General features: G+C 39.4%; 2 protein-coding genes across 4 annotated transcripts in view; both read right to left on the bottom strand.

Annotated features, from left to right (window-relative positions):
• Positions 1–11475, bottom strand: part of Mtnr1a (melatonin receptor 1A) — a 20920-nt gene extending 9445 nt beyond the window's left edge. The window contains exon 1 of the mRNA XM_070015977.1: positions 11280–11475. Coding sequence (XP_069872078.1) covers positions 11280–11475 — 196 coding nt within the window. The remainder of the gene's footprint in view (positions 1–11279) is intronic.
• An 11548-nt stretch (positions 11476–23023) lies between these two features.
• Positions 23024–142374, bottom strand: Fat1 (FAT atypical cadherin 1). 3 transcript variants are annotated; one of them, XM_070016342.1, is made up of 29 exons: positions 142179–142374; positions 124365–127650; positions 86988–87302; positions 72922–72983; positions 68764–69093; positions 68233–68443; positions 66447–66515; positions 65180–65319; positions 62339–62614; positions 61997–62207; positions 52824–56891; positions 51665–51861; positions 45981–46134; positions 45095–45328; positions 44212–44601; positions 42948–43162; positions 42509–42646; positions 41141–41284; positions 40366–40563; positions 39210–40014; positions 38951–39082; positions 38618–38775; positions 37472–37934; positions 36336–36489; positions 35439–35549; positions 31504–32135; positions 30713–30850; positions 25493–25528; positions 23024–24495 (listed from the first exon to the last, which is right to left on the bottom strand). In XM_070016342.1, the coding sequence occupies exons 2-29, from the start codon at positions 127630–127632 to the stop codon at positions 23864–23866; spliced, it is 13881 nt and encodes a 4626-aa protein (XP_069872443.1). In that variant the 5' UTR covers positions 127633–127650; positions 142179–142374; the 3' UTR covers positions 23024–23863. The 3 variants fall into 3 exon arrangements, with proteins under 3 accessions (XP_069872443.1, XP_069872444.1, XP_069872445.1); XM_070016343.1 differs by lacking the exons at positions 66447–66515; positions 142179–142374 and adding an exon at positions 139338–139473; XM_070016344.1 differs by lacking the exons at positions 25493–25528; positions 66447–66515; positions 142179–142374 and adding an exon at positions 139338–139472.
• Between the last annotated feature and the right edge of the window lie 1805 nt (positions 142375–144179).

Genomic DNA, 144179 nt, shown 5'->3' with positions numbered 1-144179 from the left:
TACCTTTGATGTGCTTAGAGAAAGTGAATATATATATATACCTAGATATGTTAAACACAATACTGTATCATAAAAATAAAAAATACATTCATTTGTCATAACTCTACACCAAGAAGACTAAATGATTTATGCTGCTGACTGGAATGTTGTATTTAAATCCTAATAAATGCAAAGTAAACCAATTCATTTAACCTTTATAACATTACAATTTTTACAAATCAGTAGATGACCAGTTGAGAGACTTTCACAACATCACTATAAACATTCCTCATAGTCATCTGACACAAGGCCACATTCTTTATAGAAAATATGGTTTTTAATAACTGTGTATAATAGAACTAATTTTCTGCATAGGAGTGCCTTATTTGGAATTATCTTTATAAAAATACATTTGCTGAAAGAATATAATAAATTACATAAATGAGAAAAAATAAAAGTATTCCAAGCCAGGTGTCAGTGGCTCATGCCTGTAATCCTAGTTATTAAGGAGGCTGAGATCTGAGGATCACAGTTCAAAGCCATCCTGGGCAGGAAAGCCTGTGAGACTCATATTATCTCCAATAAACCATCAGAAAACCCCATGACTGACCAAAAAGAAAAAAAAAGTATTCCAAATTCAAGTACAGAAACATTCAAGGTTAAGGTAAAAGAATAAGTAAAGTAGGTAATAAAAGGTTAAAACAATTAAATTAAAACCAATTGGCAGATTACTCTTAAAAGTATTTACTTCAAAGGAAACATTAAAAATGAAGCCAAATTTGAAAGAGAAACAAATGAACAGAAACAGTGTTTGTTATGCCATTGAACTGTGTCCAGTTTTGAATTTGTACCTGATAAACAAGAGGCACCTTACAGAACTTTAAATAAAATGACAGAGAATAAATGCATAACAGATGAAAGTATGTTGCCCTCTTCGAGACTTCAAGAGAAGAGCTTTGTGTTGCTAAACATGTGAAAAAAAATCAGAAGAAAAATTACTAATTACTGATTATACATTTTAGTGTCTGTCCTTTGATGGCTATGTGAGCAAATAGACCCACAGTTTAGTCAACAGGTTAACTCTGAAATCATCCTCCAGAAAAATCATTTTCAGGCTGTGTTCATTACTTTCTTCAAGGAAGAGATGAAGCCAGTACAGCATGTTCAAATAGTTCTGCTTTGTCTCTATCATTATTTCTTTGAAATTCTTTCATTAATTCTGTGTAATGAGATGTTATCTGTTTTTCACATCATCCTGGTTATTAGTACTGTTCTCTCATCCTAAGGTAAGAGCCTTAAAAAAATGTTCATGACTACTTTGTAATCCATGAGCAACTTTCAAATTTCTCTCAAAAACTCATCTTCTATGTGAACATATTTACAGTCTTGTACTTTTTTTACTTCATGACTTATTTTTTCCATTTTTTATTGAACTTAAATATATATTTAATATGTAAAAACAAATAAACTACATTTTAATGGAGAGGCATGTGATATTTCAACATGTATATATTGAGTATATATTGTATAATGTTTAAAGTGAAATATTATCTATCTCTCTAAAGATTTATAATTTTTTTTTTTGTCGGTCGTAGGGCTTGAACTCTGGGCTTGGACACTATCCCTGCACTCTTCAGTTCAAGGCAAGTGCTCTACTTGAACCACAGAACCACTTCTGGTTTTCTAGTGGTTAATTGGAGATAAGTGTCTCACGGACTTTTATGCCCAGGCTGGCTTTGAACTGTGATACTAACATCTCAGCTTCCTGAGTAGCTAGGATTACAGGTGTGGGCCACCAGTGCCCCGCCTTATAATTTCTTTATGGTGAAAATTCAAGGACCTTTCTTAAAGCTTTTGAGACACATGGTACACAAACACCTTATGACATTATGGGTGCACAGAACTTTTTGCTGCTAACTCTAACTTACTTTCTAACTAACCAACTTTCTCCCATCTTTCTCTCCTGCTTTTCCCAGATCCTGGTAACCAAAATTCTACCTCAACTTTGGCGAGATGCACATTTTAAAATTCCACATGTGATCATTTACTCACATAAAGTATTTGTCTTTTTCTGATTGGCTTATTGGAGTAGTCTCCAATTCCTATTTGTGTCTTACTTTTGTTTTCTTTGTTTTTTTTTGTTTGTTTTTTTTTTGGGTCCGGTCGTGGGGCCTGAACTCTGGGCCTGGGCACTGTCCCTCAGCTCTTCAGTTCAAGGTTAGCGCTCTACCACTTGAGCCACAGTGCCACTTCCAGCTTTGTTCTTTTTGCTTATGGTGCCGAGGAATCAAACCCAGGGCCTCATGCATGCAAGGCAAGCACTCTACCACTGAGCCTCCTTCCCAGCCCCTGCAACCCCTTTTTATATCACCTTTAAAATAACAATTTTTAAAAATTGAAAAAAAAAGAAAATAGATTCAAATGAATATTGATTTCATTCAGTACCGCAGCATCCTTTAGCTTCATAAGCTGAATAACTTAAATTACCTGTAATAACTGAACAATAGCACCAAGCAGACGTATTTTGCTTCTTGTTCCTTCTTCTGGGATTAATTATTCCAATGTGACTGACAAATCTATAAAGCTCTATGGATGTGTGAGTCTGTACAGTTCAACCAGAAAAAAAAACAGTTTGTTTCTCATTTGCAATATTATCATAATTAGCTGAAAGTTACTGAAATGTCACACGTAGCGTTGGGTCAACTTAACTGGCTGTAGAGGTGAGAAAGTGAGGGAGCTGATTAAGGAGCCATCTTCATGAAGAGGAATAGATGGTATCATGATATGATTCTGATGATATCATTAGAGTTCTGAGTATGCCCAAATAGACTTCAAAGCAGCCATGAAAGGAGAGAAAACTGAAGCTACTAAGTGAAGGTCTTATTAGTGATCTCTAAGATTCTAGTGACTATTTTGAAAGGTGTACTAATAAAGAATGAGCAGAAGCAGATCCTGGAAAATCTGTATGAATGTATGGTGGATCCATGATTTCCAAGGAAAAAAGTTTTCAAAGTAGAGCCATCAAATAAAAGTCATAAAAATAGCAGGAGATTTTGTGCAGAACTAGTTTGTGTGTGTGTGTGTGTGTGTGTGTGTGTGTGTGTGTGTGTGTGTGTGTGCATGCTAGCACTTAAACTTGGGAAAGATGAACAGCTAGAGGAACTGAAGGTCATTTCAAAATTTAATTACTTAACTGAGAGTCTGAAACCGTTGTCCTAAAGTCTCCAGGGGACACTGAGAGTAGTTTGGCAAACTAGTAAAAACTTAAAGAGTTACATATCAATGTACAGTATAAACTGAGGGACAAGGTGAGGATCATGCCAGGTATGGTGACACAGATACCCGCAATCTCTCAGTACTTGGGAAAATGAGGCAGAAGAGTCATTTGAACCTCAGTGGGATACCATTTGGGCACATAGCAAAGACTCAATCTTGAAAACAAGAAAGTCATAACTCTTTAAATAGGAACTAAGTATGTTGCATGCATAGAAACAAATCAAGAAAGTATCTTTACAAGGTAAGTTTGCCTTGGACAGATAACTTTAAAGATCACACAAAGCTTGGGAGAATACTGGCACCAGTGCTTACAAGATGTCTCTTGGATTGCAGATTGGAGATTATTAGCTTGAAATTCCTGCCCACATCTGCATAATACATTCAAGACCATCATTTTTTGAACTTGCAGCATAGTTGTCCAAGAAAGTGCTTGTAGTTTAAATGGCCCACTCATTTAATACAACAGTTGATCTCTGAATCCCAGACCTGTGATAGTAATGGTTACAAAAGGGAAAGCCAAGTTATTAGAGAATATGTGTGATATTTGTTTCCTAAACCTTCTTTTTCTGGCTGTTTTTACTTTCTACAAGTTCATATTAGCTAATTTTTAAAAGAAATAAGCACTTAAAAAGTAAAATCAATATCTAAATAGGACTAATCACAAATGGAAGATAGAAATAAAACCATTATTTTGTACTTTGTATTTGTACACCATGTTGTACTTTATATCTTCAAAATGATAGGCAGATGGAGGGTAAGTGGATGGATAAATGGCTGGATGAATGGATGTACTTGTAGGGCAGAATCTAAGCTTATCTACTTGATTTATCCTGTGTGCTAATAGTTTTGACCACACTAAATAAATGAAGAGATTTAGGCTTATAGTAATGGAACCCCAAACATATTATAAATGTAGATATGTACATAGGATTGGAATCTTCTGAGTTTAGCCTCTCAGTTGGTTAATCCATACTAGTTTGCTTGAATTCTGCAATAGGAAACTCTGGCAAATGTATCTACACAATTTGAGTTTCACTTTTCTTATTTGCCTGAAGTTATACAAGCAAACAATATAAATTTTTGAAAAGTTGTTTGCATTGCCCTATGTCCATACAAATAGAAAACATTCTACTCAAGCAATCTTTCTATGCAAGAAAACAAGTTATTTTCCTACTTTACAAGAGACAGAAGTCAGACCAACATCAATTGTCTTTTTATTATTTTTTAATCAGTTGTCAGTTTATTATTTTTAAAATAATATAACTGTAGAGTGAAAACCTAACATAATTAGTGTTGGTTTTAAATGGATACAATAACTATGTGTACTTTAAATGGAAAATTACACCCAAAGATGACCAGTCATTTTTTCAAAAATCCATTTTGGATGAAGATAATACGAAGGAGTTTGAGGGCTTTTTTTTTTTCCACAAAATTATAGGTTTAGATCGGCCTGTTGAGGACTATTGCAAGTCTGTCCCAATTGCTCAATCCCAGAAGCAGGATTTTAATAATATGCTACTTATCTGAGATCTGACTTTGTGTATTGTTTATAGTAAGATAATACAAGATGAAAAATGAATCTTGGTGAGGGTAAAAATACTGAAAGGATAAAATAATATAAAACTATTGTCCAAGCTGGGCGCTGGTGGCTTATGCCTGTCATCCTAGCTACTCAGAAGGCTGAGTAGCTAGCCAGCCCAGGCAGGAAACTCCGAGACTCTTATCTCCAATAAACCACTAGAAAACCGGAAGTGGTGCTATGGTTCAAGCGGTAGAGCGCTAGCCTTGAGCTGAAGAGCTGAAGGACAGTGCTCAAGCCCAGAGTTCAAGCCCCACGACCGACAAAAAATAAAAAAATGAAACTGCTTGTTTGTTATTGTTTTGTTTTGTTTTTACATTCTTCTTTAGGGACTTGACAAATGCTCCCCTACTGATCACTTATTTTTGCTTTCTGGTTTTCTACTTGAAGATCCCACAGAGTATTGATCCTGAAATAGCCAGCAGACCAAGCGACAAACTGCTTTTCTGTCCTCAATGCAGCCATTCCACATGTTGAGGCTTGTGTTAGAAATGTTTATTGCTGGCTTCATTCTCCTGTGAGTGAGGTGCTCATGAGAACCCTACAGTTCTCTACATGGATGGCTGCAGCGGGAGTGGCCAGCTTGCCCATCAGCGTAGGTTCTTCCCACAGAGTGAGCTGTCCTTGGTGGGGACTCTGCCACTTTCACCTTTCATCTTGGCCCAACCAAAGGCATGAACATGAGCTCAGTCGGGACAGTTGGCCCTAGGCTTAGCCATTTGCCCATCAGGAGACTCCTCAGCTCCTCCTGCCCAACTGATGAAAACCTGCTTGAGTCCCAGACCACCAATCTGAGGTTTCTCTATCAGAAAGATTCCCCCCAAGGTGGTGGTTGGTTACTTTGCTCTCAAGTAGGGGAAATTACATGGCATGGGAAGTTAAAAAAAAATAAAACTCTTATAAATGTTCTTTGGAAAGTTCAGCAGAGCAAGCAGATGTTTTTAAGAGACTGTTTTCCCTAATGGAGAGAAATAGATGAGAACAAACCAACTGGCTTCGGACAAGCCAGGCCATCTTCCTAAGAATATGCTTTCCTGGATCTATGATACCTATTTCTATACTTATATAAGCAGGTGCTCTACCACTTGAGCCATGCCCCTAGACCTTCTGTATTGTGTGTGTGTGTGTGTGTGTGTGTGTGTGTGTGTGTGTGTGTGTGTGTGTGTGTGTGTGTGGCTATTTTCAAGGGAAGGTCTTGCTTTACATGATGGTGTCATGGCAAGCCTAGTCTGCGACCCTCCTATTTATGCTTGCTTATACCTCTGCGGATGACAGTTTCATACCACTGAGCCCAGCCACTGCACTCTCCCTGTGGTTTGGATGGCAGGCACATGCCACTGAGCCAAACCATGGGTTGAGATGAAATCTCATGAAGTTTTATGTCAGATGCTGGCCTTGAACCTGTAAATCCCCATCCACTTCTCAAGTAGCTGGGATTACAGCCTTGAGCCCCTGAACCCACTTCCTGGTCACCTTCTTTACATTATAATGAATAAAGTAGTGTATTTGATGGGCATGGGAATGAAAGAACATTGGATCCCCTCCTTCTTCCATGCTCCCCTTTGTGATCTAACACGCTTCTTCCTCGCGCAGGAGCACTTGACTCATGAGGAGCTGTATGGTGCTGTGGCTCCAAGGGAATGGAGAAGCTGTGAACTCAGCCTTCATTACCTATGCCATGGATCCAAGCCAAGTCCAACCCATCACAGGCAACAATTTCCCTACGTAGGGTAACAGTAAAAAAAGATGAGGGTTGATAGCTGAGAGGCCCTGGAGTTGGTATAAGTTCAAGTCAAATGGGTAATAGTACCACTGTCTGTCCACACTCCCTTTTACCAAGTCTTTTCTGAAAAGTGTACGTCACATCCATAAGAAGACATTAAGTATAAACTTTCCCATGTGTAGGTTATGTTTCAATTAAAAAATAATTTTAATAGTTATACCTAGCACCTAGAGTACATTATAGTAGCTTGGTGCACCCAAGGCAGGAATCTAGACCTCTGAAGGGTAGAGTGCCAACCCTCCTCATAGTCTAGGAGGTGAAGCAGGGCACCAGTCTATGCGGACTTGAAAGAAATGAGGACAGGGTGGCATAGCACATGGTCAGTACTCTGGTTACACAGACATCTGGGAAAGGTTACAACTACTGACAGTTTTTTACCCCATAATACATCCATTTTAAATAGGAAGAAGAAGAAGAAGAAGAAGAAGAAGAAGAAGAAGAAGAAGAAGAAGAAGAAGAAGAAGAAGAAGAAGAAGAAGAAGAAGAAGAAGAAGAAGAAGAAGAAGAAGAAGAAGAAGAAGAAGAAGAGGACGAGGAGGAGGAGGAGGAGGAGGAGGAAGAAGAAGAGGAGGAGGAAGAGGAGGAGGGGGGAGGGGGAAAAGGGGGGGTGGGGAAGAGGGGGAGGGGGGAGGGGGAGGGGGAGGGGGAGGGGGAGGGGAGACGGAGGCCAAGGCGAAGGCCGAAGAAAGAGGAGGAGGAGGAGGAGGAGGAAGAGGAGGAGGAGGGGGGGAGGAGGAAGAGGAAAAGGAGGAGAAAGAGGAGGAGAAAGAGGAGGTGAAGGAGAAGGAGGAGGAGGACCTGCTTTAGATACATATGTTTCTCAATATGTCTTCTGACCCTGTCTTCCAAGAAAATATTGTTGATAGATATCTCCTAGATGGAGCAGATCACAGTCAATACACTGCTGCTGTATCGCATCACATGCAGAAGAAGCGAGTGTTGCCAGGGCCATCAGCTTTGTCACAGGTACCCACAAGCCAGGACGCCTGCTCATTTTCAGCCTGCTTTTAATGCTCTGGTTTCAAGTGTGCTGTTAGTGCCCTTGGGTGTTCCTGTGAATCAATGGTTTTGCTCACTTACTGTGTATAATCTTGGGATCTAGATGGGAAAATCAGAATTCTATGGAATTTTATGTTCAAACAGACTGTCTATGGATGTGACTCTGTCCTTTTTTCTAATTTCTACCCCCCCCCATAATCTTTGTACAGGTTAGAGTGCCAGATAAATGAATTTTAAAAAGACGTGATATAATTATTATATTCTTGCTTTATTTTTTTTACATCTACCTCTGTATTCTTTACATCTTTTTTACATCTACCTCTGCACATCTTTATTGGAATATCTGCTTTTAAAAAAATATTTTTGCTGGGAGGTGGTGTCTCACACCTGTAATCCTAGCTACTCAGGAGGCTGAGATCTGAGTATCTCGATTTAAAGCCAGCCTGGGCAGAAAAGACCTTGAGACTCCTATCTCCAATAAACCACCAGAAAACCAGAAGTGGCGCTATAGCTCAAGTGGTAGAGTGCTTGCCTTGAGCTGAAGTGCTTGCCTTCTTAAATAGGTGTATAAAGGAGTCACCATTCACCAAAGCAGCTGATGGATACAGTGCATCTTGATCAATATCACCCTTTTCAACATTCTTACCCAACCCTCCCAATCTATCCCTTCCCTTGCTTATCTTAATTTTGGGTTATATATTTAATGTGTTTGCCATTTAACAAAGCAGTTTGGGGTACAATGTATCTTGATCCGTATCGCCACTTCAATATCTTCCTCTCCCTTTGACCCATCCCTTCCCTGTAGTATAGACAATGAATTCTTGCCTGCATCCTCCTCCCCAGCCCCCTTCATTCTTCTACCCATCTCCCCTTAGCCCTATCTTCTCCTCTTGCAGGTATCCATTTCTTGGTATTTATTCTGTTGGGCTTTGACATTTTTTTAGCAAAAGTTTTATTTAAGTATAGTGTGTGTGTGTGTGTGTGTGTGTGTGTGTGTGTGTGTGTGTGTGTGTGTAGATAGATAGAAAATTGAATACAGGCTTTCTTAAGCTCAATTTTAACAAGTTAAAATCAATAAAACCCAAACACATAACAATATGTTTCATCTTTTGTCAAAGTATCATTTCTCTAGGAAATTGCAACAGCTGCAGTTAGACACCATGGAGGGCTAAAATGACCTTATGTTCCTTCTGCCTCAGGTTGGGGTAATGACTACTTCTCAAGTCAAAAGTCAGATAGCAAGATACAATCCCAGAGTTCCACTGCATTGATTCTCCCGGGTGCGATGGTATCCAGCCAGAAGGCATAATGTGGTTGATTCTAGTACTCAAAATTGGACAGGAACAGAGTAAATATTGTGCCAGCACCTAAGACTCTAGTGGTTTGGAGCCTGAGTCTGCTGTGACTGGCCAGTGTATCTCCATGTGGGTCACTAATTATTGCTAACTTCTTCCCAGGGAAATCAAAAGCTGCCCTTGGGGGACATGGAGGACTAAGTCATTCTGCAGTCACCTATAACAGATGTCTACATAAAAAGAACTATTGCAAAGCCTGGATAGGGGAATTTTTTCCAATCTCTTTTTCTCTCTTTTCAGCTTAAAGTCAGCAAAATAAACATAACTAAAAAGGAAGGTCTAAACCACGTTACAATTCATAATGAGCTCGTATTTGAATCAGCAATCTCAATCATTCTATCAAATGGCCATCTATTCTAAAATAGCCTCCAACAGCAGTGGTTTTGGTTGTACTTCAACAGTGGTGAATTTAGACCAAAGATCTCACTCATTTAAAAAAAATGTGAAAGTTGAAAGGCTTTGTGAGAAAAGCTCATTAAGGCCTTAGAAGACTATGGGCCTAGTAGATCTCCCAATCAACATATTGCTTAGCGAATAAGGAAGGTAACAGAGTAGGAGCCCCCTTCATAAAACACAAAAAGTTGCTCAGTTACTAATGACAACTGAAGTGGCACAAGCTCTGTGAATCAAACCTGCCCACACTGGATGTGCAAGCCCAACTTGTAGCCACAGGTCCTCCCTGCAATGGAAGTCAGAACAGCACCCCATCATTGGCCGACCCACAGATTTACTCTATTAGTGCTCAGGACCATATGTGGTCACATGTGGCCCCTGAAAAGCTGCTTTTATAGCTAGGAAGGAAGACAAACCCACTCTACCACCCCTTTGAAGGCAGAATTTCTCTAGTTTAAGCCAGTCAACTATGAAGTGAAGTGACTTAAGCTTCTCCCTCAGATTTCATTGCATTATAAGATGCTTACTAAATAATTCTGAAACTATGCACGACCACAAGCATTATAGAAAACAAAAACCAGGAGGGGGAAATCTTCCCCCAAAAGGATCTAAGCAAAATCAGAGCTTCTATAAGCCATCTACCTTAGCACATGATAGAACTTTTGGAGCACCATGCCTGTTCCCAACACTTTGCTTCCAAAGACAGGTCAGGAAAAGAAGCATCTCAGCACGGATTGAGAGGTAGGAATGGCAGTGACTGTTACAGAAGCCACACTCCTCTACCTCCCCCCACCTGCGTCCCCCCCATAAGAAACAGATTTCAGTCCGCTGCTGGGAGAAAACGCAGGTCCAGTTCAAGCACAACACTAGCTGTGGTTGGACGTCTCTGTGTCTTTCCCACAGGGACTATTTTCAAAATGCCATCTGTAGACTTGCAATAGCAAACCTGCTTTCTAAAGCATACTTAGGGGCCTTACAACTATATACTAATAACTAAAAAAGTAAGGGCTCCTGACAATAAAACTAAACCAATCACATTTTTTATTCCACTGGCTTGTGTATTAGGAAAAGTAATCTGTGTCTTTTGAAAAGGAAGTCTGCAGGATGTCCCTTCCAGAAACAACCAAAACAACAGCAAAACTCTACTGAAGAAGGGAAGCCACGTTTTCTACCTGTTTGGGACAGAACACTTTTGTTGTTAAAAAGCACTTGGGTCAGGCTGAAGAAAAAAGCCAACCACTGCCTCTAAAGTGCTCAGTTTTTGGAGAAAATCTTTTTCTTTTTTTCCTTTCTTTCTTTCTCTCTGCCTCTTTCTCTTCCTCCCTCCCTCCCTCCCTCCCTTCCTTCCTTCCTTCCTTCCTTCCTTCCTTCCTTCCTTCCTTCCTTGCCTACCTGCCTGCCTTTCTTTCTTAATTCTTTCTTTCTTTCTTTCTCTTCCTCCCTCCCTCCTTCCTTCCCTCCCTCCCTTCCTCCCTCCCTCCCTCCCTCTCTTCCTTCCTTCCTTCCTTTCCTTCCTTCCTCTCTTTTCTTTCCTTCCTTCATCTCTCTTCTTTCTTTCTTGCCTACCTGCCTACTTTTCTTTCTTTCTTTCTCTTTCTTTCTTTCTTTCTTTCTTTCTTTCTTTCTTTCTTTCTTTCTTTCTTTCTTTCTTTCTTTCTCTCTCTCTCTCTCTCTCTCTCTCTCTCTCTCTCTCTCCCTCCCTCCCTCCCTCCCTCCTTCCTTCCTCCCTTCCTTCTTTCCTTCCTCTTTTATCTTTTCGTTCTTTCTCTTTCTTTCCTTCCTTCCTTCCTTCTTTCCTTCCCTCCTTCCCTCCTTCCCCCCTTCCCTCCTCCCCTTCCCTCCCTCCTAACTTTTCTAAGGGCAGAGGCGGCTGCGCCCCTCGGGTGTCCCCGAGAGGTGACAGGGGAACCCCTACCTGCGTTGCGAAGCTTCTTGTTGCGGTACACCGACAGGATGACCAGCAGGTTGCCCAGGACGTCCACCACGATGGTGAAGATGAGGATGAAGGCGAGCGTGGACGTCAGCCACGAGGGTCGCAGCCGCCCGGCCCCCGCGCCGTCGGGCGGCGCCGGCTGCGAGGCGTTGAGCAGCGCGCTGCCATTGGGCTTCATGGTCCGCTCACCTCCTGCGGGCCCGGGTCCCGCCGCGCGCCCGCGGGGCCCCGCGCATCGCCCGCCCGCGCCGCCACTTCGAATGGCTCCCGCGGGTCCTCCCCATCCCGTTGTTGGTTGCTGTTTGTTTGTTTGTTTTGTATGGCCGGGCTGCCCGCCCCACCCCTGCCCGCAGCCCGGACCCACACCCACTTCGGCACTTGGTGGCACAGCCTGGTGACACTGGGTGTCCACCGCGCGGCTACCTGGACGTGGCCACAGCGCCCCCGCGCGGGCCTCCCCGGCGGTGACACCTGGAAACAACCTGGAACGGAGCTGCTTCTGGCGGCTCTTCTCCCAAACCAGACATTGCACCTCCGCGGGACTTTAGAGACTTGTGCTGGAGCACGGGTGTTGAAGCAAATTAGCCACTGTTCCGCCCCCCGTGTCCTGGTCTGAGCAGTGGGAATGAAATCAGATCCAACTTTCCTGCTCTTTTCAGCCTGGTATTTTTCACCATTTGATATTAGTGCAGGATGCTTCCCATTGTGAAATAAGATTTTTTTTAAGGAGACGTAAAATTCAATAGCTGCAGATGTGTTCCTACGAAGCCTGAGAAACGACGCACTTCCTAAAACACTACTGAAAACTGAGACAGAAGACATGATTAGTAGTGAGTGATTACAACAGAAATCCAAGTAAACATGCTAAGACATGGAATGACCAGCTGTGTGCAGAAGGGGGAATAAGTAGTGACTTATAAAAGGAAGCTTAATTAAATGGAAGACATAGCATGATCTCATACTGAAAGCTTTAAATGTTCATTTTAAATTTATTATTATTATTATCATTATTATTATCATTATATTTTGTCAGTCATGTGGCCTGAAATCCAGCCAGGGCACTGTCTCTGAGCTCTTTGGCTCAAGTCTAGCACTCTACAACTTTGAGGCACAGCACCTACCACTTCTAGTTTTCTGGTGGTTAATCTGAGATAAGAGTCTCACAGACTTTCCAGCCTGGGCTGGCTTTGAACCATGAACCTGATCTCCCCCTTCTGAATAGCCACTATGTGTCCAACTTTTAAATTCTTTTTTAAGAGTAAAAGGAAAGTGTAGGAAAGGGGAGTGGAATAGAAAGGGTAGGAGAAACATGACTTATCCATATGAAAACGTACATTTAAAACTGTAAGTTAGGCATGGTGCTGTACACTTGTAATCCCAGTACACAGGGGCTGAGGCAGGAGGATCTGGAGTTTCAGGCCAGCCTGGGCTACACAGTAAGTTCAAAGCTAAGCTGGTCTATACAGTGAGACTGTCTCAAAAATCCCCAAAATAAAATAATTAATTGAGTAACATTACAAAGTTCATCAACTCAAGAACATACAAAGTGCATATTTGAGAGACTTTGCATTTCAAATTAGTGGTGAAAAGACTAAATTGTGAAGACAATGTAGGACACTGAGGACATGGCTAAACAGGTAGAGCACCTGCCTAGCAAGCAAGAGGTCCCGAATTCAAACCCTAGTACCACCAAACAACAAAAATCAAATCCTATAGTCAGTGTAGGGAAATAGTTACAGAAGTAAAGAAGACAGGACAGAAAATAAGCATAACTATAGGGAAAATGATTTAAAAAAAAAGGTACTCTGAGTGCACTTATTACTTTCCAGCCCTGAGGTAACTTCCTTGCATGCATAATGTTAATCTTGTGAGGTTTAGTATTGTGAGGATCATATTATGGATGAAAAATCTGTAGCCTTGAAAGATTAAGCAATATGTCAAAGTCAAGCAGCTGATACTGCATGGAGGCAGGATTTGAACTTGGGCTTCTCTGCTTCAAAAGCTATAAACCTCATTACCAAGTGATCATGGTTCTTGGTACTGATATATTTTGCTGTGAAAAAGATAGACCTCCTATATGAAAAAAATACCATAGATTTGAAAAAGCCAGATGAAGGGGGGTGGGATTCATTTCTTACATAGTTAAGAGACATAATGCTTCTGGTATTCATTAACTCTGGGAATGTCAGAAATAAGATAGAATACATGATCAAAGTAGCACCCTGTGACTTTATTGTACCTCTTATCACATATACTGTCCAATGTGTAATATACAGACTTGGTAGAAAATAGCAACATTCAAATGACTTAGATTCTTACAGCCTGGAGTCTATGGTTGGTCCAAGTGTCTACACTAACAACTTGCAGAAATCTGAACTGGAGCATATCATAAGAACACTCAGGAAATTAAATATCCTGATGTCTATATTTTAAAAATATTTACCCAGCAGGGAACCAGAAGCTTGTCATTATAATTCTATCTATTCCGGAGATCGAGATTAGGAAGATAACAGTTCAAGGCCCGCCTGGCCCAAAATTCAAGAGATTTCTCTCAGCAAAAATGAGTGTGGTATTGTGTGCCTGCCATTTTATTGATTTGGGAGGCTGAGCTCAGGAGGAATGTAGCCCAGACCAGTCTGGCCAAAATACGTTCACAAAATCCCAACTCAGCAGAAAAGGCTTGGTGTAGTGAGGGACCTAAATGTAAGACCCAAGATGATAAAACTCCTAGAAGTTCCTCAACACTAGCCTTTTTAAAAATATAACTTTTTTTGCCGGTCATGGGGCCTGAACTCTGGGCCTTGGCGCTCTCCCTCAGCACTTCAGCTCAAGGCTAGCGCTCTACTACTTGAGCCACAGCACCACTTCCATCTTTTTCTGCTTATGTGGTACTGAGGAATCGAACCCAGGGCCTCATGCATTCAAGGCAAGCACTCTACCACTGAGTCACCTTCTTAGCCCTAAAACATAATTTTTAATAGCATGCAACCAAAGAGAAAATAAACTAATAGGACCAGATCAAAGCAAAACATTTCTGCATAGCAAAACAAACCAATACCTTCGACGAAAACAATCAACACAATGAGAAGGCAGCCAAAGGAATGGGAGAAAATATCTATGGAGCATGTATCAGCTAAGAGGTTAATATCCAAAATACCTAAGGAGCTCATACATTTCCATGGGCAAAGAACCTGAGTAAATATTTTTCAAAAGAGGAAAGAAAAATGGCCAGTAAGGATATGGAAAGATTAGTGCGTGACTAACCACCAGGAAAATGGAAACCAAACTACCAGGGATAACACTTCACATTGGCTAGAATGGTTCCACCCAGACAACCAGAGATAGGCAATGTTGGCAAGGCTGAGGGACAGGGGCCTGGGACACTGTTGGTGGAAATGGATGTGGTACAGGCACTGAAGAAAACAGGATGAGGGTCAATGAAGAATTAAAAATAAAAACTTCCAACCTTGGAAAGCTGAATGTAAGGAAGATCATTTATAAAGGAGGAAAAGTAAAAAGAAAAAAAAAAGATACAACTACAGTGTGACCTAGTGCTCCTTCTTCCAACAACACATCCAGAGGTGATAAAATCAGCACACAAAACTCTCACACATTATTTGCAGTAGCCAACGTATGGAAATAAGCCTAAATGAATATTAATGGATTAAAACCTTACACACACACAAATAATACTCAGACTTGAAAAAGGAGACCCTGACATTTGCCATAATATGGATGAATCTGGTAGAGATTGTGGAGTGAATAAGCCAAACACAAGTAAACAAACAAAACAAGTACACAGAAACTCAGACTAAAAAAGTGTTTACTGACCAGACATTGGTGGCTCACACCTATAATCCTAGATATCCAGGAGATTTAGATCTGAAGGATGGCAGTCCAAAGCCAGCCTGGGCAGAAAAGTCTGCAAGACTCCGTCTCCAAAATAACCTGCAAAAAGGACAGCTGGAGATATGTCTTGGGTAGTGGAACAAGCAAGAGGAAGCAAGCCCACCTAGTAAATTTGAGGCCCCGAATTCAAACCCTGTTCCCTCAAAACATGAATTATTTGAGCTCTGAGTATATTTTAGATGTGAGGCCCTGGTCTGATGCATAGCTAGTGAAGATCTTCTCCCATTCTATAGGCTTCCTATTTATCTTGCTGTCCTTTGCCATGCAGAAACTCTTCAGTTTGATGCAATCCTACTTATCTTGTCTTTCTTTGATTTGTTGTGATTCTGGATCTTTACTTAGGAAGTATCAACCTGTGCCAAGGAGTGTTAGTGCTTCCCTTATTCCTTCCTGTAATATTGTCATGGTTTTACCTTGAGGTCTTTGATCCATTTGGAGCTAATTCTTGTGCAGGGTGATATATAAGGATCTAACTTCAGTTTTCTGCACATGTATAGCCAATTCTGCCAGAACCACTTGATGAAAAGGTTGTCTTTCACACAGTGAGAACAAAAGAGGATATTCTTTGGAGAGGATCGCAAGGGCTGAATAGCTATGTGCATAAGATCATATAAAACAATGCTTATCAAAATGAACTCCAAGAAATGAAGAGGCTTTTTTATTATACTGTTAGAATTTTTCTTTTTTCTTTGGTTTATTCTCTTCTGTTGCTGTTTTTTTTTTATTTCTGTACGCTTTGTCTTGTATATAAGTTTATCTGATTTGGGGAGGAGAAGGGGAAGCACAGAAATGGTTGGACAAAGAGTGAACTAATTCAGCAGTGAAATCCATGGAAATAAACTATATAACTTTGGGGAGGAGGGGAGATTGGAGGGGAAATACTGGGAGAGAATGAGAGAGAAGCGGTAATACTGTTCAAAAAGAAATGTACTCATTACCTGACTTAGGTAACTGTAACCCCTCTGTACATCATCTTTACAATAAAATTTTAAAAAATAAAAATGAAAGAAAGAACGAAAGAAATAGTTACCATGGATGAATAATAATATAAGGACAAAGGGAGATGTGTATCAGGGCACTAAGTATCCATTACATAGAACGAGTAAGCCGGGCGATCTAATGCACCACATAAAAACTGTGGCTAATAATATTGTGATAAACATGGGATATTTACTAAGAGGCTAGATTTTAGGTATTTTCAACAAACACACACATACAAACACATATAGAAACAAACACACGCAAACATAAACACGCAAGGGTAATCTATGTGAGATGACACACATGTGAATTAGGCTGACTGTAATAATCACTCTGTGTAAGAAATGTCCATGTATACCTTAAAGACACACACAACTTTAAAAAGTCCTCTTGCATTTGAAGGGACAGAAAAATATTCATTTATAGCCCTCCCAAATGCAAAAACACCAATCAAAGTGAACTAACACATTGAATTTGACTAAGACCTATATTTTATTTTATTTTATTTTATTTTAAATTTAATTTTATTTTATTTGTGAACATACTGTACAGAGGAGTTACAATTACATGGGCAGGATAATGCGTACATTTCTTACCAAGCATTGCAGCCTCCTCCTTTGTTTACCCTTCACATCCCTTCCCAGCCTCCCCCCTCCCCGCCAATCCCAATCCCAATCCTTCTCCTTCCCCCCCTTCCCTCCCCTGCACCAGATGCCCCTCAGTAGATGAATGGATCAAGAAAATGTGGTATATATACACAATGGAATTCTATGCCTCCATCAGAAAAAATGACATTGCCCCATTTGTTAGGAAATGGAAAAACTTGGAAAAAATTATATTAAGTGAAGTAAGCCAGACCCAAAGAAACATAGGTCCCATGGTTTCCCTTATTTGTAATATCTAGTAGATGTATGAGTCAAGTGGAAAAGGTCAGATAATGTGATGTCAGGAAAATGAACCCTTAGATATGTATTTTAATGTTTTTTTCTTTTATGCATGTGTTTCTAACGCATTTATAAGACTATCTCTTTGTTGCTTTGTATGTCCCTCCCCACAGTATAACCCCTGCTTTCACTATATTTGATGTCAGTATAATATGTGGAGGAGATGGGGAAAAACCAGTTGTTTAAGGATACAGGTGGACCTGTTGCAACAATGAGAAGTACAAGTTGTCATGTCCAAAACGAGCTTTAAGACCTATATTTTAAATCTTTTCTAGGCCTGCAACATTAAGACAGCTTTGGAATAGATTACTTGTTCATTTTCCTATATTTTCTTTGTGTCCTGAAGTTGTTGAGTAATGCCCATAAGCATGATAATGAATTAAAGTCATAGTCATTTGACTTTTTTCTTAAAATATTTTTTTTTACTGAGATTAAGTGATTACATAAATTTCATCAAATTTCACAGTAGTGTGGGATAGTGATACTTAGTTAAGTCACTAACACCTTTGACCTTCACAAGGGAAATTTTCATTATCATGGTCTGTAAAGTTTGTGAATTCTATAAGTCTTGACAATACCACTATTTCCTCCCAATCAGGTGATATGCACATTTCTTTCCTTTTTCTTAGTGTCAGCTGTTCCTTCTTTCCCTCTCATTCCCTCCCTCCCATTGCTGCCCTTGAATTGCTTAGTTCACTTTCATCAATGTCTAGGGTAGCTAAGGAGCCTCGCTGTTGTATTTTTTCCTGTTTCCCTCTGATTTTGTGCCCTCCTCCTAGCATCCCTAAGATGTACACACACACACACACACACACACACACACACACACACACACACACACACACACACACACACACACACACACACACAAAGTCAAGAACATGGAATCATTTAGAAATGATACAACAAATTAAGTAGAGGTCCTTTGTTTCTTGAGTCCTGTTTACCTTGTCATATCTCCTTGCATTTTAAATTTAATACCCACATATCAGGGAGACCATGTGCTATTTGTCTCTCTGATTTTGGCTTACCTTGCTCAACATGATGTGTTCTAATTCCATCCATTTCCCTGCAAATGCCATTATTTTGTCCTTTCTAATAGCTGTGTAATATTCCATTGTATATAGGTACCACAATTTTTGGATCCATTCACCTGTAGGGGGGCATCTGGGTTGTTTCCATATCTTGACTATTGTGAACAGGGCAGCAATGAACATAGAGGTGCATGTATCCTTGTATACTGGTTCCTATTGCTCAGGATAGATGCCTAGGAGTGGTATGGCTGGGTCACAGGTGAGGTCTATATTTAGCTTTCTGCGGACCCTCCAGACTGTATTCGTGTTGTATTAGTGTACATTAGTACATATAGTATATATTCCTACCAGCAACGCAATAGGGTTCCTCTTTCTCTACATCCGGCCAGCATTTGTCATTGGCTGAATTTAGGATATAGGCCATTCTGAGTGGGGTAAGGTGGTATTTCAGGTTTGTTTTTATTTGTATTTCCTTTACTGCCAGGGATATGAACATTTCCTCATGTGTTTCTTAGTCATTTTTCTCTCTTCTTCTCAGAAATCTCTCTTTATCTCCCTTGCCCATTTGATGATTGGTTTGTTAGATTTGGGAGGGATTAGTTTCTTGAGTTTCCTGTATATACTGGATATTAACCCCTTGTCTGATATATTGCTGGTAAATAGTTTTTCCCAGTTAGTTGGCTGTCTTTCTAGTTTGGTAGCTATGTCTTTAGCTCTGTGCAGAAACTTTATTTTAAGGTAGTCCCATTTGTTGAGTCTCTCTTCAATTTGTTGTGACCCTGGAACTCTGTTCAGGAAGTTCCTACTTGTCCCTATAAGTTCAAATGTCTCTCCTACTCTGTCCTGCAGTAGTTTCAGAGTTTCAGGTTTGGTGTTAAGGTCTTTAATCCATTTTGAGTTGATGTTAGTGCATGGTGACAGGCTGGGGTCCTTTTAGTTTTCTGTATGTGGCCGCCCAGTTTTCCTAGCACCAATAGTTGAAGAGGTTGTTTCTCATTTGACTTTTTGACAATTTCATTTTACTCTTTGAGATAATTGGATCATAGCTGTGTCTTAGAAAAACTGACTTCATATTTATTACCTCCTCTACACTGACTGGCTGCTGCGTATTCATTGCTAGGTATAGTTGGTGTGATGACATTTTCATTCAAATGTGTCACACATTTTCTTCCTTCTTGTGTCTAGCATCATTTGGAAATGTAGCTTCTTACCCATGCATGCCCTGTGACAGCACAGTGACAAGTGCATTAACTACCTGAGTGTTCACACAGGCTTCGGTTTTCTTGGAAAAAACAACAGAAAACTTGCCATTCTTTCAAGTGGGCTCATTGTGTTTTCAGTAGAAGCAGTAAACTGCCAGTGAGGAAATTAAATTCTGACAAACAGCTCTGTTCTCAGCTGGTGTGCTAATTGAAATCGAACCTAATGTCTTTGATGAGGAACAGTCTGAAAGCACACAGAATGTACCTGCCGAAGAGCATCCTATGGTCACTTTCAAGAAGTGACTGATCAGACTCAGTAGATTAAGGTCAGTAGACTCATCTCCACTTCTCCCTGGGTTAAGAGAGGTGGAGTAACCCATCAGGTGGGGGCTAGTGCTGGAGAGTTTGTTACGAAGTCTGGATAACCTTGGTCTGACAGGTATACAAATTGCTGACAACTAAAACAAAATTGAAACTAATGATACAAAGATGACCCAGAGTTTTAGTTTTATTTTAAATTTATTATTCATTTGTTTCTTTTGTGCTGGTACTAGAGCTTGAACTCAGGCCCTGGGCACTGCCTCTTAGCTTTCTCACTTGTGGCTACTAGAGCCACAGCTCCATTTTCAGCTTTTCTTTTTTTCTTTTTTGTTGGTTGTGGGGCTTGAACCTCTGGACCTGGGCGCTGTCCCTCAGTTCTTCAGCTCGACAAGTGCTCTACCACTTGAGCCACAGCACCACTTCCAGTTTTCTGGTGGTTTATTGGAGATAAGAGGCTCACGTAATTTCCTACCAAGGCTGGCTTTGAACTGCAGTTCTCAGATCTCCGCCTCCTGGTAGCTAGGATTACAGGCGTGAGATACCAATGCCCTGCCACTTCTGGCTTTTTGGTAGTTAACTGGAGGCAAGAGTCTCATGGACTATCTTGCCTTGGCCTGGCTTCAAACCACAATGGATCCTTAGCTCTCAGCCTCCTGAGTAGCCAGGAATACCAATAAAAGCCACTAGAGCTTGGTGAGGCTCCTTTATTTTTTTATTTTTTTGTCGGTCATGTTGCCTGAACTCTGGGCCTGAGCGCTGTCTCCCTCAGCTCTTCTGCTCAAGGCTACCGCTCTACTGCTTGAGCCACAGCGCTACTTCTAGCTTTCTCTGCTTATGTGGTGCTGAGGAATTGAACCCAGGGCCTCATGCATGCAAAGCAAGCGCTCTACCACTGAGATGCTCCAATTCTTGTTGAGACTTTTTCCAAGAAGTAAATTAATAGGAAGAGAAAAGAGGCAGGGTTATACAGAGTTCCTCATAGCAGGACTGGTGGTACCTGCTAGGCCTCTTAGAAGACAAGATGGTAGGCACCACAGCGCAAATAATAGGGGAAAAAAAATCAATCACAATTATTACAGCAAAGGATTCTATCAAGGTTAAAGAAATATTAGCACTGTGTCTACCAAAATTGTCCCTTTTGTGTTATTGGAGTTCCAGTTTTGTTATGAATTTTTTTATGATTGGCAAATACCCAATTATTTATTGTATATAATGTGATGATTTGATATGCACATACATTGTGAAATGTTTGCCTCCATCAATCTGACAAACACATCCACCCCCCTCACGTGGTCTCTAACATAGTAAGTATACATTATTAACCATAGTCACCATGTCATATATTAAAACTCTAGCAAAAGTTCACCTTAATGAGCTAAAGTTTGTAAAGTTTGGACCCACAGCTCATTTCCTCCCTGAGATTAGGGAGAGTTAAATTTGTCTGCTTTGTCTAAATCTTTCAAACTCCTAACTTGTATGAGCATAATCCTTGAATTATTAGAAGAAAGCATGGCTTGAGGCCAGCCCAGGCCAAATGTTAGTGAAACCCTTATCTCAGTTAAGTCAGGTGGGTTAGTGCACATCTCTGAACTCAGCTATTGGGAGGCTCTAGGTAGGAAGATCATGATCTAAGGCTGTCCAAGGCAAAAATGCAAGATCTTATTAGAATAACAAAAGCACAAGGGTCTCAAAGGGTAGAGCATCTGTCTAGAGATGAGGTGGCTCAGAGTTCAAATCATTGTACCATAAGAAAAAAGATAAAGGCCAAGTAATGTCACAGCAGGGCACAATCAAAATGATCGACTCACTCTACGTGGATTATACTGTAAATGTTATGCTGTAACTAATGGAAGGAAAACAGGAGTGATATGGGTAATGTTCCCTGGCCTTCCTTCAACAGGCAATTTCTACATTTACTCACTTAAATAACACTGTATGCTTTTTGATAATATGAATAGGAAGAATGAGAAAAACAGCTTAAAGAGTTGTAAGCAGAGCTGGACACCAGGGGCTCATACCTATAATCCTAGCTACTCAGGAGGCTGAGATCTATTAGGATCATGGTTCAAAGCCAGTCCAGTCAAGAAAGTCCATGAGATTCCTATCTCTAATTAACCACCAAAAACCCAGAAGTGGTGCTGTGGCTCAAGTGGTAGAGCACTAGCTTTGAGCTGAAGAGCTCAGGGACAGCGACGAGGCCTGGAGTTCAAGCCTACTGCAGACAAAAACAAAACAAAAAAAACAGTTGTAAGCAGTAGCATAGTGCATGGGTCAGTTGTTTTCTTGAACAATATATGTGTATCTATACTATTTTTGTGTGTGCATGTGTGCACAGCGTTTAATAAAGAACAATGTTGAAGCATTTCACTAAAGGGAAAATAAGCTTGATTATTTTTTTAATCTGTTTATAATTTTTGCTTAGTGAACACAACAATTACTAAACAATGTTGAATGGAAGAATGGAATTTGATGATAAGACAACTCATGGAGAATGGCTTTTGAATTTTATCTATTAAATCATATAAAAGTATGAAATGTTCATAAGAGAAAAAATGCTTCAAAAATACTTCTTCTGATACATATATAACTAATAAAAATGATAATCAGTGATACTTTAAAATGGCCAATAAACATTAATAAGTTTCAAAATGCATAAGGAAAAATTTTCTTACAAGTTTTACTTAGAAAGTATTATATCTAGGTATTGGTGGTTTTCCTATAATCCTAGTTACTGATTAGGCCCAGAGGCTTGTGGTTTGGAGCTAGCCTGGGCAAAAAAGTTTGCTCAACTCCATCTCCAAAATAACCAGCAAAAATCGAGACTAAGGAAGCATGTATGGCTCAAGCGGCTGAGCACCATCCTAGAAAACTCAAGGCCCAGAGTTCAGACTCTGGTGCTGACAAAAAAAGAAGAAGAAGAAAGAAAAGAAGGGAAGGAAGAAAGGCAGGCAAGGAAGGAAGGAAGGAAGGAAGGAAGGAAAGAAGGAAGGAAGGAAGGAAGGAAGGAAGGAAGGAAGGAAGGAAGGAAGGAAGGAAGGAAGGAAGGAAGGAAGGAAGGAATATTCATTATAAAAAAAGTTACATGCTGGGATAGAAGTGCACTCAAGAGGTGGAAGAGAGGCAGGAGAATCCTGAGTTAGGTCAGACTGAAGGACATGATGAGACTTTCTTGTAAAACAACAAAAAGGTCACACTTTTGTAGCCATATACTGCCACCTGGAGGCACCCTCTGTAAATACAGCTTGTTTTCTATGTAACAGGGAACAATATGGACATCTGTCCGTTCATCTCAACTCACCCCTGTAGGAACAAAAATACAGAAGAAAACCAGACAATAAAGCTAAAGTATTTTATTAATAATTTATTGTCAGTAAGAAAGACTGGCTAACGGTAGTTTTCAGTAAAAACCTTTACAAGACCATTGCATCACAAATATACAGACACTATAAAAACTGTGTCATGGTGGTTTTGGTTCTAAACAGTTATGCAGAAGGTCCCCGTTACACTTTCCGATAATGAAAAATGCATATTATCCTAAAATACAGCAACCCACTTAAGACTTGTCCATGTATCAGATCTTCCCCATCCTATGTACAGCTAGAAATAATAACTACATTGAAATGTGTTAATGAAATGTCATACTTCAGTGGAACATATAATGAAACCCTGGTTATATTTAAAAAAAAAAAAAAAGAGTGCTAGGTAATGACACTAACACCATCAAAGTTCAGCCAAAAACAAACACAAAGTACCTTGAAAAATCTAGTTAAAACTGAAAAAAAAAATCATATCTGTACATAAAATTTACAAACAGGAGAGACAGGAGAATTAATCAAATCTACATAAATACATGAATCATGCTAAGGTGGTGACAGGACTGATTTTTCGTCTTACTATTTTAACACAGACAAACGTAAATACAAAAAGATGCTCAGAAATGGCACAGCCAACGAAGATCTCGTCCCATTACAGTAGGTCTAGGGGCTGGAAATGGCTAAGGTGTCAAGAGGTGCAGGATTCAGTGCAGCCATGCCCATGGGAACTCACTGAAAAAAAAAAAAAAAGAAAAAGAAAAAGAAAGAAAGCGCTCAATCACTGCTACAGAGAACAATGCAGGTCAGCGAGACCATCTCTAGGTTTGTTAAAGTCCAGGCACTTTGGGGGGAGTCTGAGCATCAGACTTGAGTATGCTGTTGGGAATCCAGTGGAGGAATGGTCACCTCTTCAAAGTGACTGTCGTCTCCGCTCTCATAGTCACTCATCATGACCTCAGACTCCACTTCACAGCACGCTGACACATCGGAGCAGGAAGCCGTGGATGCGTACACAGACATGGGCATGTTTTCTATAGCGGGGGCTTCAAAGTTTCTCTGATACCCTGGCGGGTAAGCAGGGGCAAGGGATTCTCTACAAGTACTATTCTCACTGGTGGCTTTTTTTTGCGGTTCAGACATATCGACGGGATAGAAATTGGGCAGGTACTGATTCAAGTTGAACCTCTGCCGATTTCTGGATGAAGAACCCAAGCTACCTGCAGCAGGCATGTCTCTGGGTGGGTGTATGGATTCAAACTGATCGCTGAATTCTGGGGGCAATGGTGGCAGTTCATCGGGTGCAGGGAAGTCTTCTGGTGGTGGGGGAAAGTCGCTTTCAATGTCGTAGCCTCCGGGGTAATAGTCGGTGTCGATGGTGTTTGGATCTGCTGAGTAGAGGGGTGTGTGCTCGTCAATCACCTCGTAATTGGGGAACTCCTGTATGTCTGGCAGGGGAACAGCTGGCATCCAATCTGATGTATCCCAGTGGTACCCTTGGTAGAAGAGGAAAGACATTTCAATGTATTTCTCCTAAGCTTTTTGCATCTTGGGGGGAGAAAAAAACAACTCCATGTATTAAAGACAAAAAGATGCCACAGTATTTATGCATTCATTCAAAGCTCATCACTTGGGAAACCCTTTATCTTCACCTGGAAGACAAGAGCCCCGCCCGGGTGCAGCTTTGAAGCTCGGGATGAACGGGGATCAATTTGTACACACGGTGCACTTGCAGTTTTAGTATACACTTAACATTCAAGACATGAAGAGACTTGTGAGTGAAGCAGGTTGTAGGCTTTAAACACATGCAGTTTTTCTGTACATAGGACTAGTCACCCTCAAGATTCCCTCAGTGATTAAGAACTCATCACTCTACACGAAGGAAGGCATTAGTACCATCTTAGGACATTCGTTGTGTCTTTTCAGAAAGGAAGAATCTCTATTGAATAAGATTATCAGACGCCAATCTCTACTACTTGTCATTAAATGATACGAAATAAGGCAAACTTTAAAGTAATAAAAGCAACCATTAACATGTTCAAATTTAGAAAAGGCGCATCCTTTGTAAGAATGTGGTACATGTGATATAAAAGATGTACTATTTTTCATTAATAAAACAATGCATGATCTTACTACGGCTACATATCAAACCATACCTCCAAATACACTTGAACAAGTGATGAAGAGTAATATAAGAGTAATATAAGAACCAAGGATCATTCTGGACTATATAAACTGCTGTGATTAAAAAAAAATAATACAACTCCCTAGTTAGGGATAGCCATTTCTTTTCTTTTTTATGTCTTCCTTCTTAGAAATCCTCTGGCATCTAGGAAAAGGTTAGCAGTGCATGCTTAGCATGCAGGGCTCAACAGTCAGGGACTTAGTTTCTGCTTCAAACACCAAGCAACCAAGTGAAGCAAGTCAGCACTGGGTCAGATCTTCACCAAGGACTTAGTGATAATCAATGAGCAACTGGCATGCATAAATCACCTCTTGATTTGCTGAGGTCAGGAGCAGCCAAAGATTCTTTTGGTGGCAGAGTAGAAAGAAAAGAAAACATCGGTAATTAAAATAGACAGGCGGCTAAAAAGCAATAAAGATAAGTACACAGTACCATGTAAGCTGTTTGTCAAGGCCCAGTCAGCCATGTACTTCTGTATGTACCCCATTATCTATACACATTCCACATGGCTGAGAAACTCACGAAGCACAAAGAAAACAGGATATGGAAAGAGGAAATAAAAAGCGATGATGACGAACCGAACACTCTGCTAGGAAACTCAAGTGCTATTGCTGCCACCGACAGTCTAAGTCTAGAAATGAACAAGTTTCTTTGGAATAAGGAAAATAAACTCTGCAGGTTCTCCTCAAACATAAACGAATCAGTCATTTCTGCAAAAATCTAAATACATCTCAAGCTACCGATAGCACATTATAATCTCAAAGGCATATTAAGTTCAGAGGAATTTCTGAACAAATTTTGTGTGAATTTAGGTAGGTAAAGCTGAAAACCTCTTCCAACCTATCCTCTGTGAAAATGATTTTTTTTTTTTGTTTAGGTCGTTCGTAGGGCTTGAACTCTGGACTTGGGTGCTGTCCCTGTGCTCTTCAGCTCAAAGTGAGTGCTCTACTGCTTGAGCCACAGTGCCACTTCCGGTTTTCTAGTGGTTTATTGGAGATAAGAGTCTCACGGAGTTTCCTGTCCGGGCTGGCTTTGAACTGTGATCCTCAGATCTCAGTCTCCTGAGTAGCTAGGATTACAGACCTGAGCCACCGGTACCCAGATTGTGAAAATGATTTTATATTTGTACAGTTCACTGCTACCCTCAGAGAAATTATAATTAGCATCACTTATTCTTTAGTCTTCTTTCCACAAATCTGTCATTGCAGTTGCTCTTTCTGGGCTTTTGTTTATATACAGAAGCTAGCATCACATCAAAGGAAGTGGTGTTAAGGCTCAGCATCATGAGTCACTTACCCTGGGCTAACTTCCCACTCTCTTTGAAACAAGGGTAACAATCCCTTAGATGAAGAGGAGGACTAGGTATTGCTTATTTAGGGAACAATAACAACAAAAAGAAACAAACAAAAACCCCATCAGATCTCTTTAGTAACTGGGCAGCTTGTCCCTGCTGCTTCTAGTCACATTCAGCAGGAAATTCCCCGCCCCCTTCCCAGCCCCACCTACATCTGAACAACATTCACATCCTTACAGAAAGGAACCCTGGAGCATTATGGTGATAATGCTGGTATACTCTTGATGGCCTCTTGAAGTTTGCCAGCTGTGATCTTTAGATGAGGACATCACAATCAATCCGGAACTTGCTAAAAAGAATTCTCAACACCCATCCCAGACCAGCTTCATCAGAGACTTGGCACAGGGAACAAGTCAATCAGCTCTAGCAAGTCCTCTAGATTCTCTGATTTACACTAGCCTGTAAAGTACTATCTTGTGTCATCCGCCTGTGATTACTCCAGTTTCAGTGCAGCAATGAAGGGCTGGTTTGATTTGTGCACCAATGAAGGGCTGGTTTGACTTGACATAAGTTAAGGGAAGTGGTCAATGCCTCTTCTTTTAGTCCTAATCAGAGAAAGCTTCACAGCAAACGACTTGCACTAAATTTCACCTTGAAAACCTACCTTCTATAGTCTTTGATCATACTCAGGAAGAAGGGGAACCAAAAGTCCAGAGTCAGTTTTAAGTAGTTATAAAAGCTTTTGGTATTAATTTTAATTATGTTCATATAAAGAGACTTCTATTATAATTCTTAAGAAGTTAAAACTACTCCAAAAGTCTTAGCATTATGTTACAGGAAGATAAGTTCTTGAGATCCTATAATTTATTTCTGATATCACTATTGATGAATAGAAAGTTAACGAAAGACATAAAAACATACATAGACATAATTTTGCAAAGCATCTGTGTTATGAATATACACATCTTCAAAATTACAGCTCAAAAATACGGGACCTCCCCAAGTCACAATCCATTTTAGAACATTATAACAGGTAAAACAAAACAAAACAAAACAAACAAAACATCAACTCCACAGTACTCCAGTGACCCAGTCATCATAAAACACAAACACAAAGCAAAACATTCATGACTATACCTTCATTATTCACCGTGTCAACTACAGCATTGACAAGGTGTATTACAGTCACTATGGAAGCTTGTAAAAAGGGACAAAAGGAGTGAATTAGGAAAATCCTTATTTAGAATACAATGTGCAAAAGAAAATTCTTCACATTATGCAAATTTCCCCTATAATTTAAAAATGTGACATGAATGCCTTATGATCATATTACTATGACTGACTTGAACTGCTAGCTATGTTACTTAGAGACTTTTTCTAATCAAGCTATATGTTAACAATGGAGCTGGGAAGGTGGATCAGTGGTACGCATGCATGAGGCCTTGGGCTCGGTTCCTCACTACCACATAAGTAGAAAAAGATGGAAGTGGCACTGTGGCTCAAGTGGTAGAGCCCTAGCCTCGAACTGAAGAGCTGAGGGACAGCGCCCAGGCCCAGAGTTCAGACCCCACGACCAACAAAATAAATAAAAAATAAAAATGTTAACAATTATCATTAAGGATCATATTGGAGCAAAACAAGTCTTAGGTCAACACATCATGTGCAGAAGACATCACATTTAAGAGCTTGTATACTACCCCAGAGGAAGGAAATTTAAGGAAATATATTTGCCTGTAAGAACAAACATGGTTTTGTCCATTGGTTCCAACCCCAAATTTGTCATTTTGTACATGCACTAAACAGATGGTAAGCTAACACATCAGCAATCTATCTGGCTGCTTCCTGTGTAAACACTGTTTTTATTTGCATATTATTTAAAAAGTGTGTCACGATAAGTGTGTATGCATTTGATGGGCAGAAGGAAGGCCCTCGTTGTCTATATCCTAATTTCATCCTCACCATGGGAACCTCTGAATCTGTTAGCACTCAGGGCATAAAGGATACTGATATAATTAGGCCTTAGGATGGGGGAGATGGAAAGATTTTCCTGCATTATCTAGGTGGGCTGAATGAGTTGATAAGACAACCATCCCTTCCATCTGTGTGTGGGACCTGGAGTGATGACTACAGGTAAATGGTCAATGACATGCAATGTTCTTTGCTGTTCCTGAAAGAGGATACAGCCATGAGCAAAAGAATGTGGGTGACTAGTGCACATTGGGAAAAGTAAGGAACAGATTCTTCCCCTACTTCCCAGAAAGGACTGTTGTCAGCGGCCACTTTGTCTTTAGTCTAGTGAGATACACAGTCCATTTCCAATCTAAGGTGAACCTAAAAACTGTTTGTACTATTTTATATTTTAAGTCCTTAATTCTGTGGTAAAGGTTTTCATAAAGGTTAGAAAACAAATAATAAAATATGAACTGCAGAATTTAAGTTTATGACTGATACTGATAAAAATGTGATCCTTAACTAAAATGTAAATACCACTGGCATATGTCTTTTCTCCACACTTTTAAAACTGGCAATTCATTTTCTTTTTTTCTTTCTTTCTTTTTTTTTTTTTTTTTTCCTGGCCGTGGGGCTTGAACTCTGGGCCTGGGCACTGTCCCTCAGCTCTTCAGCTCAAGCCTAGTGCTCTACTACTTGAGCCACAGCACCACTTCTGGTTTTCTGAGTGGTTTATTGGCGATAAGAGTCTTACAGTCTTTCCTGTTCAGGCTGGCTTTGAGCCACAATCCTCAGATCTCAGCCTCCTGAGTAGTTAGGATTACAGGCATGAGCCACCGGTGCCTGGCTGGCAATTCATTTTCATAACTAATGACCACAACTGAAGAGCACTTAAGAGTAATAAAGTATCAATAAAAAGGACTAGAAAAAAAGAAAAATAATGAAAAATTATTTATCCTTCCTTCCTTTCCTATTTTCTTCCCTTCTTCTTTTGTTCTCCCTTTCACTTTCTCATTTTGTATAGTTACTGGAGATTGAACTCAGCTGTACCTTAGCTTTTTTGTTCAAGCCTGATGCTCTGCCATTTGAGCCATACCTCTCTGTGAAAATGTGTTTATGAAGAACACTTAAAAGCCAAGGTATAAAGTACATAAATTAGCAATATAGACGTTTTAGAATTGAAACCAATGGAAGAAACAATCCTACTTTGTTACTGTTGGTTTAACAAGCAAAAATACATCCATTTATTCCATCACAAATGTAATATCATAAGTAACACTCTTGAAATTAGAAATGAATGGGATATACTTTGGCCATCTTTAATTTAGTAAGGGCTCTGTAATATTTTCTGAACTAGGTGACTTATGGACTACAGAGATGTAATCTATTATGAACTATATTATCCTAAGTGCTGGACAACATTACTATGGATCAGTGGATTATTTCTTTCCATCAAGAATATATAAACACATTAAATTTTTACCCAAGTTGAAAAACTATAATGAAGCGTACAAATTCTAAGATTCAAAAAGTTTTACTACAGATGGCCTTCACTGTATTACTGAACAATATTGATAATTTTCTGTACTGGTATGTATTCATAAGGCGAGCTGATCAGCACAATTTACCCTAGGGAAATTGGAAGAAGCTAACTGGTACCATCAATCCCCCTGCCAAACTTTCTTCATTAAAAATATAATCAAACTTACTAGCAATCTCTTAAACTGCGCTCTCAGTCAGTACGCTCTGATCCAAATGGGAGCTGGGGCCGCAGTGGGATTGAGGGAAGAGACAAATAAAACCTTGTAATACCAAAGGTGTGACGGAAATGGAACATTTCAGATCATTACAGCTCTTTTGTGTGTGTGTATTTGTGTGTGTTGTGCAGACAGAAAAGCTGTTACGAGAGTTTTTGGAAAATTTCTATAACATTTACTATGCTGCAAAAGAAAAAGCAACACCAGATTAGGCAATCAAATAAAAAATCTTCCAATTAATTATATATTCTTTCCTATTACTGACACATTGCAACAGTTAAAATAGCTATTCCTTAAAAAAATTTTTTTTCAGTGTTAAGTACTGAATCTTCTGCATGGTAGTGCTTAGGATATATTTAAAGTATTTTCCCCAGCTGATGTTCATGCAAATATTTCCAAGGCATGGTCGAAAAGTGTGGGATGTGGAACCCTCTGGAGATAACTATTTCATGTGTGTATTACATACGGCAACATGAACAGCACCACACACAGCAGACAGCTACTGCCCGGGACATACTGACACTCACCGTTGTCATCACAGGACTCAGACTGGAAGGAGCTCAGGGACTGCACTTCAGAAAGGCTCTCCCGGGCACTGTATGGCTGGGAAGGCTTTTCCTCTAATGGCTTCTTTGAAAGACAAGGATCGAGATCCACCACTTTAGCTAAAAGGAAGAGATGAAAAACATTGGGTTCCAAGTGGGTCAAGGGCTCTGGTTTCCTGCCTGAGACTTGATAAACTTAAAAGGAAAACAAAAAGATGACAACAACAACCACCACCAAATAAAACATCTTAAAACAACAGCAAAACAAGCCCAAAAAACTAAAAGGCCTACAAATATTCTTGGATATTCACAGAATAGAATTTTGCCATCAACTGGCCTGTGGATACCATCAGACAATAAAGGCTACTGAAATTTTTTTGTCTGAAAATAGCACATATACAGTTTCCTCTAAAACATTAAATAAATGCCAAGTCACTAATATGATAACTGCTACTTCCTCCAGCTATATTTCTTAATAATTCTAGCACGGAAATGCTCCCAAGTCATCGTTGAACACCTGTATCCATTATAAAAATGAAATGGATCTTTCCAGAATATTAATTGGAACATGACCAGATCCAAATTCTACATTAAAATGCCCAACAACCACTCCTGATATACAAGTTTCCAACTCATAAGCTTTTCAGATTCGGAACATTAGTTATCTGCATCCAATGACGCTGTTCTTCGCTTGAACCATCAATGGCATGCAGAACACTGCAATGTCCCTGTCTATCTCAGTAACATTCAAGTGAGGGCAGGGTGGCTCTTACTGTCATAGTCGAAGTCCCAATTTGGCTTCTGAATGGAGTCACTGTCAGAAGGAGAGTTGGAAGGAGGTGGGGGAGGCAGGTTGGGGGCCACGCTGCAGACAGCCACTGTTTTTCGGTGTCCATGCATAGACTCGGGGTTAAAAGTACTGAATTCTGGATGCTCTGGGATGGCAGATCCTTCAAAGGAGTTCCGGTCAAGATTGTTCCTGGAGTCACTTGGAATGCTTGGAGTGTAGGAAATGGGGCGGACAGGCACCTGGGGTGGTATGTCCGAGTAAATGTTCTTATTGAGCTTCGAATCGAAATAAGGTCTTTGCAAGAAAGCTGTAGTTTGTCCCAAGTGTTTGTCTTCCGGTTCAGCTTGGTGCTTCTTCTTCCGACTAATCATCTTGCGGCAGAGGACAAACACCACCACCAGTAAAAATATCCCTGCTATGAACACCACGATTCCTATTCCTTCGGCCAACCCGATATTCCACGGGGTGGACACATACTGATTGGGTGCAGCATCTTCGCAGTGTTTCCCTCTGTACTCATGGCTGCAGTTACAGTGATAGGAGCCATGCGTGTTCTCACAGAGTGCCCCGTTACGGCAAGGGTTTCCAACACACTCGTCAATGTCACTTTGACACCTGCCAAAATGACCGAGAATGAGGGAAAAATCTTCACAATGTATGTCAGACAATGCCAGAACCTATTATTCTCCAGAGCCTAGAGATTCTACTAAAACCCCTCCTTTATAAAGCAGGCCAAACCAAACCAAACCAAATTTGAAGAAACCTGAAAACCTATCAGCAAAAATAACTGGGACAGTCAGTGCTGGAGGTTCATGCCTATAAGCCTAAGGTACTGAGAAAGCTGAGAGTTTAGTCACTCTGGGCAAAAAAAATCTGTGAGATTCTTAACCTCCAATTAACCAGCAAAAAGACTAGAAATGGAAGTGTGTGGCTCAGGTGATAGAGTGCCAACTTAGAGTGAAAAATAGCCAAGCCAGAGTGTGAGTCTGTAAGTTCAATTCCCAGTGATGGCCTAAAAAAAAAAATCACTGTGAAATAAACAAAAACAAAAACAAAAAAACAAACAACCCTCCAAAAAACTTTTGTGGACTAATTAGTCACTTTGTTATATGCTCTGAATGTTTGGAAAACAAACATATCAATTATTGTTCTAGGATTCAACAGAATTCGCTACTAACCCCTCAGCCTAAACATCAGTTTGTTTCTAGTTGTTTCAGAAAAGTTTATCATTGAGATATTTGTCCTTTGATAAATCCATGCTGTAACTCTTCTGACAGAGTGCATTAAATCTGTAAGAATATGCTTCTGATTGGGAATGGTACATCCTATAAAACATGTGAATGGTTGGAAAACTCTTTTCCAATTTAAAATGGTATATCCTCTGTTGAAAACTTTCAGATGTATCTTACGCTTACAAAGCAGATCACAAGTCCTTTCTGCTTTCCCCAACAGGGGCATACAACATACTGTGACATCTCTCTGTCTCTCCTTCCTCCTTCAATCAACTGGATCTACTTACCATCCCACAGAGCCATCCCTCATCTTGCACAGTTCTGACCATGAATACAATTTTGTCAAATGTATGACATTATTCATTGATTAGCATTAGGGAAGTCAACTTTGTAAACTCAGGCTATGTAATGAATGGCATGATGCAGGATTATAATCCCACATGCAAAACTGCAAGAGATACCCTTCAACTTTGTACATTAGCCCAAGGAGGCTGATAGTGAAGGCTTATCAAAGTCACAACAGAGAACATGCATGGACTGATTTCTTCTGTAAACTGACTTGAAAACAAATAGGCTAATAGAAAGAGGCATTTGAAACTAAAAACTTGTCATCCATTGTATTTAAGATATAAGGATCACTTCTATGCCTCATTTCTGTTAAATGGAAAATTGTAATCACCTTTTAGGATTGAGATAAGAATTAAAAAAGATTCTGGTGCAGGGTGATATATAAGGATCTAGCTTTAGTTTTCTACATGTAGTTAACCAATTTTGCCAGCACCATTTACTGAATGGATCAAAGACCTTGAACTCAAAGCAGACACTCTGAAAACATTACAGGATGGAATAGGAGAAACCCTAGGTCTCCTTGGCTCAGGTCGAAATTTTCTGAATAGAGACCCGGAAGCACAACAAATCAAAGAAAGGTTGGACAAATGGGATTGCATAAGATTGCAGAGCTTCTGCAGGGCAAATGACATAGCTGGCAAGATCAATAGAAAACCCACCGATTGGGAGAAGATCTTTACTAGCCATACAACGGACAAGGGTCTCATATCTAAAATATACTTGGAACTCAAAAAATTAAACCACCCAACAACAAATCCTCAAAGAAACAACTGCCCAATAAATAAGTGGGCGAAAGACTTAAAGAGAAGCTTCTCTGAAGAAGAAAGAAGGATGGCCAATAGACACATGAAGAAATGTTCAACATCCCTAGCCATAAAAGAAATGCAAATCAAAACAACATTGAGATATCACCTCACTCCAGTTAGAACAGCAAAAATCAAGAACTCCAATAACAACAGATGCTGGAGGGGATGTGGACAGAAAGGAACCCTACTTCATTGTTGGTGGGAATGTAAACTTGTTCAACCACTTTGGAAAGCAGTATGGAGGTTCCTCAAAAGACTTCACATAGATCTCCCCTATGATCCAGCAATCCCACTTTTGGGCATTTACCCAAATGTTTACAAACAAGACCACACTAAAGCTACCAGCACAACTATGTTTATTGCAGCCTTATTTACCATAGCTAAGATATGGAACCAACCCAGATGCCCCTCAGTAGATGAATGGATCAAGAAAATGTGGTATATATACACAATGGAATTCTATGCCTCCATCAGAAAGAATGACATTTCCCCATTTGTTAGGAAATGGAAAGGTTTGGAAAAAATTATATTAAGTGAAGTAAGCCAGGCCCAAAGAAGCATAGGTCCCATGGTTTCCCTTATTTGCAATATCTAGTATAGGTATGAGTCAAGCGGAAAAGGTCAGATAATGTGATGCTAGGAAAATGAACCCTTAAATATGTATTTTAATGTTTTCGTTTCTTTCATGCATGTATTTCTAATGCATTTATAAGATTATTTCTTTGTTGCTTTGTATGTCCCTCCCTCACAGTGTAACCCCCGTTTTCACTATATTTGATGTCAGTATAACATGTGGAGTAGATGGGGACAAACAAGTCGTTTAAGGATTCAGGTGGACCTGTTGCAACAATGAGAAGTACAAAATGTCATGTCAAAACCAGCTTTACAATGCCGGTGTGGGGGGGGGAGGGGGGTATAATTGGGTGGGGGGAGGGGGGTAAAATTGGGTGGGGGGAGGGGGGAGGCGGGGAAGGGAAGTGAAGGGTAAACAAAGGAGGAGGCTGCAATCCTTGGTAAGAAATGTATCCATTATCCTGCCCATGTAATTGTAGCCCCTTTGTACAGTATGTTCTCAAATAAAATAAAATACAATTTAAAAAAAAAAAATAAAAAAAAAAAAAAAGAATTAAAAAAGATGAGAGATGTAGAAAGGTTTCTTAGGTGTTATATAGTTATAGCATATTAAAAAAAATAATTATCATTATTTTCAAAGTTGGCCTGGCACAATTTCACACTCACTGTGTTAGAAAATAAACTCACATATTGTTCAAGTGTTTTCTGCCTACCACAAAACCATGCATTCTTTTTCTATAAGTAATCCCTCTAAAGTAATATAGTAGGGATTTTCAGACATAATATTAATCTGCTTGATATTTTCTTTTATCTTAAAGAGGTGAAACCTAAGTGATAAAAATGCCAATGAGAATTACTAAATTCGAAAGCAATGTTGTCTGAATTAATGAAGTACTGCTGTGTCAGCTAATGAATATAATATTAAGAGGCAAATATAAATCCTGAAAGAAAACATTTACCTTTCTCCCCTAAATCCTGAATCGCACTGGCAAACAGCACCATCCAAACTGTCAAAACATGTTCCGCCATTTTTACAAGGCTCATCCTTGCAATAGGGACTCAGTTGGCACCTGGTAATAAGGAGAAAGCATGCATGAACTAAGTGAAGAACACATATGCTTTACAAGCATGTTTAAAAAATTCAAACAAGCCTTCAGTGGCTCAAGCCTTTACTCCTGGCTGAAAGAACTCTTTTAAGAAAGCTTAGGCTGATCAAATTTTAGGCCAGCTTGGGAAAAGAAAAAAAAAAAATTTCATGATCCCCAACTCAACCACTATGAGGTGCAGTGCAGCATGTCTGTCATTCCAGATATGTGGAAGGTGAGATTGAGAGGATTACGGTTACAGGCTACTCAGACACTAAAGTCCACAGGGCTCCCTCAACTGAAGAAGCTGAGAGTGGTAGGAGCATAAAGTTAAAAGTAGGAGGATAGCAGTCTAAGCACACACTGGGCAGGAAGTGAGACCCTATCACACAAACATTCAGGGCAAACAAACAGCTGGAGGTGCTTGCTGATCAGAGCTAGAGTGTCAAGCAAGCCCAAGGCCTTGAGTTCCAATGTCAGTACAAACAAAAACAAACAAAACACAATCAATGCTAGAACGTGGCTCACGCCTATAATCCGAGATCTCAGGAGGCTGAGATCTGAGGATTGAGGTTCAAAGCCAGCCTGGGCAGAAAAGTCTGTGAGACTCATCTCCAATAAGCCACCAGAAAACGTGGAAGTGGTGCCGTGACTCAAGTGGTAGAGCACTAGCCTTGAGCTGAAGAGCTGAGGGACAGCACCCAGGCCCAGAGTTTAAGCCCCACAACTGACAAAAAAAAAGAACGTACCGTGAAAGAAAACTCCACATACCTCTGTCCAGTATATAGTCCTCTACATTGGCAGACGAAGTCTCCGTTGTCTACGACGCAGGTGCCACCATAGAGGCAGGGGTTGGAAGAACAGGGGTTGACGCTCACCTCACAGTATGTCCCTATGTACAGGGCACTGCACTTGCAATAATAACCTACACATGAGCAAAAGAGAACAGTGTCTAATCCTAAAGAGTCATGTATTACCTTTATGTTGAAGAGAAGACATATACACACTTTCTGAGGGAGATGACAGAAAACCGAGTCTTTTGAATCTCACTTAATTAAAATATTATTTTATAAGTTTACTCTACCATTCACATCAAGTTCTATTTATTAAGCGTATGATGGCTGTCATTTTCCCTATGTTTTATCACTTCTAAATGATCCGACAAGAATTAAGGATACAGAAATACCCAAGAATCCTAGAATGCTAAGGGTGTCACAACTGACAGATCTGGAAACACTTCAGCAGGGGTTCAAGGCCTAGAAAATCTCTATGGCTAACAAGACTCTAGCAGACCCTCTGTGCAGAGCCATCAGATAAAGGACAATACCAAGAACTGAGCAGAAAGAAGTGAAGCTATTTCTAAGTTCCTAAGTTAATGTCTATAGAATTGGAAGATGCATTTCGAGTTAGCTGTGCTTGGCCTGTAACTACTGGCAAAGGGCAAGGCATGTATAGAAATGCAGTTCTGCTCAAGCATCCAAAATATTACTGCAGCTCAGCAGTCAGAGAAACTGTTCTCTTGCATCTAGCTCCTGGGAACAATTCTAAGCCCAGTTCTGCTCTGCTGTGTTCTAACATATACTGCTCAATCTGGATGGCACTGTCTGTATTGTCTATACTATCTGACTATACGTGTGTGTGTGTGTGTGTGTGTGTGTGTGTGTGTGTGTGTATGTGTGTGTGTGTGTGTGTGTGTGTGTACAGGGAGATTACGGTTACATAAGTAATGATTACATTTCATTTTGAACTTTACAACTTGGGGGAGGAGGGAGGGTAAAGTGGGAGAAAATGAGGGAGGGGTGACAATATTAATTGAATAAAAGGAGATTAAACAAAAATATGTGGGAACTTTTCCTTAAATGTATACATGTGCAACCTTTTGAAGACTAGAATGTTACCAGGCCTACCTCCCGTAGGTGATGGATTGCAAACGCCTCCATTCTGACAGGGGTTGCTTGAGCAGTCTTCCGTAGCTGTTAGCAAGCAGCCAGGAGATATATCCACCGACTCTTCCATGTGTGCATAGCTTCTTGGCTTGCTATTTAAAGGCAGCTCCTGTCCATTCAAATAAATGGAGTCCATACAGCCCCTGAAACCATTACCAACTTGCGGGCTTCTTCCATGCCTTGTTCCTTGTTGACGGATGTGCCCCCCAAAGAACACATAGTTATCCAGGTTCAGGGTTTTTAGAGTCCCTGGGGCTGTGCCTGATGCAGTGTGGACTTGGTCTAGAACCAATCTAGCATAGTTTCCATTCACTTCAAGAGCCACTGTGTGCCACTGCCCATCATTGACTTGGATGCTTTGAACAGAGACAATGCCAGGGCCACTTCCACAGTCAAATTTGTACTGCAGTCTTCCATTATGAATCTATAAGGAAAAAACAAAACAAAACACAATGCTTTTCTAGAACTAACTCTGGTCTCTGACCAAGAATCTATAAGAGGTGTGTCTGGCAAATGAAAGTAAATTCAAATGACAAATGCACATCAAACTGCATCATGAGAATGATTGTTAAATAAACACACACCTCTATATACATTTTCACAAATATTACATATTAAAATATTAAATATATTAAATATTAAAAGCAGTAAAAGTCAAAACTCAGTAAGTGGGCATAATACCCATCATTTTAAATATATGTAGGATACTTCCTCTGTAAATTTAAAATATCAGTAAAATGGAAAAACTAGAGATTATAAATGCTTATAAAACACTGAAATGAATGTCTGTGCAAAGCAAAAGAATCTTTCATCCCACAAAGTATATCAAAGAATTCTTTGAAATGTACAACTTATCTGTCCATCTTGCTTTACTCACCTTTTCAAACTGACAATCAGAATGTAAAATGGAATTGATAGTTTTCTAAGTTTGCTCCAACTGTAGGTGCTAATTGCTTATGCTTGTAATTCTAGCTACCCAATCACAATTCAAAGCCAGTGTGGGCAGCAAAGTCCACAAGATTCTTATTGTCAATTAACCACTGAAAAGCTGGAGGTGTGAATCAAGTGATAGGGCAACAACCTTCGGCAAAAATGCCAAATACATACCTCCAAGATACTGTAGTCGGTTCCCCGAGCATACATTACAACTGCATGGGTTGAATAGGTTCTCAGCCTCATTGTCAATTTCATCTCTAACTTGTTTTCATTTTCCATCAGACGGTATTTCACAAAGCTGTTTCCAGTAAATGTTATAGATGAACTCCCTGTGAATCACAAAGAGGAAGACTTAGTTGCTACTGTCAGTGTCTATTCATCTCTATGTTTGACTCATCGTAATACATGCATTTTACATTATCTTTTGATTCCAGTGAAAAATACGTAAGAAATTTGGACAGTGATTCTTTAAAATAAAATTGTGCTTTGTCGCTGCACTCTTACCTGGGCACTGTGCCAGTCTGCCGCCAGGACACACACAGGTGTACGCCTCTTCTCTGGGGTCAGCAACGCATTCAGAGCCTGCGGGGCATGGGTTCCCATCACACCCATGGTGGACAGGTGGGCATTTTCCCTCTTTATTTTAAAATAAGAGGGGACAGAGAAACAGGAACATTTTAAAAAAAGGAAAGATCTCTACAGAGATTAAAATCCAAGTAAAATACTCCTTTCACCCTCATTTTAATATATTCATGTATAGTACCTGTGCAGAGACACACAGCTGTCCTGTGGTGGCGGGGAGTCACAAAACTCAGCCTGGCTGTGCTGTGCGTCGACATAACGTTTTCATCCACTGATACCTTTTCATCACAGAACCTCCATGGGCAATCCAGTCCCGCACAGAGCTTGTGAAATACATCCAGTATCCTAACCCCTATGATTTCCTCAATATCAGTCACAGAAGAATTAATCTTGTGTAGGAGTTGTTTTGTGGAAAGCTGGGCGCTGCTACCTGATTTCTCTACAAAAAGTAAGACATCCAGATGTGGATGTGGTTCAGAGGGCTGCAAACTCACGATCTGTACGTCGGTCCTCCTCACACCCAGGATGTTCCGCAGAGCTCGCTGGAAGTTGCGCCAGTAGTCACCAACAAACTCCTCTGGTGTGAGATTGGCAAAGCGAATAGCGATGGTGTGGTTCAGCATGTCCTGTGTCATCTGTCTGACATGCACTGTGATGTCTGCCATGGTGGTGAACTTCCCATCGGTTACACTGACGTTAAGAAGGTACTGCCCTATGTCTAGCTTTTTGTGTGCGATCAGCTTACCCCCGGTGCTGGAAACAGAGAACAGGTTGTCCATCTGGGGATCGAGACTATAGGTTAAGGTGTCATACACATCTTGGTCTGTTGCGTGGATCTTCCCAATGACACCACCTGAGTATTCCTCTCCAGAAGCAGTAATAAAAATCTCTAGTGGCAAAATCGCAGGAGGATGGACGCTTTCCTCAATGACTCTAATGTCAATATGTGCCAGAGATGACAGTGGAGGTTTTCCATTATCTGTCACCTATGAGAAGAGTCAGCATTGTCTTTGTTAATAAAAACATGTTCATTTTGTTCAGGTTATACAAACTTACCAACTGTTAAATACTCATTTCTCTATATGGGAGGCCTAATACGAAGGAAGAAAACAAATAACCCTCATAGACCTTTTACTAATTCATACCAAAGCTCATCTCATCACTCCTACAAGTAATGTCACAAATGTCTCAGCAAGGTGACAAAATGAAGGTGTGCAAATACAGAGGCCATACCCACATACATTTCCGTTTGTTCCAAAAATGTAAGGTAACTATAAAAAGCGAAAAAGCTCTTCTCTGTGGGTCTACAACAAAATGGTAACGTAAGCCATTGCTACCTTAACATGCAGAAAGTAATGATCCTTAGCTTTCCTCTTGATGGCAGCTGCTGTCTGGAGGACTCCTTGCTGGTTCACTTCAAAGGCTCGGTCTTCATTCCCACTCACAATGGTAAAGAAAAAGGGTGGGCCGTTGTGAGAAGAATCTCTGTCAGTCACCACTAGCTGCAGCACACTGAAACCCACTGGCTTGTTTTCCTGCACCGAAATTTAAAAACCAGAGCAAAAAAAAGAAAATCTTTCAAAACAATCAAGTTAATACGTTTTGGGATCTTTTACAATATAAAATATACATGGGATCTTTTACAATATAAAATATACAAGCACAGCTTTCTTGCTGATCTACGTGCAAGGAAGAGGAGGAAGTATGGTGGAGGGACATGGAAGGTGGTGGGGAGAGGGTGGGAGGAAGGGAGCTGGGACAGGGAATGTATTTGAGAGGAAAGAATGGGAAGGGTGGAGAAGCAGCAGACTCAGAAGCCTAGGGGTGAAGAGGTAGAAAAAAAATGGGGTTATGGTAGAAATGGGGAAAGAAGAAGAGCAAGGGAATCAACAGCAGAAGGGATGATTATGAGAACAAAAAGAGGACAGAGAATGATGGCAACAACTCAAAAATGTTCATCTTTCAGCATAAGCAAAGACTCCTCTAATTTTATTTTTCCTATTTTTCTGAAACATAGTCTTCTGAAGGGAAAGGTATTTCAAACGAGCTACTAAGTTCAATGACAGCTCATTTCAAGAATTCTTCCTGAAGCCTTTACCACACCACGCTCACCTGGATGATTACACTATAGTTTCCCTTGGAGAAGATGGGAGGATTATCATTGACATCAGACACATCGATGTTCACAGTGGTTGTGTTGACTCTGGGAGGACTGCCATTATCAGAAGCTTGAACTGTGAGTGTGTAACCTGAAATCTTTTCAGGGAGAAGACAGAGAATGCATTATTATTTTCACAGAACCAATGAACCAGGATTAACTGCCAAGACTTACTGAACTCTGTCAAGATAATTCTCTACACTGCAAATGAGTGCACTGCAAGTAATACGTACTTTTTCAACAGAAAAAGTTACCCAAAATGATCAGATTCTCCACTGTTTCTCCAAAAGGTCTTATTAAAGTGTTTTATTGCTAAAAAAAAAACAAAAAAAAAACCAAAAAAAAACTTGCAGTTCTTTTATAGAACTAATACAGACAAGTAATACAAATGGGTAGGAAAAAGTGTTAACATAACTCAAATGCCACTGCTTCAGTAATAACACAGAAGGCAGCCTTCCCTAGGGGCCAAATCTTGCTATTAGTCAGAAATACACAGCCATGAGCTGTCTCTCACCTTTGAGTGCTGACTCATTTCCAATACCTGAGGCCATGCCAGATCACTCTCTTCCTCAATTTCACACATGGATTGTGCTTAGCTCTCTAAATCCCTCAAGATAATTTCTGTGACCTCCTACAAGAGGAATCCAGCTTTTTTTCTTAGGATTCCTGTTAAGCTCTTTCTTCCAAAGTAAGTGGTGAAAGCAGCCAGAAATCTAACTCCCTCAGTAATATTCTGCAGAACATTAGTTCTGCAAGAATGCTCCACTCAACTAAAAAAGGGGCTGCCAGAGCAAATTAGCTAGAATAAAACCACTGGCTAATTCCTCTATCTCACAGTGGAAACAAGTATATTAAAGGACCTGGGTTTAGTTTTTATTTTTATTTTTTAAATAACTATGTGTTATGGTACACGCCTATAATCCCAAAACTAAGTAGGTTGAGGGATGAGACTCTCAAGTTGAAGACCCGTTTAGACTTTACAGTAAGAATCTGTTTCAAACGAACAAGGAAAACAAACCAAACCAAACCAACCCCCCCCCCCAATTTAAAAAACAATCCAAATTTTCCCATGCCTAACTGTCATGCTTCCTAAACTCTTGGAAAACTCCTCTTCAAAAATCATAGGTCAGGAAAAACAAAACAAAAAACCCTGAGAATCAAATTGCATTTTAAATATTTACATCCTTGCTTATCAGTTCCTGAGAAGAAGGCTAGTTCTGTTTGTTTTGGTATTTTACGTTCTGCCCAGCAGATACGAACACAAGGTATTTGTTTATTGATTGGTAATTTGTATACAACTTAAACCGAAGTCTTTCACTTACAGTTTCCCGGTCAAGAGATTTGGTAACTTTCACTTCTCCCCTGACAGGGTCAATTGTAAAAGGGCTTCCTTGGTTGCCGTCTATGATGGAGTAGTGGATGTGGCTGTTTGAAGGTCCATCAGCATCATCAGCCACAACCTAGAAAATATCACTCTGTTTAGGAGAGAGCTAAAGAAAGAACAACTGTCTATAAAAGGGGCCATATAACGAAGCTAAGGACAGCCACTCTAATAGCCTAACAAAAAACTTTGGTTCTGTGGTGCTAGCGATTGCACTCATAGCCTCCTGTATGGTAGGTAAGTACTCTAACATAAGCTACATACCGACATCTTAGGTAGCTCTAACGATATTTTCAAATAGAGCTACTATGAAACTGGACTGACTTTACTAACAGTTACAATAAAGGTCTAGAAGAAAGCAGTAGAGAGAAATGATTCACCGTAATGACAGGCTGCTCAAGAACAGCATCTTCACTGATGACCGTCGTGTAGGTGTCTTGGCTGAACACTGGGGTGTTGTCATTGATGTCGGTGACATTAATGTTCACAGTTGCCAGATCGCTTAGTGAAGGCGTGCCTCCATCTGTGGCTTCTATGGTCAGGTAGTACTCATGGGAGCTTTCATAATCCAGATTCTCAATGATAAATATGGCACCTGCAGATAGCACCAAAATTACTTCCAGGACGTTATAATTCCATGACCTTCTCTTATTTTCATTTAACAGATAACATTGTTAAACAAAAATAGTTTCCATTATAGCAAGGTTTACCATTTATGTGTTTTTTGATTTCCAAGTCTATCAAATAAACAATTATGAAGTTACCAACCTCTAGATCTTTCATTTCTCTTAATTATTTTTCTGATACTGACTGTGATATTTAAGCTGCTTTCCATTCAATGCAACTCATAATAAACATAATAAAAATTTTAAAACATTCGATTCTGTGCTTTTCTATTTCCTTATTGTATTGAATCATTAAAAATTGCTTTTGGAGTTCTAAAAGTAACCATTTTATGATAGGGACTAAAAATACATTTTGAAACAGCATTATCACACACCTATTTATCACAAATGGCCACACACAAGTAAGTAGTTTGAAAGGGCAATGTCTTACAATGCCCTAAGACTTAATAGCTATTCTAGACCACTGGCTGATAAGGCCCCATGCAGTGTGTATGCAACAGGAGTCAAGAAGTGTCTCTGACTTTAGACCTTGCTGGTGGTGTTGTTGAGTGATTCAAACTACTTCAATGATTATGTGTCACCTGCTCAGTAAGGAAGACAGCACAATGAATATCAGATGCTTACTATAGAAACTAAGAGCTCAGAAGTTCAAAAGATGTTTCCACTTGGGAGGCTATTTCACATGCCTTTGACAGTGGGGATAAAAGAAGTAGTTACTCAAGGTCATCTATTATCAGGCATTCTTATCTCTACTAATGTGGGACACTTACATCATCTCTAAACTATTAGAATGTGATAATTCAGCTTTCTATTTTAAGATAATGTGCTTTGTAGCTTATAATGGCTATGTCAGAAAACTATTTTACTAAGTTGAACCAACCCCATTTGGAAACAACAGAAAAAGAACATGGGTTTTATCTTTCAAGATTTCCACTCATTACTTTGCTTTGGGTAAGGTGCCAAACCAACTCTGCGGTTTGGGTGGAGGAAGGCTCCTATTATTTACATAGTAGGTTACCTGTTTTAGAATCAATGCTGAATTTTCCATGCTCATTTCCACTTATTATTGAGTAGGTGATTTCCGCATTTGCTTCAATGTCTCGACTTGCTGCATACACTTGCAGGACTTCTGTCCCAATGAGAATGTCCTCAGACACAGTAGCACCATACTCACGGTACTCAAACACAGGTGGATTGTCATTTATATCCAAAACGGACACAATAACAGTGCCAGTAGCCGTCAACCTTCTTGGCAAACCTTGGTCTACAGCTTTCAAAATAATGGTGTACACTGCCTGTAGTTCTCTATCCAAAGGCCTTTCTAATTGAATAATTCCAGATAACTCATTAATGGAGAACTGTTCATCAGCAGAGTCAATCAGTGAGTAGGAAATCTTCCGATTCAAGCCTGTTGCCACATAAAAACGTGTCAGAGGATTTCATAGAAGGAAATTTAAATAGTGTGTCACATGCTTTAAAAAGTAACAAGCTAGTAGATTTGTTGATTTAAAATAGACATGTCACAGATAACAAATTAGCTCCATAAAAGTTTTTGAAAGATTTGTAAAACAATAACAATACAGTATTTCTGTTAAGATCCTGTGGTACACAGCTCCTTTGACACTAATAATTTCTTCACAAAATAACACTTCAGTGATCCAATGAGACATGAAAACCAGTTAATGGAACTGCTCACTAGAATTTCTGCAATACTGCAGAGACATTATAGTAGTAATTTCACTGCATGTCAATTTGAGACTTCAAATATGTATTTAAAAATTAAGTTATTCTGAGGGTTACATTCTACGACAAAGGACAAGCTAGTACAGATGCATGAGATGAGGTAACAGGCTGTACTGGGCATACCGTATGAAGACACAACGTTTGCTAGAGGTATGTACCTGCGTCTGCATCCGTGGCCTGCACTCTGGTCAACAGTGTCCCTGGCTCGGTGTTTTCAAACACGGTAATGGTGTATGGATCAGCAGTGAATTCAGGGGCATTATCATTCACATCTTCTAACATGAGCACAATATTAGCTTGACAGAATCTCCCACCTCCATCTGTGGCCTTCATGAGGAGATGATAAACTGCTTGTTCCTCACGATCAAGGGGGGCTAATGTTTTTAGTTCACCTAAACACAAGTGGAAGTAAATGGATTAATTTGACATTGGTGCGTCTTTTCTTTTTTTCCCTCTTATGATGACAAAATCTGAATAGAAGACTTCATAAAGAACAATTTTTCAGGGACCGCTCATGAACCTAGCAAATTGCAAGTTCTAGCTCTTTCCATCACAAGGACTTGAGAACAAGAGCCTTTTATATGACAATGTTGGCAAGTTAAAATGGCTATTGGAATATGCCCAAGTTAAAAAATGCAGTAAGGATAAGGAAAATACCACAAATCATTTTAATTATGAGAAACACTGACATACAGACTTAAGATCACAAATTAAAGAAACTATATAAATAAAATACACACTATGTAAATAAACGGGCAGATAACTTGAAACCTACTTGATTCTTTTTAGTGAAATAGTTTAACAACCTAATTTCAATCATGCCTTAAGTGATACCGTTGCTGCTTAGGTTTTAATGTCATCCCAAATTTTATACATTAAATTGCTGTGTAGACTTCTAAACGATGTTAATTCTACAGCATCAACCCCACAGCATTTGAAAAGAACAAAATTTAACTTCCTAATTTTGTATGTAAACTAAAATCACTCATACAACATGATTCTGTTGGAAATGCATAATTAAATTTGTCCTGGTTCTATCATTACCTGTGTCTGGATTTAGTTTGAATTTTTCTGCGCCAGAACCAAATAATGTGTAAGTAATTTCAGCATTGGAACGGATATCTGCATCCGTAGCAGAGACCTGCATAATCAATTTCCCAGGAAGGGCGTCTTCAGGAATGGTGTCTGAATATAAAGTCTGCAAAGATTTTAAACAATATTGTTAGAATAAAAACATTTGTAGTCAGCACTGACTGCCAGGGGAATAGAGAAAATCATTTCATTTGGCCCCAGAAAACGTAGGAAATGACTAAAGTTAATATTCAAAGAGCTTTTAAAATCTTAAAAAAAATTCATGTTAAATGAGAATCCAGGACATAGTTAACTTTATGGCCCTGACTCAGACCTGATAGTAGACCAACAGAATACTAAGAATTTTATGTTGTACAGTCAGTTTCATACTGAATTCTTAGGACAAAATACAAGTAGTCATCCATATTCACCTAAAATTCAGGGAATAAACACTTTTTATATCTGCTTATTTTCAAGTTCTGAAATATGTGTGTATGTGTGTATATACCATTTTTTTAAATATTTGAGACAGGAGTGACCCCTGTGTGATAGGAAAAAACAGATTCTTCAAAGCCACGGAAAGGACAGGTAAGGGCAGACAATTCTATTATCCTATCTGATCCTTTCATCCCTTTTAACCTTCAAACATAATAGTTGTTTATTAAAGAATCCATGTCATAAATGAATACAAAAACATCAGTGGAAGGTTTTGGTGAATTCACTGAGCTCAAGTATATGGGTATTTTATGATTTAGGAAAAATACTTGGGAATATTGAGAATTAAAAGTCTAGGGCCTTAATTTGATTATTTCCTAAGATGTTATTTAGTTTCCTTTTTTTTTTAGAGAAGAAAGGACTATTTTATTAATTATAATTCCTAATTTTTAATATATAATTTTTATTGTAAAGATACTATACAGAGGGGTCACAGTTATATGAGTAAGGTAATAATTACATTTCCTATCAAGCATAGTTACCCCCATCCCTTCCCTCCCCACCTCCCCAACTCCCCCCCCTCCTGCCTTGCTCCCCCCTCCCCCAAAGTTGTAAAGTTCGTTTTCAACATTGTGTCTTGTACATCTCATTGTTACAATGGGTCAACCTGTATCCTTATTTCAGCATTTTGTTGTTATCCTTCCCCTCCCCAAATTAAAAAAATGTATATACAAAATGCAGGGCATGGGCATCTTCCCCCATGGTTCATGTTTAGTTTCTAAAAGAGAAGACGCAGACGTAGTCCCTCCTCCTCTATCAAACATATCACCACAAAGTAAAAATATGGATTGGAATGAATGTCTCATCTCTCGGGAGTTGTTTCTCTTGCCCTCAAGGTGAATTGCTAAGTGTCCATTTGCCTAAGTACAGCTCTGATACTTTTCCCAGCTATAACACATCTCATACTTGAGGGGTATCCGACATTCTTCAGGTGCTCTGTCCTTTCTTTTTCAAAACCACTATCCTCTCTACCACTTTTCTTGAGTCTATCATATATTTCTTCCTTTTTCTACTCTTTGTCTTCTGGGTTGGCACATAGTAGGATCTGTGGTCAGATGTCCATCCACATAATGATCCTTAGGCCTCCATATCCAAATCAGGCACAGAATTCAAATGGTCGGATTTACTTCTTGACCATCTTTTAGCAACTGCATACCTCTGCTTGTCATCCACTTCTTAATTCTTTCTCACCCCCAGGGACATAGCACAGGTATCACTGTCTTCCTTCCTTCTCCCTTCATAAATACCCACCTCTTCATTTTCTTCTTTTCTGTTTATCTTCTCAAATTAATTCAATTATCAGCTATCTCCACAGCAAATACCAAGTTTACAGAGCTATTCCCAATCTTATTATCTAATGATATGACCCATTAACTTAAACTTAACAAATCTGAACTGGAAAACTCGACTTGCTTTCCCTAAAACCCAGGTTTACTTCTGACACATTTCAGGCCTGAGTTCACACTTGTGTCATGTTGCCACATCCATTCTCCTATGTAATACATCAAGGAAAATGTGCCTACATTTTCTTTTCTATTTTTTTTCTAAATAGCTTTAAGTAGTTGTACAAAGGAGTTGCCATTCAACAAAGCAGTTTATGAATACAGTGAATCTTGTTCAATATCACCCCTTTCAACATTCTTACCCACCCAGCCCAACCTATTCTTTCCCTCACTTCCCTTAACTTTAGGTTAAATAGTTAGATTTTTTTCTTTTGCTTTTTGACAAAGCAGTGTATGTGTACAGTGCTTCATGATCACTTAAATATCTTCATTCCCCGTCCCCTTCTACCTTGGACCCACCTGTTCCTTTATATGTCTCATTTCTATGGCATATACAGTGAATTCTTGCCTGCAAGAAGTTCCCCTACTTAATGCTTCTCCCCTTCTCCCCTAGACCCCACCTTACTTTCTAGCAAGTACCCATTTTCTGGTATTTACTTTGTTGTGCTTTGACTTAAGTCTTTTTACAGAATGACACTATTTGCCCTTTCCATAGCATCTATCACACTACAATTAATTCATCTGAAATCCCTTGCTTAAGCACCCAGTGTGTTTATTCGTAGATTTATAGGCACATTCTGGCTATTACAAATCAGGGAAACCATGCAATGTAAGTTTCTCTGGGTCTGGTTTACTTCACTTAATATAACTTTTTCCAAGTCTTTCCATTACAAACATGTTCATGGAATCATTATTTACCATAGGCAAGATAGAGAATCAGCCCAGATGCCCTTCAATGGATGAATGATCAAGAAAATGTGGTATGTATACACAATGGAATTTTACTCATCCATCAGAAAAAATGATATGATACCATTTGTAAGGAAATGGGAAAGACTTGAAAAAACTTTACTATGCCCACATTTTTTTTTTATTGTAAAGGTGATATACAGAACTAGAGCAAATAATGCCAAGCAAGGTAAGCCAAAATCAGAGACAAACAGCACATGGTCTCCCTAATATGTGGATGTTAAATCCAAAATGTAAAGAGATACAACAAAGTAAACAGGACTCAAGAAACAAAGGACATCTACTTAATTTGTCATATGATTTCTAAATGACTCCATGCTCTTGACCTCATATATGTTGTGTGTGTGTGTGTGTGTGTGTCTGTGTGTGTGTGTGTGTGTGTGTGTGTGTGTATATGCACATCTGAGGAAAGCTAGGAGGGCAGAGAATCAGAGGGAAATGGGGAAAAAATACAACAGAGGGGCCCATCAGCTATACTAGACATTGATGAAAATGAACTAAGCAACTCAAGGGCTGCGATGGGAGGGAGGGAATGAAAAGGAAAGAGAGAAAAGCTTACAATAGCAAAATAAAAGAAATGCACATATCACCCAACATTGAAGAAATAGTTGTACTGTCAAAGCCTGTAGAATTCACAAACTTTGTGGACCAAGATAATGACAGTTTGCCTTTTGAAGGTTAAAATGTGTTTGTGACTTGAACTAAGTATCACTATCCCACAATACTGTGAAATTTGGTGAAATTTATGGAATCACTTATTTTCAGTAAAAATTATTTTTTTAAACTGTATTTTTTGTCTTTTCTTTTTTTTGGTACTGGGGATCGAACCCAGGACGTTGCACTTGCTAGGCAAGCGCTTTGCCACTGAGCTATATCCCAGCCCTAAAAATTATTTTTTTTTAAAGTTCATGTACAGAGGGGTTACAGTTATGTAAGTCAGATAAGGAGTACATTTCAACAGTGTCACCCCTCCCTCATATTCTCTCAGTTTTTTTTCCCTTCTAACTCCTCTCATCCCTAAGTTGTACAGTTTATTTCCAACAAAGTGTCTAATGAGTATCACTGCTGAATTAGTTTACTCTTGGTCCTAGGCCTACATTTTCTTTTTTTTTTTTTTTTTTGAGTAAGTTTTTTTATTGTGAAAATGCTGTACAGAGGGATTACAATCACATGAGCAAGGTAATGAGTACATTCCTTATCAAGCATTGTGGCCTCCTCCTTTGTTTTTCCCCTAACATCCCTGCCTTCCCATCTCCACGACTACATTCCCCCCACCCAAAGTTGTAAAGTTCGTTTTTCAACCTAGCATTTTGTAAATCTCATTGTTGCAATGGGTTCACCTGTATCCCTATTTAAACAATTTGTTTTTTCCCTTCCCCTCCAGAAATTATACCAACATCAAATACAGTGAAAACAGGTTTATACCGTGGGGGAGGGACATACGAAGCAACAAAAAAATCACCTTATAAATACGTTAGGCAAAAATGAACCCCAAGATAAGGATTTAAATGTTTTTTTTCTTTCTTGTGATAGTTTCCAACATATTTATAAGATGATTTCTTTGTTGCTTTGTATGTACCCTCCCCGCCCCCCCCCACCCCCGCCCCCCGGGTATAAGCCCTGCTTTCACTGTATTTGATGTTGATATAATTTGTAGAGGGGAAGGGAAATAACAAACTGTTTAAATAGGGATACAGGTGGACCCATTACAACAATGAGATGTACAAGACATTATGTCGAAAAAGGAACTTCAACTTTGGCAGGGTGGGGGGGTGGGGGGGTCTCGTAGGGGGGTGTGGGGCTGTGGGAGTGTAGAGGGGAAGGGATGGTATGGGGAAACGAAGGAGGCAATAATGCTTGATAAGAAATGTACTCACTATCTTGCCCATGTAATTGTAACCCCTCTGTATGTTATTTCCACAATAATAATAAAAAATGCTCATCCGCCCTAGCCATAAAAGAAATATAAATCAAAACAATATTGCGATACCGCTACATTTTCTTATTTGGCATCTTTACATCTGTCACTCCTCCACCACATCTGCTTATTCTATTGTCTTTTTGCTCTCATTCTTTTTATCCAGGTAGCTGTCACCATCCTACCAAACTGAATTTCTTTAGGAACTATTGGCTCATTATACATGTATCTTTCAGGTATAATAGATTAAAGGGTACCTCCCTATTTTCTGGAACAGAGTTCAAATTCTCTGGAATAACCACATCCTTTTATATTCTTTGCCTCACTACTTCTTTCCCATAATTCCCCATTTGGGGTCAATGGAATCACTATTCCCATAATTTCCTTTACTTCTACTCCTAATCATGGAAGCATGACTTCTGTGAAGCGGAGCTCACTGCCTCTGCAGTGTTTCCTCATCCCCAGCTCCAGTGCTCACGCCTGACTCTTATGTCCCATCTTAACCCTGAATATTCTTCTCTCATCCAATGGTGAGCCCCAAGGGCACAGGAGCCTTCTGATAAGTTCTTTGCTTCTTTGGTATGCAGAAAAGCAAACACCCCATTGTGGTTTGTTAGAGCAAAGCAGAGCTTCATAGGAAGAACTGCATGCCAGATGTTTCCCCAAAGTAACTTTATCTTCGTTTTATGAGAATCCCTTCATGAAGAGTTTACAAAGGTAAGACAACATTGTCATGCTGTCCATAATGTACAATTTAGATTAAAACTAAATGTTTTCAAGTCCAAACTGTAAATTATAAAGGTTTTACCTACTCTGCATCCTGCAAAATAGTTGATTTCCCAAGTCTTGACCTTATTTAACACTCCACTCTGCTTAAATATTAAGTGATGATATAAAATGCATCTGAGGTATACCACCACTGAATTATAGTCTCACAGAAAAAATTAAGGATACTTTCGGTTCATCATAAACTTAAGGAGAATGTGGCCTACCTTTTCACAAACTGGACTGTTGTCATTTGCATCAAGAACTTTCACTTCAACTATGGCTTTAGAAGAGAAGGTCCCGTCAGTTGCTGTGATTGTCAGAAGGTAGTTGTCCTTTTGTTCCCTGTCTAGGGGTTTCTTTACATAGACTTTCCATTCATTCTGTATATTTTCAACAGCAAACTGTCCCAAAGTATCGCCTCCTATGAAATCAATGGAGGAAGATGACAAATTTGTTGAACTCAAAGGGTAATTAATGGGAAAAATAAACTGTAAGAAAGATACATGGTGTTGCAATTAAAAATTTAAGAATTTATAAATAAGCAAAATTCATATATATTAGGCTTTCTCCTTACAAAAGAAAAACACCTCAAAGCATCACTAAAATGTGTATTTAAACACAGCAGCTATAATGCAACCCACACTGAAGCTATAATTATTTCCTTTTGACACATTTCTCATACACTAGGTATTTCTTATCTAAGTTATACCTAGTGCATAAGAAATATATCAACAGAATGATATCAACAGTTCAATAGAAGGAGTGATAATAAAAATCAAGTCTAGTGCTAAAACACTTGAAATGCAGCTTCACAGATTTCTCTTTATTTTAGATTTTTTTTTTTTTTGTCAGTTACTGTGTTGAACTCAGGGCGTCCTGCTCTTGCTTGGCTAAGCTTTTTCTGCTCCAGGCTGGAGCTTCTACCATTTGAGTCATGACAGCCATTTCTGGCTTTTTGCTGGTTAACTAGAGATAAGCTTGCTATGAACAGCTATTCTCAGAGATCTTCCTCTTGAGTAGTTTAGGATTACAGGTGTGAATTGCCAGTGCCCAGCTTATTTTAATATTCTGGACTAAAACCTCTAACTCTCAACTTCCTTAAAATCCCATCTAACATACTTGTAATACAATTCAACTTAAACCATGTGATTGAAATTCTTTCTTTTCTATGTGTGTGCCAGTACTGAGGCTTGAACTCAGGACTTGGGCTCTGTCCTTGAGCATCTCTGTGCTCAAGGCTAGTGCTCTACCACTTGTGTCACAAAAGCACTTCCAGCTTTTTCTGTTTATGTGGTACTGAGGAATCAAACCCAGGGCTTCATGCATGCTAGACAAGCAATCTACCACTAAGCCACATTCCCAGCCATAGCTGAAATACTTTACCTGTTATAAAATATGTAACTTGTCTGTTAATCTCTTCAGAATCAGCATCAGTGGTACTTAAGATGGCAATTACACCCCCTGGAGGATCATCTTCACTCACAGTCCCTTTGTAAATCTCGGCTGTGAACCGTGGTGGACTATCATTAACATCGGTGACAGTAACATCTACAAGGGCTGTGGAAGACAACTGCACCTTGTCACCATGATCTGATGCAACCACTTTAATCTGGTAACTGCGTCTCTCTTCATGGTCAAGTTCCTTCAGAGTTGTAATCCAGCCTGTTTCTACGTTAATGGCAAAAGACTCAATGATGTCCACACTTTGTGACTGGTCTAGACTGTACATAATTTGGCCATTGGCTCCTGAATCCAGGTCAGATGCTCTGACTTGGATGACTTTACTGCCCCCTGGCAGGTTTTCAACAATAAATGCTTCATAGGGATTGGATTCCAAGACTGGGCTGTTATCATTTGCATCTTTCACTTGGATACTAACATCTACAGAAGCCACTACTTCATAATCATCATGAATGCACCTGGCGAGTATGGCAAACTGATACCACTTTGTCGTCTCATGATCAAGCCTCTTCTCCAGTTTCAGTCTCCCACTCTGTTTGTCAATCACAAAGAATTCATCTCTATTACTTTCTGGGGTGTTCCCTTTGATGAGGCTATACAAAACAGCACCGCTATGTTCTGCTCTGATCAGATCTATTTCGGTACCAATAGGCATGTCTTCTGAAACAGTGTAGGTATAAAAAGGCTCTGAAAATTTTGGAAGCTTTATTTCCGGTGGAAGTATTTTTACATAGACAGGAACAACAGATTCTTTTGATGGCGACCCATTATCTACAGCTCTCACGAAGAAAGTAAAGATCTCATTTTCTAAGCCAACTAGACTTTCCTTGGTGGTAATTATGCCCGAGAGTGTGTTAATTTCCAAATTTTCCATAACACTTTCAGAATCTGCTTCGATGGTATAAGTGACATCAGCATTGGATCCCTCATCAGCATCACTGGCAAAAACTTTAATGACTGATGTTCCTTTGGCTACACTGGATCCGACGTTTACCTCATACTTGGTTGCTCGGAACTGTGGAGCATTATCATTGTCATCTGTTAGGATGACATTAATGGTGCAGAAAGCAACTTTTCCTCCAGCATCCTTAGCCATCAGGCGAACTGAGATCACTTTCTCTGTTGGAGTCTCTCGATCAAGTTTTTCCAAAGTGAATATCTGTCCTCTGTCATTTATGTAAAATCTGTCTTTGGCAAAGTCGTTTACAATATGGTAAGTGATGTGTCCATAAATGCCAGAGTCCCTATCAGTCGCTTTGACCTCAACCACTAGGGTATGCAAGGGAGCGTTCTCTGCCAGTTCCACTTCATATTCATTCTGGAGAAAAACAGGACTGTGCAAATTACTTCCAATTACAGTTACATGAACCTGGACTGAACTTCTAAAAACCCCATCAGAAACAGAGACATTGAGTGCATAGAATGGCTTCAAGGTGTGCCGTCGCAGGTTTGAGAGTGTGATAATCCCTGTTTTGCTGTCGATGACAAAATTTTTATGATCATTGCCAGACACAATGGAATATTCCAACTTGTCTATGTCTGTACTGTCTGCATCATAGGCTTTTACACATATCACAAAATGCCCATGAGCGGCATGCTCACTGATTTTGGCTTGGTAAATCTGTTGATCGAAGAGTGGCGGATTGTCATTGAGGTCAGTGACGTCCACGGTGATGATTACTTCACTGCTCAGCTGGGGCATGCCTCCATCAACAGCTCTTACGAAAATCTTGTGCTGTGGGAACTGCTCATAATCCAAAGTTCTGACAAGTGAAATGAGACCAGTGCTGCTGTCTATATGAAAATGGTCATGACTCTTACTATGATTTCCAAACATCTGGTAGGAAATTCCCCTGTTTGGTTCTGAATCAGCATCCGTGGCTCTAACTTGAACGACCGATGTTCCAATTACAGATGCCTCTGACAGGGTCGCAGAGTAAGACAGTTGCACAAACACGGGAGGGTTATCATTGATATCTTCCACTATGATGTCAACGAATACTTCAGCATGAGCCCCAGTTAAGGAGTCTGTAGCTCGAATGCTCAGTTTATACGCCGGGTGGGACTCAAAATCCAGAGGAGCTATGACATTGATAACTCCAGTATTGAAGTTAATGGTGAACTGACTAAATGGATCTCCATCTGTGATGCTGTAGAACACTTTCAAGCCTTCTGGACTGTTGGCTTGGATGTGGACCACTGGGCTATGCATCTGGATGTTTTCTGGGATCTCTGCACTGTAGAAAGGTTTTTCAAACACAGGCATGGCTTTATTCATAACTGTGATTGGAACTATAACTTCAGCTGAAAAAGGTGGGTTTCCCCTATCTTTTGCAACTACTGTGACAAGATATTCTTTATTTAAGGTGTCAAGTTCAAATTGCTTTTTCAGAGAAATTTCACCAGAGGGTCCAATTTGAAAGTGGTCATGATGCTCCTTCAGGTAGTAGTGTACTTCCCCATTTCTGCCACTATCTCTGTCTACAGCAGTGACGGAACGAATGATATGGCCTACCTCGGTATCTACCTTAACAACTGCATAGTAGGGAAGATTGACAAACACTGGTGCATTATCATTTTGATCTTCGACAGTGACTTTAACAATAACATGGGCCACTGCCGAAGGCTTATGTTCTTGGGTCACTTCGACAACCACATCGAACAACTCTTGCTGCTCACGATCAAATGGGAGGCCAGTGGTTGACAGTACTCCTGAAGTACGGCTGATTTTAAATCTGCGATCTGGATTAAGGATATGATAGAACAAAGGCTCGTTGATTGGATTCCCAATAGCAGTAATGACAGCTAATGTCCTGGCTTCAGTGGAGTTCTCTTTCACTTTTGCAGAGTAGAAATCTTGGGTAAACTTCAATTGACTTTCTTTGCTTTCTTTCACATTAACTTTCACAGAGGTAAAGCTGGTAAATCTGCCATCTGAAGCTCTAATGGTTAACTCATAACGACTTCTTAACTGAGTTGTGTTTTGTACAGTTATAGTGCCAGTCTTGTAATCCATAGAAAACTTCTCCCCAATGTTGCCTTCTGTGATGGAGTATATTAACTGGGAGAATGCACTGGAATCAGCATCTGTAGCATTTACTGTGATGACTTTTACACCTTTGTATGTTGGCAACAAAAGAGATGTTTCATATAATGACCTGGAGAATACAGGAGGGCAATCATTGATGTCAATTACATGTATAGTGACATTAGCAGCATATTCAGCAAACAGACGTGGTGTTCCCATGTCATGCACTTGCACAGTGAAGTGAAAAACACTTGTTTCTTCATAGTCCAAACTTAGGACTGTGTGAATAGCACCAGTGCTGGAGTCAATAGCAAAATACTTATGCACAGAAGGTTCGACAATGTGATACACAAGCAAGGCATTGGATTCTTTATCTGCATCAGTTGCTCGAATCACTAGGGGGGCATTGCTGTCTGTGAGGACAACACTGTTGATGGATGCAGATTCACTAATGAGTCCTGAATATTCTGGCTGTATGAAAACTGGTGAGTTGTCATTCTCATCCTGCAGGTGCACTAGAACAGTTGTATTGGTGGATAAACCAGCCATGTTGGTTCCTTGTACTGTCAACATATAAACTGGCAAAGTTTCAAAATCCAGGGCTTTCTGAGTGATGATACTTCCAGAATGGGGATTGATATCAAAAGCATCACCTAGATTCCCATCTTTTATTTCATATACCACTGACGACTGACTATGGGCTGTAACCATTCCAACAAAACTTCCGATGCTGATAGTCTCACTAATTTCCACAGAGTATTCCTTGGATGTAAACTTGGGAGAGGCATTGTCAGCAATTGTGACAATGATGTGTACAGAAGTAATTTCACTCAGTGGTGGGTCACCTTGATCAGTAGCTTTTACTATCAAATCATATTCTAGTTGGTTACTTCGATCTAATTCTTTGGCAGTTTTTAGACAGCCCAAGATGGGATCAATTGTAAAAGAATTTCCAATATTTCCTAGAAGGCCAGAAAAACAAAAACAGAAACAAAACATGTTAGAGATAAGCACAAGGACCAACAGAAGTTAATAGTTGAAGAAAAGAAATCTTTCTTCAAAGATATTCTGACACTCAGAAGTGCAGGTTAAAAAAATAACATTTGAATAGAACCCTTGTTTCATTTGTTGCCCACCCAAAAGAAGGCATGCTTTTCAGAAATTTGACCACAAATTGTTACAAATAAAAAGCAGGATTATTATATACCTAAAGCCAACTGCACTTTCTACTGGTTAAACTAGAAATGCACTGAGGAAAGACATGGCCATCCTTCCACTAAGAAGCAAGCTAGTAAATGGTTTTCCAATAGTCCCTCAAAATCTTTCTAGAACATATTTTATCTGTTGAGCATTTACCCCCTTGCCATTTCTCAAGATTCCTATTTATTATTCAAGGGAAGATTATAATTCATGGGGCAAATTTACACCATCATCCAAGAAAATTATCCCTTATTTTAAATAACGGAACTAAGAAACAATTTACTTAAGTTTTGAGAATTAAAAAAAAATATTTCCTTCTTAATCTTTTTCAGGTCAATTTATCTTCCAGTGCTCTCAAGAAGGGGACACTGTGCTTCTGAAGACACATGTGGCAATGTCTGATTGTTAAACTGGGAATGCAGTGTGTTACTGGCATTGGAGAGGACAGGAATGCTGGAAAATCCCCTTCAATACCCAGGATAGCCCCGCTACAATTTATCTAACTCCAAATGCCCAGAATGCTGCAGCTGAGAAACAAGCTCCCAAGAAAGACTGTTTTATTTCAGGCCTTTCCGGACTATACTAACACAGATTTAGATCTAACCTCAACTCCACAGTGGGCCATAGTTTTGTATCTTTGAAGAACCTCGCAGTTCTCGATAGCCCTTTGAACAGATCAAGGCTGTGTGAGGATGCTTACGTTGGATCCATCCATCCCTTTTCTGTTTCATACGTCCAGAATGCATTATTTTAGTCATAACACTGAATTTATTCTTCCCCAAAGAACTATTAAACTTTTCCCCAAACCAAGTTCACTTAACTGCTTTGTCAAGATCTTCCTCCTCCAGGCTTGCAATCAATGTGGCATTTCACAGACCAGAGCTACTTCGGTGTGGTCTGCAAACCAGGGAATTAACCAAGCACTTCTGTCTCCACGTCATTAACACGAAACATTACCTCTAACAGTCTTCATTTCCTTCCTTCCAAAAATCCCTGACAATTTTTCCTAAAGTCAGACCCAGCCTGGTTTTCATTACGTCTGTCGGGTTATGAATCCAGGCCTCCAGGCAGTGCCTCCGTCTGTGGAGGCCCTGAAGCTCTGAGCTGAACCCTGGCCCAAGAACAGTGTTCTGGTTCCTCTGCCAGGCTGCTCAGACACTAATTTCCGGCCTGTCTGTTTTAGAAGAGTCAGTGATCCCAGGATCTCTCTCATTGTATCTGTAGTCAGTCATCAGAACTTAGAGTCCTTTCTTCATGCTATCTGAGCCACACCCTAACCTGTCAAACTGTGAAAGATTGCCTGGCCTGACACGGGAGACTCTGGTAACCCTTGCCAGATGCCATCACTCCTTGGGCTTTGTACTTACATTTTTACTTACAGCTGTTTTGACAAAGCAGCTGACCTGTCAAAGTTTGTACTTGCTCATCTTTCTGTCTTACATATTTTCTAGAGTGAAGCCTTATGCTCAGTGAGGCCTCTGGCATGCCAAGTCTCAGATGCAGGAGCAGCCTGGTAGTATCAGAATGCATTACTTCCTGCACAACTTGTTCCCTATCTCCAGCCATTCTGGCATTCTTTTTGCCCTTCCATCAAGAGAGGATACTTTTATACGACCTCAGGAGCTTTGTATCTGCTGTGTCTTCTCCTCACATAGCCTTCCTCCACCCTTCACCACTCACTCATTGATTCAGCCTTTATCTGGACTCCTTATTCAGTATGCCTCTTCCTCTCCCCCACCCTACTTTTTTTTTAGTAGGATGTGTAATAATCTTGCTTTTTATGAGCCAAAAATTCAGAAATATTCTTTATCAGCTAGAGCATCCTAACTGATAGTAACCCTGAGCTTGTCCCTGATATGAAGAAAGTTAAGCTGGAATCCAGATAGTGACTTAATACATGGCTTCAACACATAAATCAAAGAAGAAAGCTTCAGAATTCTGGAGGAGACATCAGTAACACGGTTTGGGGAAAAATAGTGGGGGGTGCTGATTGGCGTGAAAGTTCTCCTGCTGATAACTGGTAGATTCAGCAAACTCTGAGATATATCTATAGTATTTGTGAACAAGCTAATAAGGCTGTGGGTTTTAGAAGTGTGTCCTGGGTTGGGGGCTCATTCATTCACTAAAGCTGAGATATGGTAATCTTAAATTGTCCTCTGTATTTAAACATTAGAGCAATGTTTGCTCTTAAGTCACAATTATATTCCCCACAGGGAGTATAAAACAGATGTCAGTTGGGCTGGGAAGGTGGCTCAGTGGTAGAGTGCTTGCCTTGCATGCATAAGGCCCTGGGTTCGATTCCCCAGCACCACATATGCAAAAAGAAAAAAAAAAAGCCAGAAGTGGCACTGTGGCTCAAGTGGTAGAGTGCTAGCCTTGAGCTGAAGAGCTGAGGGACAGTGCCCAGGCCCAGAGTTCAGGCCCCACGACCGGACCCAAAAAAAAAAAAAAAAAAACCAGATGTCAGAGTACTGTGTGGTAGGGCAATCTCTCCCAATTTACAATCCTAGTTATCTTTAAGTTTGAGGAAGACCCAATTCTAATTAATAAATGTATTTACTGAGTGTCTTCTATATCCAGGCACCACAAATAGTACTCTAGCTACTTTTAAAAACGACACAAAGGGAAGGAAAGACTATACAACCCAGGGGTTGGCACTGGCATGTCTTCAGAGCATAACTCAATTGTTACTGAAAATGTATCTTTTCATTAAATTCTTTTTTCCCTAAAAACTTCTAATCAGACTAAAGCTTTTCCTCAATAAATTGTTGCTAATTAAACATGCAGTGATATGGTCAGAATTTATAACCAGCCTTTTGAAATTTATTAAATGTAATATGATGTAAATTGAAACCAGCTGAATCAATGGTTAAATGAAAAGCGATATGAGAATTTTACAGTTCCTATTACATACATTACACACACACACACACACACACACACACACACACACACACACACACACACACACACACACGCGCTTATTAATGGTAGTGGTTGCCTACAAATTGTTTACCATAATTTCACATGATCAGAACTATGAAAGTATCTTTAAAGTTCCAATTTCACACTGGAACGGTCTACTGGCCCTATCTCTTCTTTGAGAGGGGAGAGTTCCATTCTTAGAATACCACGTTACTAACTCCATCAGTCATTGCAAGTATTCAAAGAATGCACATGCCTTTCTCAGACACCAACAATCATATTTTAACCACCCAGTTGTTGAAAATTATGTGAAAGCTAAGGAAAAGTTTAACATTTTCTCCTACATAAGCCCAGTTAGTTTGTGTATGACAAAAATCACTGTATTGAAATGCTCAGGCATGCACAAGTGGAATGTACTGTTTTTCTAACTGCCAAGTCTCTGAAGCAGTGGGAAAATACCTTATCTTTATTCAAGACATTAACAAAGCAATTGACCGCTGCCATCATAAGCAGCACACAGAATCTTTTTTTGTAATAACCTCAATTTGAAATAGAAATAGATAAAAATTTAAATATGTAAAGAAATAAAACTGGTTTAACTACACAAGGCATACAAGTACATATTCTGTTAAAATATTCTCCGTTAACTCAGATATTCATTACGTGATATATAAACAATGTATGCCTGAGACATTATATATATATATATATATACATACATATATATACATATATATATATACATATATATATATGTAGAGCTCTAGATTTATAGAAAAAAAGACCAAATAAAATGGAAGATTTCAATTCTCTAAAATCATTACAAAGACAGAAGAGTGAAAGACTACTTCTTGTACTAACAATGTGTTGAAGAAAGCAGAAAATTAAACTTCTCAATATTTCACCACTTACTTATGATACCTACATTAATAAGGAAATCCTGACACAATGCCACCTCTGACTGCATAAATGTGCTCCACACCAGAGGTCTTTTCTTTCAAAACACATACGCAAAGTGTACCATTCTACCTCAAACATGAATGCCACTTGTGTGTCAGGCACATAAAATGACCTTCATTACTCTGTATGGTACGAATGAGTGTGTGAACAGCAACATAGCACAGAAGAGAGTTAGAGTGGGGGGACCTGCTCTGTGCTGCAACTGCTTCTTAGTAATCCTCCTTATCAAAAACAGGACTCTGCATCTTCTGCCAATCACATGCACAAACGCCCAGACCCACAGGCACAGTTGGTCTTCCTGATTCTTTCTGCCTCCAGGCCAACTGTAGTAGGGTTCTTCAGCCTCTTGAACATTTCTCTGACCTTACAATCATTCAACTTCACCTGACAGGATATGGGTGTAAAGGTGTAGGGTAAAGAAAGCTAAACTTAGGATGGAGTAGGAGAGACAGGACACTCACTTTTCCAGAATTGACTCAAAAAGAATTGGACAGGTCAGCACTATCATGGAATTTCCTGCTCTGCCCAAGAGAAAATTGCTCTCTGAATAAAAATATAATGTTAAATTACTAGACCATCATTTTCTTAAGTGTGTTTCACAGTTAACCAATATTCTGGAAGAAATAACTTTGTGGTTACAATAACTTTAGCAATACTGAATTGGCTACATAGATATTTTCTTTTCCACTGGGCTTATAAGTCTTAAGTTATTTTAATATTGTGAAGCCCCAAGAACGCCTGAGATCCAAACCTACTAGAATTTTTATCGCTGTTCTCTGCTGAGTTAAAAAAAGAAAAATAAATAAGTAAAATCCTCTTTTTCTTCGGCATGTAAAACAGCAGCTAAAGATCAAGTTAGCCATGTTTGCAGTGATACAAAATTTTTGTAGTGATACTCCAATACTTACAACTGATTTTAGAAAAGAAAAAAAAAATTCTAACAAATACAAAAGTTAAAAACCCTTGAGTGCTCCAAAATTACCTGATTCGATTGAGTACAATACTTCAGCATTTTTCCCTTTGTCTTTGTCCAGAGCTGTAACCTGCAACACAACTGAGCCGACAGCAGCTGACTCATAAACCCTTCCTTCGTAAGAGGAACTGGTGAACCACGGGGCATGGTCATTTGTGTCACTGACGTTAACGATGATCCTTGCAAAGTTGCGTTTTACAGGCACATCTTGATCCCGTACCTAGAAGAATCAACATAAGATCAATCAGGTTGAGGTTTTTTTCATGGATTAAAAAGCACTATCGCCCTCAAACACAGGAAACTACTCTTCAGGAGCCAAAAGGGGGTGAGAAGGACAAGCAGATGTCATACCATGACTGTAAGAATATGCTGGTGAATGGCTTCATGATCAAGTTTTTCAGATGTGTACAGGGAGCCGGTTGCAGGGTCCAGGCGGAATTTTTTGAGACTCAGTGGGTCTATACTACTCTGCAGAGTGTAGATTAGCTTGTTTTTCTCATCTTTATCCATAGCGCTGATTTGCAGTATTTCTGTTTCTGGCACTGTATCTTCAGGAATAACAACTTCATATTTTGATGTAGAAAACTGAGGGCGATGGTCATTTGTATCTATCACTTTGATGAATACCTACAGTAAGTGACGAAAAAAGGGTCACAAAATAATCAAATGACTAATTATGATACTTTAATATTAAAAGAGTCAATAGTAAAACCACATACACATTGGAAAAAAGCTGGTATTTTAGCAAAATTAGAAAATAAAAATGAGAAATAGAAGTAAAAAGATCTAGACTCAAAAAAAGTTAAAAAACTTCTCACTTGTATTTACTTAAAATATTTGAGTGAGGTAATAAAATGCTATTCACACTTAAAACTTTCTTCCTAAAATACAGACTTAATTTCTCTTCAGCGAGACCTCTGTAGGTAACAAGAGAAAATGGAGACTTTACTTTGCCAGGAATTGTAGACAACATGTTCCCTACGTTACATTTGAATATGTAACTATTTATCGACTGAGACAAATAGGAGAGAGCTGCAGAGCAAGAGATGCAAACTGAAAGAATGTGCAATGTTGTTCCAATCAAGAAAAAACTGACTTAGGTTGCTAAGTTACCTGGAGACACAAAGAAGGTAAGGCAATGAATGTGAGTGGAAGCAATGCCAGGCAGCACCTTAGAAGAGAGCAGTAACATGGAGAGCGCACAGGGGCTGCACCTGCAGAGCACCTACATTTACACTGCCTTGCCTTACTCCAGCTGTATGGAGGATGCTCCCTGTGTAACCCACAATGTCTCCTAAGCATTCTCACATATGCCATCTGCTGCCACTAACCTGCCTACACAAAACCTGCTCTGCTGGCCCTTGAGTTTCACTCAGAAAGCCAAGTCTACCTTGCTATGCTCTGGTGCTTTATCAGCACAGATCTGGATTTCTGTGTTCCTTTCCCTGTGAAATCTGTGGCTCTGCTCTCTCCCAAATAGTTATTTCTTTCTTGTCAGTCCCAGACTGGAAATCCAAACCTAAATACTAATTGTTCCCTTTGCCCTATGCTATTACAGGTCAACTTGAGCTCTTTTATATTCTAATTTCCCTGACCAAAGTTCATTCATGAGGATATAATCAAGATTCTGAAAATGAACTCAAAGTATCAAATTACAATGAAGCACTAAAATTTAAGAGAAAATGAATCAAGAATATATTTCCGAGATTTTTTAAAGAATTTGTTAATGTATATCATTCATTCATTCTCAACTGGGCTCACTGGAGGGTAGTGAGTTTTTTTTTCCTTTTTATTGTTATCTTTAAGTAGTTGTACAAAGGAGTTGCCATTTAACACAGCAGTTTATGAATACAATATATCTTAATCAGTGACACCCTATCATTAGTCTCACCCATCCCTCCCCTACCTACCTTTCTCTTGATCTTCTCTATTTTGTATGCTAAATTGGATTCTTCATTCTAGCTAAAAGTATAATTTGGGGAGAAGAGATGCATTGCTAAGAATTCATTTGTACAACAGATGCTAGAGGTACAGGTGGGACTGTTAGAAATGAGCATGCCTGATCGAGGGCCACTTCCAAAAAGCCTAGGCATCTGTTCAGCCAATTCTGTAAGCTGTACACTGAGCTTTCTCGAAGAGCTTCCCTGCCATATCAATCTCTGCAGCATCTTCATGTTTTATTCCTGCCTACAGTTTCTGAAGTTCAGTTTGGGGGGCTTATGACTCTGCTCGTAACTACAATTAGAACAATAATCAATAAAATGGAAATTTCAGAACTGACAAAAACTCATACCAAAAAAAATTTGCAAAGTGAATCCACAAAAGCATCACATAGTATACATAGTATACACAATTCTATGTCCATTACTAATCATAAGTTTTTACAGAAAGGAATAAAATATTTTCACAACTGAGCTTAGACTATTTGTTTATTTGTTCACTGGAAATACACCACATACAATATTTTTATAATTCAATGCAACTAAATGATTTTATCAGGTGACTAGCTCAGAAAGATTTAAAGGGACAAAACTTTAAAAAAAATGATTGAAAACTAGAACTTAGGAGCACTTCATCCTCTAATCTTAACTTCTTCCCTTTTTAAGGACAGAGAAATCACACACAAGGCTTCTGTTTCTATCCCATTGTAATACAAGCTCATAGAAGGCATGATTTTTCCGTTACTGTCCACACTACTTGGCTTCCTACCTAATACCTGGCATAGAACAAATGTTCAACAAGCCATTTGTTAAATGAATAAATGAACTACTCTCTGCCTCCTCCTGAAGGTACACAATGATTATTCATCCAGTAATGTTCCTTTTGTACAGCTCCATCAAAACATACTATCAACTGAAGAGAATTAACAGGAAAAGAGAATTTAATTTACAGGATTTAAACAAGTTTCAAAACCTAGCAATCTCACGATTTTCATCATGAGATAGGAACAAATAAAGATGGTAGGGGTGTTAAATTTCTGTAACTATTTAATCACATACAAACCAAGTAGAGATTTGTAGTTAATTTTCTCACTCTAAATAATGAGCTTGGATATAAACTACATGAACATAACTTCTGATTTTAGGGCCTAAAAGGGCACAATCAGCTGTCTGTGCCACCATGAATCCTAAAGGCAGGATGGGCTCCATCCTTTTTGGCCATACATACCAGCAATATCTGTAGCTCACTCACCTGAGTAAGGATTGTGTTTGTTCCGTCTGTCGCCTCAACTGTGAGGTTATAGTTTGACTTCTGTTCTGCATCAAGGGGTTTGGCAACAATGATGGTTCCAGTGCCCTTGTCCACGTCAAAATGACTGTCATAGTTGCCACCTAGTTTAAATGAGGACAACAGAAGAGCAAGTCACAGGATGAAAATCCCTCATTTACTTTGTAGCTTTCTGATACCTAACAGCAGTAAAAATTCACTTCTAATGTAACCATCAAAGGTAATCCCAAGAACCAGCATTTTGAAAGGAATACAATGCTTTAGGGCAATGCTGAACCCTAATTATCAAGGGAGCCAAGAATTGTGAGGAAGCCAGAAAGCAATTCTAAAGAGAGGGAGAACACTGCAAACATTGCCAAAAAAAGGATCTCAATTTACTTTTCAGACATTCTTAATATTAACTTAATTTATATGTCAGTTTAAAAGCATTAATGGTCATATAAAAGTTTAAAAGAAATCTTTATGAAACTTTGAGCCTATTACTTGACTAAAATAACTATTAAAAACAAATGCTTCCCCTTTGTACAACTACTTAATAATTATAAACAAATGCTAACTGAAAAAAACTAGTGATAGTTACTGCTAATTAGTTCTAGTTGTTATATACTATTTGAAAATGTTTTTCCATTATCAAACACAGAGCTATATAAAGCAAAGTTTTCTGTCCTAGAAACAGCATCCTGATGTATCCTCAATTACATTGCAAATCTAACTCTTCAAATCTCAACTTGAAATATTTATACGAATGAAATGAAATGGGAAAAAAATGAAGGCACAATTTTGGTTAGAATACCAAAAAGCAAAACAACACAGAGACACATGCAAAGTCTTGAATCAAACATAAAACTATGAATCTAGATATGTGTTAAGAGCTCTACATTGGAGAAAAAAAAAGGTAGCAGAAAGGGTTAATGGCAGAGGGACCAATCAGATAAAGGAGTATGGTAAAGGGTGATGGAAGGTAAATACAATCAAAACATATTACACAAGTATAAAAATGCCAAAATGAACCCTAGTAATTTATATAATAGTAATAATAATAGTAATAAATAACAAATGAAAAAGTAGTTAATGTATTTGTAACTGGAATGGGTGACCACATATATACTGTGAGAAGAAATAGCAATGAAAAACAATCACTGGAAATTAAAAAAAAAAGTTCAATGTAAAACTCAGTGCTTTTATTTTAGATCTCATAATCTGAAATAAATTATGAGATCTCAGCAGATACCTTCTGCTGTACAGTTCAGGTCACAAGTCATCTGAAAGATGTAAAACACTTCTCTAGCAAGTGTATCTCCTGGCACAGCCAAAGAGGAAAGCAAGCATGGAAAGCAAGCACAGAAGAAGAAGAAGAAGAGTCAGTCAAACCAGTTCCAAACACAACCAGATACGGAGTCAGGTACCACACAACAGCAAGCACTCTGACCATCTGGAAATGTGATCAAAGTTAAAGAAAAAGAATTACCTTAGTTATAATTAACCATGAAAATCACATTTTCCCTTAAAATAAACTTTAATCATTTCAGACCTGTTATCAACAATTATTTCATAGCGACCAAATATGGAGAAGACATCTCAACTGTGTAGTATGAGAAAGTATAAAGAAGGGGGACAGGGACAAAAACACCTGTCCTGCCCCCACCTGTGATCCCTCACCCTGAGTTCTATGAGCTTCATTTTCTTTTCTTTTTTTTTTTTTAGTCCGGTCTTGGGGACTGAACTCTGGGCCTGGGCGCTGTCCCTCAGCTCTTCAGCTCAAGGCTAGCCCTCTACCACTTGAGCCATAGCACCACTTTCGGCTTTTTTCTTTTTGCTTATGTGGTGCTGAGGAATCGAACCCAGGGCCTCAGGCATGCAAGGCAAGCGCTCTACCACTGAGCCACCTTCCCAGCCCCGAGCTTCATTTTCTTACAGAACATTTGCTCAGCTAAGCACTGGCACAAGGAAAAGAAAGATGACATTCCAATTAGAGGTGAACTGCAATCCATACATTTGATTCAGAGTATCCTACTAATTAAAATACTGTGAAGAAACACAACCAACAGAGTAGAGTGATAAACGCCTGTAATCTCAGCTACTCATAAGGCTGAAGCAAAAAACCCTGCAAGTTTGAGCCTAAAAAAATCTTAGTAAAACTGTCTCACAATGTAGGATGTAATACTAGCTATCAGGAGGCTGAGATCTGAAGATTCTGAAGCTAGCTGGGGCAGGAAAGTCTGTGAGACTCTTAGCTCTAAATTAATCAAAGAAAAAGCTGAAAGTGGTTCTGTGGCTCAAGTGGAAGACTGCTAGCTTTGAGTAAAAAGGAGCTCAGAGAAAGCCCCAAGCCCAGAGTTCAAGCCTCAGGACTGGCAAAAAAAAATTAGGATATAAGATGTCAAAGTCAAATTTGAAATTTTAAAATGTATATTGAATTGGCTATTACATTCTATGGGTGAGTTCACTAAATGACATAAAGGAAACATTTATGTAATGAACCATGTTTCCTACTGAAAATGAGGTAAATAAAAATAAAACCCTGAAGCTGACAGTCTAGTTTTTTTTGAGTTACACAAATCAAAATCTGTAAGTTTATCCTCTACTAATCATTGACATATACAGTCACATAAGGACAGTTAGACATTCCAATAAATTCACTAAAAATAATGTGCCATATGTTTATATACATATACATACACATATATATATATTAAAATTAGACTGGAACATTTAGGATTTTCTGAAACATCCTGACTGAGAAAAAACTTACCAAATGTTAAATATTAATTACTTTGTGTCTATAGAATACTTATTTTAAATAAGTTTAATATAAGTTATTGTATATTGTGAAGGTTTTTATAATCCAGGTATGACAATTTAAAGGAAATTCTCCGCCTCTAGATCTTACTCTCAATTTTAAATTCTGAATTTTAAATTCTCAGATGTGCACGAAAACGAGAAAAGCATATGCAATTCTTTTTCCTTCATGTCACTATACAAGGACAATGACTATATGATCTGTGAGCAATGCATACCAATGATGTCAAACCAAAGGGGTGTGCCAGGAGGCTCAACAGATATCACACCAATCATGTGAGCAACTGGATCACTTTCCATTACAGTGAAGGTAAAAACTGATTCCTCAAATGAAATTGGCTCGGGGGATGGTTTGGGTTTGGAGATCCATTCAATGTGGAGCCTGGTGGTTGATGACTTCTGAGGACGACCATTATCAACTGCCTTAATCTGTAAAAGAGGAGCAGAAGGGTAAAAGCAACAAATCAGAAGCTACATCCCAACAATAAAATGTAGGACTGACTCTGTTTTCAAGCAAGGCCGTTTCAAACACTGAATAACCCTGTCTGTGTATACCATGCATCCCATGATTGATTCAAGAAAGCTGGACAGAAAGCTAATGAAAAAACAAACCCCCACTTCTTAAACATAATAGAGCACTGCCTAATTGGGTCACGAACACCAAATCCATTTACTGAATAGATAATTGGAAGAGATATGAGACCAGGTTCACAAAGTGTGCAAGAAATTCAGATTTGATCTTCACTCACTGAAAGAATATCATATTCTCCAGCTGCAGAGAACTTTTTGGATGAAACCACTCCAGTTTTAGGTTCAATAAAAAATTTGCCATGCTCATTTCCATCCTCAATGCTGTAGGAGATTTCTGCATTGGGGCCTTCATCTTTATCTGTAGCTATCACTCGATACAGAGGCTCTCGTTTGGCATTTCTTTCTCGTTCTAGTTTGTCTCGCTCTGGAAGTCGGATTTTATAAAACTTCTGCAGGAATTGAGGTTTGTTGTCATTTTCATCGAGGATTTTCACAATTACTCTTGCAATGGTTGACTTGGGGGGTACACCATTGTCCGTCACAGTAACCTGTAGTTTAAAGGTAACAGATCAGCAATGTTTTAAAGATATAGAACACCTTCTTCCTAAAGACAAGCCAGCACTTGTATATGCTTCTTCAGTTCACGCTGAAGGATGGCCCATACCATCCATCTCTTCTTACTTCAGCAACCACCCTCTATGGACATAAGTTATCTTCCTGATATGCAAGGAGCTGAGCAGGAAAACACCTGGTAACTTCAGGCCTTCTTTACCATTCAGTATTCACTCCTTAACTATGGTCACTACAATGTGAACTTTGACAAAATGTGAAGCTACCAGTCATGGATAGGACCTATACATAAGGAACTGGCTTTAAATACTTAAAGATTCCTTTAAGAAAATAATATACCCAATATATGTAGGCAAATTCTACCTAAAGTTTACTGCATTTAAAAAAATCTCTCATTTTAGTTTCATCAACAATATGTCAAAGCAACATTTTAAACTATATGAAAAGATTTATTTGATTTCATTTGGCTGTTTACTTATACAGAAATTTCCATGTCTTAGAGTTCATGTCAATTAGCATCACTTTATATGGTTATATGTACATAGCTTTGAGCTATTGTGATCTTCTGCTACGACTATCCTAGACATATACTAATTATTACAAATGAGGGAAACCATGGAGCCTGTTTTTTGGGGTCTGGCTTACTTCACTTAATATGATTTTTTTCCAAGTCTTTTCATTTCCTTACAAAGGGATGATGCCATTATTTCTGATGGAAGCATAGCATTCCATTGTATATATAAACCACATTTTCTTGATCTATTTATCTATTGAGGGTCATCTGGGTTGGTTCCATATCTTAGGTATGGTATGTAATGCTGCTGCTAATTGTGCTGGTAGCTTTATTGTAGCTTTGCTTGTGAACATTTGGATAAATACCCAGGAGTGGAATGCTGGATCATAGAGATGTTTAGTCTTTTGAGGAATCTTCATACTGCTTTCTAGAGTGGTTAAACCAGCTTACCTTCCTACCAACAATGTACTAACATTCCCTTTTAGCCATATCCCCCCAAGCAGCTTGGTGGCAGAGGAACAAGCCCGAGGACCAATGCAATAGAACTGAAGACCCAGACATGATCCCAACAGACCTATGGCCACCCAATCTTTGATTACAGAGCCAAAATTAACAGAGGGAAGAAAGACAGCCTCTTATACAAATGGTGCTGGCAGAATTGGCTATACACATGTAGGAAATGGAAGTTAGATTCCCATATATTACCCTGCACCAGAATCATCTCCAAACAGATCAAAGACCTTGAGGTAAGAGCAGAGACCCTGATATTGCAGGAAGGGATAGCGGATAAGGTAGGACTCCTTGGCACAGGTCAAAACTTCCTAAATAAAGCTTGAGATATACACCAAATCAAAGAAAGGCTGGATAAAGGCACTGCATTAAACTACAGAGCTTCTGCATGGCAAAGGACATAGCTAGCAAGATAAACAGAAAACCCACAGATTAGGAGAAGATCTTCACCAGCTATAGAGGCCTCATATCAAAAATATACCTAGGGCTCAAAAAATTAAACCCCTCAACAACAAATCCCCAAAGAAGTAATCACTCCGTTAATAAGTGGGCTAAAGAATTAAAAAGAGACTTCTCCGGAGAAGAAGTAAAAATGGCCAATAGACACGTGAAGAAATGTTCAACATCGCTGGCCACAAAAGAAATGCAAATCAAATCCACACTGAGATTCCACTTCACCCCAGTTAGAATAGTCATTATCAAGAACACAAATAGAACTATTTTCTTTTTGAAACTTGGCAATGGTAAATTTTGTTTCAAAGAATGAATATATCTTTAGGGGACTTGTCAAGAATAAGCAAACCATAGTTATTTTACCATGCCTAAAATACAGTTTATTTTCATGAATTTTTCAGGACAAAATATTAAAATAAAACTATTAATATTAAATATTTTTTAAAAACTGAGAGGTTAAATTAAACTTCTCAAACATTTCCTTTTGTTCAGGTCTATCGTCTTCATAAAAAGAAAAATGAAAGAGAAATACAACCAAGTACTCTGTTTTTCTATCACCAAGTTGTTCTAAGTTTTCTGTTTTGTTTTGAGACAGGATCTCACTATGAAAGCCCATGCTGGACCTGAACTCATGATCTTCCTGCCTAAACTTCCCAAATGCTAGGATTATGGGTATGAATCACACTGAAGTGAACCACCATGTTCTTAAATTTAGACTCAATAACCAGTAACTTTCAAACGGTGATGGAAAAAACTTCTCTCTTTTTTCAGACAGATAAACCAGGCCAGCATTAACCCTCAAATATATGACTACAAATGAACAATACAGAGATCTATAAACAAATCACTACAATACCTTATTTCCCAATAAGGTCTTACTATTATCTTCAAGGAAATGTGTTCTATCTTGCCTCTGACTTTCACTAAGAAAAAAGGGCTTGAGAATGAGGTCCAAAATCAATGTAAAGCTTTCAGTTCAAGCCAGGCCGAGGACACAGGAGTGTGGTACAACTGCTTTTAACCTGTTTTTTTCCCCAATATTTTACCATCTGTTTATTTTCTTCCATAACCACATTTGCCCTTCATAAATTCCTGTAGACACCGAATGAAAATCCAAAATACTGCTCTATAATAAAGAAAATGAACTCAATGGAACAACAGAACCTGTTCAAAACTCTGATGTAATTAATATACGTTAAAATTCCTAATGGAAAAGCATTGTGGCTGTGAAACCACCTTTTCCGAAGAGGAAACTCATGCACATACACATGCCTCCATGGCTTCATACCTCTATGTGCACACATAATGAACTAAGCCTTTTGCTGACAAAGTTAGAAATGTTTAGCAAAGAATGTCTACTAAGAAGACAGTATTATCAATAATAGTCATACAAAGAAAGGGAATGAGAAAACTCATTATTTAGAATTTGGGGTTACCTATGCTGTAGAATAGATGGGAAAGAAAAGTATGTGACTTTTCTAGGTCCAGCTCTAATACATCACAAAGAAATGTGGACGTAGGTGGCAGGTTTGGTCTGTTCTGTTCCTTCTCATGAGTGTCCTTTTCTTTACATCTCCATAGTATACAGACAATAGCATCGAGCTCTCTCCGTATTATATTCCACCTTCCTCCTGCAACTATTCCTAATCCTCACAAACTATTTATTGCGAGCTAGAAACAGGCTGCCCGGTAGATGAGAAAGCATTATAAATGAACCAGAGTGAAAAGCCTTGACCGAAGAGAATATTTTAGAAGACACATTTGACTTCACTCTACATTTACTTCAGAAGATTTTAGAAATAATCTTAAAACCACAAAAAAAATCAGTTTTTTAAAATGCATAAGTAATGCGATGATGTAAGCGTAAAAATAAGAATTCTAGAAACTAGATACAGTTCAATAGCTTAGACTAGATGCATATCACCTCAGATATCTCAAAAATATAACACCAAGGAAAAAGGAAGCTGTAGAAAGTATAAGGAAAAATAGCACTACTGTAAATGACAATGAAATGCAAATGATAGAGTTGCAGGCATTTGTGTGTGTGTGTGTGTGTGTGTGTGTGTGTGTGTGTGTGTGTGTCACATGGTGTATAAAACACAAAGTTAGAATTGAATTTATATCAGCTGTGTATTCTGGGGATGGACTGAATAGACAAAGGGGACATGGGCTATATTTATGACGATTTAATTTTCTTTTTATTAATGACCAGAAGCTAGTAAAACATCAACAATAATATATTCTGGTTAATAGAAACAAGATTACATTTTCCTAAGACATTTATTGCTGTAAGCATTGTTTAAATTATTAAAAGTAAAGAAATACATACTTCTAATATGTGTTCATCTTGCTGCTCTCGGTCTAGTTTCCTTGATGTAGTTGTGATGAGACCTGCAACAGAGCAAAGGCTTATCAATCCTTCCAGAAGAAGGTCAATTATTAAAAAACAGTGCAATTGAAACCATACTGTATTAAAACTTCTTCATCTGTATCTCCTTTAGCTGGCTCCAAGGATAACAGGATGGCTGGAAATAAATTCTATTGCTGCACTGAAGAGAAACATTAAAAACATCTCTTATTACCTTTGAACCATCTACTCTTCAAAATGAAGAACTGTAACAAAACAATAATGTGATTCACCAGGTAATGCTACACCGTCAATAGTCATTTAATGTTCAATGAAAGAGAAAAGACAAATGAGTCTCAAAGAAAATCTGTACCAAATTTAGCATATACCAAATTAGACATACTTTTCCCTAAGTTTTTGGCTCAAAATGATTCCAAATATTTCTCTAAATTTGTAAACAAAGCCCCACAGTGAATGAAGCAGTAATCATATCAGCAGGAATAATGAAAGTCTACATTATATTTAGATACTGGGCTTTTCCCAAACCACATTTACAGATGAAAGGGGACAGAGGTTTGTGGGAAATGCTTCCCTCTGGCATAAAAATTTCACATACTGCAGCATTAGCTTCGTTTTCAGCAGTCAAAACCTTTTGGAGTTCATCTTCCCCTCCCATTTCAGTACATCTTTTCTATATTGCAAAGCTCATGAAGACATTTTTCAGTTAGCTGAACTGCCCCCAATGTGTGAAATTTGTGTCTTAAAATGGCATCATATTAACATGATAGCAATTCAAGAATTAAAATAACCTTCAAATAATACAAAGGTGCTAACTCAAAAAAAAAGTAATTATGTATTTAGAGGCAAGATGTCTAATCCTGTGGTGGGTGGTCCAAGTGTTGGGGGTGTCTAGCAGGCCTGGAGTGTGGAGAAGCAGTCAAAGCTCAGAGTACAGATCCATTTGGATTATACTATGAGCAGAGGAGAGAGCATAAAAACTAAGGAGGGCGGTTTGCTACATATGACCAATGAACGGGTGGTAAGGAATCAGAACCTGAGAAGCAGTACCCCAGAAAAGAAATCCCAGTTGTTCTAGAAACCAAATTTAAAAGGGAAGTCCCTCCTCCACATATTTCAGAGAGCTTTGGAAGAGGAGATCATTATGAATGTCAAGATAGCAAAGAATAGTGTCAAGTGTGATGTCACATGCTTATAATCCTGGTATTTAGAAGGTTCAGGCAGGAGGATCCAGAGTTCAAAGATAGCCTGTGCTATACAGTAAGGCAGTCTCAAAAATCAAAAGAAACAATAACAGCTGGAAAAGAAAGAAAGGAAGGAAGGAAGGAAGGAAGGAAGGAAGGAAGGAAGGAAGGAAGGAAGGAAGGAAGGAAGGAAGGAAGGAAGGAAGGAAGGAAAGAAAGAAGGAAGGAAGGAGGGAGGGAAGGAAGGAGGAAAGGAGGGAGGGATAGAGGGAGGGAGGGAGGGAGGAAGGGAGGGAAGGAGGGAGGGAAGGAAGGAAGGAAGGAAGGAAGGAAGGAAGGAAGGAAGGAAGGAAGGAAGGAAGGAAGGAAGGAGAGTATATATAGTAAGTGCCTACAAACAAGAGAAGATAAAGTTGTAGACTGGGTGTGTGGTAGCAGACATCTGTAGTCCTAGATTGGCAGGAGGTGAAGACAGGAGGGTCACAGTCCAAGGACACCCTGGGCAAAATTAGTGTGTGTGGGGGGGAAAAAATCTTTGTAGGTTCACAACCTTCTCACTAAAAACAAATCATCACTAAAAACAAAGCATCCTGATGCTTTCCCCTAATGCCATGGGCCCCTCTGGGTGAGGATGTAAAATTTAGTGCTTCCTACAGAAATTCCATACAGAATGAACTCTGAACAATAAAACCATGAGGGCTGGGGATAGCGCTCGGTAGTAGAGTGCATTTGCGAGGCCCTCAGTTGCAGTCCCAGCACCCCATTAAATTGACTAATTGATTAATTTCTTAATGAAACAAGAAATCACTAGGAAGCCAGGAATGTTTTAAAGGTATGCTTTTACCTGACAGCAAGGAACCACACTGAAAGATTAACATCCTGGGAGTGCTATCTGAACATGCTGCTCTCTGTCCGGTAGGATTTATTCTGTTTATAGTCATTCTCGCCTCTGTGCTTCAACACTTCTCACTCCTGCTAATCCTTGCCCAGTCCCTGGACTACTTGACAAAGTACCTATTTCAATAATAAATCCAAAATATGACTTCCTTATGCTTACACGTTACAAGCACTGTAGTTATTAAATATACAATTAACAGTATGATCCATTTCTTCACTGTAAACATTTATGCATGTCTGCAATGTTTTGTAGGGTGTTATGCCCCCTAAATACTATGGATACATACTTCACAGAAACAGCTCAGAATTCAACGGCTCAGATCAAGCTAATGTTTTTCCTGCCGAGGTCACCACCAGTAAATCAAGTCATTAACAGATTTGGAATTAAGAGTGTTGTTCTCCAGAGGCCCAAATGAGTTTTTTCTCTCCTTCCTATCATACCAAACTGCCCAGTTCGCTGCATATGATTATTTCAACTCCATAAACTCAGAACTGTGACTTCCAAAAAGTTTTAAAAATAAAATGACAATAATTAGTCATGATTCATTTTAATAGATGAAAAAAAAGGTAAGTTAGAAAATAAAATAGAGGGCAAAGCAGAAAAATGCCTATGTAAGTGCTTTCTTTGGTAACATTGTGTTTTGTTTTCACTTTCTGCAAGCACCTTTAAATTAAAAATAGAAATGAAAGGACAAAAATTAGATATTTTTCTCCCCTTGGTCTAGAAAAGAAAAATGTTGTATTCTTTATCCCAATTCTATTAAAAATGTGTGTAGGCTGACAGAGCAGGTACAGTGTCTTCTTCTCAGTCACTAGCAGCTACAGATTGACCTCATAAATTTAGCTAAGACTAAGGGACCAAACTTTACTGCTGCTCGCGAACATAACTAGCAAAATTATTTGTGGCCTTTCAATGCAACTCTAGATATTTAGGGAATTTATTTAAGGCAGAATATCAGATTCACTATCATGGTTCAAATGGAAATTTTACTCTGATATGCTCTATAAATCACTGTCTCCAAACTTTTCAAAACTCAAGAGAGAAGCTAAGACACTGCCTCTGCCTCTGGAGGAAAAACAAAACTGCAGAGCCAGCTGTTTGCCTTGCTTGATAGGAAACTGACTTTGAACCATTATTCTATTGTTCTATGCAAGAATAAGCAGAGGAAGGGAAAGATGAACAACAGAAAGTCCACCCTGTATCCTTACAATGGGCAGAAAAGAACCTGTTCTGATATGAGGCCTGGGGCTGGTTGGACTAGAAACCATGCTGTGATGGATTTATAATCTGAGCACAGATGTGCTGCACCCCTTTTCTTTCTAGCTATATAAGCAGGAATGTTGGCTACTTTTTTGTGGTCAGTTTAGGACTCTTCTCTCCTATATCTTGACCTTTCAGTGTTGTAACCTTCGGCTCCCATTTTCTCAAATGGTATGATCTTTATTATGGGTACTGCAGGATGGGCTGTGTACACGTGAAGTGGCTGAAGTGTTCTGGAAAGTCACCAAGAGCTTAGAACTCTGATACCCAAACATAAACTGTTCACTAGGCCTATCTTTGAATATATTAGTTCTCATACTCTTTTGTCCTCCATAATAGAATAAAAACTACCTAAATACCCTTTCACAACCCTATTAAAGATAATTACAAACAAGAGCCAAGAGCCTAGGAAATACAAGTCTTAATTATTAAGTTGTTTCAACTAAGGAGGAGAGAAAAAAAGCTTTCTATCTAAATGAATTAAAATAATTTCTCTCTATTCTCAAATGAGTTTACTTAACAAGCAACATGCAGGGTACAATGAAATTAATCAAGAAAACTTTCCCAAAATAATTTACCTAGTGAAAAATACTTAATATGTGATCACCCCACATTTATCTACCCTTTCCATTCTAGCCATTTTGGGTCATAAGGTAGCAGATAGGGGTTGAAATAGAACCATGTATTCAAACATAAGGCTCCTGATTTTTTTTTAATATGCAAGCTATACTAATTGAAATAAGCTTGCTCAGTTAAATTATTATCTTCAAAAAGTACAGAGATTATCTAATTCATGGGAAAAAAGATGGCAACGGAATCAATATTGAAATTTTATTGAAGTACAAAAGTAAAACCAAGCACTGTAAGACACAGACATGGCAGACAGTAACTCTATAACTCTGTATAACGTGACTGTTTCCTTGAAATATTCCAGTCTCTACAGCTGCACCCAGTCAGTGCTAGTAAAATGAAATTGGCTTCACCACAAATCTGTCCTGCAAGTTAGAGAGTTCACAGCTGGCGGGCTGCGAAGTATAGAAGGTAGACAATATCCACAGGTAGACACAGAAGAATCAAAAAACTGAACCAAGCACAGCACTCATCTGTTCATCTTTTTAGGACTCTAAACAAGCAGGAAGAAAAGTCTTTCAAACATCCTGACTTATGAGATCTTCAACCTGTCAACTGGAAAAGGTATATTATGCTTGGTTCTGGGGAACACAATAAATGAAGAAGGGAAAATCTTTGGCCCTTAAAAACTTGAGCCAGGATGGGATCCTGGGGAATATCAGTAAGACCAGAAACAATGCTGAAAAGTCAGAGCAGATCTGTAAAGACTTACAAGGGAGGAAGATACCATTTCTCCCCACTGCACATTCTAAAAATACAGACTGCTTCAGAGGAAGGCCTGAATGAAAGGTTCAACTCTGCTTATGTTGTCTTTTGACACCCAGGCATCCATGTGCTTGCTCTGAGCTCAGAGGGTCTGTGTAGCCTGCCACTGCCCTTCCTTAGGTGCTGTTCCAAGGCCACATTTAACCACAGCCTGTGGAGAGCTCTTCTGGCAGCTGCAGCCATCTGAACAGCTATTGTTTGTCATTCTAGTACTGGTGCCCGCCGGATTAGGCTTGGAGCCAAGAGTGGAATTCTATTCATAGGTTGTCAAGGCTGGAAAATAGCTCAGAATTCATTTTGTTCAAACTTTCCGAGCTGCAGAGAAAGTGCTAATAAAATTAATCAAATGAACAGTCTAAAGTCACACACTGAATGGACAGGCAGGAGCTCCCATTCTGGTTAGTCAGAATTCTCTTCTGGTTTTAATTCTGCCTTCCTGGTTATGTTTTTCTGTTGAAAACTGATGGCATTAAAATATAAGATCAAAAGCCAAGCTCAATTTATAGGGAACTGGCTTTGGTATTCCTATAAATGCTATCTTTAGTAAGGAAAGAAAGACAGGGGAAAGGAACAGTCTATTATAAGGTCAGCATCACACTGATGTAAAAAATCACATAAACACACATAAATGCAAAAGCTTAAGTGCAGCTTTAGCAAATAATACTCAGCAACATATAAAAATGTCTTCTTGATGTAACTTATCCTAAGGATTCAAAGAAGACAGATTTTTAAGAAGAAAAGCATGTAATCAACATATACAGAAAAGACACAAAAAATCCAAATTCATTAGATTTTTATGTACATATATAAATATACACACATTATGTTTTTAAGTAGAGCTACTGATAAGTACACTTATTTTTTTTAAATGAATTCCCAATGCCAACAAGACTGGCCCTTCATTTCCGGCTTTTGTAGCTATCAAATGTCACCGGAAACTCTCGGAAGTTGTTTGCTGCTGAGGCTACTTCCTATTGCACTGTTCAGACTCTGATCCAGCCATAATAAAATGCCACTGACTTTGCTTCAAAAAAAAAGTAGCTGTAAAGTGATACAGGATAGTATTTTATGATTTTTGTAATACATTAGGGATTATTTCTTTAAGTAAACCATGTATCTACTAAACCTATATGGAAGCAAATCACAGTTCTTACATATTGAATAACCACACTGCATAAATCCAATATAAAACTGTTCAAATGAAAATACACTATGCTACATGTACATAAACAACTGAAAAAAATCACAGTCCATTGTATATACCACTGAACTCTACAGAGCTTAAAAATCATAAGAGTTCTATCCTATGTGCTCATTCATTTTCATATGCTGGCTTTCTTGCTATAATGACAGAGCTGAATATTTGTGACCAAGACAAGACAAGCTACAGAATGGGCCTTTCTAGAAAATGTTCAGTTAACTCCTGCAGTACATGGCTAATGATAGCATGTATTATTATCTAGTGTCATCTAGAAGCATTACATATTTTGGTTTGAGAGTACCATAAAAGTAACTTTAGCCTAAAACCAAGCATCATATAATCCAGCATTCCTTTAACAATAAGATATAGAAGAACTTGCTCCCAAGTCACACACTTACATGTCAAAGACAGCATATACCATGAAGCAGCATTTAGGAAATTCACAGCTGTCTGAGTCACATAAATACTTGTAAAATAGGGGCGGGGGGGGGGAATACACATGACAAACACAATAGACTGATGGTATTTGTAGTCTTTACTCTTCTCGTGGAGTTCTTATGAAGATTAAATAAGTGAATGTGGTTTGGAAGACACAAAGTGCAAAGCATACATGAGATGAACTTGGGGATGGCCCTCTGACTCTTGATAAAAGTTTGAAGTGAGGTCAGGAAATGGTAGAAGGGTAGAAGAAAAATGAACAAGACAGAAAGGTAGCAACAAAGGAAAACTCAGCTTTTTGATTGTCTCCTTCCAGCTCAACTCCCAAAGGAACACAAGGTTGTCTGATGGAAATCAGAGAAGAGAACAGCAAGACTTTGGAGAGCCTAACAATGTACCACTCCCATAATGATGAGATAAGAATATTAATCCAAAATAAGTAATTTTAATGGACAAGTGACAAAATCATTAAGCTGAAACAGCCTCAAAATAATTTTTGCCATTTAAAGTTTCCAGTGGACAGAATCAGATGCAGCTGCTGCTGCCAAAGAGATCACATGCCTTGAAGCATGCAGACACAACACACATTCAAAAATGATGCCCCGGCAGTTCCTAATACATTTAGCATAAGTCATAGAAATAAAATTATCTTGGAGAGTCTGTGTTCTCAAGCAGAAAGATGTACATCAATGAAAGAGAAGGGGGAAAAGTAATATATTTACTAGACGAGCAAAGCTATAAGTGCATCATTGAAACGGGTAGTAAAGGCAGGTGGATACCCATATACAGTCCTGTAATAAGGACTAAGTCCCATCAATAATATAGAAAAGAGATTTTCTGAATATAGCAGCTACTATTGTAATGGGAAAAAGCAAAGATGTTTAGCAGTGGGAACAGCATTCTACTACTTGTACAAAAACAAACAGGTTTAGATCTGGCTGCTTTGGCTAAGTTCTACAAGTGTGGAGCATGGAGGCTGAACTTGGGTGTCTGTGATCTGGCTCAGCGATGATATGAGCTAAGGACATGGGGGCTTAACAAAATAAGACAGGCAGTTTTCATTTTGACTCAGGGTTGGTTAGTTTGCTTGTGAAAGGCACACTTCTCCAGTCCGGTGCTCTCTCTCAGGCTGAATCACCCAGCAGTTGAAGTCTGGGTGCCAAGGCTTCCATACAAAAATTAATGTAGGAGAGAAAAAAGAAGAGGAAGGACAGTTCATATTCTAAGGAAGGAAACTAAAGGTCTAGAGAACCACACCAAAGAAAACCTCTTCTTAGGTATCTTTCCCTGCTTTTTGAGTTAAGTGTCCTGTGAACCCACTTCCGATTTAAAATATGTAGAAAATTGTGAGGCATGTTGTGATCCCTTGGCACATGAAGACATCACAAACAGGTGTCTACTTTCCAGTCTTGGTAAGCAGAGTATGCAGGTTACAAATAGGTGCTATGAAGAGCATGGAGCTTACAGAACTGAGGGTAGTGAGATATAATACATTAGCACAATTTTGGAGACACACACACACACACACACACAAAATGTATGCTAATTTATATTTCCACAAACTCCTGAAATATACTCAGGTTAATAAGCTTCTGCTTAAAATAAACCTAAAAATTAAAATTTTACTACTTAAAAGCAGTAGTTAAAGCTCTGTAGCTACTTCTGAGGATAAGATTTATACTCCACCATTGAACCATCCTAAAATAGACAGAATACATGGAATAAGAATTTTCAAGGACCCTGAAAGCTAAGAAGAAAGTTGACCCTGACAAGAAGCAAATGAAGGGATACTTATAATTGCAAATGTGAAACTCGTTACTTGTAGTGGTATTTTCTGGGTATAGGAAACAGTCAAAACTTATTAAACTGCAGCCTTTAACTATGTATTTATCATCTGCCAATTTCACTGCAGAAAAGTTATTTTTTTAAGTACACAAAGAGCATTCCTGGCTTTGCAACAAAACATTGGAAAATACCAAATATAGAAATGAGACTTTTAGAAAAGACTCGTCTGTTCTAAAGCATGCACCATGCCTCATAAGTAACCTTCAAAATTATCTGGCAATTATAAGCTGCATTATCACTCCTCAAAGTTCAGACTGATAAACTTAACTAAAAAGATGCTTTGCCAGGGTGGCATCAGTTTCCTGAGGTTACTTGTGGATAAGGAGACCTGTAAAACTCACACTAGTCCTTTTTGTTCAGTACTCCCTTTCTTTCATGTCCTTGACATATCACAAAGCCATGCTACTTGTTTGTTGTTTGGAGGAGCTAGAACTGTCCAGGCTCCCAACAATAACATCTATGTTCTCCTCTCTCTCTCTCTCTCTCTCTCTCTCTCTCTCTCTCTCTCTCTCTCTCTCTCTCTCTCTCTCTCTCTCTCTCCTCTCAAACAATAGCACAATTTATGTTTAAAGAAGCAAATTTACCTCAGTAATATTGGAGACAAGCAAGCAAAATGAAATGTTATAAAATTCTATGTTTTCAACAGAAGTGTAGGAATCAGAAAAGTGGGATAGGAACTTTGGCCTGCATATCCAAACAGAGAAGATCTAGTATCACCCTACCCACAATCATAATGAAACCTATCTTAAGATGTGGAAAGAAAGCTCCTGGCACTATAATTAAGCATAAACAATTTGACTATACAATTTTAAAATACCCAAAAGCTTCATTCAAACTTGTTACTTGTCCAAAATTCAAGAAATTATTGAATCCAGTTTTAGAAGTTGTTTTGCTTTCAAAAAACATTTTGTCATATATGAAAAAATGAAATAGGTACTGCAAACACAGGCATTGGTGACTCATGCCTGTAATCCTAGCTACTCAGGGGACTGGAGATCTGAGTATCGTAGTTCAAAGACAGCCCACTATAAAAAAAGTCTGTGAGTTTTTAATCTCCAAATAACCACCAAAAAGCTGGAAGTGAAGCTGTAACTCAAGTGGCAGAGACAAATTAACAACCTTGGGCCAAAAAAGCTAAGGGACATAGCCTAGACTCCAAGTTCAAGCCCAAGTACTGGCATACATAGAGAAAGAAGGTATTGAGGAGATATCTGCCTCTTTACTAAACTAACTTTGAATGAAGTCATCTGTATTTTATACAAAATGTTCTAAGGGTCAGCAAAGGCTCTTAAAAATAATAATTCTGGGGGCTAGGAAGGTGGCTCAGTGGTAGAGTTCTTGCCTTGCATACATGAGGCCCTGGGTTCGATTCCTCAGCACCACATAAGCAGAAAAAAAGCCAGAGGTGGCATTGTGTCTCAAGGGGTAGAGCACTAGCCTTGAGCTGAAAACCTGAGGGACAGTGCCCAGACCCAGAATTCAGACCCCACGACCAGCAAAATAATAATAATAATAATAATAATAATAATAATAATAATAATAATGGTATACATTCATATGCTGGAATAAAGGTGATCCTTTATGATAATATAATATACAATGTAATATATATTTATATTTAATAATAAAGGTGATCCTTTATTCCAACATTATGAGTGTAGACTCCCATACACCTACCTAACTTTATTTCTTGGTCTCTAATACTTACCATTCCTTCCAATTGTCCCCTAAAGTGGCAGATGTCCTCTATCTCCCCTCCATCAATCTGCTTTTATCAACTCTTCCAAGGAGCCTCATTTTTCTAATTATTCCCACACTGTCAGTATTTTCACACTTTCTCCAAAAGTGTCCATTTCACAGTCAGGGCCATACTACCTTGTACCTATTTCCTTTGCTCCTTCACATCAGACTACACACTGTCAAGCAAGCATCTGTCAGGATGCTGGATTCCCCATAGAAGATCAGTAAAAACCTGGTGTGCAAACACTTTAAGTGATGATTAATTTAGAATTTCTGGTCTGCTGTATACATGATAATCACTAAGATCCCAATTTTATCTTCACCACCAAGTAGGAGGTGGATCCATTTTATTCTATGAAATTTGTTTCTTCAAAGGAAATGCACAAAATGATCAATCTACTAAAATCTTGATTTTTGTGTATATATATATATATATATGCATGTAGATATCTAAATCTCTATCTATCTATCTATGACAAGCATAATAGATTCAAGAGAAAGAGATGTGGTACCTTTGCCAGAAACAAGTATAGGTAATTCACATACACAAGCTTTAGGAGGAATATAAAACTACCATCACTAATAACAAGGGATAAGGACTTAGAAGTCTGTTTTCTTGGAGATCCAGAGATCCAGAGGGAATGAATGCCACAACTCATTTGTCTTCATTTCTAACCCACTGATTTTCACTAATTATTAAATAACATGATTGGAAGTTTTCCAGGTGGTGGTGTGGGTCAGTAAATCACACGAACCTCGTTCTACCAGACTATCTTTCATCAGCTTCCACCATCTAACCCCCACATTACTAACCTACCTATTATAAGCTGTATTAAAGGTTTTGAGGAAGATGGACATTTATATGGGGACCTTGAGCATCAAGCTTAAATGTTCTGTTGTGTCAAGGGAATAGAATCACCTAGACACAGATCATGTGAGGCTGAATTCGCTAAAATACGGCTATGCTAACTATGCTAAAATATGGTTCTCTTTGACCTGTAGAAACTAGATGTCTGTGGAATATTCTTACTAAACATAGTTAGAATACACTCACAACCAATATTCCGGTGGACTACATTAACCTTCCACTCTTACCTGCTTTCAAGTTAAAAAAAAAAATAGCACAAAACCTCTGTGGACTGATTAATTTTCTCCTGCTGTCCTGCTTGCCAGCAGAAAGCATATCTCCTCTCCCAGGGGGTTAGAGCTATCTGTGAACTCCTACAGAGGATTTACTCTTACAGAAGATAAGGAAAGATTAAAAAGGGGTAGATGATGTCCTATCAGCCCATATTCTATAGGACATAACCTCACAGTGGTGATCTCATAATTTCATCATTTCAGAGTGCTATTCAAGATTTCTCTAAGATGCTTTCTCCTCCCATCAATTATACCCAGACCTACAGTATCTACTCAGAGACAAAAAGACACTGCCTGCTTGCCTGTCTGTTTCATACATGCCTTAGCCTAATGTAAAAGAAAGGCTGAAGACATAAGAAGACATTTTTAAGCCTAATTCATCAAACAGTTTTAAAATAGAATTAGTTACACATTCCTGAATTACTTCCTCAAGGCTTTTATTTCTAGGTTTCTGTCTCTCCAAGTATACTATCTGCACGCCCCAAATCCTCTTCCAAACTTCTTACAGTCTCCTGAATTTCTTCTTTTATATCTGACAATGCCTTCTAATTATTTTGGCTCTTGGCTGTCTTTCACTTTATTTCACAGAAAAATGTGGTAGAACTTAATAACCATCTGTGCAGTAAAAACAATGTAGGAAACACTGCTAAAATAAGGCTTTTATTAATCATTTAGATGCTGTTACAGGGTAAGCAGGTTCGTGTCTTGATTCCTGCCCTTTGTTCTGAGCTTCAAGCCCTCTATTATACCCCTAATGCTTCAGAAAGAAAAACTCTCAAAACTGCTAAGTTCTCTCCGTGTAATCCAATTCTCTTATGAAGCTGAGTCAATCTCCAACAGTTATCAGTGTTCTTAAGAATCCAAACCCCTCAGTGGGAGGTACGATAAATGCAAAGATATTTAAAAATAAATTTTGATCAAATGTCTGTATAAATGTCAGGCTGAAATACACTGACAAGAGCTTTACAAACTAACATCTTAAAACCTTTTCCCCCTATTCCCAGAGCTGGGAACAGAGTCTTGGACCTCACATATTCTTAACAAATGCTCCAAGTGCTCTACCAATAGTCACATCCCCAGCCCTTAAAGGGATGTCTTTAAGAGATAAATCTACATACTTCTATGATCTCTATGAGGTATCTTTCTTGGGGCAATTTCTACAGGATCTTAAACCCAACACTTCTTTCCACTTTAAGAATAGTTTTCCTTTCAAGTTTAATAAAAGAAATTGGGAAATATAAAACTGGCACTAAAAAAGCGCTAGGCAAGGTGCCTTGAGCAGGTAATACTAGCTTGGAGGAAGGAAAGCAGAGATTGGGAGATCATGGCTCAAAGTCACTCCATCACAACCAATGGCTCACATGAGAGGGAAGAAAGAACCCATTATCCTAGCTATGAGGGAAGGACACTGGCTAGGTACAGCCATGGGCCCGTCAATCCCAGGCACATAGGAAAACATAAGCAGGAGGCAGCCTAAGGTAAGACCTGATGTTGGAAATAACCAATACAAAAAGGGGGCTTCTTAGAGGCATGATTCAAGAGGTACAGCATCTGCCTGGCAAGCAAGAAGTCATGCGTACAATCCCCAGCTTCAAAACCCAAAAACTCAAAAAAGGTAATGACAGACTGGTTTAAAAGCAGAGTAGTTTCATGATTTTTATTTTATTTATTTATTTTGGTCCAGTTGTAGGGCCTGAACTCTGGGCCTGGGCACTGTCCCTCAGCTCTTCAGCTCAAGGCTAGCGCTCTACCAGAGCACCACTTCCAGCTTTTTTCTTTTTTGCTTATGTGGTGCTGAGGAATGGAACCCAGAACCTCAGGCATGCAAGGCAAGTGCTCTACCACTGAGCCACCTTCCCAGCCCCGATTTTTATTTTCTTTTATATATTATTTTCCTGACATACCAAATATACAGCCAAGTAAATGAAAAGGCCAATTACCTTACTAAGCAGATATAATAATCACAAGCAAGAAAGAAGTATATAAATTACTAACTAAATCTTACTCTTCAGTATCTTGTTAACTAGATCCTACTGGCAGGTATTGAGTAACTGCACAATGTTATTGTTTAAGGCCAGTCAATTGGATTAGCAGTTTTATCTTCCTACAAATAAACTGTCCTCTTAATGTCAAATGAAAGTTGTTATTTTAACTGATTAATAAATTAATCCAAGTTTCTATCCTCCCCATGAGAAGTTTTCATTGTATAAATGACAGCTAAGAACTTACTGTTTATTTTAATGATAATAAACTCAGCTGAAGATCTTTTGTGTGAAATAGTACAAGAGTCCTAGGAATTAAAGGAAAATATAAAAGAATGAAAATTAGAAGTTTACAAAGAGTTTCAGAAGAAGATTTGGTGAGGTCATGAGCCATACCTTAGAAGGAAGATGCTGGACACAGAGAGGAAAATAAAAACATGAAAAACAAAAATTTAGTTTATCAGTTTAAGATTCCCAATCTGGATGCTTAAACTTGACCTTTGTCTGACTATAAATTTATAGCCTAACCTATAAAATTCCCTAGCCTAGCCTAGGGAAAACTCTGAAGTATTACCATTAAGTAAGGCTTCTAAGTATTACCATTTTAAAAAGTGAATGGCAAGATAAACTTAATATTTATATAAAATAAAGTTATAAAAATGTAAGTTCTCAGTAGCAGAATTTGCTATAAGTTTAAAGCATATCATATAGGAGCAGCTATTACAGTAACAATATTTGCTTCAAAAAGTGAAATTTTCCTAATGAGAAAAATCATAAAATACCTTAATGAAAACAAACTCAAAGGGAAAACATATTTTGATTGAAAACAAGTATTTAAAAATTTAACAAAATCAAAGAAAATTATATAATAGGGAAATATTAATTCTTATTTTCCCCATCAGGACAGTATAACCATAAACACTTCATATGCTAGTATTATCACATACCTGTTTTAGGATGTATTGAAAAGAATCCTTGTGGGTTTCCACTCGTAATTTTGTATATTAGCTTGTCATTAGAGCTAGAATCTGGATCAAATGCCTCAATTTGGACCACAGATACATCTTTGGGTGCATTTTCTACTATCTCTGGGTAGTAAACAGGCTCTGAAGTCTGTGGTGCATTGTCATTGACGTCTTCAACCTCTATGTAGATCTCTATGAAGGATGAAAGTGGCACGACACCCTGATCTGTTGCATACACTGTCAGCCAGTAATGGGAGGTCGACTCCCGGTCCAGTCGATCTGAAGTCTCTATAACACCTAGAAAGAAAAAAGGAAAACATAAGGAAGCATGTCAGTAACAAGAAAATGCCACATTGAGAAAATGGCAACTCAAAAATCATTGTCTCTTACCAGCCAAATGTTAATTGTGGAAATACCATACAGAAGGCTTACAATTACATGGGCAAGATAATGAGTACATTTCTTATCAAGCATTGTTGCCTCCTCCTTTGTTTCCCCTTCCCATCCCTTCTCATCTCCCCACGCCCCCCACCCCCCTACCCCCTCCCAAAGTGGTAAAGTTCGTTTTTCGACATAACGATTTGTACATCTCATTGTTGCAATGGGTCCACCTGTATCCCTATTTAAACGATTTGTTTTTTCCCTTCCCCTCCACAAATTATACTAACATCAAATACAGTGAAAGCAGGGGTTATACCATGGGGGACGGACATACAAAGCAACAAAGAAATCATCTTATAAGTATGGAGGTTCCTCCAAAGACTCCACATAGAGCTCCCCTATGACCCAGCAATCCCACTTTTTGGTCATTTACCCAAATGATCACAAACAAGACCATACTAAAGCTATCAGCACAACTATATTTATTGTAGCATTATTTACCATAGCTAAGATATGGAACCAACCCAGATGCCCCTCAGTAGATGAATGGATCAAGAAAATGTGGTATATATACACAATGGAATTCTATGCCTCCATCAGAAAGAATGACATTGCTCCATTTGTTAGAAAATGGAAAGACTTGGAAAAAATTTTATTAAGTGAAGTAAGCCAGGCCCAAAGAAACATAGGTCCCATGGTTTCCCTTATTTGCAATAACTAGTATATGTCTGAGACAAGCAGAAAAGGTCAGATAAGTTGATGTTAGGTGAATTGAACCCCAAGGTAAGTATTCAAATGTTTTTGCTTTCATGCAATTGTTTCTAACATGTTTATAAGATGATTTCCAGCCAAATGTTCCTAGAAACTGTGCCTTAGTTTCCTTTTCTACACAATGGAGCTAACAACAATATGTTTTCCGTGGGCTGATAAAATGAACTAATACATATATCATGACTAAAAAACAAGTGTGTACTATGGAAGGTTTTTTTTTTGTTTTGTTTTGTTTTGGGGGGGTCCGGTCGTGGGGCCTGAACTCTGGGCCTGGGCGCTGTCCCTCAGCTCTTCAGCTCAAGTCTAGCACCCTACCACTTGAGCTGTAGTGTCACTTCTGGCTTTTTTCTTTTTGTTTATGTGGTGCTGAGGAATCGAACCCAGGGCCTCAGGCATGCAAGGCAAGCGCTCTACCACTGAGCCACCTTCCTAGCCCCTGGAAGTATTTTTTTAGTTTTTGAATTGGGTGACAAGTACGCAGTTCTGAAGTACATATAATTCGAAGAACTGGGCACTAAGAGATCATTTAACGGAAATAAAAGATGAAACCAGAGCCATGACTGAGACTCCAGACTAGTGCTACCTATTCCCCCAGAGGGGTCATTCAAAGAAAAAGATGGGAGCAATGCGTTCTAGACATCTTAGGTTTTGTTTGTTTGTTTTTTGGTCAGTAGTGGGGCTTGAACTCTGGGCTTGGGCACTATCTCTCAGATCTTCAGCTCAAGGCGAGCGTTCTACAGCTTGAGCCACAGCACCACTTCCAGTTTTCTAGTGGTTTATTTAAGAGTCTCACGGACTTTCCTGCCTGGGCTGGCTTTGAACTTAGATCCTCAGATCTCAGCCTCCTGAGTAGCTAAAATTACAGGCGTGAGCCACCGGTGCCCGGCTACATCTTAGTTTTTGATTACTCTCCTGTTTAACAAATTATAAAGTTTTAAAGTCCAGGTAAAGAATTGCTAGGTCTCCTGTGTTCAGAAATTTTTATGTTTTTCTTAATCACATTACACAAATGGCAAGACAACCAGTCAGTATATTGTAAGAATATGAATTCTTATCAGCTATTCTATAAACTGAAAAGGGCACATAACCTTCTCAAACACTAGTATCTCTTGCACTTCATATAAAGTGACTATTCAACAAATAAATGAAATGCATAATGTCACTGTGTACAAAGTCTTCTATTGAGATCCAAGCTAGAGCATGTTATCTACAGAGCTGATTAGTACGAGACAGGGTTATACCATGAGGAAAAGTGTCTCATTCTAGTCCGGTCATTGAAGCCTACCAAAATCGTACTTAATCTCAGTGTTAATTTCTCTCTAAATGATTAGGTGCAGAAATACCAACTTTTCCCAGACAAAAGGGGCATTATTTTATTTACTAGTATAATCTTACCCTTTGACTCACATATAGCTCTTTTCTCATACTGAACTAATGATACTTTTGTGTTCAACACCATGGTCTATGTTGGACTTTAGAAATCCCAACTCTACAATCACTTTTCCTGATCAATGCAAATGCTAGAAGAAAACAAAATACCAATTTCATCTATGTTCAGCATTAAAATAGTACTGACCTCAACTAAAAAATCTACTTATTTAAATTTTCAAATGAGAATTACATAGTAACTGTGTACAACATGTTTTGAAATATGTACACGCTGTGGAAGGCTAGAGCAAGCTAATCGTTACATGCATTATCTCACGCTTATCCTTTTCCATGGTGAGAACACTTAATACCCACCTCTTAGCATTTGTCAAGATACACTGTTATTAATATAGCCAACATGTTAAATGTATGACCTCTATTTAAATTTGAGGTTTTGCTTAAGTTTAATATCAGAAGAACCCATATATACTGAATGTTACAAACTTAAATGAATAATTATAAATGAATAAACTTATAAATTATAAATTATGAATTATAAATTATAAATGAATAATTATAAATGTTATAAACTTAAATGAATAATTATAAACTGTCAGAAGAAAAATATTTACGACTAGTCAAGAGTCTTTTAATTGTCTCTCTGAACCCTCATAAAAACATATGTTTGTCAAAGTATGAAACAAGGTTTCAGAACTTAAGAAAAACGAGCTAACTGGTCTCTTAGGTGACAAATAAGTAAAAATAAACTCAGCAAAAACATACTGAAATAAGTAAAAATAAACATCTGGATTCAAACATAATCTCCATCCACAAAACTAGTAAAATTCTGTTTGTAGTGTGAAAAAGCAACCATTCTTCCTTTTTTTTTTTTCATCACCTAACCCAAAGAAAGTCAGGGTATCCAGAAAGTTCTTGCTATATGATTACAACAATTAGGCACATATGTTCCTCTTATTTTCTGGAACTTCAAAAATGTAATTAATTTTAATATGATAAAGATTATTTAAAATTTCAAGCTCTTGGATAACATGGTGATTTTACTCCCTTCTTTTCACTTCTAATCCATAAATGCTTTATGCAGCTGTTCAAAACTGTGTTCCTCTAAATGTGATTATATGCATTTGAAAAATGACCATCATAGAAACAATTTACTTGGTATTTACTACTTGTGGTCATAATGGCAAATATCCTGCAAATGTTATCTGATCTGATCTTTATTTCTGCCCTAGCAATACAGGGAGTTCAACTGTCCCTATTTCCTGATAAAAATCACAGATGAGGAACTTTCCTAGGGACATAGAATGGTGCAACTCAAGCTTCCTTGCCAGACCACACATCTCTGGCTCCAAAGCCAGTGAAATGCTGTCCGCTTTACTGTTCGCATAACAAAACTGAGAGTAAAGAAAACTTAATGTAGGGCTGGGAAGGTGGCTCAGTGGTAGAGCGCTTGCCTTGCATGCATGAGGCCCTGGGTTCGATTCCTCAGCACCACATAAGCAAAAAGAAAAAAGCCGGAAGTGGCGCTGTGGCTCAAGTGGTAGAGCACTAGCCTTGAGCTGAAGAGCTGAGGGACAGTGCCTAGGCCCAGAGTTCAGGCCCCACGATGGACCCCCCCCCCAAAAAAAAAGAAAACTTAATGTGGTAACTGACAGGCCAAGTTCATCTTCCATCTACTGTTTCACATATCCGTATTTGGGAGAGAAATGTCCATTCCTATGCAACAGCTTTCTCTAATGTCAGGATGGAAGAAAAACAAACAAAATCCAAATACAGATTAAAATGGCTATATGCTCTTTCTGTATTAGTCTCGCATGTGTCTGTACTATAGAAGCAGGCTGCTTGGAGCTGCCCCTCCCCTAACAGGTGAGCTAGCAGCCATAGCAGCCACATGATTCTGTACATGACGCCCACCCCTACTCAGAAGCAGGACTGAGAGCCCCACATCTTCTCTGGGTACTACTAACATGTTAAAAACAGGACAGTGAAGTGACTCTACTCAAATAGGGAGAAAACTAGGTCTGTACTAAACTAAGTGGTACTGTACTACACCACATCACAGAACGCCAACTATATGCTCCTCTTTTCCTTAGAGGTTCGTCAGAATCCAAACGAGTTTTTACAAGATTTCTGGTTTCTACATTCTAGCCACCTATATCTCAAATAGAAGTATTGTTTATTCTCTAAGTAAGTCACCAACTCCTACAATGTATTCACCACCTTCCTAATGGCATAATTAGCATGTATAGATCCATAGACAGATTTCTTCTAGAACGCCACCAGTTACTATAACTCAGCAGAGAGAAACAAATTTTGAACTTTCCAGACTTCTAATCAGCCCCCTAACAAAAAAGAAAAAAAAAAACTAAACAAAATCAAACTGAAACCTCCTACCTATCACAAGAGGGTAAATATGACAATTGTATTAATTATGAAAACTACCCCGCATTTAATCTTAAGTGTCTACCTAGCTTTGTATAGAGAATTATAAACCTTTTGCTGGGGGATGTGGGGGAGAAACAAAGACAAAAAATCCACAGTTTTTATAGATTGCTTTAAACAGATACACAAAATAGTATCTTCCCTTTGGGGGTTCATAAGAGCATCTACTTAAAAATTCTTTTCTGAGGCTTCCTGTCTGTCTCCAACTATCTCTCCACTCAGCTCTCTTCTTTTCTCAGTCACTTTACCTCTTTACTAGTTCTTCTTTCCCTTTCTAACCTAGCAGCTGAAGGACATGGAAGCCCAGTCTGGGCAGTGGGTGAAGGACCAGCCCCACCTTCCACAGAGTTCTCTCCAGCCAGATTATTAAAAGGATGGAAGCCAGGAAAATGAAAAAGAAGGAGACCACATCATTCCTACTAGAGCTTCTATGGCACAGGCAAGAGAACAGGGTGAGAAGCTGCAAGTTTACATGTTGAACACAGAAGTTCAGACATGCCTGTTATAGCTAGTACTCAGTAGGACAGCCATGAATCAGTCCTTTAGCTCAGTGAAGCATTACAGAAGTAGTAAGTATGACTATCTAACCTCAAGAATACAATGAAAATATTGTCAAAAATGTTGTTAATAAGCTAAAAAAATGTTTGAAAGATGCTAGAAACCGGGAAGTATTAAGCAAAAATATTTATCATTCTGAACATACTCTCTAGGATTTTCAAACCACCACCAGATGTCACTATGGAAACTGATTTAAAATATGCATTCAAGTGAAATAATGACACTGAAGTGAAGAGGGGAAAAAAAACGTATAATTTTTTGACCAACCCATTTGAAAACAGACCTCATAGCAAAATTTCCTTCTCAAAGGACTTATTAACATTCATGTTTAAAATTCATGTATTTAAGTAAACTAGTATTGAGATGTCTTCCCACAGTCCAATTATTCATAATGCATACGGTACAGAAGAACCAGGTACTCAAATCAATTATCAAACGTTAAATAAAGGTTGCTAAGAATTATTAATTCCTATTACCCACCATTGGCAGCTAGTGCTGTTAATTAAAATGTTGTCTTTAACTAGCCATAGCCAGCACTTTTCACCAACGGATCCAGGTGGAACAAAATGCTTTCAAAATAGTAATTTTTAAAATAAAAACAAAGTTGGAGCATTCACTCTCTCTGCCAAAAATAATGTAACTGATTCAAATTCCCATGGTCACAGAACACCTTTTCTTGCCACATTTTCCTATTCATTTAACAGATGTTAGACCCTAATAAGCCCCAATGCCAAAGCTTCAGACCAAACTTTAGTTCTGATTCCTCAGCTACTCTACGTCAAAAACATTTGCAATTGCAATAACCCAGAAATACACACTTGCAAACCACAGTAATCTCTGGGCCTTCCTGACATGCCATACTATGAGGGAATGCTTGCCTACCATATATCAAGCCCTGGGTTCAGACCCCAGCAAGCCCCAACAACAACAAACCATTATATGGCTTTATATTACTGTAGGTTACCCCTGAGATAACTGAGGAGTCAGGGTCCTGCTATCCTCATCAAAAGCTCACCCCCATTGGCCTAAGTAATGTTTAGTAGACTCCTCTTCTTAAAGGTCCGGCCACCTCCCAATAGTACCATACAACACAACATGGTGATGAAGCCTTTAACTCATGGGTCTGTGGCACAGCTACCCAAACCACAGCATTCTGGAACCCAGGCTTAGGAGAGCAATTGTATTATGAGTTGCTTCATTAACTTAAAAATTTGTATCCATAAACTGCTTTTTTACATGACAACTCCTTTGTACAACTACTTAAAGATAATAAAACAAAAATTGTTTAACACATACAAATGCAATAAACCAACAATGGTGATGAAGACAAAGATAGCATAATGTCATATACACACACGGTACTCACGATGTTCTAGGCACTATTTTGAACAGGTCTTGATATGCAAACCATCAACCCTAAGGAACAGGGAATATGATCACCACTATTTCACAAAGAAACTTCACCAGCATAAACAATTTGTCCAAAGTCACCCAACTCTTTACTGCTTGAAATGGAATTCAATCTCAGAAACTCTAGCTCTCCATAGTCAAGTCTCCAGCAAGCTTGTTACAGACAGGGAGCATAAGGGGTGAGTAGTCATGGCCTCTCAACTTCACTAGGGAATTTCTGTTATAAATGGAATGCAAAAATGTAGTAGCAAAATACAGAAAAGTTTTTTTGTCTGTGTTTTCTGTTTTCCCAATACTTGGGAATCTGGGAATGTACAGCAAGCAATCCATAATTATGGGAGAAAAGGGATTTATTTAACATATGAGGGTAGAGGGGAAAAAAAAGTGCACACTAACTATCCACAAGAATATCAATGGTATCCAAACTAAATGAAAACCAAAATCTGCCAAAAGTGTGTAAAATACTTCAACTCTGTTATGCTTGGAAGAAAGAAACTGTAAACCTTTGTCTTTCTCTCTCTCTAACACACACACACACACACACACACACACACACACACACACACACACACACACACACACACACACACACACACATGTTCAGAGAAAGGTCTAGAATGTGCAAGATGATCAGAAGATAATGAAGAAAATAGACCCAAAGGACTATTTGAAACTACTGATTTTCTAGAACAATGAATTCAAAAATTATACTTAAAATATGTACAATAAAAAGTTAAATAAAATATATATAACCAGTAGACCTTTAAAAGTGTTGCTAGCAGAACATTCTTACGTTTTCCCTCTATCTTAGATACATGATATACTGTTCTTATTAAAAAACAATTATTATTATATATACTAAAAGTATATGAAATGTTGTTACAATGTGCAGTTATAGAAAATAAATGGAACACATTTATATTTTATTTTTTAAATTTATTTTTAAATTATTATTTATTATGTAATCTCACATAATTACCCATTTTTTGTTTTCATAGCATGAGCAGCTAAAATCTACTCATCTAAGTCCCTGATCCAATACAATTTTATGACCTATGGATCTTATATGGTACATTACGTCTCTGGGCTTGTTCATTCTATATATATATGCTGCACCAGGACAACATGGGAACCTATTCATTAATTTCCAGTTACCTGTGTTTCATTTAATCTCAGTGGATTCTAAACAATTTAGATTCTAATAGCTTCAACAATGAACATTAGAAAAGTATTTATATTTGAAATTTTGTTAGAAGTCTTAGGTCTAGAAACTGTACAATGAGTCAGAAATTAACATCTAATGATAAACTCTTAATATAGCAACTATTGATTTGTTTATTTAGGATACTATTTAGGATACTATTTAGGATACTTTTAGTTGAGAAAGCTTTTTGCTTAGAAACTTACTAAAACGTACATTAAGTTCATAAACTTATTTTAGGCATCATATGTCAAGCCCAGGATTTTAGCTTTGCAGTCACTCCTGGGTCAACTCTACTAAATTACGTTTCCTACTTTCTCAGAAATCATTCCAAGTTCTTATTTCCATGTCAGAATCATTAATATTGTTAATGAGGGCTTTCATAGATAAGCTCTTTCTTTTTAAAGAGGATTGTTTTTGAGTAGTAAAAATTATCATCTAGCTGGCACTGTGGCACATGTCTATAATTCTACCAGCTCAGAAGGCTGAGATCTGAGGATCTTGTATTGAAGCCAGCCCAGATAGACAAATTCAAGAGATTCTTATCTTCAATTAACCAGTAAAAAGCCAGAAATAAAGGCATGTTTCAAGTGGTAGAACACCAGTCTTGAGTGAAAAAGCCAAGCAAAAACATGACGTCCTGAGTTCAAGTCTCATTACCCCCACCCCATACACACAAAAGTTAGCATCTGAATATTTAAAAATTAGGTGGAACTGAATACATAAGACACCTCTGGAGGCATTAGAATATAAACAATATATTTTACCTCCTATCAGCAATGTTTCTAGAAGTTTCTTTTAAGTTTTAGAAGATGGAACAATTTCAATGCTAAAACTTTTCTCACTTTTTGTTTGCTGCAGTCACACTTGACAAATACTTTGCATACGCACATACTGTTTATTTAAAGTAATCTTTTTAAAAACTGGAAGGTCTTTCCCTATTTCATATTTAGAAACCAACTGGGGACTGAAAAGATACTAAAGTTGCTTATTCATCACTATAATAGCAATGAATTTACCCATGAGTCACTTTACCAGTCAGTCATCTAAGCACTCTACCATCTAATACCTTGCTTAAACCTCCAAACTTAAGTGAGCTGTCTTAAGCCAGAACCCTAAGCCTGGCTGACTCACTCTCGAGGGCCCACACAGGAACCTTCAGGGTACTGCTCCCATGTGGGCATTGCTGCCTCACATTCCTGCCCTGGCTTCTTCCCATAAACCTGGGTAGATTATCTTCAATCCATCATTGTTAATAGGGGGGGAAAATGAACACATCAAGCCAAACAGACCAGTAATCTGCATGAAGCTCAAGAATCCTATGCAACTGAGTCCATTAGGATCAAAAAGGAAAAGCATTCAAAAAAGAATCCAACTCTGCTCTATATTAAGAACATTACTGTATTTATCTTACCCTCTACTTTTGAGGCAGACTAAATTTATCCAATGTGAAATGTAAGGCATTGTATTAAATAAACTGTGTATCAATGTTTTGAAAACATCAGAACTAATTTATGCATACAGCTATTAGTAACTTTCAAATGCTGACTGACAGATGTCAGATCCAAAGTTGGAAATTCTAAAATCATCTCTCAAGTTTTGTGGCAGATCAAAACTGATGTTTTAAGGGAAACCTCTCTCTGAAAAAATTCCCAATCATTTATTTTATTGTACTGTCAACACAGGTGTAACAGGCCCTTGAAAACTGTACTCTATACCTTCTTTATCAACAAGGATTTAATATTAGTTGATAGTACTTGGTTCTTGCTAGAAATAAACTGAAATCTAACATTGCTGACTTACACCTGTTTTCATTTGTTCAACAAAACACAATTTCCTACTACATGCCCTGTAGTATAAAGTTCTCAGGAAAAACACTGGATTTTGTGAAGACAATTAAGTAAGTGTTAATTTATTCAGAACAACAACCAGGAGAAAAGAAAGTGACATTTGTCAGAAAAGGACAATGCAGTATTTTGCCAAGTAGGTACATTAACAGTAATCTTCCATTTAGTTATAAATAAGTCTTATACAACGACCAACTAAGTCCTTTCTGAGGTTTCAAGTTGCTAACTAAATTTCATAATGTACCACATATAATGTATAAATGACAACATAATGGTGGGTTACAAGAATGAATAAATTTTATTTTCTTCTCTGTTAATATTTTTCTAATTTTTCAAAAAATCTGCATACTAAGTTATACTAAAACATTTGAAAAGCAGTATTTATGAAAGGGTAACTCAAAGTGTTATCAATAGCACTTAAGACATTTCAGAAATGTAAAAATGACCTTTAGAAGTTGCAAGTGCCTTAGAAGTTTTCCTAAGCTGAGCAACTGCTTAAATCATTTGTAGTGCAAAGTATGTTCAAAGATGAAGACAAGGCACTATTCAGTGATGGAAATGTCAGTTAAAGCAGCTGAGCCCGGTGCCAACCTCCCTAAGCACTCCCTTGCTAAGAAGGAATGGAATGAGCTTCCTCCTGCTACCCCCAAGTACTATCTGGGGCACTGCATGTGTGAAGGACACAGCCATTTCCAGAGCTCTAAAATTCATGAGTCTGGTCTAGGAGCAGGCTTGCCTTTATGCTAGGAAAAAGAAATGCAGAAAGATGTAAACTTCTCGTAACCTACAACTCAGATCTCCATGTATTACAGTTATACAAAATGGAAGGTGTGTTTTGTTTTTTGTTGGTCGTGAAGCCTGAACTCTGGGCCTGGGCGCTGCCCCTCAGCTCTTCAGCTCATGGCTAGCGCTCCACCACTTGAGCCACAGCGCCGTTTCCTGGCTTTTTCTGCTTATGTGGTGCTGAGGAATCAAACCCAGGGCCTCATGCATGCAAGGCAAGCACTCTACTGCTGAGCCACTTCCCAGCCCGGAAGGTTTGTTTTATATGAACTAAAAAACTGAAGCAAATTGAAACAATCTCATTCACTTGGCTCCTATTAATGGACTTGCAAAAACAAACCTTTCTTATTAGCTCCAAGTGTCATTTTCCATTTCTTGGGATTACATTTTGATTTTCAATAAATAAATAACCTTGTTTTAAAGAACATTCTACTGTAACCATGGAGTAATATTTAAATTTTAACAAAGTATATTTTATATATTGAAAAGAAATGGTTCACAGGCAATATTCATTCACCTACTTTTAATGTCCAATTTACTGACAGATTCCAAATCTGTAAGAAGTGAGGAGCTTAATTCAAGTGAAGCTACCCCTAGTTATAAATTATTTTGTGGACACTGATAACTTAGCAGAACTTTGGGTATCACTTTTTATGCTAACACACAAATAGCTCTAGATTATGATCTAGATGCATTTTCAGATTTGATGATATAAACTTTATTAACATTTGACAAACGAGGGGCTGATGGCTCATGCTTGTAATCCTAGCTACTCAGGAGGCTAAGATCTGAGGTTCAAGGTTCGAAACATGGATTCTTTTTTTTGGGGGGGGGGTCCGGTTGTGGGGCCTGAACTCTGGGCCTGGGTGCTGTCCCTCAGCTCTTCAGCTCAAGGCTAGCACTCTACCACTTGAGCCACAGGGCCAGTTCCAGCTTTTTTCTTTTTGCTTATGTGGTGCTGAGGAATCGAACCCAGGGCCTCATGCATGCAAGGCAAGCACTCTACCGCTGAGCCACCTTCCTAGCCCCAGAAACATGGACTCTCATCTCCAAAAAACTACCAGAAAACTGGAAGTGTCATTGTGGTTCAAAGTGGTAGAGTGCTACCCTTGAGCAAAAAGAGCTCAGGGACAGAGTCAAGGCCTTGAATTTAAGCCCCTCAACAGACAATTAAAAAAAAAAAAAGAATCTTGACAAATCAGAATAGCAATCTGCAAATACATATGTTCATTTGTTTTCTAACCTCTTCCCTTCTTATGGAGTGCAACATATCTGTATAATGAATGATTTTGAAGTTTATGAATTATTTTGAAATCACAAGAGAGAGCCTACACAAAGGAGAGCAGATCTTAACATTAAAAAGTAAACAAGAGGGGCTGGGAAGGTGGCTCAGTGGTAGGGCGCTTGCCTTGCATGCCTGAGGCCCTAGGTTCGATTCCTCAGCACCACATAAGCAAAAAGAAAAAAGCCAGAAGTGGCGCTGTGGCTCAAGTGGTAGAGCACTAGCCTTGAGCTGAAGAGCTGAGGGACAGCGCCCAGGCCCTGAGTTCAGACCCCACGACCGAACCCCCCCCCCCAAAAAAAGTAAACAAGAATAGTCAGTACACACTCTCATGTCAAACAATGCCAGCCAAGATTTCTCAGTAGTAACTATGGTCCACAGACATAAAGTATCTAATCTCCATTATTTTAAGCAAATAGGAAACAAATCTCATGGCGTACAGTAGACCCTTGGCATCTGTATTGTCGGAAGACCACTGCTAAGGAAAATCTCGACTGTTCAGAAGGCCCAGGGCCCAGTGCCATAGTGAGGCTGCCGGTGTAACAGTGTCCAGCTTTCACTACATATGCCACCTGTCAACAAATCTCAGATTTTCACCTTACCACTTAAACTAAATACACGTTTTTTTTTTTAGGGTAGCATTGGCTTTTGGGGAGGCATACCATGTTTTCACAAAATTAAGGGCTGGGAAAACGCAGTTCACAGGATGACTTTTAACACAATTGTCAATAACTGGCCTGACTGAGCGCCTCTCCTCATTAACTGACCTTCACAATGCACACAGGAATTTAAAATGTGGGGTTATCTATGCTTTTATTTATTATTAATTTTGACCCCACTTGGAAATAAAAACATGCAACAAATGTACAAATAAGGCAGGCTTAACTATAATACATATATGAAAGTAATCATGAAGTATGAATATGACTGCATTTATAATGGTTGACAGCATCACCATAAAACACAATATAATTCCATTGTGTTCCATCATTTCGTAACCATCCTCTCCATTTCACGCCGTTTCCCATGGCTCTCTAGAAGGAAATGTCAATGGACACACATGCCAAAACAACTTGACAAAGGCACATGTAGGCACTTGACCTATGTGTGGGAACACTGCTTTCAACTCCAAGATGGGTCCTAAAACACAGCCTTTGGCTATCTTAAGAGACTAAGCAAGCTGGAGGAGGAGAAGAAAACAAGAAGAGAGCAGTAAGAGAATCAGAAAGTTAAACCCTCTTATTTTATAGTTGAGGAGGTAAAAATGTACAGGGCAAATGAGTGGTTATTAGAATTCAGAGTTTAAATGAAAGAAGAATTCAAATACCCTGAAATCTCATCATACTTATGTTCCAAGTATGGCACGAGGAGAGAAGGGCCTACTGCACTAACTCAAATTCCAGCAGGCGTGAAATATGACATTTCTGATTTCTGAGGGAAATGACTGATAATGAGGATGAACAAGGTTCAGTGATGCAATCTCAAAGTGAATGGTATAACAACCCTAAAAAGTACTGCAGGCTGGACCTTACCATGGTTACAACAACTGACTACTCACTTATTCCAGTCACATTTTCCAATTCCAAGTAAGAATAGATTTCAACTGACAGTGTAAAGAATGTGCTAAATGTGTACAGTACACACCAATACTGCTAAAGTAAGTTAATAAACATGATCCTGACCTTCAGTAGAGCACAGAGCTGTTTTGCAAGGCATGATGAAGTCTCACTTCAAATGTAAGTGAGAATCCAAACTGGGAAATCAAATTAGAAATGTCTTGAGCACAAAGAGAACATGAGGTCAGCTTTGCCTCCAGCAGTGTCTCTCCATTTATTTTCATCAAACTTAGTCACAACTCCTATTTAAATATTTATTTTTAGAAATTCAAGTTAGTACTAACCAAATTCAATATAAGTCATTTCTAGAGTATAAATTTGTATTTATATCTGTATAACTCCTAATCCTTCGTTACCACCTGCACAAAGATCTTGGTACCATATAAAGGAGATAAGGAACACTAGAGTTCTCCTTCATTTGGAACTGGAAAGGAAACAGGTTCCTGCACAAATGCAGGAATATGACTCACACAAATATGATTCCTAAAAATTTCTTCAAAGTAGTATTAACTTATCTTTTGAATTTCTAAAAACTGTAAATGTTTCTAGTATGGTTTCTTATGAGCTCAATACATAAAGACAAACTTTTTAGATTAAAAGAAAAACCAAGGGCTGGGAAGGTGGCTCAGTGGTACAGCGCTCGCCTTGCATGCATGAGACCCTGGATTCGATTCCTTAGTACCACATAAGCAAAAAGGAAAAAGCCAGAAGTGGTGCTGTGGCTCAAGTGGTAGAGCACTCACCTTGAGCTGAAGAGCTGAGGGACAGCGTCCAGGCCCAGAGTTCAGGCCCCACGACCAACCAAAAAAAAAGAAAAGAAAAGAAAAACCATTTCTGAGAAACCAACTTGCTTTTAACAATCTTTTTTTCCTCAAGTAGTTGAAATAGGAATTTTATTTCAAATGTTTATATATCCAGGAGAAAGTCTATTGCCCAAGAGGAAAACTGGAAAACACACCATCAACACTGAAAAGAGAAACAAGATAGAGTTGCATTTCTCTTCTCCTCTATCTATGGTGATGACAGGAATTCAGGAGGCCCCAGAAGAAGTTTGGATATAGGATTAAAGCTAGCAATGGGACTCTGGGGACAGCAGGAAAGACCTGCAACAAGGAAAGGAAGGACTGTCAGGAAGCAAGGAGTAAAGTACAGAAGATGCTAGTCCCACCCCCTGGAAAGGTAAGGCTATTCACAGAAGGACCTGGATACAAGCAAGCACTACCCACAGCCAGGTATTCTACCACTCACTTGAAGTCACATCTAGTTCACAGATCACAGCTCCTGGTCCTATCTCACACAACTTCCAGCCATACATGCTCATTTGCACTGTGCTACTATTCTCTCTGGTCAGAAACGACCTTCAAATGATTGCTTCTGCATTCAAGTCCCAGCTCATTGTTCTTCCCTTGAAGTCCTTCCCAACCAGCCAACCTAAAAGGGGCCGGGCCACATACCTCTATTTAAAAATAAATAAATAAAAGACACTACTATTACTTTACCCTATTTACTTTCTCCAGCTTCTAGGCTGTATATCTGTGTGTGAAAGAGATGGAAAAAGAGAGAGAGAGATGCTATGTATGTGTCAGAGACAAAGAGAATTTTATCTACCTGCTCATTAGCTGTCTAGTCTCTCCAGAAAGCCAGCTTCCTGATGACCACAGGGTGCTATGAAATCCTCAACACCCCGAACAGGTTCAGGCAGAGGAGCCCAGCAATAAACACTAATTATCCAGTGAATGAAAGCATGAAGGAACTCTTCACCAAGCCTTCTTTCATCCTCTGAAACTCTGCCTCTGAAATTCTTCCAATCCTTCATTTTCAAAGGTCTATAGAGATTTCCCTACTGTCCCCATCTTTCAAGGACCCACAGATGAACTGCAGAAGCACACTCCTAGAAGCACTTACACTTCCTCTCCTCTTCTCCCTCCCCGCCCAATGTCATTCTACCTCTACCCTGGGTATCTTCCAGGGACTGAAGCTAGCCCAGCTGGTCCTTCTCCTGATCATTGGAGTAGTCCTACTGTGTTTCAGACATTATTACTTTTAATCTGAAAATGCTTAAACCCTCTCTGTAACAAGGCTCCAAATCCTGAAAAAGAGGAAAAGGGGGAGGGAGTATTTAAATCACAAAATGCTGCATACAAACTTAATAAAGCTGAGTTTCCCATGATTTTCCATAGTTACCGAACAATATAGCTACTTTGTTAATCCCACCGAGCCAATATATACAAGCATAATATAATTCACTTATGCAAATAATTGAACAAGCAAATTAATAGCTTAGATAGAACTATAAATACATGCTTACCTCCTTAAGGAAATAAACCAGAATTTGTTATTATGCTCACTGCGTTACACAATGTATTAACTCTGTATAAAAAAACCTTATTACATAGAATTCTCACCTCCCCACTCAATTAGTTCTTTATGAAATGTGTATTTGGTAATAATAACCTACTGTCTTTTTTTTTTTAGCTTTAAAACCCAGACTGAACCTCTGCTCTAATTATAATTATATCCAGTCCGCCCTTCTCTGTGCACAGGACATATTTATGAGTGCTTGCAGTTGGCCACCATGGTTTAAAAGGGCCAGGGCTGTAGCTTTGAGAGGGAGAAAGTACACTTGTAAATTCCCCATTGGCTCCCACACTAGAATCACTAGCTACTGTTAACTGTATTTCCTCCCTAGCAAAATGTGCCTGCCTTCCACACCTGAACATTCCACAGCTCAACAGTGGAACTGAAACTAGGCTTATTTTCAAGAAGCTTTAAAGAATGACCCAGTGTTTCCAAAGCAAATCAACATTCCTCCTACAAGTGAATGACCATATGTGCATCATTCATTAACTGGGGACACCAATATTAACAACAGCACAATGGGACCCTTTCCAGGAAATAATGTGAATGGGGTAACCAAATGCATCTAAAATTTAACAAAATTAAAAAAGTGACCTCAGTAAGGCAACAATAAACAAAATATGGCTTTCACTTAATGTTTTGTGTTTAGTTTTGACTGGACAAGTGAATTTCTTATCACATTCTTTTTATGACCAAAAATCAAGTCATGAATTCAGATATGATGAAGGTACATCCCATTTGTGTAAGGAACACTAAATTTAAAAGAAAAAAAAAGAGTGATCCCTCTAGTAGAAAAGAGCCAAACTAATATAGGTTACCTAAGAAGGGATTCCTCTAACTTGGCATTATTTTGATGTGCCTTACTTCCTACACTGAAAGGGCATTTTCAAGGGCATTATACCCAGATCAAGCAAAGCTTTCTAGAATGGCAAAGGAAGCTCACCTCAGAGAGAAGGGAGAAGAAGCTGTCAATTTATAAATGAATAAGTTACAGTGAAGCCTTTGTCTATGTCCTTAAAGAAAATTTAAAATCAATGATCGTGTATGGAACGATATAAGAGACTATTATGTAACTACTACTGTGGAAAGAGCATTCAGCCAAATTCCTCCATTTCTTTAAGTAAGAACATAAAATATATGAAGGGCCAAAAATTCCTATTTCAGAATTTTTTAAATCCCCCTTAAGATTTTCTTAAAACCACAGATTTTATAATCAGTCAATGCAGCCTGGGACTGCTTTCCATATATGAGGTTATGTAATTAAAACCTAACTAACTGATGTCTGTACAGTTGACATGTATTTGGTAAAAGACAGTAAACCCTTTCTATTAACTTCCACCAGAATCTTTTCCCTTTCAACCTAGGTAAGAATTGTCATTCTCTCTACTGAAAAAGAAAATATTAACAGATCTTGAACCCTCAATTCTAGCTGGTATGTCCCACCCAAAACAAAAAGAAGATTTTCTTATGCACTTGCAGGTAGACTCAATTTCTAAGCATTCAGGATGTGGGAATCTGATATAAAGAAACCAATTTTCCCTTGTTAAATTCTGATTGCAATGCTGCAAAATTAATGCATTAACATCACATTCTTACTCTTTGACTCTCTGAGTCACTTAGGACTATCACAAAAGCCGAACTCAAAGTATCTATGGGAAGTAGGCATTCAGAAATAAATCCCTGAAGAGCTATAATCAACCAACTGTCACATAAAACAGACAACCACTGTCTGGTTTAGAAAAATAATGATTTTTTTTTTTTACTTCCAGATGATTAAAGATGCACCCATTCAGTAAGATTGCCTTAGATTGGGTCCCCCATGGAGCAAGAAAGCAGAAAAATCTGTGTACCATAATTATGTGTGAATTTTCTTCTCCACTCTAATTCTGAAAAAAAAAGCCTGTGGGATCTTTTCTTCCCTACATACTTCCTCCCACCGTTAACATTTTATTGGTAAATTAGACTCTACAATACAAGTTTTACTGGTTACCAGAATTATATAGAAGTACAACCTGAAGCTAAAGAAGAATAAAAACTCGGTGAATTTTTGAATGAGCACTCTTTTTCGAAGGCTCACTGAAGTCCGTAGAGTAGCTTCATTAACATCTGGGTCTCATTTGTTTCAATGTAACATTTCTGCCTCAATTACAAATATCATGTTAATACTAACTTCTTGAACCTACTGCCTAAATCTCCAATGTTGAACTCTTTTTTTTGTTGTTGCTATGTTCTTTGGGATTTCTTCAGCAGTGGTTCTTTACAATTATATTTTGAACAGAATCCCGAGTCTTTTATATGTTTCATATAAAAGCCAAGAAATTGCTTGTTGTCTGAAAACAAATCTAATCACTTGTTCTCAAATCCCAGAACAAAGATAATCTGTTTGGATTCCATCACTGTTATCATAGAGTATATATGAACTTCAGACATAAGACAATAAATTAATTTACAAGACCACTTAGGGAAGAAAGGGAGAAGGTTCATTCTTGGTTTTCAAAGTCACTTTAAAAAAAAATCAAAAAGCCTCATAGTAGCTAAATCTCAAAATGCACCTTAAACGTGATTTTATAGCTTAAGTAGTATCTAACCAAAAGAAAGAAAAACTAAAAGTCAAAGCTTTTTCCCACACATAACCTGTAAAATCTGGCACATGAGAAACACTACCTTTTTAAAAAGAATAACAAATTAATGCAAATAATAAGCTTTAAGATACCACTGGGACAAAAATTTGAAAAGGAAAGTTAAAGTACTGTCCCAAAGGTTTGTAAAAAACAGATTATTCACTCAGAACTACAGCCACAAAGTGAACAATCACTTTTTTAATTGTGTTTCCCGAGGAAATAATTTTCACTTAACAAAACTGCCAACATTTTGCCTTTATTTTTAAACTTAAGTAGTCAGTGGCAGTAAAATGAAGAGAAATAAGCAAATGTTCGTGGGATCTTCATTTCTGAAAGTCATTTCAGATTCAGAAATGCAGCATTTTTTATTTTGAGCGTTAAAAAATTACGCCCAGTAATCTCACTTCCTGATATTTAATTTAGGAAGTGTTTTGTCCAAAACACATTATACCTACTATAGGTTATCTTTATTATGGTGCAACCAAATTGAGCATACTTACCAATCAGAAAAGGCTGTCCATATATATGTGTATAAATATATATATATATACATATATTTATACACATATATATGAAAAACAACAGACAAATAATGTTTGAATTCTATTTTGTTTAAAGTCAGTCCAGGTGTGGGGGATACATTTATGCATGTGTCTGTATAGGCATTAGGAAAAACATCATCACCATTCTCAAAAGTCCATTTTAAAGTTTTGTAACAGTCTACATTTTCCCAGACTTCTACAATAGCTATTTACTATATCTTTCTTTTCTTTTTAATAAGGGTCATTAAAAAAAAAACAACAGGGGTAGCTCTTTGCTAATTTTGTTCGTGTCATGGAAAGTCAACTCTTCAAGAAAAGAAATCAACACTATGCAATCATTTTCTAACTCCCCTTTCAAAGACCTTCATAAGGGACTTCTAAAGCTACACAGATGCCCCAGCAGGAAATTTATTTGCAATTCAACAGATGCACCTACAGAGATAAGGCAAGATGTATCCTCAGTGGTGGTAGTAATAATTTCCTTTTATTATTCTTTTGCTCCCAAAAGCTTTTCAACTCAAAGAGAGCCTGTAGAAGTTAATAGGTCCCTAATATCTACTCTGGGGCCTGAACTGATCCTGCTTCAGAAGGTAATGGTTAAGACCCCAAGTAGCCTTTCACACGGGCTTTAGCAAATCCCCTGTGGTGAGATGGCCCCAGGCAGCTCTGTTTTTAGCAGACCAGGCACTGACCTAATCAATAGGGTACCAAGCAAGACAATCCCCACATTCACCAGCCCTGACCAAATGAAGAGGAAAGGAGTTGGGGCTTTATGGAGGAAAGCTTTTTACCTGTCACAGTGATGGTTTTGCTCAGCGGGAGCTTTAGGAAAAAAAGAAAAAAAGTTCTGCTGTTCCAGCAGATTTCCTGGTCAGCAGCCAGCACAAAATAAACTTATTTACTTAAGTTTCATTCACGACTTTGGATGGGAAATTGCTGAAGCCTGAGAAGGACAAGGTAAGATGCACGACAACCTAGCTGGGCCAATATGGCATGGCAGGAGCTTTTGATTCTCCTTCTTCAATGAAATACAATGACATCCTAGAATAAGGACAGGAAGACATACAGCAGGAAAGTCATCCTAGCCTGTGAATCCCAAAATTCCCATAGAAAATTCTATAAGCCTGAAAATGGTAGCCTTTTGAACTTCTTAAACAGACCACTGAAACTTCAAAGATCAGGTTTGCAAAATAGCAACTGCTTTCCATGAACACCTCTTTATTTCCAAAGAGAACTACAAAATCTGCACATTTTAAGTTAATTACACAAGGTAAGAATTCGAGAAGCATAAAGGACCTTGCTAGCTAATTATTTAAGGTTTCCATTTGGCTTCAGAATGGTGAATGTGAGCTAAATAAATCTTTGGAAAATTGCTCTGTAAAGGATTGTTTTTAAGCCATCATATACTCTCACATAAGGAAGACTTATATCTCAGAAGTCAAATCCAATTAGAATTATGCTACCAACCCCAGATATGCCCAAAGAGCCATTAGGAGCAACTTCAATGCAGTCACAGACGTTTATCCTGAGAAATTAGCTGATTTCCTCAGAATTTTTTAAAGCTATCACTGGACAATTTTTAATTGAAAATAACATTCAGGTTTGAAACTAACTGCTGGGATGTTTTCTTGCATCCATTAACTCAGAACAAGAAAGTGCAAGTCAAATAATTACAAAATGTGTTTCTATCTAGATTTGATATGAGCTTAACATCCCAAGAATTACTTCACTGCAGTATTTTTAAAGCTATGCCAGAATCCAAGCCATCAGCATCTTTAACAAAGAAATTTTCTTAAAACACCAGCACAATGGGCTTTTAATTTCCTTAACGAATGTCATCAGAACCAGGATATCTGGCAACCATCCAAAGCTACAGTACACACCACATGCAGAACTTAACTCTTTCTATCTCCTGTCCACAAGGGTGTGCTAACCAATCATAGAAGATCAGAGCTGAAGACAATGACTAGTCTGACTGGGCCTTTAGTTGTTGGTAAGCCATCTCAATATCCACAGGGAAAATTACAATGGTATGTAACTATCTTTTAACGAAATGTTAGAATTTCCACACCCTTAGAATCCCCTAACACCCAACAAATGAAGAGTAGTTTTCCTCACCACCATTTTATTTTAGCAAATTTGAGCAGCCACTTCCTATTAAGATGCAGTTTCTTTTCAATTACAGGTCCCATGAAACATTAGTTCCTGCAATGCATCATCCATCAGTAGTAAGCTGGGTACTATATAGTGCATGCACATATTTCCAGGTATTCAGGAAACTGGAAAAAAGGATAGCAGGAGCCCAGAAGTTTGAGACTAACCTGGGAAATATAGCAAGACACAGGCTCTAAAATCTAAATAAAACAAAGCAACAATGACAACAAATTATTCAAAGCTGTATTTCTCCAAAAAGAATTTTTTTAGAATACAGAACTATAGAAAATATAGAAAGAAATCAGTATCAGTATCTGAATATTTCTACTCTTTAGAATGCTATGACTTCAAGACAGATGAGACAACAAAAACAAAAACCAAATCATCTCCCTTACCTCAAAAGAACCCGGCAGAAATTATTTTCAGATTATAACTAACCTCAATGAAAGACTTCATCACAGACTAGCTGTAGGCCAAATATTTTGTGAATGCTATTCTTCTAAGTAACCTATTACTAAAATTTAACCTGAAAAATAACTGGCAAAATAACTAAACTCCATAAACACACATAAACCTGCTCCATGGTAAGTGGGAATTTGAAATGGAACTACTCCAACTTGAAATTTTTGTAAGTATTTTTAAAAATGTAAAAGATACCATATGAAAAAAAGAATCTGAGTATTGCCTTATTTACTTATTTGGATACTAATGAAATTTTACTTTTGGTATATTGTTTTTAATTAATATGATTAAAACTAATTTCACTTATTTTTTGTTATTGTGGCTCCTGGAATATTGCAAATGACATCTGTGTTCAGAACTATTGAGCAGTATAGTACTAACCAATTAAAAATGTTAATATAATAAAAATGTTAATATAAATTATACAAGCCAGTTAACTTTTTTCCTATGGACACTGGAAAAGAGAAATAAAGTTTTGGAAAGTTTCTAATAATTCAGTGTATGTTCTATTGAGTCATAATTATTGAGTTATTAAGTTGTCTTAAGTTTTTCTGTAAGTTTTGTCTTAAGTTTTTCTTTAAGTTTTGTCTTAAGTTTTTAAGTTTCTTTTCAATTACATGTCCCATGAAAAATGCTAGATTACCTATAAAGACTATCCTGTAATACCAGAGGAAGGAATTTAAGACTATTGTTCTCTTTGTTTTTATGCCCTCATGTATCACATTATATATATCCAAGGCTAACTATATATAAAAATATAAAATTTAAAGTCAGCACCTCTAAATTAGGCTTCTAATGAAGTCTGTCAACTAAATTGCTACAGAAACTTAATCTGATTCTACCAAACAATGTTAGAAGCAGTATCATTCATTTTGATATATAATGACTGCTGAGCTTTTCTCCAAGCAATAAGCAAGGAATAAACACTCAGACTTTATTTTAGTCACTTACTATTTTTTTTTAAACCCTGATGATGATTGTTTTCTACTCAGTTGTTTTTCCTCATCTCTTTAAAGAGAAGAATAACAACAGGGTTCAATTACTTTTCTAATACACTATTCAAGAGGGCTCCAAGTTTCCCTTGACTCGCCAATCTATTAAAAAAAATACCTGGTCCTAAAATATCCAGACAGAAAACAATGAATCAGTAGTTACAAACTTCCATTGAAAATTCTGAGAGTTCTGTTGGAACATATCACAGAGCACTTTCCCATTGACTCAGCTGCAAACATATTCCCTGATAATCCTAACAGAAGCTCAATTTTGTATAATGGCAACATGTATTACACTACATCTTCAAGCTATTTTTTACACATTTCCGTTTAAACTGAAACTTAAGCCAAAACACGCATTCCACTAGCCTAAATGGAAATGTATTAAAAATAACTTGAACCCAGACATTCGTGGCTCATGCCTATAATCCTAGCTACAGAAAAGGCTGAGACCTTGAGAATGATGGTTTGTAGTCAGCCTGACCCGTCCTCAAGATTGCACCTTAAATTAATTAACCATCAAAATGACAGACTACAGGCCCCAGGGCTCCGATCCAGCAAGCACAGGCGCCAGGTCCTGAGTTCAAGCCCCAGAATTGGCAAAACAAACAAAAACTTGAAATGCATTTTAATGCCATCATGTGGTTTATGATATTTTGAAAGCCTGAAGTTATGTAAGGGAGAAAGATTTTTAAGATATCATAGCTATTTTTACCAAACAATTTCAAAAGCCTTTCACTTACACACACTCAACATCCAAAAAAGAATATTCTCCAAAGGGAAAAAAGATCAAAGAGCCAATGGCACTATGCTATCAGATCATTCCTATAAAAGGGGAGGCGATCAAGTAGGACTTGAATCCAGAGGCTAACCTCAAAAGAACGTGCTGCTTCTTTTCTGTGAGAGCGGTGGGGCTCTTCCTGTGGAACAAGCCTGGAACAGGCTGCTGCTGGATGATGACAGACAGGGCCTCCTACACCCCTGCCCTTAGGCAACATCCAGCCAACTCCAGACACAGAGCCACCAAGCTGAATAGCAACTAACCTAACCATGGGAGAACCCAGCAGAAACCAGCAAAGGAAGCATGTGGCTGATCCAGCCCTAACTGCTCAGGGCAATACTGTGTCCTCTATAAATGATGGTATTTTGAAGCTAGTAAGTTTCAGGGCAGTCTGTTTCCCAAGTATGGAAATGACAAAGTTCCTTGTGACAATGGACGTTTTAATTTGGTTTTGGATTTGCCTACATTTATTCCCCTTAAATTTTCTAACCTCTCCAAACTAACTTCATCTAGCAGGAATCTCTATTTCTTTTTTATGGGGGGAGGGGAGGGGTTCCGGTCGAGGGCCTGAACTCTGGGCCTGGGCGCTGTCCCTCAGCTCTTCAGCTCAAGGCTAGCACTCTACCACTTGAGCCACAGTGCCACTTCCGGCTTTTTCTGCTTATGTAGTGCTGAGGAATCGAACCCAAGGCCTCATTCATGCAAGGCAAGCACTCTACCACTGAGCCTCCTTCCCAGCCCTGAAATCTCTATTTCTTATAACACAGTTTCTCTCAAACCCTAAATCTGTCTCTTCTAATCTGATTTCAATACTGACATAGAAAACAACTTCCCAAGGTCTTCTGTTCTTACTTCCGTCTTCCTAGGAAATAACTAGCTCTTTTCCTTTCTTCTTCATAAAAGTTTGTAATCAGCCTGTAAGCAGCAAGACAAGAAGACAAATGAGTTTCTAAAATGTTTATGTGTACTTAACAAAAATAAAGGAGGTGTGAGTGTGTGAGTGTGTGTATATGTGTGTATATGTGTGTGTATGTGTGTGTGTGTGTATGATTTTCCTTAAGAAAAAAAATTCTGGTCACTGAATTTCCTGTCATTGTTAAATCAGACTTCAAAGGAAAAGGAAAGCTAGGTTCTAAAAGTCACCAAGCCAGTATTCCTAATTACTCAGGAGGCTGAGATCTGAGGATTATGATTCAAAGCTAATCAGGGCTATAAAGTCCATGAGACTCCCTTTCCAATTAACCAGCAAAAAGAGCCGGACTAAGAGACATAGTTCAAGTGGTAGAGTACCAGCCATGATCAAAAAAGGAGAGCATTTGCTTGTAAAGTCTCCAGCATCTTTCAATAGAAATAACCAGTAACTTTAAAACACACAACAAATGTCCTTTTTAAAAAAAAGGACCTATTGTGGATACTCAAGTTAATCCAGGAAAGTTTCAAAAAATGCTGTCAACTCCAGAAATTATTATTTTATTAATTTATTTCCTGTGCCAGTATTGAGACATCAACTCAGGGCCTGGGTGCCGTCCTTTAGTTTTTTTTAGTCAAGGTGGGTATATTACCACTAGAGCAACACTTCCACTTCCAGCTTTTTACTGATTAACTAGAGATAAGAGTCTCATGGACTTCTCTGCCTGGGCTAGCTTTGAATTGTGACCCTTAGATCTCAGCTCTTGAGTAGCTAGGATTTACAGGTGTGAGACACCAGCATCTGCCCAGAAGTATTTTAAATTTTAACAGATTAAACAATAATTGATAATCAAGCAAGTAAAAGTAAGCTCAACTAATATGAGTGTGATGAGGCGGAGACTTTGTCAAATGACACAAGATGGAGAAGGTACTGATCTTTTTACATGGAAAACAGAAGAAATACCTTTCAGTCCAGAAAGATAAGGCACTGCATATACTACTTAGGATTCCTAATGCTATGCTTTGGTGGCTCTGAAAAAAAGAAGTTGTTTCTGGAAAAGGAAAATCTAAAAAAAAAAAAAAAGGAAGAAGAGGAAGAAGAAGAAGAAGAAGAAGAAGAAGAAGAAGAAGAAGAAGAAGAAGAAGAAGAAGAAGAAGAAGAAGAGGAGGAGGAGGAGGAGGAGGAGGAGGAGGAGGAGGAGGAGGAGGAGGAAGAGGAGGAGGAGGAGGAGGAGGAGGAGGAGGAGGAGGAAGAGGAAGAAGAGGAAGAAGAGGAAGAAGAGGAAGAAGAAGAAGAAGAAGAAGAAGAAGAAGAAGAAGAAGAAGAAGAAGAAGAAGAAGAAGCAGCAGCAGCAGCAGCAGCAGCAGCAGCAGCAGCAGCAGCAGCAGCAGAAGAAGAAGAAGAAGAAGAAGAAGAAGAAGAAGAAGAAGAAGAAGAAGAAGAAGAAGAAGAAGAAGAAGAAGAAGAAGAAGAGGAGAAATGCATTGTTACTGGACAAGAAGAAAAGAAATGCATTGTTACTGGACCATTGTTGATGTTCTAATTCTTGTTATTTTGGAACAGCTGCAAACGAAGGTGGTTTATGTGGAAGAGGAGTTGCAGAGGATCATACAAAACTACAGGACAAATGTTAAAGGTCTTTCCTTATCAGAGCTATTTAGCTAAGTGCTTCCTTTTAATATTTTACCATAATTGATTTCAATTTCAAGTTATTACGCACTGAACTAGTACTTTCTGGGCACCTCTCTGCTAGGCAATGCACACAGAAAGGAGTTTCTGCCCTCCTGACTCCAATCTTCTAGAAGTAAAAGAGAAAAGCAGGTCCCTTTCTTTGAGAGCACCCTCTCTAAGAGTACACCTCTGCCTTTCTGCTTGCCTGCTTACCTGTTTGCCTACTTCCTTCACTCAATAAAGCTCTGTCAAGTTTTCTTACCAAAAAAAAAAAAAAAAACCCAACAGAAGGCAAAAGCAGATTTTGTGAAGTTGTTAAAATAATTCTTAGAATAAATGTTATGTAGAACATGCAATGTAAAAAACCATTAGCTGTAAGTTATATCACTTTACATTCTGCAGATGTGGAGCTTAGGTGGGCTTTTCTGACAACATTCAGCTAATTAACACCAACCATGGATTCCCTTCACACCCAGGCTTTACCTATATGAAGTTATCACAATCCTGAGATGAAACCCTTTCTTTTAAAAAGTGTTTTCACAGCCTTCAAAAGCAGATTCCCACTAGGTCCCTTCAAAGAACAAACTAACTTGGCATTTACATGACAAACTTACCTACTTTCTTCACTTAAATACATAAATACTTTCAAACTGAGCAACAAATCCAAAAAAGAAAGCACATCAGATAACATGCTGGATTTATCAACAGATGACCACCACTGAGTATTTACTAAACACAAACTATGTCCCAGGCACTATGAGGAGGGAAATGTCTGCCACAGCCAAATGTCAAGTATCTTCAAGGCAAGGAAGGCAAGGGAAGATACTGACAGCTGCCAGGCAGAGGCACAAGATCTATAACTGAGGACAATCGAAGCAAAGAATAAGACTGTCTCACAACAGGAATAACATCAATAATAACAGAATTGAAAGCAAAACTGCACTGAAAGAACAGATTTTGGAAAATATTTTAACTACGAATTTAGGGAAGAGTTATTTTTCCATGGAGGTTAAAAGGCAAACTTCAAACTGCTGAGGAGAGACTAAACTACCAAACATTGGGAAGCCACAGATCAGAATGTCTGCCCTCTTTCCTAAGTCCTCTCTGCCTCCTCTTCTAAGCCTAAGGTTCCCCTTGTAATAGAATAAGCATTATTTGTTCACTTTTTTCTTTAGTGCTGAATAAAGGAAATACTTATATACCAAACAAGTGTTATTACATCCTAAATACTTTGATTTTTAAGTCCACTTAAGTAAAATTTCAGCCTGTGGTGAAAGCTGAGTTTTCTAACATTTTAAAACAACAGAAAATTTCCACTGTAAGCTGGCAAAGCTTAAGTTCAAATACGAGTCCAAGGTGTTGCTTAATTTAAGCAAAAATACACTGTGATATCTATTTTATCGCAATTGTTTATCTTGTACACCTCTCTGGAGAAACAGGCCATTTTATGTGTTGGTTAAAGCCAGATGCTCACATCAGTGCCTAGTTACTTGGGAGGCAGAGATCAGGAGGATAGCAGTTCAAGGCCAGCCTAGACCAAAAAAATTCATGGGACCCAATCTTAACTAATAAGTAATCTTTCCATTTTAAAAGTTTACCTAGTTCTTTTACAAATTGGAAGTTAAAAACTACTGTATTAAAAGTTGAATATTAGATCTAGTGAATGTATAAAAAAATTAAGAGGCCAGAGAACACTGCACAAATGCTTGTCATTGTCATTATCATTACTATTGTCGTCATCATCATCATCCTCCTGCTCCTCCTCATCATCATCATAATCTTTATTCCCTGCCTAGTCCCATGGAAACCTTGAGGATTAGCAACTTCAAAATCTCAAGCCTAGGATCCCAGGACCTTGGGGACCATGGATATATATATACATAAGTTCTGTCCTTAGTGAGCCCTATGATAATACAACCAGACTGCTGAACCTATGAAGAAAGAATAAACAGGCTCTGACAAATTCTTACAGGATCCTATGACACCAAAAACATTAAGAACATTAAGTAAGGTCCCCAGCTGAACAAGAAAACAAGTGAGTGAGCTGCTATGTTAACTGTGGGGCTTGAAAGACAAGGGATGATTAAGGACAGACTGATCCTTAGTTCAGGGAGAGAAAGAGCCAGATAATAGTGCCCTGAATTATATACCATATCTCTGGAACCCAAAAAACAGACTACTGGGTTACAGGTGAGTCCTGAGAAAGCAGAAGCAGTGATGGCTTATTAGGCCAACCTAACAGATTGCCCACTGTCTGTTACACAAACCCAGCAGTAAGATTCAGGATCTGCCCACAATGAACCAACAACATGTAGGAAAACAGTATGCAAAAATAAAAGGGGGGGGCTGGGAAGGTGGCTCAGTGGTAGAGCGCTTGCCTTGCATGCTCAAGGCCCTGGGTTCGATTCCTCAGCACCACATAAGCAAAAAGAAAAAAGCCGGAAGTGGCGCTGTGGCTCAAGTGGTAGAGCACTAGCCTTGAGCTGAAGAGCTGAGGGACAGTGCCCAGGCCCAGAGTTCAGGCCCCACGACCGGACCCAAAAAAAAAAATAAAATAAAATAAAATAAAAAAAATAAAAGGGGGTTGGTGTCAAAGATAGAACCATTAGGGGCTGGGAAGGTGGCTCAGTGGTAGAGCGCTTGCCTTGCATGCCTCAGGCCCTGGGTTCGATTCCTAAGCACCACATAAGCAAAAAGAAAAAGCCGGAAGTGGCGCCGTGGCTCAGGTGGTAGAGCGCTAGCCTTGAGCTGAAGAGCTGAGGGACAGTGCCCAGGCCCAGAGTTCAGGCCCCACAAACGGACCTCCCCCCCAAAAAAAGATAGAACCATTAGTTCTATGTACAGAGAAAGGTTAGTGTCCAGAAAGCAAGCAAAGTGATGGGCATCAGAGCTAACAGAGTGGTAGAATACATCCAGGGTAGATGATAGGAAATAATGGGCGCAGGGGCAGGTTGCAATCAGCTAGAGCTAAAGGACAGAATGGGCCCTTGAGGGCAAAGTAACCTGGGAGGCAAGTTACAAGCTCCACTACAAAGCAGGGACTTCCCACAAAGACTGCACAGAGTCTCAAGGAAGATCACATGGAGGGTGGGATCAATGCTACTCAGGAAGAACCTGTTGCACAATTATCCACAAATGTGTTACTTTAGTGGTTTTTTTTTTTTTTTTTTTGGTGGGGAAGGAGGTTTTTAGGGGGGGCTGGTACTGGAGTTTGAACTCAGGGCACTAGCATCTGAGCGGTGTCATACACCATTTCAATTCAATTATTTTTCACATAGGGTCTAAAATCTTTGCTCTGGCTGGCCTTGTACTACAATCCTCAAACCATTCCTAACTTATTGACTAACACTGGTTCTCGCTAACTTCTTGCCCAATATGTCACTGAAGCACAATCCTCCCAATCTCATCCCCCACAGAGCTGGATTTCAGCAATGTACCACTGAGTTCAGCCCAGTCCCACACTTAAAACAACATCAATTTCTATTATACTCCTTTCTTTAAATAAGGAATATTCCAAAAGTCAGTGACTCAAATGAGTGTGCCTCATAATCCTCATTACTTGTTATATTTGTATCATTTAATACTGAGCTGCATAGCATGAATAAAGCATATAATGCCATGCAATTTCATCATGATCACAGTAACCATGTAAGTGTATGTAAAAGGCTTAAAGTAGTACACAGTCAATCTTTAATAAATATTCTCTATAATTTCATACTGATGAGATGGTGAAGGTGAGAGTTTGCCACTGATAAGAATATGGTTAAATTATCACCAATACAAATAAGTCATAAGAAAATACTGAAATAGCTAAGTAGCTTTTATTTTAAAAAAAAATCAATTAGTCTAGAAAATACTGAAATAGCTAAGTAGCTTTTATTTTTAAAAAAATCAATTAGTCTAGAACTTAAAAAGAAAAACTCTATTTAATAGACTCTCCCCTGCATTAAACTTAAAAAAAAAATGCAGTTCTAAAGAATTCCATTCAACAGGTTAGTTCACTCAGCCCTTTGCAGACCTTGCAATGAAACAGGTTCAATACAGTATCAGATATCCTGAGGAGATAAGGTACAGCTTAACCGGCAAGGCAGCTAGATGATAAGCCTGGCCCTTGAAGTGCTCGGTGAATAGTTTCCTAGACTTTCTATCAGTGCTATGGAACTGGAGAGCTGCCAATTCAACAAGCACAGGCATGTGCCCTTGAATGGCAATCTCTCAAGTCCATTTACTCCTAGTAACAAAGACTTGAGAGATTGTGTCAGGGCCCTGGGTGAGCAAGCAGTATGTATAACCGTCATGGTTTATTCTTTGTTAAATGACATAAAGGTAACTGCAACCTAATAATTATATAGAAAATGCAAATTAATGAGGAGAAGCTTGACAATCTCAGCCTGAAGAACTAAAATAATGCAGTCAAAACAACAGCCTCTAAAGGGTGAAGAAAAAAAAAATCTAGCTGGGTGCTAGTGGCTCATGCCTGCAATCCTAAGTACTTGGGAGGGTGATCTCTAAGGAGTGAGGTTCAAAGCCAGCCCAGTTAGGAAAGTCTATGACACTCTTATCTTCAATTAACCAGCAAAAAGCCAGAAGTAGAGCTGTGACCTAAGCAGTACTGCTCTAGCCTACAAGTAAAAAGCGAAGAGACAGACAGAAAGAAGGAAAGAAGGAAAGAAAGAAAGAAAGAAAGAAAGAAAGAAAGAAAGAAAGAAAGAAAGAAAGAAAGAAAGAGAAAGAAAGAAAGAAAGAAAGAAAGAAGGCAGGCAGGAAAGAAAGAAGAGAGAGGAAGGAAGGAAGGAAAGAGAAAGAAAGAAAAGAAAGGAAGGAAGGAAGGAAGGAGGGAGGGAGGGAGGGAGAGAGAGGGAGAGGAAGGAAGGAAGGAAGGAGGGAAGGAGGGAAGGAGGGAAGGAAGGGAAATCCAACACTGACAAACACCTGTAATATAAAGCTCTATTCAATGCTTATAATTGTTCAAGGTAGGCAATATGGAAAGAACAGACAAGGTATATGCAGGCAATCCTGAAACATTCTTAGAACATAAAAATGGTTCTCTGCCAAGAGGGATGAGGACGGCTGAATTCATTCTGGCTTTCCATGCTGCTGGATAGATGTCTGGGTGAACAGATGCAGCATTCAAGGCATTAAAGAGGACAATGCGCAAGAGAACAATGATCACAGTAACTCAATTCAAAAAAGATGTGTGTGTACAACTTCAATGTCAACTAGTCTGGAACGAACTGATTTTGAGGGTTAGTTGCGATCTTAACAACCATTTAAAACATTGACAACCAAAAGCTCCAGAGGACAAATATCCTATGTGCACTCAGAGGCAGTATATTGGCTGAAGGTACAAATACTTTTATTTGCAAACACAGGTAAGGCACCGGTTTGTCATCTCTTCACTATCCAATATATTCTCTACAGTTCACCTACCAATCATGTCACTGTAATCATCTTGTTTAATACCACCATTATGAATTCTAATGTTCTGTACTCCCAAGTGAGCTAAAAAAAAAAAAAAGTCTACCATTCTACAAAAACATGTGACAATATTCCTTCAAGACCAAGTCTCCACCCCAGCCTAATCCAGAGTCCTATTCAACTAGTAGTTCTGGAGAGCAATTCTATGAGTGAGAGGCACCTAATGTAATCAGACTGCTTAGTACCCAAGTGGTCTCTGGTTACTTAAACCTATCTGCAAAAGTTTTCTTACATGAAACAAACAGTATTTATCTGGCAGTGGTGGTAATTAAGTTCACCCAGTGTTTGGAACAGAACTTGATGGTAATATTTCAGTAAGTGTCTACAGTTTACAGTACTAGTACTGATTCATCATTATTAGTATTATCATTACCATGGAAGGTATGTAGTTTACTGTTTCTATTCCTTCCCCTCCATATTTCTACCTCCTCCTGGCTTCTATTTTGGAATTGTGGAAGGGCACAGTACATTACCATGTTCTGCCTCACAGCATGTGTAGTTTTATCCCCGAACCTCCTCCTAACAAGATTTAGTCACTGAGTACTTAAAGTATGCAACTTTACTGTAAAAATTAACTAAAGAATGCCTGGTCTTGTTTTCTTTCAAAACAAAATGGCATTTCTGCCAGATCTCTAATTAGACTTCACTTTGACTTTAAACATCCTCCTAGTTCAAGTAGGATCTGGATCCTAGTAGAGACCATATCACCATGTCCTGCCTTGACTCAAGAACACACACCTACACACATGTACACACGTATGCATGCACGCACGCGCACAAAGGCTCTACTCCCCAATACAGCCTCAGTGCGTTATCTTAATATCTATCCTTTCTGCTAGAGTCTGACTTCCAATCTAATCTCTCTGTGGCTGGGGGGGGGGGGAGGGGGGAAAGAGTTTGAGTTTCTTGGCACTCCAACTTTCCTAGAAGACCATCAAGAGAGAAGTCAGCAGCTGGTGCCACTTAAGGGAGGAGACAACAGTGCAAAAGTTCTTTCACCAGCAGACTTCTTAAATCCCTAACCACACCTCCCCTCAGTATCATGCTGCCAGAATTTCTAGACCCAATTCCAATAGAGGGAACTGTTACCATCTATCACAGTGGTCACAGGCCCAGGGACCCCCACTCTTGACCACTCCACACTGCTCTCAGTGCTGATGCATAGCTCCCTCTCCATTATACTTGCTGTCCTGAGAGAAACGACAGCAGCAAAAGAACCTAAGTCTTCAGATGCATTCTTCAAACTCAAATGATAAGTCAAATGATACTAAAATATTGAGAGACTTGCCACACCACGGCTGCAGGAACCTTCTTGCTCTCGATGAGGTAGGCCATTGGGCTAGTGAATTTGGACTTCACTTCTGTTTCCAATCATATAAAGGCACTTATTGTGTCCCCTTAAAGAAAGCCAAGAGCCCCTCCCCAAGATGTCCCTTAATGAGAATGCAGCCTTTTTCTAAGAAAAAGTCGGTCTTCATTCTCCCTCTCATCTTTCATGAACAGTGATTTATCTTGTCCCAACAGCTGTGCCTCCATATTAACACATTCCTAGTCTTTCCAGCAAAATGTATGTAAATTTGAATCCTTAAACCATGATTGGGGTTTTAAGAGCCACATAGCATTAATAACTTTTAAAATTTGGCCCTTATCTTAATGAAAAACATGGCTCCCCAAGTAAGTAAGGTCAGAGGAGGGAAATGCTATTACTGGGTTACATTTTACTAACAGAAAAACACATATGGGAACATCATTGCCACGCAACACTGCTCCAAACCAACTGTCCACTAACAATCAAAAATATCTGGCTAAACATTTTTTTCCCCTAAAACTACCTAAGTTTTAAAAGTTAACAAGGAATAATTCCTTAGTTCTCAAGTAAAATTAATATACTGGGTAGATATCCATCAGCCAAGACCAAACAGAATTGATTTCACTTATCTGCTTAACTTTGAAGCCTACAATAAAGCAACTGGAAACATAAGTAAAACTAAAATGAAATGCAAGGCCAGGAAACCAAGAATCTACAATACACATGATGCAAAGGTACTTATTACACTAAACACTATTGAAAAATCTTCAAACACTGTTTGACAAGAAATGTACTCATTACCTTACTTATGTAACTGTAATCCCTCTGTACATCACCTTTACAATAAAAAAAAAATTTAAATCTACACTGTAGATTTTAAGGAGAGAAAACTAAGGAATCTTAATTAGAGCCTGGAGGTTGGTACTGAGACTTTCAGATTGACTTTCCAAACAATGTTTCATCTCCAATGGAAGAGCGATGATGTGGGAAATGAATTTGTCAGAGTTTACTCACTGGTTACCTAGGGGACTTTCTGAAAAAAATGTGTGATACAAGGAGATGAGCAAATGATGGTCACTCCCACGCAGTAATTATACAAAGTCTATTAGCAAAATATGTGTAAAACCTAGGGCTAACAGAACCATACATGTAGTGACATGTTTTAGGTAATCCATACAATTTCTATTTTTTAAAGACCAATTTTTCAGGGGATGTTTCAAACATCAATATAAAGAAAAACGAAGACTATTAAAACAGAAATGCACTGGGAAGGGATGTGAAGGGTAAACAAAGGAGGAGGCTGCAATGCTTGATAAGAATGTACTCATTATCCTGCCCATGTAATTGTAACCCCTCTGTACAGTATGTTCACAAAAAATAAAAATAAAAAATAAAAAAAAACAGAAATGCATTCAGATTGCTGGTCTGTGAAAAGTATGTAAAATAATATTTCACAATTTTAGAATAAACCACCAGAAAAATTTGGTCATATTACCCAACCAGCACTAGCAGTTTAGAGCCAAAAAAAGCTAGTAACCAAGTAGATAACTGCTCTCCAAAACCAAAGTAGTCCTGCACAACTTGAATCAATTGGGCCATTATTAAATGCATCAATGTTAAAGAAAGAAAGAGGTGAGTGGAATGGGAAATGAACAGAGTAACAATCCAGAAAACTACTGACCAGACTAATATCAATTCTGAGTTTTTCTTACAAGCAGTGTGATGCTCAAACTTCCTTTACTTCCCTTCATGGGACATACTTCATACTTCAACATTGCCTTAAAAATTTATTAAAGGCCTTTAAAAAAAGGAATTAGCCTGCCTAATTTTAGCATTTCTACTGCATAAAACATACTGATTTTTCTTAAGGGAATTCTATGATACCAACTTTCCTGGCTTGGAATCTGTACAATAATTTGGGCACATTATTCTATTCCTAAAATCTTATGATGTAATGTATACCAGTCTAATGGGTAAGTATCATTATTCATTTAGTCAGTTTCTAAAAGCAAATAAACCTAAATCAGCTACACACTGAGTACTTTCTTCTATCAAGCAAAGACCAGAGAATAGATGGTGTAGAAATTTTGTTTCTCTCTCTCATCTTTATCATTTATTTATACCAACACATGACAGTTATAACTTACTAACCACCCTGCCCATAATCCTAACACCTCCTCTACCCTCCAACTAAATTACCATGGAAGTCTGGCACTGCCTTTCAGCTCTGAAAACTACTATACTTCTGTTCAAAGGCTCACCTTCATTTGTCTAGCTGTTTCCTTTTTGGTTCTTTTTTCTCCATAGTAAGAATAACACAATTCCTTAACTTTATAGTTGAAAAATACTAGTTTCTAAATCCATCTTTAAAAAGCAACAATAAAAATACTCTTTGCATGAAAAGGGGAAAAAAAGGCAAAGTGTATATAATTTGAGTCACCAAGAGAATGTAAATTAAGATACAGGTTCTATTTTCTGACTCAACTCTAACTTTAACAGGTCTTTATAGGAAACCTACTCTGGGAAAAGAATTGAGAATAATTATTCTTAGAAAATTTACTTAAGCACATCATAATTTTAGCTTTAGCTTTTGGGTATTTTCCTATGTTGGAATAGTATCTAGAAATTCTAATGTGTGCATAAACACAAACAATACAACATTCTATTTGTCTGATGAGTGATTGCTGAACACTACTTAAGTGCTATTATTTCTGAGTTTTTCAGAATAGAATTTTAGATATCTGATATATATTCTGTAGACTTTTTAAATTTCATCCATAGTAGTGGTATATAATCAATTAGAAAAAGAATCCCTTGGAAATGTAGCTGTGGCTCAAGTGGTAGAGTGTCAGTTAAAAGACAATGCTCAGGCCCAGAGTTCAAGCCCAAGAACCACCACCACAAATACACACATCCCTTAAATTAATAGATGCACAATAAAAGCCTTCCATCTCCAGGTAACTATTTCTATGACACTTAATTTTTTTTCATATACATGCACCTTTAGATGCTGGTGGAGTGTTGACTAGATGCTAGTATGAGTATTGACTAAAGGATGTGGATATGTGTGTGTGTGTGTGTGTGTGTGTGTGTGTGTGTGTGTGTGTCTGTGTGTCTGTGTGTATATGCAATTACCTAAATATAAATATTTTAATATAATAAAATACATATCGTTTAGGATGAAGAGTTCTATAAAGCAAACATTGATAATAAACTGAAAATCATTTAGGGAATATGAGTGCTGTCATTTCTCAGTTTTGATCTCTACCAATGCTCAGAGAGCAGGACAGTCAAAGCCAAGCCTCATTTATTCCTTTAGCATTTATTGAGAAGGTTCCATGTACCAGGCAATTTTTACAAGGTGCTGAGCTAGAAAGTGCCTGAGCTGAAGCCTATTATGGTAGGCTCACAGTTCCTCTGGGAGACTAACAGGGAATAAGTATAACATCTATGCAGCTAGAGGAAGGAACACAGAGTACAGACAGTACACACTTGCAACAATGGACTACCTTTGAGATTTCAGATTTAGAACCTTATTCCAGGAAAAAGACTACTGTAACAAAACACTGCTACCATTTCCAAATATATTACTAAATCTAACACATACTAGGAGCTTGCCTATGTTATTCCACCATATCCTAACAGAAACCTTGTAATTTGGAATGCCTCCACCTTACTGGCATAAAAAGTTCATTTTAAGTAGTATTTCATTTATCCAAGACCATGTATTATCAACTGAAAGAGCCAGGATTCCAAGCCAAGTGTTTGCCCTTCAACATTCTACTTTTCTGCACTGGCCTCTCATATATAACTTAGAGGAAACATAGATCACATTAAAGAAGTTTAGCACATAATCTTTTGAGTCATTGCACAATTTTGTAAGTATGCAATATCCTCTGGATGGCATGCCAAATGGCACTGGTGTTGTGGTAAGTAGAAGCCGGCAAGTATTGAGGCCTTTAGGCTCCTCCCAAGGGCTTCTGAAGTTAACAACAAAAACCACAACAGAGAGTACAAAGTTAGAAATCAATACCAGTAGTAACAATTTTAATTGTCTTTTACTTATCTTGTGGTCATTCAGACTCCTTTGATTCCATCTTCATGGCTTATTACATACATATAAGCACATTTACATACAACAGGACCAAAACATGCATATGCACTTTTATAGTGAGCCCTAAGAGATCAACTGGGACTTGCAGAAATCCCATAAGACAGATATCATATAGGATAATATATTGCATATATTATATATTATATATTATATGATATCTAAACAATATATGTAATTATATATAAACATGTCTTAGTTTCATATATATACATATGTGCATATATGTGTATGCATATATATACATGTGTGTATACATACATACATATATAAGAGCAATAAAACATGTGTACCTGTTTCTTCATCTATTCTGAAAACACCAACACCAGATCCATCTCTAATGGAGTATCGGATCTCCCCATCTCTTCCTGTGTCCTCGTCATGAGCTGACACTGTCATGACTGATGAGCCAATAGGGACATCTTCTTTCACCACACCCTTTTCCACAAAGCTAGAAAACACTGGCGAGTGTAAGTTCTCATTCACATCGACCACTTCAACTTCCACAAAACAAGTGGAAGACAGAGAAACTGGCTTCCCTTTGTCCTTGGCCCTTACAGTGAGATTATATACTTGCTTCTTCTCAAAGTCCAACTGCTGTACAATTCTAACTGCTCCACTGAGTTTATCCACATCGAAGTGTCCTTCTCCGTGGTCTATAAGACTGTACCTCACTTGACTGGATTGTCCTAAATCAGGATCATAGGCTTCTAACCACATGACTATGGTTCCTTCTGGCAGATCTTCTCGAACTTTTACACGGTAATTAGGTGGAATAAACTTGGGAGGGTTGTCATTAACATCTCCTAGTGATACTTTCAAAAGCACAGTAGAATACAGCTGGGGTTCTTCTTTGGCTTGGTCTCTGGCTTCAATCTTTAAGTAATGCACATGCTGGACTTCACGATCCAAAGGCTGAACAATTTTAACCACACCAGTCACACTGTCAATTGAAAATTTATCAGTGTCAGTAAGAATGGAGTATGTTACATGTCCATTGGGGCCTAGATCTCTATCAGTGGCTTCCACCTGAATGATCTCACTATTTATCTCCTTGTCTTCGCTCACCTCAATGAAATAACGCTCCTGTAAAAACTCAGGAGGGTTGTCATTGGCATCAAGGACAGTGATATGTAGAAGATGCCAAGCTGCCTTCTGTGGTATGCCAAGGTCATACACAGTAATATTCAGGGTATACTTGTCTGTTGTTTCACGGTCTAGTGGAGATAAAATTTTCAGCATTCCTGTTTCCATGTCAATGATGAAGCAACTATCCTCATTTCCTCCAGAAATAGCATAGACCAGTTTCCCATTGAAGCCAGAGTCAAGGTCTGTAGCATTCATGAAAATTATACTGGAACCCACAGGATGATTTTCCTTTACCTCAATACCAGTTGGAAGAGTGCTCCTGAACTGTGGGGCATGAGCATTGACAGAATGAGAATCGAAGAAAACATCCTCCATATCCTCCTGACTGTGTAATTTATTGGCCTGCAGGAGTTTCTCTGCCAGCATTTTGGCAACGCCCGTCTCTTCACACTGCAAGTTTACTGGCTTGCGGCTGGCAGCCACGGTGATGTTGATATATAACGGAGTAGCATAATTTTCTCCATCTGTAGCTGTAATTCTCAGGCTGTGAAAAGACATCTTTGCACCCAAGCCATCCATAAGAGATTGCTTTAATGATAATACCCCAGAGTTGGGGTTTAAGTCAAATAAATCTAGTTCATTTCCAGTTTCAATCTGGTATCGTACCAATTGAAGTTCATCAGCATCAATAGCAGAAACGGTAGTGATTTGCTCCCCCACACTTAGATCTCTGGGAACTGTTCCTTCACAGTTTATTTTCTCAAACAAGGGTGTATTGTCATTCAAGTTATTAAGAGTAATCGTAGCCAGGACTTCAACTTCCCTCCGGTAAGGCAAGCCCCAGTCTGATGCTCGAATCCTTAGCGTGTAAACTCGAGGCATCAGCTCATAGTCCAAGTTTTCTGAAGTACTCACAGCACCCGTGAAATGGTCGATCACAAATGGCACGTGATTTAAATTTGCAATACTGTAAGTCACATACCCATTCTCACCTTCATCAGGGTCTACCGCATTCACACTCATGACAGTAGTACCGATGGGTGTGTTCTCATCAAAGGATGCTTTGTAGGCTGTCTGAGAAAATTCTGGTGGGTTGCTATTTACACCTAAGACCTTAACCAAGACTTTGGTAGAGGCTTTTCTGTCACTTGTCAATACTTCAAGTTCAAAATGGGACGCCTGCTGTCTTTTGATTGGTTCCAAAACAGAAATGAGACCAGTATTGTGATTTATATTGAACCTCACTTTTCCAGGTGCACTTTTAAAAATGTATCTCAAATGCGAATAGCTAGGAATGGCTTTGACCATGACCACAGGTGTGTTGGGAGGAGCAAACTCACTTATTTCTGCTCTGTAAACATCCTTTTCAAACTTGACGGGGCCAGCTTTGAACTGTGGAGAAGCCACGTGAATCACTTTGACTGAGGAGAACTGGGGAGGAGTTCCTTTGTCTTTAGCCTGGAGGGTCAGATTGTAGCCAAAAGGATGACTGTCCCAATCAATGCTACCAACAGCTTTGACTTTATATTCCTTGCTCCCTGGGAAGGACCTCACCATTCTAAACTGTTGATGAAGGTCACCGGCCACAATAGTTAAAGAAGCTATTTCCCCATTGACGCCCTGATCACAGTCCTCCACGGTGACAATTGCAAATGTTGGGTCTTTGTCCAGTTCCGATGGTGATAATGTCACGGCTGTTACCACAGGAGCACATTCATTTGCCTGTTCCACATGAACTGTTAGCTTGGCCATGCTGCTGATACCACTGCTACCGTACAGTTTCATTCCCCGATCCACAGCAAGGATTTCCAGCTCATAGAGTTTTGTCTCTGTGTAATCGAGACTACCAGTTAATAGCACCACGCCACTGCTTGGGTGAATCGCAAACATGTCTGTTCGGTCTTTAAAACTGTAGTAGAACTCTCCATTGGTTCCTATATCTGCATCTGTGGCACTGACCCTCGCAATGCTGGTCCTTATAGCTGTGTTTTCGGGTAAGGAGACACTATAGGAGGTGGGGGAGAACAATGGTCTTAAGTCATTTGTATCCAGCACTTGCACCCTGACCTTTGTTCGTGCTTCAGCATTAGTGATTTTTTCAACTGCTTTGATGACCAATGTGTAATGGTCTTTCACTTCTCTATTAAGAATAGCTGTATTTCCTCCTTTGGTCCTTATTCTTAGAAAGCAAAAGTCTCCAAGAATGTACTCTTCAGCTTTGAACAGGTTTTCATTGTCTCCTGAGACAATTTTGTACCTTAATTCCCATGAAGGGTCTGTAATGTAAATACCCATCTTTACTGGATGCCCAACGTAGGTTTTGGCTGCAGAGTTCTCATGAACAGTGACATTGTACTGGAAATGAGTAAACTGTAGAGAAGGGGTCTGTTCAAGTTTTTGGCTTCCATGGCTGTCTCCAAAATGCTGGAGGAAAAGGAGCAGTAGCAGAAGCAAGGCCAAATCTCTCCCCATGGTTTAACTCACAGGAACCTAAAATAGAAGGAATAGGAATCATTATTTTGTAGAAATAAAGCAAGCAAAATGTCCATCTTAAGGAAAGTATTTCTCATCTATATAAAATATGAAAAATTTAATGGATTGGGAGCTTTTGTGTGCTCCAATTCAATTGTTACCATCCTTCTAACAAGCCTACCTTCTTTGAATGATTCAAGTTATTGTATTTCATATGTGATGACTTAAGAATCAAAATGAGCCAAGTGCTGGTGATGCCCATCTGTAATCCTAGCTGTCCAGGTGACTGACAGCTCAGAATCATGGCTCAAAGTCATCCTGTGCAGATAAATTCATGAGACTTTTATCTCATGCTAACCAGAAAACAAACAAAAACACAAGCAGAGCTGTGGCTCAATGTGTACAGCATCAGTCTTGAGTAAAAAACTAATGTCTGAGCTCTGATTTCAAAATCCAGTAACAGCATGTGTGCGTGTGTGTGTACACACACACACACACACACACACACACACACACACAAAGTCATAATAAGTATTAAAAACTGCCTGCTGAAACAACTAAGTAACAACTACATTTTGTTCTTCACACGCAGTACATCTAACAAGGAATTTGAAATTAAATCCTCAACAGTGGTTTTATATGACCCTATGTAATAACTTCATTTACTCTCATTTCAAGCTATACAACTATGTAAGGGGCTAAAATAATTATATCATAAAGTTGGATAGTCAAGTAATTTCTCAAACATCAACTTGGACATACAGAAAAGGTTCGCAATATGAAAACCAGAATCCAGCTGATGGGTATCACAGGTTTTTCCTAAGTCGGAGACGCAACTCACAAACAACATCAGTATTTTACTGCACAGCTGTCAATAATCAGTTCATAGAGTGTCTACTATCTCCAAGACACTGAACCGAATGTCACCCAGGAGGCCCCTATTAGCAGACAAGATATACACAAGCCAGGATTAAGTCATCAAAACTAACACACGTGAAGACAAAATCAATGCAGCAAGGTAGCAAAACTCTAGGAGGGTCAGAGATGGGCTGAGAAGAGGGAAAACTGAACAAAGGGTCACCTTTCACAAGTGGGAACTGAGGTCGAGTCCACTGGGCTGAGGCCTGCTCAGAGGAACAGGACAATTACATTCCAGACTAATGTATTATGCCAACATATTCATCTTGTAAATCAATATAGTTTCACAAAATCCCACAGCACTGTCAGCTGAGGACAGCACTATACCCTTGCAAAGTAACTCCCAGATTAATATTCACAAAATGTGAATGTTACCAAAGGTGAAAGACACACCAGACTGGGAAGCTGGTTGAAATTAGCATGGCAACATTAATTTATAGTCACTTAACTCAGCCACTGCCAACTTTGCCCTATTAGTCACTTTTTGGGGGGAGGGGCGGAGAAGACTTGATATGCTTAAAGCAATTAGAAGTTTAATTGATACTGAATCATGGTTAAGTTGGGCATTTAACTTGTTCTTGAGCTAGCATGCCTTCTACTATGCAGATAAAGTCAGGAAAATTTCACAGATGTTTGGCCTTTAATATTCAAACCAAAATAAGAAAAAAATTATCCCTCTGAGCTATCTCCTTATCAGTCTAGTCAGTAGTTTTAACAGTTGGAAATTTTTGAGTATTTTTCAATGATCCTATAATTTTAACAGAAGTAAAAAATTCAATGCAATTGAACCTACAGATGCTTTGGGTCACAATCTTATACCACCACATTAGATACGTAGATTAGAGAAAGGCAAGGATCTCAATCCCAAATCATTTATAAGCTAAGAATAAAATATATTAAGAAAATTATTGAAAGAACTTTCATAAAGATAGTGAAAAAGTACTGTTTGTTTGAAGAAACTCATATTTTAGAGACATTACACCTTACAGAAAGATATTACACCAAGATCTATTGTATACACACACACACTACACTACACTACACAACACTATACTAAAACATATACCTTTTTTTTTTCTGGTCCTGGGGCTGGAACTCGACCTGGTGCAGTCCCTGAGCTACTTTCTGCTCAAGGTTAGCACTCTACCACTTGAGCCACAGCTGCACTTCCCACATTTTTTGGCAGCTTATTGGAGCTAAGTGTCTCATTGACTTTCCTGCCTGGGCTAGCTTTGAGTCGCAATCCTCAGATCTAAGCTCCTGAGTAGCTAAGATTAACAAGCATGAGCCACTGGCACCCAACCTTAAAATATTTTTGCTTAGTTCATGTATAATGTTATGCAACCATTGAACAGACTAAGATATCACTCCATATGTTAGTATGTGAAGTAACCGAGAGGTATATTGACTGGGAAAACTGAGCTGATCACATTTGTTTGTTTAAAGGGAGGAGGCAGATAAATTGCATGTGTATGTCTGAAAATGAGAGAAAAATTACAGGCACATAAAAAAGAAACTCAAATATGGTTAATTTCATTCAAAAGTCCAAGAAGAGGTAGTCAGGGTAATGTACACATTTTCATTGTTCTCTACTACTACCCATTATCTTTCAAATTAAATGTTATCTTTATCATCTGTTCACCCCATTAATTACTTAATTCCTTTAATAAATATTTAGCAAACATGTACCAGGAGTCAAATATAGTTCTAGATGGTAGGGATTCAAAATTGAACCAAATTAAATTACCAAGACCTAGTGATGGAAACTGGTTCTGGGGTAAGACAGAGAAGCAAATAAGCCAATAGTTTATGAGCAATGATGAGTAAGAGCTACAGAGAAAAACAAAATAAGATAAAAGACATATTAGTTAGAACTGAAAGAAAAAAAAAAAAGAACCCTGAGTTCAAAAGGGCTGGGTTGCTCAACCTCAGCATTTTTCCAGTTTTCAGCAGCTAATGACTAGATTCCCTGTGACACTGAGATGCTAGTATTTCCTGTCTCCACCATAAGAAAACTATAGCATCTGTCCCCAATTAAAACCAGTGTCTCTACTATTATCAAATGCCCCCTGAGGCTCAAAGTCACCCTGGTGAAAGAGAACTAGTTTAAAAAATAACCAAGAGAAGCTGGACACCAATGGCTCAGACCTGCTATCCTAGCTACTCAAGAGGCTATGGTTTAAGGATCACGGTTCTAAAGCCAGTCGGTGCAAGTAAGTCTGTGGGAATCTTTTTTTTTTTTTGGGGGTCCAGTCATGGGGCCTGAACTCTGGGCCTGGGCGCTGTCCCTCAGCTCTTCAGCTCAAGGCTAGCGCTCTACCACTTCAGCCACAGCACCACTTCCAGCTTTTTTCTTTTTGCTTATGAGGTGCTGAGGAATCGAACCCAGGGCCTCAGGCATGCAAGGCAAGTGCTCTACCACTGAGCCACCTTCCCAGCAGTCTGTGGGAATCTTAATGTCCAACTAACCACTAAAAAAATGGTACTGGAACTATAGCTCAAATGCTAGCCTTGAGTAGAAAAATCTAAGGGACAGTGCCCATGCTCTGAGTTGAAGCCCCAGTATAAAAACATAACAAGATAACAAACAACAACAACCAAGAGAGTAGTATGGCTGCAAAACAATGGAGAAGGAAGAACTGTAAGGGACAGGGACAAGGAGAGAACAAATAATGATGTTAGAGACTTTACTTTTTAATTTAAAGTTGTTTTAGACTTACAGATAGTTTCCCAGCTAACATCTCATGATACAACTAGCAAATCACTACCGGTGAACTATTTTTACCTCAAGTCCATTCTTGATTCAGATTTCCTTAGATGTCATCTACTATCCTTTTCTCCATTCAAAGATGCCACATAAAACATAATATAGCATCTCTCATGATGTCTCTTTAAGCTCTTCTCAACTGTATGTTTCTCAGACTTCCCTTGTTTATATCCTTGACAATTGTGATAAGAATTAATCACAAACTTTGTAGAAAATTCTTCAGGATAAATAGCCCTCAAGAATTTGTCTGATAGTTTTCTGATGATTAGACTGGGGTTATGCTGTAAAGAGTAGGTTGACAAAGTCATTTTCATCATCTCATAGAAATAATCAACATGATGTAAATATTAACACTGACCTTACTCACTTGGTTGAGACTCCTTTCCTTATACTGTACACTATTCATAAGGAAGTAAATTATACATGCAGTCCACCCTTCAGGAGTGAAGAACCATGCTACCAAATCACTTGGATTCTTTTATAAGATTACTCTGGTCTTTCTATTTATGCATTTATTCATACACTTTTTAGGATAATGAATTTTACTACAAATAAGATGAGATGCCACCAGAGGATTTTGAACAGGGCAGTGCATGATCTAACTGAAAGAAAAATGGGCCACTCTGGTATTTATTGAGAAGAGTAATATAGAAGAGTAATACAGTAATATAATAATAATAATATAGTAATAAAGAGTAATATACCTTTTGCAAGAGCAAAAGCTGGAAGGAACATAGATGGAGGGCACTGTGGCAAAACAGGTGAGAGACCAAGGTATCTTGGTCCAAAGTGGCAATAACAGAAGTGGGGAAAAGTGGCCAACATGGCTTGGCCCAACAAATCCTATTTGGAATTGTTGATTCATTGGAAGGGATAGAGGAAGACAGAAAAACAAGTAACCTAGGAAATTTCAAGAACTAGGTGCTAAGCAAAGAAATGGTGCTGCTATGGGTCCAAAAAAATGGGAAGACCAAAGGAGGAATAGGATTTAAGAAATAAAGTCAAGGGTTTTAAACAACATGTTGGAAATGACTAAGGGTTAGAAGTATCCCCTAACAACTCATGAACTAAAAGACTTGGCTACCAGCCAGTGGTGTTACTGAAGGCTAGGAACCTTTAAAAGGCAGGGCCTAGAGAAAGGAAGTTAGGTCATTGAAGCCTGCCTTTGAAGGGAATTGTTATCCTAGCCTCCTCCTCCTCTTTTGTTTTCCTTCCATCAGGCTGAGATCTTAAAGGAGGACAACACAGATACAGATGGGGGTGGGGATAGGGGTGGGGGTGGAAGACAAAACCATGGATGTAGCCTTGTTGCTCATGAAAATCTGAGCAACAGAGAGCAACAGAACGTCAGCAACTTCCAGAACACATTTATTTGTTAACTGAAACTTTTCAAAACCTTGTGCTTAACTGCACACCTAACCAACTGAATGTCACCATGATTAGGATTATTCACTGCAACCCTTTGTTCAGAAAACAATCTTAGAACACACAATGAACCCTATGGCAATGTACAAAGAACTGTGAATTTGGATTTCACCATAAAACACCAAGATCAAACTATGGCTGTTACTCCATGCAAAACAGAACAGCAGAGACAGGCACAGAGTGGGGGAAAAAAAGATCTAAAAAAGATGCTACAACAATATTTCACCTGAAAGTATGTCATTACCTACAGTGCATGCTTATGAAAATTAAACTTCAAAACCTATTTAGCCCAGGGCTACCCTTATATTTAAAAGGTGTTCACACTACTTAAACTCATAGTAATTTACAATTTCTAAAATATAATTTCTGTATTGAAAACAAAAGGTGTTTACTTCTGTATTTAGGGAAAAGAACCTTGGGTTTTAAAGCTTAAATATCTTTAGTATAGATTTCTGAAAATCCATAAATACAAGAGGAAGATATTTTTTCTGTTAAAAAATGAGATATTAATATCCTCATAATTCTTCATTAAGGAAACTTTCATGTAAAATGTTCCCTCCAATCTATCACTATGAAAGCAAATTCTTCATGGAAGCCAAAGTCTACAAGGAGACTGTAACTGCTTGTTCCAATGCTTAAGCTCAAAGCTTAAGATCCAAAAGTGCTACCTTTCAGTGACAGGACAATCACACACAAGGTAGCAATACTGTTGCATGGTAGTACATTTATTATTGCCAGTTCCCTCTGCCTCATACACAAGCGGTCACTCTGGTCCTCTGTACATGAAGGAAGCAAACACCATTTCATTCCACATAAGACAAAATACGCAAGAACTCTGAGTTGAAGAACTCTGTGTTCTCCCTCAAGGCTCCGTCCCCCACACACTTATTTTCTATCAACACCGCCACCCCCAGGCCCAGGGAGCTTCACTACAGATTCACTACTGAAATTCAGCTTCATGTTTACTTTAATATCCCTTTTTTTCTTGGGGTGCAAGGGACTAGATTCAAGGAGGTCTCACATATGCTCAGCAATGCTGGGACCTTCCCCTCGCTCTAGCCCTGTTGCCATTTTTGAAGTATTTTCCGAGACCTCGAAACTGTAAATCTAATCATGTTTCCAAAGCCATGTCATAAAGTTGTTCAAAAAACATGAAGCCAGCAGGGTGCTGTTGGCTCACTCACACCTGTAAGCCTAGCTGCTCAGGAGGCTGAGATTCAAAAACAATTTAGGCAGAAAAATGTATGAGAGTCTAATCTCCATTAACCAGCAAAAACAAACAAACAAACAAACAAAACAGAAGTGGAGGTTGAGTGCCAGCATTGATCAGAAAAGGCTAAGCAAGTGTGTAAGGCCAATTTGAAGCCCTAATACTGACACAGAAACACATACACATACAATACAACACATACACACAATTTAAACTATTTCTTTCAAAAATACTTATACTAAATACTGTTTATTTTTAAGGTCATGCAAAGTAAGAAAATTTCAGAAAACTTTCACCAAAAATAAAAACTTGTTTATTATTTATATTCAATTCATAGCTTCCAGCGACATTGAAATGAGGAACGAAACCTTTCCATTTTCTAGTAAGTTATAGTAGCCGGGCAATACTTTTAAGAGCTATTATTCTTACACTGAAAACCTAGTAGATCTTGTTTATTTTCTAGGTGCATACTAATTCTTTTAAAACTATCTTAAAATTTTTGTCAAAAATGGGAAGAGAAACTAAGTAGCAGCTTTAGGCTTGGTGTATATAATCTGATTTCTTCTGAAAACTCCATTTACAGGTTGTTGGTTCTGAGTGGAGCTGCAGTAAATGTGATTACTCTAGCAGGTCTCAAGTTAAATATTACCTCCGAGCAGGCTCTGTTGGTAAAGTGGGCACTAAGAGAAGGGGGCTGGACTAACAAGGAGAGTGAATGAGGATGGTCAGAGTCATTTAGTTGCATGTATGAAAACAGCACAATGAAGCCAATCGAAACTGTTTTAGGAAGGAGGCAAAGGGAGAAAGGAAGAGTAATTGAGAGGGGGAAATTGATTGGAATACATATGTTTGTGGGTGGAAATGACATGGTGAAATCTCCCTCCACAAAACTAATGCATGATTCATAGATAGATGATAGATAGGTAGATAAGATAGTATGATAGTGTAATAGTGTGAAAGAGAGATGGAGAATTACCTTCAAATCATCAACAACTGATTCCAGTGTAGTTGAGACTAGTTTTCAAACTAACAGAGTAGGAATACAAAACTTCCCTACAATTTAATACTTGCATATTTACACAATTTAATCAGTCCAAAATATAATGGCATGACCAGTGTACAGTGCTCATCTTCTCATCTCCCAACAGTACACATACATTCCAGGACAAGTTTTGCCCAAAGAGCAGCTCCATAAACCAGCCATTTACCTTTCTTTTGTGATTTAAAAACATCTTACTCAGTCAGATGTCCGTGGCTCAGGCCAGAATGGGCAAAAAAACCACGAGACTCTTATCTACAATTAACCAGCCACCAAGTAGAGCTGTGTTTCAAGAGGTAGAGTGCCAGCCTTGAGTGAAAAAGCTCAAGGGACAGTGCCCAAGCCCTAAGTTCGAGCCCCAGTATTGGCACAAAAAGAAAACAAAGATTAAAAATAAAAAGGTCATCTCACTTGATCTATTTTTCTCTGCAAAGAGAAATCATTCACTTGGTGTGTTCACACAAAGAGCAGTCAGTAATTACCAAGGGCTACTTCTTCCACTCCCAAATTAGTAAGGTTTTATTATGTAAACTTAGGTACTTCTGAATAATGACCAGGGAATGTAACCTGTCCGTGTACAGGAAGAAAGTGGGTCATCCAGGAAAACGTCTTTGGCCTTCCTTCCTCTCCTTAAATGTTCTCGTGGCCCATTTTTATCTGCTCAGACCTCACAAGAGATGACACATGCCCTACCTGTAAATAGACATCCTGATGCCTTAAATTTCTTCTCCCCAAATTAGCTCTGTACCTGAACGGTAACAATCCTTTCACTACAATGACCTTCTGCTGAGTCTACAAACACAGGTACTTCTTTGCTTCAAAATAAATCTCTACTGGGTGTGGAACCCCATGCCTGTAATGCCAGCTACTTGGGAGGTAAAGATCAATAGGATCGTGGTGCACTGTTTAAAGCCAGTAGGAAGGCAGTGGAATTCGTGAGACCCCATCTCAACAAGTAAGTAGGACACTTGCAATCCCAGCAATGTAGGAGGCTTAGGTAGGACACTGCAGTCCAGACCAGCCTACATTTGATATTAACTGAATAATTAGTTATCTTCTCTCACTAGACTGTAAGTTCCTTAATGCATGAAATATGATTGGTTCACCACTGTCTAGTTCCACTGCTTGGCAAAGACCAGTGCCACAGTTGCTGGACTGGAAGATAAAGAACTTAAGAATGGAGAGTGGAAAGTACTACTATGGAATGTACAATGGAAGATGGTATGTATGGGAAGGAAGATAACCATAGAGGAGAGGGAATAATGTAAGAAGATAATACTTCCATCCCTCTAGAACTAACACAAACCAGCAGGTACAAGCAACAGGCCAGTGACAGAAGTGCAGATGGATCTTAATTTCCACAGTTTCAAAAGAGGTCACCCACCACTTCAAAATGCTTCAAGACTGGATAGGGATGGCACCTAAATAACCCTATGCTACAGATCGCATCACAGGCTCTACGCCTGAATGCTCGATGAAAGATTTCTGAAATGGTTTGTAGAGAACATTCAACTCATTTCCTAGACTTATCTCCACATATAAAATGAACCCTTGGGATTAAGCAAGAATTGGAGTCAGATGTGCATCTGGGACTTTTCAGGAAAAGAACGATGGGTTTAAAAAAAACATCTAAAATGTACAATATATAATTCCTTCTTTAATTGTGCACATTTTTTAAATTGTGCACATTTTTTAAATGAAATACTCCTCTTACAAAAGAGAGGGGAAAGGATCTGCCCTTCAACAAAGCAGTATTACAATACAAGGACTCTTCTTGGTCAAGATCATGCATTCATCATTCTCCCTCATCCCTCCCAACTTCAACCCTTCCCTCCCTCAAATTTTCTTAATTTTGTAGAATATGTATCAAGTTTGATGACTGCAATTCCCCTCACCGTTTTGATCTTAATGTATGTCACCAATTAAAAAATTCCTTTCCAAAGTCTAAGACATCTTTTAACTGAATAACTGAGACCAACCGAGCTTGGCTTCATTATGGACATAATTCGCATCAAACATCTTCTACTTAAAATTCCCACTTAAAAAACTGAAATGAACATGCAGGGCTCCAGTTTCCTCTATTAACCAAATCTTTTGGGCCACAAATTAGTCACTGAAACACAACAGTAGACTACATACACAACATTGGTTAATAAAACAGTGGATTAATTTCATTTGGACCACTGACTATTGAATAGAAAACACATCGTAGAATGTTTTGTTTGTTTGTTTGTTTGTTTGGGTGGGAAATCCATTTGTAGCCAAGCTGGTTTTGAACTCCTGTTCCTCCTTCCTCAGCCTCCCAAGAGCTGGGATTATAGGTATGAGTCAACAAGCCTAGCTACTTGATGACGATAAGAATAACAGATCATCTCTTAAGATAATTGCTAAGGTTCTTTTCATTTCCAATGTTTAAAGAAATGGATACTTCAAAGGTGACTCAAGAGCTATGCTTAAAGTGGATGGACTACAAAGGCAGAGGTTCAGGAGAACGAATGCAGTATAAGTTTGGTCATACTTTTTCTTTTGTAGCCCTTTTTAAAAAAATCAGCATCCCTCAATTATATATGAGGATTTCATTTTGAAATGTCCACACTGGGTATATATTTCTAACATACATTTAAATGGGCCATTCACACAATGAGAACCGATAGATGTTCCTAGAAACAAATCAATATATATCAGTAGTCTAACCGATTTTACCAAGTCCTTGAACAACCTTATTTCCTTCTAGTGACAAAAATAAGCTCATATAACTTCAAGAAATGGGTTCACAAATGCAAACCTGCAATCCAAACTTATGCTGAGCTTTGTTAAATGCCAGGTTTGACATAATTTAATTACATATTTTAAAAAATACTTTAAGTGCTTTTTTATCTTAAAGCTTAAATACACAACCAGTCAGAAGGGATCATTCTAATTGTGAAACCAGAGCGGTCCTCTTAAGACAAAGACAAACACCAGAATTCACCAATAGATCTGGATAGCACCTTTTCAAGGTAACAACTCGAAGTGTTGTATATACACCTTAACTGAAACTCGTGAGTGAAAAAGCACTGTGTAGTTTTAACACAAGCAAATATCTTCTGGAACAATTAACACACGGAAGATATGAAGCCCTTAGGAATATGAAAAAGGTAAATAAGTAACCGAAGGCTAAGCGCCTTTAAAATCTTTGTCAATCTTAACAAGTCATTGTAAATACCCTCAGTTTAAAAAACAAACCTCTCCTCTACCAGGCACCAGGGAGTTGCTTCACAAAAGCCACTTAACAAAACCAGTTTAGACCTGGGGAGAAAAAAAAATTAACTGCATAGAAAATATTTATGAGTTTACTTTCCTAATGCATACAATTACGTCCTTGTTTCCTAAGTCCAGAAGTTCACACGGGGTGTGAACAGGAGGGGGGGGGGGGGCTCCAGAAGAGACCTGGGAAAGTTAGCTTCCTAAAAGTGTGCACACGGAGGGGGTGGGGTGGGGAAGCAATCTCTTCCTTTAATGAAGACCTTACACAAGTCTCTCCTCCAGAGCACAGAGAAACCCCTGCCAAGCCGCACATTGTTCCCATGTCTAGCCCGCAAAGTGTCTGCACTTAAAAACCTCAGTTCCCGCACACACACACCGTACACACACACACACACACACACACACACACACACACTCAACGAACTCCACGACTCCATTTCAAAGATCCCCCTGGCCACGGACGTTACCATCATCATCTACGTGAAAAGAATACGTGCATTTTTCCATTTAAAAGTCGCAGACACGGTCAGAGAGAGCAGCCCCGTCGAGCGCGGGGTGTGACCGCGGAGGATCGCGTGCGGGAAGCGTCCGAGCTGCGGGCCGCCGGGAGCCCCGCGCCGCCGGGAGCCCCGCGCGAGCGCGCGCCGCGCCGCTGAGGTTTCCAGCAATGGCTCCGCGGAGCAGACCCGGGGGGCTGGGCCGGCCGGCCGCCGCCGCCGCCGCCACCGACTCCTCTCGGTAATTACCATTCCCTTCCCGTCGCCAATTACCGCCCCCCCCTCCCCTCCGCCTCCGCGTTCTCCCCGGCCACCGCGAATCCGGGGCCCGAGACGCAACTTTCCAAAGTGGGAAGGAGGGCGCCAGTTGCCCCCCACCTGGCCACGGAGTTCTCCCGTCCATCGCCTTTTATTTTCCCCCTCCCTTGGCTTGGGGGGGAACCAGTCCTGAGTTGTAATCACCGAGCTGCAAGTCTGCAAAGCGGCAGCAGCCAAGTTGCACGCCGCCTGGGCACCGACGGCTCCGGCCTGGCACCGGCAGCCGCCCCGCGGCGCCCCAGCCCGCTCTCCCTCCGGCCCCCACTCCACGGCCAGCAAACTTACTACAAAGTTCACCCCCAAGTTGCGACGGCGGTGGGGCGGTGGGGGATGTCCGCAAGCACCCAGAAGCTTCAGCGTGCCCCCGAGCCAGGCACGGGGCTGCCGGGGACCTCACTGGGCCCGCACGTCCGCATGGTGTGGTCGGGTGGCTGGGTCTGGTCTAAGCCTCGCTCCCGGCGCGCCAGGCTCGCCGCCGCACTCCGCCGCCGGCGCACCCGGCCCCCGGCGTCCCGCTCCGTGCAGGGGCCTCACGCTCTCCACGCGGAGGAGATTCCTCCGCCCGTGGCCACGCCCTCCTCGGCCGGAGCTTCTTTCCCCAGCGCAGAAACTCCAGCCCGCTTTTCCAAAGCTCGGGCTGCAGCTCGCGGCTCTGGGACGGCCACGCCCCGTCCAGGGTTCAAGAGACCCTCCCCCTCCGCCCCAACACCCCCCCCCCCGGGCCAACCCCGAACCCGGAGTTGAGAAGCAAGCAAGCATTCAAGGTGATCTCGGAGACTCGGTGAGGAATAGTTTAGGGTTTGTTCCAATGCCCACATTAGTTAGGGCCAGCAAGCCACCCAGAGGCCAAGAATGAACCTGGAATGTTTTCTGCTTAAAAAAAAAAAAAAAGGAAACCAGAGCTTAACTCAGAAAGAAAAGGAAAAAGTGAAAATAAATAAATGTCGCGCTAAGCTTAGGGCAAAAGCCCCCTCAGCATCCCTTTGGATGCCTTTTTTTAAAGAACCTCCAGGAAATCCCTCCATTTGCATTTGAATGCCGTGATTCCCAGCCTGCCGGCGTTTGGCCGGACTCCACAGCCCCGAAGGTTTGAAAAGGAAAGTAATTAGATCGGAATCTTTTTCCTCCTGAAATTCACACTTTTCAAGTCTTGGGAACACGCCGAGCCTTCCCTCCCAGAGCTCTTCCTGAATCGCTCCTCAGATGGCAGAACCGCCCGGATCCTAATTACGACCCCCACCCCCAACGCCGGCCTCTCCGGGCCAACACCCCCAACTTTCGAGTCTGCAGGACAAAAGGCCACTGAACCGCCTCGTGCACATTCTTGGCCCTTCATTCCTTCCAGGGAGCTCGCCAACGGTGAACCCAGCCACCCAGTCAGTGCGCAAAGCTGCCCGGGGAGTAAAGGGAAGCCCCGGGGGGCCCAGGCGCCCCACGCCGGGAAACTTCCCTCTCGCGCAGGAGCAGCCGATCTGCGTGACCCGGGGCGTGGAGCCCTTCGCAGACACCCGCAAGGTTCCAGACGCGGGTTCAGATGGCGCCCTGACACTCGGCCTCGAGGGCAGGCATGACCTAGGAAGTTTGTGGGGTTCGAACACTGCCAGGACAAAAAAAAAAGACCCGATTTCCCTGGAGACGAGTGGGGGCGCTGCCGCGGGAACCACAAGCAAAGGAGAGGGCAAGAGAGACTGGAGACTATTTTCCTTGGTTCAAAGTTACAGCCGACATTTCTGAAGCCAGGTTAAAGAAGGTGATTGGGGAAAAAATAATAACAATAATGGTGTCTAGCAAGAGAAAAGTGGTCTGCATGTCATGCTGATTTCGTCGCGCCATATCCTCTGCACACTATTTTTTTTAAAAAAACCCACCAAGTCCCACAGCCAGTACATAGAAACACCATCATCGAACGACTGGTTTGATCAGGGCCACGATTGCGCAAAGTACTCTAGGAGTTACAGGTCAATTTCATGCATGGAACACCTCGAAAGTGGGTAATCTGATCACCAGGCGCAGCCAGTTTGCTCCCCGTGCAGAATTGTAACTCTCCACAAAACAGAACCACACTACATCGCCAGCCGTTGGAGATGGGGGGTGAGTTGTGGGGGGGGGGGCAACCGGACGAGGTCCTTGGGAAGAACGAGAGAGAAGAGTGTGCAAAAAAAAAGTCCCAAGATACCATCCTGTAACGTAAAATCGCAGAATTCTCTAAATGGAGGAAATGACCCTTCGTGAAGACACGTTGCCACTTACTTAGGACCAGGCCATCGGTTTGAGAACCCCGATTTTCCAGGCTCCGGGAGAAACCTGACTGCCTAGAAGTTGTACTTCCCAGCCGCCACGGGAACCGCTGAGAGTCCGAGGCTGCGGTCGCGGTTACACCGATCCTTTCTGCTAACAGACTGAAATGGAGGTTGAGTGTCTGGCTATCTACGGAGTTCCCTTCACAAAAAGAGAGTGGTGGGGATGTCCGTTAAATAGACAAGTCTTCCCCAACGCGGGCCCCAGAGGATCAAGGAAAATGGGGGGGGGGGCTGCTTCCCCAAACAAAACCCCTTTCCCCCAGCCCCGCTTCAGCATCCAGTCTAACCAAGGGGCTTTTTCCAAAGTTATACGAAGTCGGGGTCCGAGTGGGTGGTAGGTGAAGTCTGGGGGGAGGGGGACTGGCCAGCCAAGGTGGTGGGGTTCAAGTCGCCCGACGGGGATGCGGGGCAGGTCGGAGTGGTCGGTCCGCGCGGAGCGGGGAAGGCGGCCGGCGGCGCGCCAGGCTCGGAGCGCGGCCTAGAGGGCGCTGCGCCCCTGCAGATCACGCGGGTCCCCGGTGCGCCCTCGCCGGGCACCACGTCTACCCAAGTTACGGTCGCAAATAATTCACCCACGGCATCGCCACTCCCGAAGTTCTTCCCAACAGCGCTCGGTGTGTATTTCCAGCATTCCCAAAGCTACGCCTTACAGATCTTCCATTCCCGAGCGCCGCCACGACCCCTAAGGGGCGTGCAGTTCCCGGAGCCTTAGAAAATTCACACGCGCCCTGCACTCGCCTAGACCAAACTCCCCGTGTCATGGTCATTTACGTTTCAACGGAAAGAATTTCTTTTTAAACACACACACACACACACACGAACTCACCCACTACGTATCCCAGTCCTCGGGGCCCCCGAAGGCTGCACCGTGCCGGCTAGTTCGGCGGCTCCCCACGCGGCGTGGATGTGTTTTGTTAAGAGCGGTGTTGGAAGCGCCAACTTCGCCTCCTGGAGATCTTCAGCGTCTCCCCAACCAGGGTGCCATCCGCGGGCGCTGCCGGGACCCGGGCGGCCGCATCTCCAGAGTGTTCCTCCGACCGGGTGGAAAAGTTGAGCAGCAAAAAAGCCGGCGGAGAGCTCGCGCGAGGGCCGATGGCGAAGCCAAGTTTGTCAGGACATGCCCAGGCAGCCAGCAGCCCAGGGAAGAGTTGCGGCCGGGAGCTGCGGCGGCTCGCTGCCTCTTTTCCCCACTCCCTCCCTCTAGGAGGTGCGGGGCGGGCAGGGGGTGACGTCAGCGCCCCGCCTGCGCGCACACACACACCCCCTTCCAAGCTCCCCCAGCTCCAAAGGGGTTCTCCAGCTGGATCGGCGTCCCCGGCTGTTGGGGCTGCCAAGGGCTCCCGACTCCGGAAGCGACGGGTACGGCCGCAGCCGTCCGCACGTCTGTCTGTCCGGCTGTCCGGCTGCGGAGCCGAGTCTTTGGGGGCTCCGCCGAGCGCCCCGGGCCCTCGCGGGGCGCCCCTCTCCGGCTCCCAACGCCCCCTCGGGCCGCGTTTCCCACGCCTCGGACTGCAGGTGATGCTCGTCCTCTTCCGCCGGCCCGGAATCTTTATTCTTCTTTTATGTTTTGCAGGGTGGATGGAAGCGTGGCACCGAATCTCTGCAGACTGGACTGGACGGACGACTTGCACAACTTGGGAATGCGATGGGTCTTCCGTAGCTCTTGCGTGCTCTGGCCCCGGCTGAGCGCTTTGAAGTAGGGAGAGATCACCGTGCCATATTTGAATGTGCAGATCCTTCCCAAATGCCCGGGTGTCTTCAGACTGTAGTCGGAAGCCAGAGGAAGATCGAGGGGCGGGGAGGAGCCAGGGTTTAATGTGTCTTACTAGAGATCCGTGGTGATCGTGACACACACACACACACACACACACACACACACACACACACACACACACACACATCAGTCCTCTGCTCCCCATAACGACGGAGATTCGGACCAATGCAAACCATGGAAGTTTCATTTACAACCCAGAGTCTTGGTGGTGTGGTGTGGGGCGTGTGTGTGTGTGTGTGTGTGTGTGTGTGTGTGTGTGTGTGTGCAAAGCGCTTAAGCTCCAGGAAAAATATCTGCTGTGGAATATTTGTAATGCCAGTAAAGTACCTAAATGAATCTCCCGAACAGCATGAAATTCTGAGGGAGCCATTTTTGTAAATTGACACTGCCCCCCCCAAAGAATCCTGGAAAAGGAGGAGGGGGTTGGAGGCGGGCTCCACCGATAAATGTGCATTGGCCCGTGTAAAATCCATTGGTCAGTTTAGCTACTTGTTCGGTTTTAGACCTTTTAGAGAGGGGCGGAAAAAAAAATAAAACAAAACCCAAAAGGACACTGGCAATAAGGCCAGGGGTTAAAACAGGGGGAAAGGACGAAGTGAAGTGGTTGTGTGTGGTTAGGCTTCAGGAAACCAGAAACTGCTGTTAAGTTTCAGTGTCTTCGTCTGAAATAGAGTGCACAGTGGATATCCTCTCGGTGCTCCACCGCACTCCTCTTTAAGGTGTCTAGATTTTCTGGCAGGGGAGGGAGGGCTCTGGGAACCTAGGAGGTGGAGGACTCTGGGACCAGTGGAGGGGTGGGGGAGAGGCAGAGGTGCACGATTCCCTAGGAGGGACGATGCAGACTTAAAGGGAGGTTGGCTGGAAAGACCAGCACTACTTCAACTACACAGATTCACTCCTTTTAGCTGAGATGAAATTAGGAAGTGGCTACATACTACAAGTCCTCAAAACGATGTATGTGAAGTTCCCCGAGCTGCTGCTGTGTAGTTGATTTGGTTTGCTAGTATACTGGACAAATGAGAGAAATTTACATATCTCTACTGATGGTGTGAA

Source organism: Dipodomys merriami, unplaced genomic scaffold (assembly GCF_024711535.1).
Source record: "Dipodomys merriami isolate MVZ:Mamm:240054 unplaced genomic scaffold, mDipMer1.0.p SCAF_12, whole genome shotgun sequence".
NCBI lineage: Eukaryota > Metazoa > Chordata > Mammalia > Rodentia > Heteromyidae > Dipodomys > Dipodomys merriami.
This window is presented reverse-complemented; position numbering and strand designations above follow the sequence as displayed.

Coding starts and splice junctions, on each gene's coding strand:
- Fat1 (XM_070016342.1), bottom strand. CDS start 127,632: ATGGGGAGAGATTTGGCCTTGCTTCTGCTACTGCTCCTTTTCCTCCAG. Junction 66,516..68,232: donor CCTTTGGTTTGACATCATTG/GTATGCATTGCT, acceptor TGGCTGTGCCAG/GAGATACACTTGCTAGAGAA. Junction 46,135..51,664: donor ACAGTCCAGTTTGTGAAAAG/GTAGGCCACATT, acceptor AAATCTTTGCAG/ACTTTATATTCAGACACCAT.